At 42.4% G+C, this 144179-nt stretch overlaps 7 protein-coding genes and 1 long non-coding RNA gene across 13 annotated transcripts in view; 5 read left to right on the forward strand and 3 right to left on the reverse strand.

The window, feature by feature from the left end:
- The window catches only part of LOC306936036 (dual specificity protein phosphatase 3-like), a 5324-nt gene extending 3790 nt beyond the window's left edge, over positions 1-1534 (reverse strand). The window contains exon 1 of the mRNA XM_079519453.1: positions 1327-1534. Coding sequence (XP_079375579.1) covers positions 1327-1448 — 122 coding nt within the window. The 5' untranslated portion in view covers positions 1449-1534. The remainder of the gene's footprint in view (positions 1-1326) is intronic.
- Positions 1535-26658: 25124 nt separating this feature from the next.
- On the forward strand, positions 26659-29996 carry LOC306936590 (uncharacterized protein). 2 transcript variants are annotated; one of them, XM_079520157.1, is made up of 5 exons: positions 26659-27135; positions 27887-27983; positions 28269-28301; positions 28411-28467; positions 29173-29996. In XM_079520157.1, exons 1-5 carry the CDS (start codon positions 27013-27015, stop codon positions 29205-29207), a joined length of 345 nt encoding a protein of 114 aa, XP_079376283.1. In that variant the 5' UTR covers positions 26659-27012; the 3' UTR covers positions 29208-29996. The 2 variants fall into 2 exon arrangements, with proteins under 2 accessions (XP_079376283.1, XP_079376284.1); XM_079520158.1 differs by lacking the exon at positions 28411-28467.
- A 1974-nt stretch (positions 29997-31970) lies between these two features.
- LOC306935968 lies at positions 31971-36885 on the forward strand. The gene is made up of 3 exons (XR_013791451.1): positions 31971-32454; positions 32762-32823; positions 32857-36885. It is a non-coding gene; the product is annotated as an uncharacterized lncRNA (long non-coding RNA).
- On the reverse strand, positions 36873-58806 carry LOC306935967 (histone acetyltransferase KAT7-like). 2 transcript variants are annotated; one of them, XR_013791450.1, is made up of 16 exons: positions 58612-58806; positions 57169-57319; positions 55380-55601; positions 52944-53225; positions 50759-50841; positions 50064-50150; positions 49280-49378; positions 47881-47991; positions 46130-46321; positions 44739-44828; positions 44065-44205; positions 43878-43971; positions 43232-43275; positions 42445-42591; positions 38068-38174; positions 36873-37004 (listed from the first exon to the last, which is right to left on the reverse strand). XR_013791450.1 is itself a non-coding variant. In XM_079519351.1 (15 exons), exons 1-15 carry the CDS (start codon positions 58624-58626, stop codon positions 36906-36908), a joined length of 1920 nt encoding a protein of 639 aa, XP_079375477.1. In that variant the 5' UTR covers positions 58627-58806; the 3' UTR covers positions 36873-36905. The 2 variants fall into 2 exon arrangements, 1 of the variants encoding a protein (XP_079375477.1); XM_079519351.1 differs by lacking the exon at positions 43232-43275.
- Positions 58807-58990: 184 nt separating this feature from the next.
- Positions 58991-81199, forward strand: aldh16a1 (aldehyde dehydrogenase 16 family, member A1). Of its 2 annotated transcripts, XM_079521341.1 has the most exons (17): positions 58991-59436; positions 61342-61441; positions 61887-62013; positions 63475-63632; positions 63731-63808; positions 64220-64407; positions 65626-65784; positions 67051-67209; positions 67728-67884; positions 68968-69043; positions 69570-69675; positions 70369-70505; positions 71322-71492; positions 76139-76343; positions 76891-77076; positions 77926-78051; positions 78463-81198. In XM_079521341.1, exons 1-17 carry the CDS (start codon positions 59350-59352, stop codon positions 78634-78636), a joined length of 2394 nt encoding a protein of 797 aa, XP_079377467.1. In that variant the 5' UTR covers positions 58991-59349; the 3' UTR covers positions 78637-81198. The 2 variants fall into 2 exon arrangements, with proteins under 2 accessions (XP_079377467.1, XP_079377468.1); XM_079521342.1 differs by lacking the exon at positions 63731-63808 and having other exon boundaries at positions 78463-81199.
- A 2332-nt stretch (positions 81200-83531) lies between these two features.
- On the forward strand, positions 83532-85661 carry LOC306937482 (ferritin, middle subunit-like). Its single transcript, XM_079521284.1, has 4 exons — positions 83532-83891; positions 84437-84583; positions 84870-84995; positions 85180-85661. Exons 1-4 carry the CDS (start codon positions 83787-83789, stop codon positions 85333-85335), a joined length of 534 nt encoding a protein of 177 aa, XP_079377410.1. The 5' UTR covers positions 83532-83786; the 3' UTR covers positions 85336-85661.
- A 1170-nt stretch (positions 85662-86831) lies between these two features.
- Positions 86832-97157, forward strand: syt5a (synaptotagmin Va). Its single transcript, XM_079519478.1, has 10 exons — positions 86832-86993; positions 90986-91152; positions 91671-91685; positions 92204-92382; positions 92959-93045; positions 93603-93770; positions 94304-94471; positions 94885-95002; positions 95248-95381; positions 96752-97157. Exons 2-10 carry the CDS (start codon positions 90993-90995, stop codon positions 96959-96961), a joined length of 1239 nt encoding a protein of 412 aa, XP_079375604.1. The 5' UTR covers positions 86832-86993; positions 90986-90992; the 3' UTR covers positions 96962-97157.
- Positions 97158-123344: 26187 nt separating this feature from the next.
- Positions 123345-135654, reverse strand: tnnt1 (troponin T type 1 (skeletal, slow)). 3 transcript variants are annotated; one of them, XM_079521073.1, is made up of 14 exons: positions 135647-135654; positions 132988-133053; positions 132373-132390; positions 131017-131037; positions 129959-129979; positions 128651-128672; positions 128010-128061; positions 126653-126769; positions 126061-126138; positions 125134-125244; positions 124752-124861; positions 124304-124394; positions 124055-124095; positions 123345-123835 (listed from the first exon to the last, which is right to left on the reverse strand). In XM_079521073.1, the coding sequence occupies exons 8-14, from the start codon at positions 126749-126751 to the stop codon at positions 123790-123792; spliced, it is 576 nt and encodes a 191-aa protein (XP_079377199.1). In that variant the 5' UTR covers positions 126752-126769; positions 128010-128061; positions 128651-128672; positions 129959-129979; positions 131017-131037; positions 132373-132390; positions 132988-133053; positions 135647-135654; the 3' UTR covers positions 123345-123789. The 3 variants fall into 3 exon arrangements, with proteins under 3 accessions (XP_079377199.1, XP_079377200.1, XP_079377201.1); XM_079521074.1 differs by lacking the exons at positions 132373-132390; positions 135647-135654; XM_079521075.1 differs by lacking the exons at positions 129959-129979; positions 131017-131037; positions 132373-132390; positions 135647-135654.
- Positions 135655-144179: the final 8525 nt, after the last annotated feature.

Below are 144179 nucleotides of genomic sequence, written 5' to 3' on the forward strand. Positions count from 1 at the left end.
GCGTGGACATTCAGATTTCAGTCCAAATTGTTTCTGCCCATTCTGCTTCTTGTTGTAGGACATTGTTGCGATAATAAGCACACTAACAGTGGTGTGTGACTGTGTGTGTGTGTGTGTGTGTGCGTGTGCGTGTGCGCGTACCAAAGCATGTCGAGTTTTTGTTTGACTGTCCAGCGAGACGCCCTTCTCTCTTTCTCTTCTTCAGTTATTTTACTTCACCAGAGCTTCTATAAAATCTTCTGTAGCCTACTTGTCTACTTTCAGAATTCCCATCAGAATTGCCATTTCGCCTTTTTCACATTTATTCTAATCAAATCATGCATAATTTTTACTCAAAACGAGGGCAAGCACGGCAAGGTATAGGCAATTAAATGACAAAATAAACTGAAAATAATTAAAATAGACTTAGGCTATAGTCTTTCTGCAGGATAAGTCAAGAAGAGTTGATTTAAAGGGATAGTTCAGATGTTTTAACTTAAGCTGTATGAAATACATTTATATAGTGGTTGCAACTGTATTAATTGATCGCCCGAGTCCCATTGTGGGAGTTCTGCTCTGGTTTTGGTGAAATATTAAGTAGTTCCGGTCATTTTGTGGGGGGCACTGGGGCCACGCATTAAAAGTAAATTAATTCACAAAACTAACGTCATTTGTATTGTTTGCTATTTCTAAAATATTAGTGCAACTTTCGTTCATTTTTTGCCCCTTTATCACACGGAACTATGTTTTTTGTGTCCATATCACTACGCCCAAAAAATAGTTCCATGCGGGGTCAAAGTTGAACGAAAGTGCTAATATTTTTAAAATAGATCAACAATACAAATGATGCTAGTTAGTAGTTTTGTGGATTCATTTACTTTTAATGCGTGGCCCCAGTGCCCCCCACAAAATGACCGGAACTACTTAATATTCACCAAAACCAGAGCAGAACTCCCACCACGGGACTCGGGCAATCAATCAATACAGTTGCAACCACTATATTAATGGCAAGTATTTCATACAAGTTCAAAAATGGTGAACTATCCCTTTAAAAAAAATCACACCCGTGTAACGTTAGTGGTGCAACTCCGTGTGGGGGTCCCCGGAAGTTCCAGACACACAGGACCACGGCCTTTAATTAAACAGAACTTGTAATGGCTAGGCTAAGGAGTTCGTGTGTCCGAAATAAACAGATAGATCGCCGATCAGAAACAACCTATATGTGCGGACAAGCCCCGGTGGTCGATCGTGGCGAATACACTTTTGTTGTTGTGGACAACTGGCGTTGCCGTGTTAATATCCTGACCTGTTACATTTATGTTTCAAAAACCAAAACAACAAACTCACGCATTGCCGACGTAGATCCTGGGAAATACCTCATGACAGTGTTTTGTCGGCCAGCTGTAAAAGCCGCTCTCGTCCGTCAACAAATCATTGAGCTGCTGGAGAGTCACGTTGAACTCGGACATTCGACTCGGGCTGGCTTGGCTGGCACCGTTATCTTAATTAATTGTCTTCTCGAGCTGTTGTTGGTTGTAGCGATAATACACTCATAGCTGTGTATTAAACTAAATAAACCCCATGGGAGGGAGGGAGGGACTCGGCCATGAGGTGTCTGTTTACAGAAGCAGACATGCCACATGCAGTCCCTCCTGCAGGCTCAACGGACAGACTTGTAGGGGCAACGACGCGCTGTCGCGACTCAGCTGCCGTCACGCCCTCTGTAGCAGCTTCAACAGACCGATATGGATGATATGATATGCACACATTTGACATTGCACAAAAAACTAAACAATACAGACATGAAAACAAGAGCAATTTCCACCGCTTAGATTACCCCATGGCTACTACCACTCCTGATTTGTTTCTCTATAGTCTAGGACTAGGTTATTTATTTACACTAACACTATTATAATGGTGGTCAAATGTTACTTCTTTCTCTTCATTTCCTTTACCATTTCACGTTAGTTTTTTGCATTTTGAGACTCAGACAAGTGATTCCAAATACTAAAATAGCCTATAGCTAGGGCCTATTGAAGATAGATCTACCGTTGATGGTGGGCAGTCTGGGCACTGGCAGTGGTTTTTCTATAAAACGCATAGGTTTGGTTATCTGGTTCTGAAAGCAAAGCATTGTTGCAGCCATGAAGGCATGTGTGATACACAAAAAACACCAGTAGATGACAGTGTGGTTGAAGGACATGCGAGAGGCCCATTTTCTGACTCCCTTTTCAGTTCCGCCAGCAGTTGGCGCCAGATAACTTATTTTAGATTACCTCTGCGTACAGTAGCCTATTGATTGATTGATTGATTGAAATATGTATTAACAGTTTGCAGAATTACAGTACATTTCAAGCACAAACTCAATACAAAGACTTAACTGTGAGTGGACGACCCAATTAAGCATTACACTTGTTTACAAGAGGTCCACCTTGTTCAATTCATCAAAACATTTAGAGACGTACAAATAGAGGTAACAAGACAACTCACCCCTAAAGCCACTTTTGGTGAGTTGTCCAGACAACTCACCCCTAAACGTGAAGACATCTCACCCCTGCTTTTTTAGGGGTGAGATGTCTTCACTTTCCGGGGTGAGATGTCTTCACTTTTGGCCACTTTCGGGGTGAGATGTCTTCACGTTTAGGGGTGAGTTGTCAGGACAACTCACCAAAAGTCTGACTGAATATGTAGCCTTTGAGCTATACTTTACTGAATATTTCACAGCCTTTGAGCTATACTTTACTGAATATTTCACAAGAATATAACACAAGAGTCAAATGTACGGTCAAATGTAATGTAGTTTATTTAAATATAGAAACATTGTAAACAAAGTTCAAACAGCAGTTTGTACAAAAAATATAAAAAAAAGGTAAACATCAAAAGTTTAGAAAAACATCAGTTTGTACAAAAACATATAGAAAAAAGTTAAGTATAGAAAAAATGTAAACTAAAAAATATAGTAAAAAGTTGTCATAAAAAAAACAAAAAACATCAGTTTGCTACAAAAACACTAAAAAGTTGTCATATCTACAAAAAGAAAGAAAAAAGTTGTGCTGTGTGCAGTGCAGTGTGCAGTGTGCTGTCCCATTTTGGTCAAAAGTTGATTGATCTCATCAATGTAGTAGCCCACAGCCTAGCTATAAGTTCCCCATATTATAATTAATTAAGGTGCACTGGCTTAAAACTATGACTGGCCGAATTGCACGCGCTCACGCGCTGATGCAATAATGTGGACTTCTATTTTTTTATAGGGCTCGTGACTGCTGTCTGTCTGTCAGACCGGCATGTCTGTGAACCATAGAAATAATCTGTTGTGTCCGGGCCGGGCTCACCGCACCGTTATATTCATTTTCCAATGAATTCGTACAGTGCAGAATGCAGATAAGTGTATGTTCTTATTATAATTGTGAGTTTGTTTTTTAACATGCAGCGCGAGTCCGCGAGAGCCGATCTACAAGCTCACAACGCGTTGCACTGCGAGTAGAAAGCTGTCAAGTGCAGCGCAATCGCGCATGCTAGAAATATCCTAATAAATAAATAAAAAGGTGTCGGGTTTGCAGGGGCAGTTTCTGTATGGGACTCTGCCGATAGTTAGATCCGAAATTGAATTATGCCTACTGTAATGGGTGCCACGGAAAGTACAGACAACTCACCCCGCAATGTCAGAAAGTGAAGACAGCTCACCCCGGAAAGTAAAGACATCTCACCGGGGTGAGATGTCTTCACTTTCCGGGGTGAGCTGTCTTCACTTTCCGGGGTGAGCTGTCCGGGGTGAGCTGTCCGGACAACTCACCCCGACATGTCAAAAAGTGAAGACAACTCACCGGGGTGAGATGTCTCGTATTCCAAATAGACACTTCTATATACCGGTAGTCAAAGAACAGAACAGGAATTCATCATAGACGGACGATAGATAGATAGATAGATAGGCCTAGATGGATAGAAATTACATTACTACAAGAACCAAAATATTAAATCATATAAGAATGAATAATATAATAATAACCCATGCCTCAACTCCTACAGGTCCATGTGCTTGTCAGGGTAGGTTCAGTATTTTAACTGGTGGTTAGTGGGTACCCAGTTCAAATACGACTATTTTGGGGTGTTTCGCAGGCACAGCCTGAAAAGGTTTAGAACCACGTACAGGATTGCACTAGCTATCTACTTTTATTTTTCCCTGTCTGTCCCGTGTCTCCTTCTGTGCTGCGACCCAAGAAAAAGTGCCTAGAAAATGATTTTCGTTCCCGCGTCTTTGGCACTACGATTTCAATGCATATTTCCATAGACAATACCCTTCTGGACTTTGGGTTAAAAGTTCTCCGCATAATATCCTGCAATATTTTGTCACAAGCCAGAAATGTATACAAGTGTATAACCAAAAAACGAAAATCTTGTTCTGCTGTTTGCTTGTAAAATGTGTTATATTGATTGTGGCAACACAAACTATTTCTCAAATGTCATAATTACATATACCTAACATCTGAAACAAGTATTGGTGCCTTAGTTTAATCATATGTGAATTTAGATCATGAAATGTAGCAAATTTGTTAAAGAAAACTCTTTGATGGCACCTAGCTCAATGAAACATACACAATAGTTAATTTAGCCAAAAGCTTATGTTTCATACATAAAAAAATCACAACCTACTGGGTAATGAAAGGTAGAAAAGAAAAGCAGCCCACCTTGGCCCAAAATGGCTGAAAATCTATAAAAATGTTCCCACACCCCCTAACTTGGAATAATGCAAAAAAAATGGACAAGACTAAAAATAAATGCACTAAAGGTCAGAATTATTACAACATATGGTATGAAACATTTATTCAAGTATCACAAAGTGTCACAGAACCTTTGGGGTCGCCATAGCGGCCAAATCCATGGCTGCTATATCTAAAATGGTTTTGGCTGTAATATTTGAACCAGATGAGCTACAAATGCAAACATTGTGTCTATGTCATGTTTTTTGACCATTACAAACACATTGGAATGCTTATAATTATGATTGAGTGTGTCTGGAACCTTAATTTGCATATTTACAAGATGGCACTAAGTGAAAACGAGTGAACTTTTTGACAAACTTAAAAAGCATTAGAACACATTGAAATGCTCCGATTTATGAGTACATCTATCCAGAAAACTCTAATATATATGTTTTTATATATATGGCCACTATACCCAAAAAACGTATTCAACATTTTCACCCAGAACACCTTTAGGAACAGCCTAAAAAAAAGCAACCTTTGTATGTTACACATTTAATTTATTTAAAACAATACAAAATGAAAGTAATGGAGTTCAGTACATTCCTATTGATAGAGTATGAGTAGGAGTATGACCAACTAACTTCACACAAGGCATGCACGTTGCTGCTGACCCCAGCACAGGGACATTTATATGTCCGGTGTCGAGTTGATTGGATAGGCGGTTGTCCAGAACTACTTACAGTATGTACGCCCATGCATGGGTATGGGCGTATCAGTATAGTGTAGTGTAGTGTAGTGTGTACTACACACTACACTACACTACACATTGTGTAGTGTAGTGTAGTGTAGTGTTAGTGTAGTCATATATGGAGATATGTCCAGAACCGCTCATTCAAACTACCTACAGTATGTACACCCATACATAGATATTGGCATATCAGTATAGTATAGTATAGTATAGTATAGTGTGTATAGTATAGCATAGGCTATAGCATAGTATAGCATAGTACCAGTAAGTCTGAGGGCGAAAAGCGACCTCACCCTAACGGGCTGCACTAATTACTTTGGGGCAGGCCCATCTAGAGTTTACACAGACAGGTATCAGTCAAAAGGGAGACATCGAAGAGGAAGGATGGATGGGGAAGGATCAACATATGGAATGTCAGAACAGGTTCTGACATACAGTATATCCATATGGAGATCTAAGGGTTGGGGTCAGTTGTAGAGTTGCTGGCCAATATTGATGACATCAGGGATCTCCATCCCTGATGATGTCACGTGATGTCACTCACAAGACCTGGGCACCATATATGGGGGCTTTCCCCATGTATGGGGATTTTGAGTGATACACTGACTGACTGACGGAAAATGCGCACTTTCTTAGTAAATGCGACCTGTGGTTGCAATAATATAGTATAGGCATATATGGAAATCAGGTTGTCCAGAACTGCTGATCCAAACGATATGCCCCTCCCTGATGAACTGTGGAAATCTTGCTGCATTGTGACCGATGGTGAGTGACTACGTCGGCCCCCTTCAGTTTTTACATACCAGGTGGACATTGGGTTTGATGATGTCATCATCTACATGCTAAACAGGGCATTCACACACCTTGGCACCATGGGCAATGCAGTTAGAATCATGCTTTGACTTCTCCAGTGTCTTCAGAACTATCCAGTCACAACTGCTTACAGAAGCTTGCGTTGATGGGGGTGGACCATGGTTTGGTGGCATGGATCTCAGACTATCTCTCGGGCAGACCGCAGTATGTGAGACTGCAGGGTTGTCTGTTCGGAGGTGCTGGTGAACATCACGGGCGCTCCCCAGGGCACAGTGCTGTCACCTTTCCTGTTCACCCTATAAACATCTGACTTCCACTTCAACTACAAGACATGTCAGTTGTCACCTGCATCTCAGGTAACAACACTGTTGAGCACGCATGGTTACGGAGGTTGTGCATTGGAGCAAGGCAAATAGCCTCTGGCTCAATGCTAGCAAGACCAAGAAGATGGTGGTGGACCATGGCACGACCAAGAGTGTACCTCCGGTTCCCAGCAACATATTAAGGTAGTGGAGAATGTAGACAACTACAAGTTTCTAGGAGTGCACCTGAACAGGTCATTGGACTGGTCTGACTACTCTGGTCTTCTGTTCTTCTCAAGAAGGCTCAGATCTTTTAGTGTGTGCAACAGGATACTGCAAATGGCTGGTGAGGAAGGTGTTTTATGTGGCGGCCATATTGGATTTGGCCGCCATTGCGACCCCGAAGGTAACTGGCTCGGGTTCCCTAGCTAAATCATTAGAGCATACCCTGGACTACATCTGGGCCAAATTTAGTCCTTTTAATATTGATTGGCGTGGAAAAATCCATAAGGCCCGTGACTATTGCTGAAATCTTGTCCATATACAGTAGGTGATTATGGTCATTAAAGCTAATTATACTAATTATGAAAATTGTTCAACATATGCAAGTTAGCACCCATACATATTCAACATTTGTACTATAACATTTTGGTGTACTCAACATGTCTGGGTTCACAATGGGACTCTATGGGCTGGCAAATAGACTGACTAACTGCACTTGAGCTGCGGGGGGGGGGGGGGTGATGTGCAAATGTCAGATGCTGTGACACTTGGTGGTACTTGTATAAATGTTTCATACCATATGTTGTAATAATTCTGACCTTTTTTTTTATTTTTAGTCTTGTCCATTTTTTGCATTATTGCAATTTAGGGGGCGTGGTAACATTTTGATAGATTTTCAGCCATTTTGGGCCAAGGTGGGCTGCTTTTCTTTTCTACCTTTCATTACCCAGTAGGTTGTGACATTTTTTATGTATGAAACATAAGCTTTTGGCTACATTTTCTATGTGTATGTTTCATTGTGCTAGGTGCCAATCACTTAAGTTGAAGCGTTTTCTTTAACAAATTTGCTACATTTCATGATCTAGATTCACATATGAGTAAACTAAGGCACCAATACTTGTTTCAGATGTTAGGTGTATGTATTTATGACATTTGAGAAAGATTTGGTGTTGCCAAAATCAATATAACACATTTTACAAGCAAAAACAGCAGCACAAGATTTTCGTTTTTTGGTTATACACTTGTATATACATTTCTGGCTTGTGACAAAATACTGCAGGATATTATGCGGAGAACTTTTAACCCAGAGTCCAGAAGGGTATTGTCTATGGAAATATGCATTGAAATCGTAGTGCCAAAGACGCGGGAACGAAACCGAACGAAAAGGGACCTCGCAGCACGGCCTATTACTGCTGTGACTGCATCCATTAGGGCTCCAAATCACACCTTAGAAAGCACGAGTGTCTGTTTCAAACAGTGTTTTTTGACAGCAGAAACTGCCTGTCATAATTTCACCCCCATCCCTATCTAATTATTGGACACTATTAGGATGTTCATATTGATTTTGTATTCATAATGAGGGATGGCTCAACTTTAACTTTATTTTGACATCACAAGTTTACATAGCAAATTAATACTTTATGTTGAATTCTGATCACTTTTATCATATAAATGGTAAAAGTCCCAGCACCAGACACTTAACTTCATTCAGGAGTAGTGGATTCCTATGGTTCCGCAGACTCCAAAAATGTCAAAACATTTATATCCTGATCCAAATCATATCCTATTGCTTTAATAGTCAGTATAGATCTCAACACGTATGCAGGGGAGCTTTTGGACATGTTAGTTAAGACAGCTTCTATGTGTTTGGAACGTCCCTAACGAACAACGTATAATCTATCAGTTCCTATTGGCCCCTCTGACTCATGTATAATGAACTAGGGAGTATTGAGGAGGGTGGGGTGTTTATTGTATTTGTCCAAACAGCAACCAGACCCAGTCAAATGTCTGCCAGGCTGTGTGGGATATACAGTAGGGTGAGCTATGACTAATGTTAGTCTGGTGCATTGTGTTGACCTTTGTAATCTCTGCTCTATGTCACGCACGCACGCACGCACGCACGCACGCACGCACGCACGCACGCACGCACGCACGCGTACATACTGTATGTACGTACTGCATCATGAAATAGATTGTCCCTCTCTCTTAAAGGGGAATACCACTCATTTTCAACATTTTACTATGTCATTAATAATATACCTTAGAGCTGTTGTGTGGACTGTAAATAATAATAAAAAAGTCCCCCCATTCTGTGTTTGTTTCCTAGAACTGGAGGTCTGAAAAAAATCATTAACATGGTGAATTACATCTTGATGATGTCATCAAGATGTGATTCTAAGGTATATTAATGACATAGTAAAATGTTGAAAATGAGTGGAATGCCCCTTTTTAAAGGAGCAGTCAGTGATTTGGGTGATTTGAAACATGCACGCACTACAGTGGGGGGACACGCAACAGGCCAACAGCACGCACACCATGGCCCGCCCCCGCTTGATCATGATGGGCGAAAGGCCCCTCTCTATCCTGATTGGATAAAGGCTGGGCCACCTAGCCAAAAACGAAACCTACGTTATTTTGACCCCAGGGGTTAACTAGGGACAGGGAGGAACTCTTATATGGTCAGCACACTCTATAGTAGGGAGGATTATCACAACAAAACAAACATAAGTGAAATCACTGAAAATACCTTTAATCCAAATGGCGTTTTGTTTTTGGCACGAGTGAACTGTTTGTAGCCAAATTGATTGTGTCCTCTCCTTGAGTTCATGGTAGCTGTAACACTTTGCTGACAATCTGCTGATGTAAACCATGCACTTGAATCTGTTCTGTGAAGATGTTCAAATAAACTAAACTAAAAAAAGGACTTGCCGCAAATCCAACGCTTGATGCTGAGTGCCAAGCAGGGAGGCATTGGGTACCATTTTTATAGCCTTTAGTTTGGTATCGCCTCGGTGTCCCCCGACATCTCCCAATGCCCCTGCATGGTCTCGGGTCTGCTGTTTAATTCACTGGTAAATTAAAAACTTCCCCTGTGGGGTGAAGGTCTTTTTATTTGCTGGTGAATTTAACATGTCCCCATTTTTCCTAATGCACCATGACATGTTATACATGCAAAGTACAATATAAATAATAGCAAGGATAACATATAACAAGGATTATATAACAAGGATTTTTTTTTTCAGTGTGGTCCTCGTATAGCACCCTATTATAGACTCTAACCTGCATGTTGAGTTTGTGTTTCTGCTATCTCCCGAATTGATGCTGTTAATTCCGCAAACCTTTTCCATTTGTAAGAGCACTTAAAGCTTTTTGCTTTTAAAGCTTTACTCTGATTCCCCACCCAGGAAGCTTAAGATCTCAGGGACAAAAGATTCATTAATGCAATTTCGAAGACAGTAGAACGGGTCCAGTCATGTTTACTGCCTTTAATCATTATCCCTTACTGATCCAACTTTGTGAGGGGGGGGGGGGGGGGGGGGGGGGGGCGAGGGGGCGAGGGAGGGGTCAGCAGGGACCTGGGAGAAGTGGAGTCCATTACTGTTAAATGGCTTTGGAACTTCTGGGTAAATTAAAACGAAACATGGCAAAGGGAGCTATATCATGTGGACAAGACGAAAACAAATAAACGTTCCGATCCATCATCAGGATGAAGAAAGACATGCATGCACGTGGTGTCAACAATAATCGATTCACCAATGCATCGTGATTTGGCCGTGCTGCGATGCAATGCAGCAATGTGACATAATTGATAATCATAGCTTAAATATAATGATATGTATATATACTTATAATACTGTATAATATAATATAATCCTAAATAACATATGTTGTTCAGTACCGGTATATCTGACTGATTGAAAAATGCGCCAAGTTGTGCAGTAATATAGAAAAGTGTGATGCATTGCAATGCCAATGCATCGTAGAATCGAATCGTTACCTGGCGAATCGAATTGTATTGTAAAATGGTAAATGGTAAATGGTGCATTTATATAGCGCCTTTATCCAAGGCGCTTTACATAGATTGTGCATTACATTCACCCATTCACACACACATTCATACACCGATTGCGGCGGAAGCCATGCAAGGTACCAACCAGCACATCGGGAGCAATTTGGGGTTCAGTGTCTTGCCCAAGGACACTTCGACATGTAAACAGGAGGAGCCGGGATTCGAACCTCCGACCCATGGATCATTGGACGACCTGCTCTACCTCCACAGCCGCAGTGCCAATGCACACCTCTACGCAGCAGGCACGCATGTACGCATGCACACAGTCTACTAGTATTATACTAACCCTATACACCGTCATTTGCAAGCAAGTTTAAAGACACAATGTATCTTACCTATTACCGACATACTTCTGCTCTTACAGCAGCGATAAGAACACTGTTTTTGATTGCCTGCTTATACGTGTACTATGCCTATTTCCCTACCCATAGCAACTGTACTACGGTCATGTATCTTACCAGAGTACCTGTAGTAGTAACCAGAATACCTGTACTATGCCTACCTACTGTAACCAGAGTACCTCTACTACTATACACTTACTATATACACTTTCAAAGAAATTAGAGAAACAACTGGATGGCACTTACACCCGCCTTCTAATGAGAGTGCAAAATCTCTCTTGGGAGAGCCATCCATCATATATTTCTCTAATATACGGAAACCTTCCCTGTGTTTCTTCACTAGTCCGATCCAGAAGAACACAGTTTGCCGGTCACTCTTACAGAGCTGATCATGAGTTTATATCTTCCCTCAAAGCAGACCAGAGGTAGAAAACGGTCGTTCCCTGATGTTATCGCTATGGACTCATGCATTAGTAAGCAGGAACTGGGGATGGCAATGAAGGACCAGGAAGGCTGGCGTGGCATTGTAAAATCCATGATCTCGACCGCGGTCGAAAAATGATGATGACTACTATGTATCAGAGTGCCTTACGTACCAGTATGTCACTACTATATCCGGACTACTTGTACCACACCTACAGTACTGTACTGTACACATAACCAGATTACCCATGTACCAGAGTACTAGTACTCCTGTCTTGTGTAGTACAGGTATCTAACCAGAGTACCGGTACTTCATCTACTGTATGTACAGTAGTACCTAACCAGAGTACATTAGCCTACCATATAGGTATGCACCATATGTAGCCTACATAACCAGAGTACCTGTACTATGCCTACCATATAAGGTATGCACCATATGTAGCCTACATAACCAGAGTACCTGTACTATGGCTACCATATAAGGTAGGTATGCACCATATGTAGCCTACATAACCAGAGTACCTGTACTATGCCTACCATATAAGGTAGGTATGCACCATATGTAGCCTACATAACCAGAGTACCTGTACTATGCCTACCATATAAGGTAGGTATGCACCATATGTAGCCTACATAACCAGAGTACCTGTACTATGCCTACCATATAAGGTAGGTATGCACCATATGTAGCCTACATAACCAGAGGGGAAATCAGCAAGCAAGTATCAAAACTGCACCTTTGGTGTAAAACCAACAACTAGAAGATAGATGGTAGATTGTTGGAAAGATAGATTGAGAGAGGCATGAAAGGAATCTAGGAACATAATTGCTTGATTGAGAGAGGGAAAAAAACACAAAAAAAACACTATATATACGCACACACACACACACACACACACACACACACACACACACACCGGGGGCATGACAAATAAATAGTACGAAAATCACCGGCGTGTCATTTAGCATCGAAGCTATTCATAGTTGATGCCTCATTCATACAGGTTGATTAGCCTTTATTATTAGCTGTGAAAAAGTGGCCTCGCTCTGAATGAAAATGGCATCGCTTTATCGTTCACGTTCTGACCTTTGTACTCATGACTCAAACGGTTCCATTTATTTTATTTCTCATTCATTTATGGCATAAAAACCCGCCCCCGGTGAGTATAAGGACCTTGAGAGTGTAAAAACGACCGTTAGGATTTAGCAGAGCACCAAGAAAGAAAGCTTGGTAGACAAACAGTGTGCAACATCTGACTAACTGATAAGAGGAAGCTGATACGGGATATAATTCAGTCAGACATTCTCCCCCATCAAGATGAAAATGATGTTGCATCGTAACGTATTTGACAGTGGCGTGTGCGCGCGTGCGTGCGCAAGCAATCTCTTTAAAGCGCTTTGGATGAAAGCGTTATATAAATGCACCATTCACCTTTTTTTGTGCCTGGCGGACACAATTGTTGGTTTTGAAAGGATGAGAGGTAGCCTATAGTTTTCTGGTTGACTAAATGCTTGGATGTGAATGTCACCCAAAGCTAGAATCATGCCTCGATCGAATGGCAGCATGGTGTACGATGCCAGCGAGGGAAACATCCTGGAGCTGCTAATCTGACAAACACTCTAATGTTTGTCAATTAAATCCGATGATCCTTTTAGGACCTTCTCTATTCAATGTATTGTATCGTGTATTCAATATAGCAACATTATATTACATATAAATGGAATGGTGTGTAACCCATTAGGTCATTGCTGAACCAAGAAAGAAATGGTGTTCATATCCCTGTAAAATCACCCCAGACACTACAGTATCATTATGTAGTTCAAACTGGTGTTAATGGTTGGGGGTCGATGGAACAGTGCTCATGTTTGCTTGAATAAGTTGTGGCCATGTGGGAGAAGAGTATCAATACTCAAGTATCAATGTTAGTAAGTACAACAATATTGGCATAAAAATTTACTAAAAGTACTCATTGTGCAAAATGTCCCGTTTCACAAAAATAAATGTGAAAATAGCAGATCTATACAAGCTCACAATGCGTCGCAACTACTATTATACTATTCTCAAATGGCCAAAATATATATAGGGCTGAAGTGGTTACTGTGTTTTGTAATAATCAAAATCTACAAAGTAACTAGTAACTAAAGTTTTCATATTGTAGTGCAGTAAAAGTACAATATTTTCCTCTGAGATGTAGTGGAGTGGAAGTAAAAGTACTGAAAATTGGAAATACTCCAGTAAAGTGCAAATACCTCTAAATTGTATTTAGGTACAGACTAGTGCTCGAGTACATGTACTTAGTTATACTTTCCACCACAGCAGTAGTGTTTAGCTCTCCCATAAAGTCCTCCGCTGAGAGCCTTCATTGGCAGACAGCTGTTGAGTGTGAATGAGGTTTCAAATGACAGCAGACGGTGTCAGCCGCATGGCCCCTGAGAGAGCTGCATTAGAACGAGGGAGGAAAGGGAGAGGGAGAGAGAAATGTTGAGGAAAGACTGAGGCGATGGAGCGAGAGAATAACCGCCAAAATAACATGCAGGAGAGAAGAGGGAGGAAAGGCAAGCAAAGAGACAGAGAAATGCAGAACAATTGCATGAATATACAGTTCAGTAGGTATACCGTTTGCTTTGCATACAATCCTAGTGGAGAGAGACACGGGGAGTCGAGCGTAGGAGGGGCAGGAAATTGAGGCAGGCATGCACGCACAAACACACACACACTCACACACTACTGTCTCTATAATATCTGTTGTATACCCAACAAGACTGTCACTTGGCATGAAGCCACGGAAATGAAACGCAAATCAAACTCAAATGAAAGGACAGACACAAAGGACTTCACCTAATGAAGTATATGGATTCTATATAAAACAGTAGGAGTTTGCAATTCTAAGACCTGAGATCTAACTGCTGGTTTACAGTGAACACTGTAAACTGTGGCACACAGTCGCACGCAATCAGGAATCTGATCAGAAATTTCTATTATTATTTAAACCATATTAACCCATGGTGTCCCTATTTTGGGCACTTCATTATAGGTGAATAGTAAGGGGTGCACGCACAAAGTCCATAGACTTAGTTGCCACATGACTTTCTCTGTCAGTGGCCCAACATCTTGGAATGAACTCCAAAATTCTTTAAAACTGAGCTCCCTGCCATCATTTGGTCAGTTCAAAGGAATGCTCCACAACATATTTAACAACATTTAACTGTGATTGCTCCTGTTTCAATTGAGTTTTTTGTTTTGATTGACTGGCTGCTCTGCTTAAAAGTGCCTTTGTAATTTAGCCTGATTTTACAATGTAATGGATGTATTTTGATCTCGGCTACATTGAAAATGAGGGCTTGCCCTCAAATGTACTCCAGAGTATAAATAAAGGTGATGATGATGATGACGTCACAACAAAAAGCCAGGCGTTGGAGGGGCGAAATTGGAAGTAAGGACACAAGGAAAAAAGCTGACAAAATTGGAATTTGGAACTGCATGGAACACAAAAAATATAAGCTGATAAATGGGTACTCTTTCCTGATAGGCTGAAATGTATCTGGTTAATAAAGCGATGGAGAGACGGGGAGACCCTGTTACTGGACAAACACTAGCAATGATTCACAAATGCACAATCAGTCACAATATAGAGCTTTAACCTGTTTTAGTTTTAACCAAAAATATCACTTATATCCACTAAACACTGAACGACAAGGTAGTAGTGAGCATGTAGCTCATATACAGTACTTCTAGGTATTACTTGTCTTATACGACCCCAATCCCACACACATACAGTCAATCATACATTTCCCTATGGGGATTAATAACGGTAACATTCTGTCCTGTTCTTCTTTTCTAATGCTTTCAAAAGGGCTACAGAGTTGCAGTTTGAACCTGGTAAATTACGCAAAGCTCTCATTCCAGCTCTTTTCGTCACAGTACAGTGATCAAATATAACGGAGATAATAATGTCTTAAGCAACTTTCATTGTTTCCCCGTGGCTGTAATTATGATGTGACGCCTGATTAGGTACAACCTCATTGACCATGATAGTAGTACTTCATGGTTATGATGAAGAGTTTCAAAAATCCATTTCCATAACCCAAATCAGTTCCACTTGCTCAGTACTAGATATCTCTACAATCATTTTGATATAGATAGTTATTAACAATTATTATTATCTCCACATGCCGGGAGGTGGAGGATATGCTTTCACCCCTGTCCTGTTCGGCAGCTCCCGATCTCCTGCCTATAACGGGCGCCACAAATGCGCAGTCGGTCTGTCAGTATTGCATGCACAGTATTTTCAATAGACTCTGATTGTAAAAGGAGACTGATTGCACAGCTTTCTTAAACATCATGAATCACCTTTATTCATAAGAAACATTGAGAGATTGTTTTCTAATGGCAATTGCATACACAGATCCTTGGGTAGGTGTTTGCTAATGGAGGATGTTGGATAAGGGCACGCACGCACGCACGCACGCACGCACGCACGCACGCACGCACGCACGCACGCACGCACGCAGCCACACACACGCACACACTTGAAACAAAGTTACATATATTGTACACCGGAAGTGTGATGGCAAGATGGAAATTATACTTTGAAGAGTTAATGAACGAGAAAAATGAGAGAGAACAAAGAGTAGAAGTGACCATGGTGAACCGAGAGAGGAACTGGTATTGTAGGAGGAAGTCTGGAGTGACAGAGAAGTATGTTAGAGTGGTGCAGGATATGTATGGACGTTGTAAGACAGTAGTGAGGTGTGCTATGGGTGTGACAGAGGAGTTCAAGGTGGAAGTGGGTCTGCATCAAGGATCAGCACTGAGCCCCTTCTTGTTCGCCATGGTGATGGACAGGCGGACAGATGAGGTTAGACAGGAATCCCCATGCACCATGATGCTTGCAGATGACATTGCGATCTGTAGTGAGAGCAGTGAGCAGGTAGAGGACAATCTAGAGAGATGGAGATAATTATGCCCTGAAAAAGAGAGGAATTAAGTTTAGGATCGGGAACGAGTACATCAAAGGGACAGCGCATGTCAGATGTTTTGGAGATAAGAGAGGCCAGACTGAGATGTTTTGGAGATAAGAGAGGCCAGACTGAGATGTTTTGGAGATAAGAGAGGCCAGACTGAGATGTTTTGGAGATAAGAGAGGCCAGACTGAGATGTTTTGGACACATACAGAGGAGGGATAGTGAGTGAGGATGAGGATAGTAGAAGGATGTTGAGGTTGGAACTGCCAGGCAAGAGGCCTAGAGGAAGACCAAAGAGAAGATGTATGGATAATAAGAGGACATGAAGTTAGTTGGTGTGAGTGTGAGAGAAGAGGAGACAGAGGATAGGGTGAGATGGAGGCAGAGGAGTCGCTGTGGCGACCACTGAAGGGAAAAGCTGAAAGGAAAAGAAGATCCACAGGCTTGGCTGTGGCCCACTCATTTTATTTTACTTTGAAATTTCACTAGAGCAGGGGTTCTCAACCCGTGGGTCGCGACACCTCGGGGGGGTCGCCAAATTATTTTAGGGGGTCCCCAAATTATTTTCCCAAAAAAAAAAAAAAAAAAAAAAAAAGTTATTTTCACGATTTTTCAAAAATAGCAGATCTACAAGCTCGTAGCGCGCCACTTATAACAATGCTTAAAACACCAAAAGGGGTTCCTGCCCAAAATGGTTTAAGGTTATTGTAGCAGTCAATTTATATTGGGGGTCGGGAGGGGGCGGGGCGGGGGTCCCGAGACATTGCCAAAGCATTTCCGGGGGTCCGCGGCCAAAAACGTTGAGAACCCCTGCACTAGAGGATAAGCCTCTTGAGTTACAGCAACAAATTTTTTGAGGGGGTCCTCATCAACGAAGCTTCAATACGATATTGAATGTGCTCTTATACGTGGGAGGATGTTCAAGACTGATGCTTCCTTCACCATGGATGATACAAAGAAGACCTGCACAGTACATCGTAGCTCCCTTAATCTGTTGGCACATAGGATCCAACAGTACGAGTTCTCTTAGCATTGGATGTGCAGCTCTTATCTTATTGTCTCCACCAGGCCGAAGGCATGGGGAGAGAGTATGTTTTGCACTCCGTCCGTCCGTCCGTGTGTCCGTCCGTCCGTGTGTCCGTCCGTCCGTGTGTCCGTCCGTCCGTCCGTCCGTCCGTGTGTCCGTCCGTCTGTGAACAGCTAATCTCCGGCACCGTTAACCCGGTCGATGCCAACTTTTGCACACACACTCCCTGGATGCCAACGATGAACCTCTGCCCCAAAATTTCCAGAACGGCCTGTTATAGCGCCACCAGGATGCCGCTTTGTGCAAAACAAGTTTTTGGACAGTACACCTACAGATTTTGTCCAAACATCACGCAAATTGGTACACAGTCTCTCTAGAGCCATTCAACGAAACGGGTATTTCAGATTTCTCAGACTCCATCCTGATTGGCTAAGATTGGCTTCCAAAGTTTGCAAGAGTGCTCAGTTTCAAACAAAATGCTGCAAATCATGAACACATCGTGTGATTTCCGTGAAATTGTGCACGCACATTCCCACTAGGCCGAGGAATAAATGCCACATGAACATTTTCAACTCAGCCTCATGGTGGCGCTATAACTGGCCGAAAAGTGTTTTTACCTCTAACTGCACGGATCTGTGGATAACTTTGTATGCCAACTCCCTAGAGGCCAAGGAAAAACCTTTGCCTGGAATTTTTCACATCTGCTCTTTATAGCGCCACCAGGAGGCCGACATATGTAAAACACATTTTCTAATATTACTCCTTCAGATTTTATCCAAATTTCACGCAAATCGGTACACATGCTCTCCATAGTTATGTGATCAAGACGGGTTTGTTTGATTTCTCATAATCCACCCTCATTGGCTACGATTGGCTTCTAAACTTTTCAGGAGTAGCCCGCTTTGTACCCGTTTTGTACAAATCGCCACAACTACTCAATGCAGCGTCCGATTGTGGTGAAACTGTGCATGCATATTCCCACTAGGCTTTGGAAGAAATGCCACTTGACCGTTTTAAAATCAGCCTCATGGTGGCGATACAACAGGCCAAGCCGCGACACACACACACACACACACACACACACACACACACACACACACACACACACACACACACACACACACACACACACGTTTATATTGCTCCTAAACATTTTGCCAAACATCACACACACACTCCTATCCTCCTGGTGGAGACCTGTGCCCAGAAGGGCACTTTTTCTAGTTTGTATTTGTATCTACAGTATAAGACGATCTTCTTTTGACCCAGCACCTGCATTATTTGGTTTTTGGATGTGCACTAATACTTTTCACCATGGAGATCATCGCCGTTAGGACAGTGGTTCTCAACGTGGGCTCCGGAGACCCCCAGAGGGTCCTTGAGGGGGTTTCAGTATAATGTAGACTTTTACACTTGTGGGCCACGGCAAATGTATGCTCCACCGTATACGACTGCGTCACGCACAGTAAATAGCAGATCTACAAGTTCACAATGCATTGCATCTGTGACACGTTTTTGGTGCGTGACAATACGACAAAGGATAAATCAGACTTCACTGTTTGCTGTCTCTGGTCTCAAAAGTGGCTAAGTGTAAGGGGTACATGCAGTGCCAACATTGGCGCAAAGGAGGGTGATCACTGGAACACTGGCATAAGTGTGTGAGAGAGTATATTTGGTTTAAAATAAACTATTTGAAAAAATGTAGTCAAATAAATGAAGTCCTTCACATTTGTATGTAAATTACATCCTGCACATAATTACATTCATTCAAACTCCTAACTCACGACTGGGAGGGATTCTGGGGGATAGGTGGGTTATCGCTCCGCGTTTAATGATCATTACATCCTGATGTGAATGAAAATATTTCTAAGGTTATGTGTATCCCATGGACAATCAAAATCAGCTGGGAATATTTAATTTTGATGTGGTGTCATGATTATATATGGCACACTGACTATCACGGAAACATGGCACCTCATGTGAAAAAGGTTGCAGATCCCTAGTGTAGGGTACTAGTGAGACATTCCACATGTGTGACTGTGAGACAAGTATTCTAAACAGAATGTGTGATACTGTCTCTCAGTGATTTCTGTGGACAGCGGAATTCCACTGACTCGACTCGACTGACTTTCCCCTGGTTTAGCTTTCGTCTCATTTAGTCTCAATCGATCGAGGATCAATGAAGCTCTTTCTTGTCTTGAAAGGGAAGGAGAATGAGAAACCACAGTGGTGTCTCGGTGTAGATATACGATTTTGATATTGTGGAGAGGAAGCTCTTAAAGCCTACCCTGAGTCTATACTGTGTTGACTGGGGTTCCCCTGGGGCTACAGTCACTGAATGTTCACCCATTTTCTTGATGATATGTTATTAGTCGACGAATATTTTTCGTCTTAGTTTTAGTCGACGAAAACAACACTGCAAGGGACATGGGGAACTGGGAATTGGCATATCGAGTAGTAAAAGGAGACGATTGTGAAAACACTAGTGCCCCATCTAATAGCCTACAATATATACTACTAATATTACAATGACGAAATGAAGTCCCTTTCCTTTTCATAACTGTCGCGGTATATGGCATTGGTGTTTGTATTATTATTATAAAGATATATATAATAATATAAATGAAACAAAAATCCTACAGTAATCGATATTTACTGTACATTCTGTTTCCTGAGTGGTGTGCCTATATGCGGACCCCTCCACTCTTTGGTTAGTTTGATTAGTTGCATGAAATGCTGACTGCTGTTGCTCAGGATGAGAACTACAAGCCTAAAGATGCCTAAAGGAATTTTACAAAGCAGTAAAAACAAGACAACGGTTGAGATCAGCAACAATAATGAACTTGAAGTGTATAAAAGGGATATTTGGTTTTAGTGCCAAATGGAGGGTTTGGTATCTTTTTAAAATCACAAACCAGCAGTACAGTGTGTCCCCATTACTAACATCCCCATTGCTCTTATATCTAATAGGGACTGGTGGTGAATCATATAAAGTCACTTCTCACACCGGTGGAACTGGAACAGATAAGAGGTGAATAAGAGGTTCTAATTCTTTGTCGGAAACCTGCCATTAGACAGCCCATTAGAGACCTTCTTTGTGCACTGAATTATTAGGTACAACATGTCTGTGTGTGTGCGTGTGCATGCGTGCGTGATTTATAAGGAAGCTACGTCATCTTCGACATCGATGGACTGCCAGAAGAAAGAAGCGTGCGTGATGCATAAAAGATATTTGCGTGTGTGTGAACATGTGTTTGTGTGAGGTGTTTGGTTTAGTTCAGTGGTTTTCAACTTTTTTCATTTCAAGGCACATTATTTATTCGTCATTTGAGCCACGGACCACCTTGTGATGAGATTTAGCATCGCAGACCCAATTAATGTTGTTGTCGTTGGATACGATTTTGTCCACAATTCCATACTGTGTTGATGTTGGCACCATAGCAGAGACAACAGGCAAATATTTGTTTTATTTTATTAAATTAATAAAAAATATTCTACATTCCCTCAAAATGTGTAGATTATGTAAATTAAGTAACGCAGATTTTTAACAATAATTTAACTCTTGAGACGTAAAATGAACCCAAATGGACCCGTACGAGTCCATTTGGTTTCATTTTACACTGTCAAAGAGTAGGAAAAAAGCTTTTGCACACCTAGAAATCAGGCGTATGCACAGGTGCGTAGGCCAGTGGACAAACTGGACATCAATGAAAGAAATAAAAATACACCCACACACTGTATCTGCTCGGTACACGAGTATTTTATTTTAATAATGCAACATTTCGGTCCCTCCGGACCTCCTTCAGGCATACACACTCTCAAAGAGTTAAAGATCTAGAAGAGTCCATTTGGTTACCAACTCTCCATCATTTAGCTGGGGGAGCACCTGGAACCCCCTCAAGGCCCACTGGTGGTCCCCGGACCACTGGTTGAAAACCACTGCGGTTTAGTTTCTGTGTGTGTGTGCGACTGTGCGTGCACCCGTGCATGTATGCGTATACCTGCACGTCTTTCCACCACAGACAAGACAAGTCTAATTTCCTCCATCCATCCTCAACCACGACCCTGGTGAACTATGGGAGGCTGAGCATGATGTAACACTATGCTGGGGTCAGTTTAGTGACTTCTCCACTAATGATTACGCTGAAGATTTAGCGTTGGCGAGGCTGATCCCCCAATCAGCACCTGTCTGGACAGATAGATGGAGGCCATACACATTGATAGGGAGGGCTTCTGGAAACGGGCAATGGCTGGAGGCTGCTTGATTGGATGGGCGAGGCCACTGGGGGGGGGGGGGGGGGGGGGGTGTGTGTGTGTGTGTGTGTGTGTGTGTGTGTGTGTGTGTGTGTGTGTGTGTGTGTGTGTGTGTGTGTGTGTGTGTGTGTGTGTGTGTGTGTGTGTGTGTGTGTGTGTGTGTGTGTGTGTGTGTGTGTGTGTGTGTGTGGTGACTTCCTGGGGTATTACTGTCTCTATACTGTAGCTCTTCTAGCCATGCAGTAAAAGTGTACCTGGAGCTTTATGTGTGAGTTTAAACATGGATTGATTGAAGTTTGTAAATAGCACAGTGGTACGATTTATACAACCAGTAAGTGAGGGCGAGCACTGGTGCTTTGGCATGGGGGGGAGGGGTCAGTCAACATATGGAATGAATTCTGTACTGGCCATATACTGTATGGAGTGTGTCTTGAGTGTGTATGTAGCATGTTCAGATGTAGAGTTGCTGGCCGGCTCCATATATGCAGATATGGAGCTTGTGACGTCACCAGGCATGACCATATATGGAGGCGTGATGTCATGAGGCGTGACCATATACGGAGGCGTGGGTGACTAACTAACGGATGGACGGACGGACGGACACAGGTTTTCATAGTGAATGCGACCTATGGTCGCAATAATGCTAAAAGGATAACACAAAAAGCCACGTCCATGTCACATGAAATGGTGCGCTCCAATACGTCATGAATGTACCCGTAATAACATTACACTCGTGAAGGTTACACAGGTGATAAACATGACACTGACCATGATTAGGAGGGTGTCTTTTGTGCTGTGCTAAAATGTTGAAATATGGATCTGACATTTCTTTATGTCCTGCTCCTTTGCAGTTGCAAATATAAGTGTATATTGCATGTATAAATCAGATACATCAGTGGTGTTTGCCTGTGGTCTCACACTGAAGACCAATAACTAGTAATGCTAGCTTTTACAATTCTAAAGAAAAACCTTATTGACCATTAAATCTTACATAAAATGGAAATTTGCCTTTGGCACACTGGCAGTCAGTATACAACAATAAAAAACATCATTATATAAAATACACAAATGCATTAAAATGCTATATAAAATGCATTCCCATAACACAGCAACGCTATAGGGATTAGGTGGTAGAGCTATCTAAACATTTCCTTATTTAAAATGTCCACTACAGTTGACACAGTTTGTAACCCTTCTTTTTTTCTAATGCCACTCTAAGCCTCCTGCCTGATGGTAAGAGGTCAAAATCAGGGCAAAGAAGAGGGTGGGTAGAGAATTGCCTTTTTTGTTAATGGACAGAGAAAAACACTATCAATGAAACATTGCATACATTGTACAGCGATCCATTACAATGTTCTCAGCAAGTAAGTTTATACAAATGTATACAGCCCTATACTATATCTATCGATCGATCTATCTATCTATCTATCTATCTATCTATCTATCAATGCACCAAGTCTCTGTACGTCTGTCTGTCTTTGTGTAATCCACGTAACTCGAGAGGGTACCTACCCTAGGGGACACGGGGAGAACATGCAAACTCCACACATGAAAAGGCCCTTTCGCCAACCACACTTGAGGTATGGGTGTTGATGACGCGGAGGAGAGAACACACTACAGCATCCCCCAAGCAGGAATCGGGACCGTCTAGCTGTGAGGCAACAGCGCTACCGACTGCAACACCGTGCCCCGAGGACACTTCTTCACTGAACGTACAAATGAGCAATACCCCCAGTGTCTCCTGAGAAGAGGTGAGGAAGAGAGACTTGCTAGGACAGACAAAACACAAAACAAAAACAAGGACAGTGACACAGACGCAGAGAAGGCTCAAACAAACCACCATGACTCAAAATAGCAATGGTTCTGTCCTCCGTGTTGGATGCCATTACTTGTGTCGAATCAACAGTAAATAACATTGTCAATGTGGAACATGGCAGGTGCTTCTTCTGGACCTCAGCCTTGTTGCAGGTATGCTGTGAACTGTCAAAGGTTGCCGTGTTCGGGCCCGGACGTTTAGCTCAACCGTCCGGGCATCTAGGATGCTGAGCCAGCCTGACGGCGTGCCACGCGTACGATTCCCGATCCTGACGGCCCTTGCCGCGTGTCCCCCCCAGAAAATCCAAAAAAATATCTTTAAAAAAAAGTTGCTGTTTTCGGCACATGAATGCTAGCTAGGTATAGGCTAAGTGAGGTGCCCGCAGGTAGACATATTGTATGCTTTGATTGATTGATTGAAAAATGTATTAACAGTTTGCAGAATTACAGTACATTTCAAGCACAAACTCAATACAAAGGCTGTTAACTGTGAGTGGACGACCCAATTAAGCATTACACTTGTTTCCAATAGGGTCCACCATGTTCAAATCATCAAAAACATTTAGAGACGTACAAATAGACACTTCTATATAGACAAAGGACAGAACAGGAATTCATCATAAAGGAGGTAAAAAGGGAAAAGAAACATATACAGTGAGGGAAAAAAAGGGGTGGGCGGTGGGGGGGATTCACGTTCAGCTCCGTTAATTTGTTTGTTTTCCTTGGAGGAGCTGCGTTGGGTCCCCAAGTCGGCTCCGTGGCCGTACCTTGAGTTGGCTGTGTGGCCGTGACCGATGCTGAGGGTCTGCTATTTTATCGTTTGTCTGTGCTGCAGACCCATAGTGGACACTGGTCTGTGTATTCAGCATTTGGACTATGAATTGTCCAGTTATATGACAATGGCATCATGTAATGTTATGTGATGACAAATATGCCACAGTACTTTTTGACAAGTGAATTGTCCAAAGTTTGTCTTCATACACAGCCTGTCACTCTGGTTGTATATCTTAGTGATGTAATGTCAGTCTTTTATTTGACCCCTTCCCCCATATTGCCCTAGGGGCCTATGCCAAACCATTGTCATCACATGATCCAGACAGACAGAAAGATTTAGGTGCAGGACATTTGCGCTCTATACTGAGTGCACCTTTCTACTTTTATACATTTATTATTATTGTAAAATACTTAGACTATAGGTTACAGACAGTAGTCCTATAAAGTAGTATCATGTTGTCACTCGCGCACACACACGCACACACATCATGATTCATATTTTAAAGCCAGAAGGTATACTTGAAAGAGACAATAATTATGGTTCATATTTATTGAAAATACAATTTGGGTTGTCTCATCACAGTTGATCATAAAAACTGTAGGCCTATTTCAATTCGGAATACCAATTATAGGGGTCACCCCCGGCCCCAAACAGTCGCCTATTAATTAAAGTGCCCCCCAAAAAATCGAATCATTTTCCTTGTATGCGACCATTCTTAGTTCCATCTCGAAAGTGATGGAAAAAATAGTCTATGAACAGGTTTAAAAGTATCTTGCCACTAATAAATTATTGTACGAGTTCCAATCTGGCTTCAGAACATCCCACTCCACTGACACATGCCTTCTCTATTTGAGCGACCACATCAAACAAGAGGTGGACGCTGGCAAATACTGCGGCATGGTCATGCTGGACCTCCAAAAGGCTTTTGACACCGTGAACCACTCCATACTGGTTAACAAGCTAAAAGCAATTGGTTTCGATAGCACATCAGTGAGCTGGATGCAATCCTACCTGGAGGGGAGAGAACAGATGGTGGAAGTGAACGGAACACTGTCCCCCCCCCTCCCAGTGAGCTGTGGCGTTCCACAAGGAAGCATACTAGGGCCTCTACTGTTCCTAATATATGTAAACGACATGACTTCAGCCTGTGACTGCAACTTGTTCCTGTTCGCAGATGACTCAGCACTGCTGGTCTCGGACAGGGACAAACTGCAGGTTGAAAATGCCCTCAGCTCTGAACTCGGTAGAATCTGCACCTGGCTCGCTGATAACAAACTATCTTTACACCTGGGAAAAACTGAATCCATTCTCTTTGGCTCTATTAGTAATCTCAGCAAGGCAAATGGCTTCTTGGTTAGAGTGGGTGACAATGTTATCACACGTAAAGATGAAATTACCTACCTAGGTTCCATCCTGGAGGCTAATCTTTCCGGTGATAAAATGGCCACCAACGTAATCAAAAAAGTCAACCATAGAACAAGATTCCTCTACAGGATCTCCTCACTGGTCAACAAAAACACCTTGAAGACCTTAACAGGAGCCCTTGTACAGGGTTTCTTTGACTATGCATGCACCTCCTGGTACCACAGCACCTCAAAGGCCCTTAAAACCAGGCTCCAGACTTCCCAAAACAAACTGGTCAGGCTCCTACTTGATCTAGCCCCCCGAACCCACCTCACCCCTGCCCACTTCGACAGGCTGGAATGGCTTAGGGTCGACGACAGAGTACAGCAACTTGCAATGGGTCTGGTCCACAAGATTCGATACACCACCAAGATACCCATGTACCTGTCTAGATACTTCCTTAATGTTAACGAAGTCCACACCCACAACACCAGAGGGAGTGCAACGAACCATGTACAACCCAGATTCGGCACAAACAAGGGACTAAATTCTTTTCGCTCCTATGCCACCAAAATGTGGAACGCCCTACCAACTGTCATTAAGACATGCGAATCCCTTGACTCCTTCAAAACCGCTCTCAAAGGGCACCTACGGATGGCTGCAATTCGAAACTGGCCCCCGTAAAATCTGAATCCCCCCCCCGCCCCCCCCCCTTTTTTCCCCTCACTGTATATATTTCTTTTCCCTTTTTACCTCCTTTTTGATGAATTCCTGTTCTGTCTATAGAAGTGTCTATTTGTACGTCTCTAAATGTTTTGATGATTTGAACATGGTGGACCCTGTTGGAAACAAGTGTAATGCTTAATTGGGTCGTCCACTCACAGTTAACAGCCTTTGTATTGAGTTTGTGCTTGAAATGTACTGTAATTCTGCAAACTGTTAATAAATTCTTCAATCAATCAATCAAAAACCATACTGAATGGGTGCGGCGGTGCCTTAGAGTATAGGGCGGTGCGCTGCATTTAATTGCGTCAGACACCGTCACACACCCGCATGGATACCGTGATAGATAACCATGAGTGAGCAACATAGAAACATCCTGGAGAACATGGTGAGCTCCACATCCATCAATCACAGTTTGGGAAAGGGTCAGATGGCATTAGAGACAGAGACGTTTACTCACACACCGGCGTGTCTGCGTCATGTAGCCTAGCTGGCTTTTAGATATGTTTTGGCAGAAGTAGGGAGGAGCGTTGCAAGGCAATTTATAAAAAGGGCAACCCGACCTCAAAACAAACACCGAAGCAGGAGGTCTCCAGATCCCAGAAACAAGCGCAGAAAGTAGCTACACAGGCCCACATCTGCATGCGTCCGGGATAGAGCAAGCCGGCGTTTTCATTCATAGCAGTTGGAGACCTTTGGCTGACTTTATTAACACTTTTGTGTAGAAGATGGAGATCGTGAAGTTTGTGGTACTGGTGCTTGTGGCGTTATTCGCCCTGGTGTACGGCGCACTGGGGTCTCCTCTCTCCGGCGAAGAGGACGGAGAAATATGGACCCTTGAGAACTGGCAGGTGAGATCACTTTCAAACTGATTATAGTAAGCCTACTAATTATGCAGTTATCGAACTGCTGGCATGGACAGAAACCACATTGGGATCTCAGTATGAGTTCTGCTCCGCATAAATACTGCCTAGATGTTGTTTCATCAGTCTCTGCCGAGAAAGCAATTTCTTATTTTATACTTTAAATTATCTTTACAGCTCATATAGCCTACTTCTTGTTGTAGGCTACTGAAATTTACCCCGATTTTCGGTTTGTCTACTGCTACTTTCTCAAGTTAAATTACATTGCACAACTTGGATAGCAAACGTTGAGAAAGTATAGCCGCAGAATATCCTAGTATATTTTATTCACACATCTCGATTAATTTGCTGAGCACCGTTTCCTCGTGTAACCACGTTCTGCAGTCAGTCAGCACCGCGGACAGCGACCGAAAAGCTGCACCTAGGCTTTCATTCAGCCATTTGTATTATCAAGAATATGAGATTTATTCATTTCAGTTTTTTTTTTATCATTGCAAATGTTTACTATTTTTTGTTATAGATTCTTGAGCATTTGATTCCAATATCCTAACATGTATATTAATGCATTATTTATTTATCATTTTGTCTAAACAATATTAACGACTTAGGCTAGTGTAATTGGGGAAATTTGCATCCCATTTTTACTTTTTAAAATTCATTACAATGCGCGGTTCATCCAAGATAATTTTTTTAAAGAGAAAAAAACTGCCTTTATTGCGTGTTTTGTGCTCCTGTATAGGGCTACCCACCAGAGGGGGGTCTTACCATCAGGCTGGCAGACTACATCAAGCGGTCCAAAGCACAGCAGTTCCATGGTCTGATGGGACGGAGCACAGGTAAAGTACAACAACTAATCGATACAATCAGATCAATTGTATTTTAACCATCCATTGTTGAGTTATTTAGCCAGCTAAACAACTGGTTTAGTCACCAACTATACTGTATGTGCCAGCCATGATGACACACACACACACACACACACACACACACACACACACACACACACACACACACACACACACACACACACACACACACACACACACACACACACACTCACTCTTTGTCTGTCTTTACTGTACTAATCTAACTAAACTAAACATTTTTTTCTTCTTTTTTAGGGACCTCCCAGCCTGTGAGATTGGGAAGGAAAAGTAAGTAATCAAGTGGTAAACGTGAATACTCACTTTGAACTTTTTCTTTTGCGATTTGAAGATTTTATCCAAAGCCATTCTTTTTTCTTTCTTTCACTATCACTCTTAGGAAATAAAGGAGGGGAGATGTTTGTTGGACTCATGGGGAGAAGGAGCTCTGATAGAGGTAGAGTTTACTATATCAATCATGTCTTTGTTGTCAAAACCCATTAGTTGTTAAATCCTTTTCACCAGAGAAAAAAGGGGAAAACTGTGACACAGAGGCCAATTTTTATATTGTAATGTTTGCATGGAATAGAGACAGGGGAGTGGAGGGACAGAGGGGAGTCTCATCTAACATTTTATATTGTAATGTTTGCATGGAATAGAGACAGGGGAGTGGAGGGACAGAGGAGTCTCATCTAACATGGAATAGAGACAGGGGAGTGGAGGGACAGAGGGGAGTCTCATCTAACATGGAATAGAGACAGGGGAGTGGAGGGACAGAGGAGTCTCATCTAACATGGAATAGAGACAGGGGAGTGGAGGGACAGAGGGGAGTCTCATCTAACATTTTAGTGTTTGTGGACACTAAAGCCCAAACCTCACCAAAGGGTCGGGTCGGGACAAAACAGGTTCACACCAATGCAACTCATTGAGTTGCAAGGAGTTGCATTGGTGTGGTTGACCTTAAAAAACGTTTTGTCCCGACCCGACCCTTTGGTGTGGTTTGGGCTGCAAGACATTGAGACAAGAAAGCAAGAGACAGATTGAGAGAGTGAAATAATATGTAAGGAATCAATGCAACCGACTGTTGAACTGGAAATTCTGCAGAACCCAATTTCAAAAAACACTTCCTTCTAATGATTTTTGTTTCTCTTTACCTTTTCAGACTCGGAGGAGGAATGGAAACCAGAGTACTATTAGAAAGAGGAGAGACTAACATGAAAGAGATTAAAATGATATTCACCCCACCATGACTAACGCTCCTATTGAACTGTCATTTCCTCTCATCATTGGCCCCAGTGATCCTACTGTACAATCAGTATTCATGTAGAGATACACATGTACACGATACTGAGTTAATGACAATGCCTTATTGATTGGAAAAACATATTGCAATTTCAACATACACGGTAGTAAAAATGCTGAAGATAACTGAAATTAATTGTATAGCCTCAATCATTGCTGTGTAACTATAATCCTTGTTGTCGATAACGTTTAAGGTTATACTCAAACACCATGTTCTTTCAAGCCTTATGTTGCTGTCTAAAGCCCAAACCACATCAATGATTTTGTCACGCAACTCCTTGCAACCATTATCCCCAATGGAGTTGCATTGGTGCGGTTGACCTTAAAACGGTTTTGTTGCAAGGAGTTGGGACTAGTTGCCCTGGTATGGTTTGGGGTTAAGGCTGTGTTTTTTTCCGTTTTATGCCAAAGCAAGTTGGGTCGATAAAATTTGCTATTTGTATCTTTATTTTATATTGAAGGTAGTTGTGTGTAACGATGCATCCTGGAATCTGCTGTTTGGAAGTGAGAAATGTGCTTAACTGTTGACCAAATGTTATTCAGAACATTAAGGATGTGGTTTACTATTAGTTCATATCATTGCTAATTTGGGAATGTCCATCTGTGTTGTATTAACACCTCAATGTGAGAACATGGAATATTGTTGCAATTTCTTCAATAAAAGAAAAACATATTTTGTTCAAATCGCTGTCAGATGTGTGGATTGGTGCTCTTTTCAATTAGATTAGCCATTTACCACACCAAATGTCTGTTCCCTGTGCAGTGTACTGTACAGTGGTAGAGTGGCCGCTTGGCAACCACAGGTTTCCCTGTTCGATCCCGGGCTACCTCAGAGTTAGTGTCAATTGTCAAAGTGCCCTTGAGCAAGACACCTGAACGCCTAATTGCTCATGAATGTGTGGGTGAATGGGTCAATGTAATGCACAATCATTGTAAAGCGCCTTGGATAAATGCGCTATATAAATTAATGCACCATTTACTGTATGTGTTTCTGGTATTGATATGAATTGAAAATGCATCATGTGTTACAGAGGAGTAACAGTCGTGTTTTACTGGGTCACTATTTATTCCACTATGAATCAACTACAAGTGAAGTCTCCCTCCTCACTTTCCTCTCCAACCTATGTCACATTGCCCTCTCCTTTTCAATCACCCCCTTTTGCCCATTCTTGAAGATGACCTTGCCCACCGTATTTATTTTCAGAGCACTTCCTGAACATGTCTTACAGCTGTCGTGTTGGCAGTATTGTCTATTGGGTCCTTGTGGTCATCAAGGTAAACTTATTCTAATGTGTCACTCATTCAAAGTCACACTGGGTGACACACTTCAGACAAAGGACTATAAAGAATTGCTGTTCCCATTAGCTTTGTCCCAGATTGTACGGTATTTTATGAACAGATTTCCTGTCCGAAAGTACATGGACAGGGCGTGAAAGGAGGCGTGAAAGGAGCCTGAATCCATGGTTGCATGATACAACACCAGGAACCCATTAAAATCCCCACAAAAGGATTTTCTTTTCTGGCCGAGCTGCAACATTAGCTTCTTTCAGGAAGGTGCCAGGCTTTCACTGCCAGGCTGGAGCCTCCAGCCTGGAGGACAATTTTATGTGGGTGAATAAGGGACATGACTTTTTTTAAGACATTAGGAATGCGTTTGCCTTTTTCTTCAGTCCGTCCCCGACTAAGGATTTTTATAGTAGACTAGGATTCGACTAGGATTGTCATTAGTCGACTAGGCTTTTTATTTATTTTATTTTTTTGTTTTTGTGGGGGCTGGTGAAAGTTACAGGTACGGTGTGTGATATTAAATGTGAGCTTAGTTTACCATAATCACAGGGATCCGTAGTCATATTATTTCATCATATTCTACGGCCTCTCAGAGAAATGTAACGCCATTCACTTTACTGCAGGAGGCGTGTGTCTGTGTCCAGCTCATTGACGCTCGTTAATGTGTCAAGGAAGGCAATTATGTTTCTGCAACTGTCAAATAGGTCTTCTACATGTATTCTATTTCTAACTAATAAAATAACATTTTTGTGGCACTCAGCATGTCACCCTAGACATAATTTGGCTCTTGGGGGAAAACTAATTGGGGAACCCTGCAAAAGAGAATCATAAAATGTGGGCTGTGGGGGTGCTTAATCGAAATAAAAAAAACGTTCTTTCTGAAAGAATATATATTCAAAGATTTGTGCCGCATTTTTAAGATTTTTCAAAAATACCAGACCTACAAGCTCGTAGCGCGCCACTCGGTGGCGCGCTATGAGCTTGTAGATCTGCTATTTTTCAATAGCTAAAGTATAACATAATGCTTAGTTAAAACACCAAAAGGGGTTCCCGCCCAGAATGGGTTAATGTCTGATTTAGCATATACTTGCTTGGTTTCTCCCGATAAATCATGATCATATAACCTATTTTTAAATAGTATAACAAATTAGGCCAATCTCTAAGTTGAATCATGCAAAAACATTGACTATCGACTAAGAGAATTGGTAGTCGACTAAGACTCTTTCCGATCGATTATTCGACTAATCGAGGTCAGCCCTAGTAGAAACAATGTATACCTGCACACAATGCTCTCTTGATGAATGAATGTGAGCCACCTGCTGTTGCTAGGGTAAACAAACACACACACACAAAAAAACAGGTTTGCTTCATTGTTTGCATTTATTGAAGGAAGAGGAAGAAGTATATGTGGGGAGGCGAATACAAAAGCAGGTGCACAACTGAGCTACATGATTCAATAGTCAATATTGCACTACTCTTGGTCAGCTGGTGCTCACTGTGCGCAGTATAGGTACGATAAGAAGCATAGCAGTACTACAAGTACTCTACAACAGTTCACTCGTAGCTCATGGAACACAACGAAATGCCTTGTTATTCTAGAATGGTGTCAAAACTGTCAAATCCTATTCTGGAGTGTGCAGCGAACATGGGAAGGGCATTCCTGAACACCTGCTCAAGGCTGACCTGGAATCAGAGCCGCGAATCTATAGCTGCCACTGGAGCAGGGAAGGATTGTAAAACACAAACAATGTGTTGTATCAAAGTAGAAGTCAAAAAGAAGACAAACAAGAGACAACTGAAATGGATCCGTGAAAGCGGTCCACATACATATGTTATTTTCTTAACAGTTGTGGCAGTGGCGTGCACAGACATTTAGAGGGGCAGGTGCTCAAGTTAAAAAAGGGCACCTTGTGCAGCGCGTGGAACCGGCCGGTTGCCTTAATCCATTTTGGGCGGGAACCCCTTTTGGTGTTAGCATTATGTTATGCTTTAGCTATTGAAAAATAGCAGATCTACAAGCTCATAGCGCGCCACCGAGTGGCGCGCTATGAACTTGTAGGTCTGCTATTTTCTTTTTTTTCCAAAAGGGCACATTGCCAAAAGGGCAGGGGGTGCTCTAGCACCCCCTAGTGTCTATCTGTGCACGCCACTGAGTTGTGGAGTTTACAGGTTATGCAAGAGCGGCACAAAATCCTATAGAGCGTCGCAGTCCTGCCCCCTTTCAGTCCTGCCCCCTTTCAGTCCTGCCCCCTTTCAGAACGACGAGGCCCAGGAAATAATCCCCCATAGGCTTTTCAAAAAGTATTTATTTAAAGACGTTTACACCGCGGACAAAGCCAACTCGGCTCGTGACAAATCAACACAATGTTTTGGGCAGATCAAATAATTAGAAGGAAAAAAAAGGCAGGGTGCAACACTTTTTGTTTTGCCCAAAACATTGTGTTTATTGTCATGATTTGTCACGATCAGAGTTGGCTTCTGGGTCTCTCGTTGTCATGAAAGGGGGCGGGACTGTGACGCTCTATTAGCTTTTCTTTTTAGTAGATAAGAAGAATAGAATGTGACATAACTTTACAGATTGGGTTCTACATATTTTTCAACATTTTAAATGTTAAGTCAGGTTTTGATTTGCTTTGGAATGAAACTCTGTTTTCTCTTCCCAGAAGAGAAATATATTTTGATTGACAGATACATACTGTATTAGAACAATATCTGCAGTAAGCCGATGCTTTGACGCGCTCCTTGCAAAAAGCACTTATTAAATGGCAGCAGCATTCCGTAAACTCCAAGTAAACATACTGCAAGTGCTTACACTAACTGTAGTAAGGACATTTATACTCTTTAAAACAAAATAAAACCAATACATTTAATTAAAATGTATCACCTGTGAACTATTCGTTTGATTTTAAATCAACATTTCAGTGACGTGACAGTATTCTAATTTCCACAGGTTTTTTGCCCCAACTTCAAACACATTCACATTTACAGATGGATGAAATGACCACTTAATTAGAACGAGAACAATGTTAATAAACTCACACATAAACTAAACCACATAGCAATGAAAACACATGTAAGTATGTAAATGTACAGAAAAGAAGCATTCGGCATACATTCTCAACATTATGATATTTGAAGGCAATGTCGTTTTCCGACTATGAAGTTAGGAATGAAGGGCAAAAATCTAACAAAGCTGTGAACAAATTAAATGAGTGATAATATCATTGTCAGACCTCTTCATTCAGTAGCACTACAGGTCATACTGAAAACCACGTAGATTTGTGGGACATTGATGTTGTCTGCTGTTGGACTGTCTTGGATTTCTGGCATTTGTTTTAGAAAGAGGAGTCTCTTACAATCTCTTATGTTCTAACCAGTTCAGTACCATATAAGAATATAAATAACTTACTTAAAAGAGAAGTTAACATTTTGCTGTATTTGAATGTAACTATAGTATGTCTTTTTTACACTTTTGACACAAAATGATTTAAACATGGGCATTGTAGCTTAAAATACAAAATAAAAACAGTGGTTAAACAGAGGTAGAAAAACAGGATAAAATATGAATAGAAACAAAACCACCATGAAAAACCCAAATGAATGGCGATTATGACTCTTCCCTAAGACATTAATCTTGTGATTGTTGGTCACCTCTTTCAATCAAGAAAAAGGTCAGTCAAGAGAAGAAAGGAAAAAGAGTATGCTTTCCTTTAAAAGCTTTGCAAATAAGCTATTGATTGTACACGTCTAAAATAACAAAACAAAAATATTGTCACACTATGTTGCAGAACTCAGAACAGGACAGACAGTGCAAATAACAAAAGAGATACTGTAAATCAAAACCAGCTGGGGGTAATTTCCTAATGACAAAAACACTCACCCAATAGGACCAGTGGCAGCTGTAGCTTCCTCTTTTCTGACAGGCTAAACTGAATGAATGAATGACTGACAGAACTGGGTTAACACTGTTAATATAATATACCGTATGTGTGTCACACAAGAGAAAAGCTGAACTGTTATTTGCTCTGGGTTCAGACAAACCATCAATACTCAACTATTTTAAAATATATTAGAACATCACTTTGTGGGATGCTTCCCTCAGTGCTGGACTAAGAGCCACGACTGGGTTTGTGTGCCTGCGTGTTACGAGCACTAACTGGTTGACCCTCAGGACGGGATTCTTTGAAACAACTGGACAGGGCTGGGCAGTATATCAAAAATTATAGTGATACAAGTCTAGATATTGTACCCATATTGTGTCCTGACCATGACGTCTGACCATACACAATAAGCATGTATTATTCTCGGGAAATAATACATGAATATACATTTGGGAGAGTTTAAAAATGTACCCTTAATGGGCCATTTAATCACAAGCCAGCTGCTCAGTGAGTCAAAACACACGTCTGTGAGTCAACGCTGCCAGTCGACCTGCGTTTTGACAACACAATGAAGTGAGCCGGTTTCTCGACGTCAGCTGTCGGAGATTGGATTACAGACTGCAGTCTGGTGCTGCTCTGGCTTAATAAAGTGTCTCAGAATAATAGGGTGTGCTGCTATGTCAAATTAGCATGGCTCATTATGATAACAAACGAGAGTCTCGGACCACATTGGTGGTTCTACACACATCATTTGAATGGTAACCGAGATGGAGAGGTCAAAGAGTTGTGTTTTAAATGTACACGGAAGTGGAATCGCAGGATTGAATGGGACCTGATGTAGGAAATCTGTTGTTTTTGTTATGTTCATTTAAAAGTGATGGTTTAAAATAGGGGTGCACCGATATATCAGCCGTATATTGGCATCGGCAATATCTGTAGTACCTCCCAAATAATATCGGTTTACCCGATATTTGATTTGATAATATTTATGTTTGAAAAAGCCTTTTGTGATGATGAAGGTTGCAGATACACTCAGTATTTTATGGAGAAGAACGTTTGAACTAATATTTGCATCGGTAGGTTTAATTCACAGTTTGTGTATAGTAAGTGCAAAGTAAACCGATTGGAAACGTTGCGATGCAAAATCGTTATCTGTATTGGCCATGCAAATAACCAGATATCGGTCAAAATGTCAATATGGTGCATCCCTAGTATGACACCATATTAGCGACTGGATAAGCCCAAGGGGCCAGTGAGGCTATTCAACGTTGAAGCTCTGGGCCCTAGTGGTAGGAGGAGGGACTACAGGCGGACCCGTGTATTCATGACCGGGAAACCCCGTGCAGCTGGGCTTTAACATTGAGCGCTCGGTTGCACTTCCGCATTTGACCACCAAAATTTGGTGGTCAAATGCGGAAGTAGACGTTCTGAGACGGTACTTCCGGCAGTCTTCCGGGTGCTTCAAAACGCCACTGAGCAACTTCCACTGACATGAATAGCTGGGGGGGGCGGAGCTTCGCGCCAGTTCAGTCTCTATCCTTTTATATACTCTATGGATAAGCCCCATTGAAACAGGATTCATCAAATACTGGATTATTTCCCAAATGCATCTTCCACATCAGACGTGTGTCATAGAACAGTGTCATGTGTGTTGCGTAACATGACTTCTCTTTGATCTCTCCGTGTAATGATGCTCCCTTGATCTCCAACCCTATACTCTAGCAACATTAACTAGCCCATTATGTACTGGGAAGACATCCCACATTGAACATCTAGTATACTCCCCATTTTACATACCACGTTGCTGTCGGGTGGAAACCTTGCATGTCTCAAACGGTTACTTTTCAGGGAATTAAAAGAATAAGCTGTGTTGTTCCAATTAATCCAATATAATTGTGATTGAGTCACAAGCTCTTGTTAATACTTTTCATTGGTTAAGAAAATGCATAAAACCCAATATCAGACTTGTCCTTTTTCCTTCAAAATAACAAAAGCTCACAACATGTGAGCTTGTAGCCATTTTTGCTACTTTTGCGTGTTGCCCTGATAGTAGGGCATGACTTTAAAAAGAAAACATAACTAGTTTAAATATGGAGCCACAAGGTTTCTGCCCAGCAGCAATGTTACATATTAAATACAATATGGATCAGTCCGATATTCCAGTCATACTGTACGTATGCATATTAAAACACTTCTCAATTATCTGTCTAATAAATCACCAGAAGAACAAAGTTATTGTACATATAATGTTGGTTGAGCTAAAGCAGTAGTCGTTGGTTGTAGCGCTGAACCCAGGCCACCTTTGTTGGAAAGTGTTTGACAGCAGTAGTTGCCAAGAAGACGTGCGAGTTGTGGGTGGAGTGAGTTAGGATCAGACGGTGTGCGCACGAGTGTGTGTTGTTTTGTGTGTGTTGGGGCTACGACCCTACGTTCCTTTAGGCGGCGTCCATTTCAATGCTGCAGGGTCGATGGTCTTGCTCTTGCCACGCTTGGTCTCCTTGGCTTTCCAGTCGTCGATGAGGTCCTGGAGAAGTAAAGATTTAGTTGCATTTCAGGCCGACTTATTCCCGTTATACGAGTATGTGTGCTGATTTGTTATGACTTTCGACCTGGAGTCCCTATTTTTTAGGAGTCCCTATTTTGGGTTTTATTAAAAAGAAAAGGTATTAAATTAAATTGCCGATCAATAAGCTCACAATGAGACACACGTTGTGAGCTTCTTTGAATTGGACACAAATTGGTTTAAATAAAACAAAGTTCACTATCTGTATTTCATATTCACTTGCTTATCAGTTATGGGAAATTGAGTCCAATGCATTGCAATGGCCGCGGTGCTGCGCATCACACACGTTCCTTCTCCACTCTGTTGTTGTGGTCGGCACTTTGGCATATTTTTGAACACTACGACAAGCGATTACACCGTTTTAAAGTGGATTTTCATGACGAGCAACTATCAAGTCGGTGCAGTGGCGTTTCAAAGGTTAGTCAAAACACGGCAGGGAGATCTAGAACACGAATGTTTAATCACAGCAGCGTTAGACCTGTTAAATGTGATATAGAAACTCTACTCAAATTTGAACATTTCCGATCAGATCAGTCGGGCTCTAGACCAGGGCTGGGCAACTTTGACGATGGAGAGGACCACTATATTTCCACCCTCACTCCAGAGGGCCACAGTGCATACTGTCGTAGCAAAAATAGCCGATCTACAAGCTCAAAACGCGTCGCGCTGCGACGTGTTTTGAGCTTGTAGATCGGCTATTTTTGCTATTATTTGAATTGAAATCCTGAATTATTTCTTGCCATTTTGCCATTTCAAATGCATTTAGTTATAGTTATGTTAACTTTGCAAACTAAATCCAAATATATTGGACACAAAAAGACAATAACAGACTGAAGTAATTAAAGTGGCTCATGTTTGCATGTTTGGAATTGTAAACAGCTGAAATCAATAATATATCAGTATTCTGACATTAACCTGAGGGCCGCATTAAGTGAAGGCGGGGGCCGCATGTGGCCCCCGGGCCACCAGTTGCCCACCCCTGCTCTAGACAGTTAAAGGTATGGTGTTATTCCGCCTTTCCTACCTGTCTCTTTAAGACCAGGTGCTTCCCCTTCCAGTATTTGAGCATCTGTAGGGACTGCAGTGTGCTGACGATGTCCACTGGGTTCACTGCCGTCTCCTGGCTGATCTCTGAGGAAACACCAGCCACAAGAACATGAGGACCAGGAAACCAGGCTGATGGAACTGGAACCATTTGAATGAATGTTGTCAGAGGGTTGTGTTCACTGAGGAGGCAATATTGACGGCATAGGATTGAACAGTATGGAATGGACATTTCCATTGACGGCAATAATGTGCTTGCGCGTCAACTCGATTATGGAGAGGACTTGAGGCTGTTGGGCGGAAACGTTGTCCAAAACCGGAAATAAAGTTATTAGTTATTATTTAGTAAGTTCTTGTTAATAGTTTATTAGTTCATTGGAAGATAATGACTTTCAAAATGAGTCAAAAATAGCTAAAATAGCAGGCTATTATTGTTACTTTTGCGCGACACCGTCATACAACAAAGTCGAAAATAGGGCATTAACTTATGGAGCGATAAATAAATATGGAAATACAATACAAGGGTTTCTGCTCAACAGCAATGCATTGGTTATGTTATACTATCCATAGCAATACAAAACAGCCTCAAAGTAAATGGCAGTAAAGACAGAAGTAGGGCTCTTCGTAACCTAACTCTACTTTTATATCTATGGTTTATGGCGTTAGGATCACAACTAAATACAAAATCATCATTTCCACACTCACTCCCTAGGGCCATAATATTGCTGTAGATCGGCTATTTTTGCTATGTTCGAATTGGAATCCTGAAAATTTAAATTTTTATGTAATTTCAAATGCCTTTAATTATACTTGTGTTGAGCAATGAGCTACTAATTTAGACTGAAGTAATTAAAGTGGGTCATGTTTGCAATGTGTTGTGGAATTGTAACAGCTGAAACCAATATTATCAGTATTCTGACATTAACCTGAGGGCCGCATTAAGTGAAGGTGGGGGCCACATGTGGCCCCCGGGCCGCCAGTTGCCCACCCCTGCTCTACAGGTAGAACGTGGCACAATGGCGTAGATCAGTGGTCCCCAAACCTTTTTGGCCGTGCACCCCCTGTTACCTCCTGACCTAGCTGATGCACCCCCTGTTACCTCCTGACCTAGCTGATGCACCCCCTGTTACCTCCTGACCTAGCTGACGCACCCCCTGTTACCTCCTGACCTAGCTGACGCACCCCCTGTTACCTCCTGACCTAGCTGATGCACCCCCTGTTACCTCCTGACCTAGCTGATGCACCCCCTGTTACCTCCTGACCTAGCTGACGCACCCCCTGTTACCTCCTGACCTAGCTGATGCACCCCCTGTTACCTCCTGACCTAGCTGATGCACCCCCTGTTACCTCCTGACCTAGCTGACGCACCCCCTGTTACCTCCTGACCTAGCTGATGCACCCCCTGTTACCTCCTGACCTAGCTGATGCACCCCCTGTTACCTCCTGACCTAGCTGACACACCCCCTGTTACCTCCTGACCTAGCTGACGCACCCCCTGTTACCTCCTGACCTAGCTGATGCACCCCCTGTTACCTCCTGACCTAGCTGATGCACCCCCTGTTACCTCCTGACCTAGCTGATGCACCCCCTGTTACCTCCTGACCTAGCTGATGCACCCCCTGTTACCTCCTGACCTAGCTGATGCACCCCCTGTTACCTCCTGACCTAGCTGACACACCCCCTGTTACCTCCTGACCTAGCTGACACACCCCCTGTTACCTCCTGACCTAGCTGACGCACACCCCTCGTTGTATTTGCCGAAAATGATACATTGTTTTAATATGATTATGGCAAATGTAAAGGTAGAATGTCACTGCACTGAAGGACATGCATCTGCTGTATACTCCCGCAGCATCACTATACATCTCCTTACAACAGTGTTTTACCAGATTTTGCCGTTTGTGCAAAATAACACCATAAAACCGCCATTACCCTTTTCATGTCAAGCAACCCCTAAAGGGAGTGCGCTCACCACAAGGGGTGCACGCACCACAGTTTGGGAACCCCTGGCGTAGATTAAGTTGGAACAGTATTCTACAACTTCTGGCTACAGCTGCTGAGTAGTGTGTGGTGTCCTTCTAGTCTGAGTCTGATGATGATGATGGCACGGAATCAGATTAGCCCATTTTGGGCGGGAACCCCTTTTGGTGTTAGCATTATGTTATGCTTTAGCTATTGAAAAATAGCAGATCTACAAGCTCATAGCGCGCCACCGAGTGGCGCGCTATGAGCTTGTAGGTCTGCTATTTTTGAAAAATCGAAGAACGACTGACGGTAGCTTTTTCAGAAAACTGTCTCAGGTCTGATCTCAGGTCAAAATGGGTTAGTAGAGTTGCAACTCGTTTAGAAGGCTGTGTCTTTTGCAAATCGCAGCATGGTTGAGAGATAATTAGATTCTATAATAAAAAGAATCATCAAATCAAAATCACCACTAATTAGTGTATTTTTCCATTTCCTGTCTTTTGTTATATTTTAGAAATCTGATAGGGAGATGTTTGAATGGACTGACAGGCGTATGGAATACACTAGCACGATGTCATCCAGGGGTGCAATGGTTAATCGATTATAAAATATTAAATGTATCTTTCAACAAAAATAGGGAAAATAGCAAGACACCATTGTATGATGAAGTATAAAATATGTCGAAAGAGCTAGACTAATGGTGTTAGCCAATTTATGATCAAAAGAAAAACATATATATTAGAATTTTTCCACCTTGATTTGTTGATACAGTATATACAATATATATTTGTTTTATATACAATAGAGTTGCAGCCCAAATGTGATCCTGCCATGTCATTGGTTGCAAAAGTTGCAATCCAACTTACAACCAATACCACATGGCATTCTCTCTCTAACATGTATGGCAAATAAAGGCTTCTGATTCTCTCTCTCAGCATGTTTTCTGTCTCTCGTTTAATATCAGGGTTATTGCACCCTTTCTAACGTCCGATTCTTTTTATTAAAACTTTAAGACCCCAACACATTTCAAAACAAGACAGAGTGCCTGCCTGGCAGAGTCGTGGCTTGCAGGGAGATACATAGGCTACAAAGTAGATGAGATGAGAGAGGAGTGAAAGAGACACAGAGTATGTGTTGAGGAGCAAGTTCAAGAGACATCTGATCACGTGCCATTTTCTTTTGAGTTGGCATAGAGATGGCGACAGAGACGGGAAGAAGAAAGGAATTACAAGGATGAAAGAAAAGTACTGTGGCTAGAGAGCTACTTCCTTTCACTGGCCTCAGGCAGACACCCCCAGCCCCAGCCCCACCCCCCCACCCCACCCCCACCCCCACACCCACCCCCACCCCCACCCCCACACACAAATACATACAATTCCAAATGCACACATCCGAAAACCAAACATAAATACAACATTCCTCCAAGCATTTGGTCAGTGAACGTGCATCTCCTCATCCTGGCTCATCCCATTCCCAGTGGTGGAAAGTAACATGTACATTTACTTAAGTACAACGTTGAGAGGTATTTGTACTTTACTTGGGTATTTCCAATACTTTTACTTCTACACTTTTACTTTCAGACCTAAATATTGTACTTTTACTCCACTACATTTATTTGAACAATGTAGTTACTTTGTAGATTTTGATTATTATTACAACACATACATTAACCACCCTATATACTGTACATATACTATATACTATACATTTTGGAGGCCTCTCCATCTCGTCTTTCCCCTCCTGTGTCTCACCATACTCCTCCTCTATCCCGCCACGACGGATCCTCGCCCTGTGTTTGACTTCAGTGAATCACTGTGGGCCAAGCTGCGGCCAATTATATTTGACGGCATGGCATCACAAGTGTTCACCCTGGCAAGACAATCTATCGCCAATACTAACCGTGGAGACAATGTTTCGAACATGGCTGTCACATTCCTATACTTGGACTCGGCTGTCATGTCATGGTTAGAGAAACTCGTTAGTGGACTTCAAGGCTTCTGGAGGAAAGTGTACGATACACTCTGTGGTTGAACAGAGAGAGGCGAGATGTTGGTCAGTTCGGTTTTTGGGTTATTTGAGACGAAACTTTTGCATTAAAGACGGGGTGCAATGGGTTCAGTCTAAAACGGAAGGCTGCATGCTTCTGAACCAATCAGAGCATCGCATCCCTTCAGGCTATACAAGTCAGATACAGAGCATGCAGCTACTAAGTGGTTTATTTCTAACCTATACCGTTTTTAGATACATATTTTTGCGTGCTGATTAAGTTTAAAATGAGTAAATACACTATCTGGATGTTTTTCCACCACTGCCCATTCCCCATCTAGCAACCACAACTGACAGAGAGAATGACACCCAGCCGGACAGACAAAGTCTCTTTCATGTATTGACGGACCTTTGATGGAGATCTCTTTGCCCTGGAAGTTGTTGAGGTAACGTAGAAGCACTTCCTTCCAGTAACTACGGTAGCTGATGAGGCCCAGGTCAGACAGGGGTCTTTCAGGAGAGCCAACCTTCTCCTCCACCTTGGACAGCAGATAACCTGGCAGGACGGAACACATGATGAGGCAACAGGGTTTTGGATTCCATTGGGTCCGTAAACAGTCGTTAAAGGAGCATTCAGTGATTTGAGTGATTTGGAAAACCACCCAGTCCGCCCCGGTAACAAAATGTGCACATGCACGCTCTACAGTGGGGGGAAGTGCAACAGGCCAACAGCATGTGCATCAAGGCCCGCCCCCACTCGATCATGATTGGAGGAAGGCCCCTCTCATCCTGATTAGATGAAGGCTTTGCCACCCGCCACCAAAACTGAAACTAGGGTTTTTTGACCCCAGGGGCTCACTGGGGACAGGGAGGAACTCCTTATATGGTCAGCACACTCTATAGTAGGGAGGATTATCCAGAAAAAATCACACCCGTGTGAACTGAGTGGTGTAAGGTCTGTCTGACGTAATGAAATCACACCTGGGTGTGATTTCATTACCTGGCTTTGTTTGTGCAGAAAAAATTAGCATGTTCACCCTGTTCACCCGGGTGTGATTTCATTACGTCATTACAACAGGGTGAACATAGCAACCATGCTCATTTTTTCTGCACAAAAAAGCCAGTTGTAGGAGTGGTTTACACCACTCAAAAAAGAAAAAAGTGATATTTAGATTAAGTCAAATCACTGAATATACCTTTAATGTTTCATTTTCATTTTGTTCTCGCCCCTTTTCTTCACCTAGGAGGAGAGATCGGATATAGCCCCGGATCATTTTTTAAGATGGTGATTATCTAAAATGTAAACATTTAAACAGCAAAATTGGCAAACACGCTCCCAGGATGCCAAATAATCCAGAGAGACTCGTACGAACACTTTAATCCATTAAAATCGGGAACTCATCTGTCTCATTTTACATTTTAGCATAGGCTATTCATTCAGAAAAAGCAGATACACAAGCTCTTTGTGCCACGCTGCTAGCTTGTACGTACATCTATTTTTGAACATTTGTGAAAAATCTCGAAAGTGTGAGAGAACTGCTGATTTAGAATGCATCTGTAGAATCCGCCTCAGGTCTAAATGGGTTAACCCATTTTGGGCGGGAACCCCTTTTGGTGTTAGCATTATGTTATGCTTTAGCTATTGAAAAATAGCAGATCTACAAGCTCATAGCTTGTAGATCTGCTATTCTACATAGCTTGTAGGTCTGCTATTTTTTTTAAATCGAAGAACGACTGACATAGAAACATAGCTTTTTCAGAAAACTGTCAGGATGTAGAAGACATTTTTAGAATCTGATCTCAGGTCTAAATGGGTTAAAATACAGTGCTTCTTCTACTTACTGAAATCTATGAGCATCTTCCCGTAGCCCTGTCTCATGTACTGTGGCATGGTGAGGATACAGGAAACATTGTAGTTGAGGAATGAGTTCTTCTCCTACAGAACACACACACATTAAGTTATTTTTAACAGCCACTCTTACCCCTCATTTATATCTATTAGTCTACACAATAACGTGTGTGTTTCTACCTTGGAGAAGTAGCCGACCAGGTGGCATCCAGTGTTGTCAGCCTCAGTCATGACATAGAATAGGAAAGGTTCCACGTCATAATACAGGGTCTTGTGGTCCAAGAAGAGTTTGGCCAACAGGCACAGGTTCTGACAATAGATCTATGGACAAACGATAGGGTATCATAGAGTCGTCCACACCTATAGCACTGTATAAGAGTATCAGTTATGTGGACATTGCCATCCATTTGAGTTCAAACTGATTTGGAAATAAATAATATTTATAATGTGATCAGTCAACTCAGATAAGGACTAGGCTGAAATAGAGTGTCATGACCATGCAGGAACTGGGATTATGGCCCTACATAATCTAAAATAAGATATCCTTCTGCCGTTTAATACTATGTTATTTTTGAGTGGTGCAAACCACTCCAACAACTGGCTTTGTACCCGTGTCCCGTGTTTGTTCGTACCAAAAAAACGAGCATGGTTGCTATGGTTAGTATGTGACGTATAGTATTGTTATAGTTACTGTCATCAGTAACTATAACAATAAATGTGTAGTTGCACCACTCAGTTCACACGGGTGTGATTTTTTTAATATCAAATACCTATCAATATTTTCTCATTTATTCAGACCAATTGAATCAGAAGGCTTCTGCAGTACATTACTGTATTCATTACAGTGCTCTCACCTTGTTCTTCTTGCCATCCACTTCAAAGACAGAGATGTTGCTCTTTCGGTAGATCTCATCTCCTGGAGGGTGTTTCCACACACACTTGGCCTTGAGGGGAGATTAACAGAGTGTGTGTCTATAGACGAATCCAGAAACGGGTAGGCGGACTCGACGTAGCTGCGGGGTTTAAACCCTCACCAGGCGCACCTCTTCTACTACAGTGAACGGCAGAGTGACTGATGTTAGTCTGCCTCAAACGTTACTCCTTTACCTGCTTTTTACTAACACTAACATTACAAAGATGCCCAGAACATCGAGATGAACCCATGTCGTTTATGGCTGCTCCAACAGTAGTGGCAACATAAAAAAAAAAAAAAACAGAATGTCAAAATATCCACCGCGGTGGCTGAGACCAGAGCCATTGAGTAATGGTTGAGACGAAGCAGTGAAAGGTCCTGAAAGATACATAACGTCAGTCTTTTTTTTCATTTTTTTTTAAAGATATTTTTTTGCGGCTTACGCCTTTTATTGGTTTTTGAAGGGACAGACAGTAGGCTGACAGGAAAACGGGAGAGAGATGGGGGAAGACATGCAGTAAAGGCCGTGTCGGGCTCGGGAGTCGAACCCGCGGCACACTGCGACTGGATTACCAGTCAGGTGCCCAGACGGTTACGCCACCGCCTGGGCACGTCAGTCTTACCCAATACCCAATCTTTCTGTTTTATGAACACAAGGCTGCTGTATTTTATACCTCATACTAAGCATTTAAAGTGCTATGTCAGCTCCGCCTACAGGAAATACGTAAGCTGCGACCAGGAGACCCGTTTCTGGATTCGTCTATAAGCTCACGCAGTCACAACAACGCGTCACGGTTCCGAGTGTCCACTTATTTAGTCTGCGATGCCGGACGGATCATAAATTAGGCATCAAGGCATGCGTACAAAAACACTACGGCTCTCTAAATGTTGTCTGTATGGAACACTTGTAGAAAGAGTCACATGTGATCCCTTCTTCTTTCTCCGACTCTGGAAACTATTGGCCAGTTTTTTCATATGCTACTCAAGTGGAAACTGCCGGTGTAGTGAAAACAGCCTGTGTACTTGAAATCACACTATATGCATCATAGAACATGACATTAACCCATTTTGGGCGGGAACCCCTTTTGGTGTTAGCATTATGTTATGCTTTAGCTATTGAAAAATAGCAGATCTACAAGCTACGAGCTTGTAGATCTGCTATTTTAGAAAAATCGAAGAACCACTGACATAGAAACATAGCTTTTTCAGAAAACTGTCAGGATGTAGAAGACATTTTTAGAATCTGATCTCAGGTCAAAATGGGTTAACAGCTAAGTATGTATAAAAAAGAAAACTGAGAATGTGATTGCAAATATTAAAAGGCTGTCTCACCATGTGTCTGCGCAGAATGGTTTGGCTCTTCATGTACTTGAGACAGAACTCGCACATGTAGAGCCTCCCCAGGCGGGCGTACTCCTCTGGGTACGGGGAGTGATACCACGTGTCCAGCTCATAGCGTCCAAACACGATGGTCTTGATCATGTTGCTGCCCTCCGCCACCTGGCCTGTCAGACGAAGCTTATCCTGTAAAGAGTGGTGGTAGGAGTAGTGCGCAATGAAGGGGATAGCAAAGCAGGAGCGAGGAGAAGGGATTATAGGGAGGTGGGAGGAGGACAAAGAGGAGTTGGTACAGGTACATATGGGACAGATGAGAGGGAGAGAGAGGAGGGATTTGAGGTGTAATAGGAGAGGCGTGAAGGGGGAAAGGGGGTGAAAAATGACCAAGGGAGAGGAAAGAAGAATGACAGGATGAGGGGTTAATGAAGAGGGTAAGAAAGGCAGGGGAGGAAAAGGAGAGAACACGATGATGAGAAAACAAAAATGGTCCCTAAGAGTACACTTGTAGGGCATCCGGAACCCAAACCAGAGCGAAGGTATTAACCACAGTGAAGGCAGAACTTCAGCAGAGGTAAAACCTTACCGGAAGTAGAACCTCACCGGAGGTAGGAAGTAGAAACGTAATCCTAATGTTTACTTGCACTATGGGATCACCATGAAATAACTTTTTTCAAGATTATTTTCAGCAAGCAAGCAACACAACACAACACACAAAGTTGGATTACTTCTTGTCACAATGTGATAGTAATGTAGTAAATGTTAAAGCTGCTATAAGCAATAATGTCAATTTTAATGACTTTGTTTTTTGGTATTCAGACAGCCAGCAATGAGTAAAACGCTCCCCCAAAAGATTAGTCTCTGTGACACATCTAGGGGCCACAATCTGCATTCAAAGATGTTCCTAGAAGCTTTGTCATTGGTCGGGAAAAAAAAGTAGACAGGCAAATCGACCAATGACAAAGCTTCTAGGAAAATCTTTGAATGCAGATTGTGGCCCCTGTGTCACAGAGACTAAATTTGTTTTGGGAGCGTTTTACCCATTGCTGGCTGTCTGATTCCCTAAAAGAATAAAAAGTCATTAAACTGTTGACATATTATTGCTTATAGCAGCTTTAATATGTAAAATGGTGGCAGGGAAGGTGTGGAGAAAATGACATTACCGGTGGAAACGTACACACCTTATTCCACAGGTAAAACCATCCACAAAGACAAGCCTAGTAAAATATCAACAAATCACTGTAGCCACTCACAGAGCCCCATCAGAACCAAAAAACAACACTTGACAAGTTAAAATATACAGAACTGGCATGACACTAGATGAAGGATGGACATTTATATGAGGGACATGCACATAAATAAATGGCTTTATCGAATATGAAACATATTTTAGGTATGTGGAACGACATATGAGTGAATACTGGAGAGAGAAATGAACTATACTGCTGAAGGAAAAAAAGATGCTTATGGTTTCAATCCCCAATGGCTGAAAGAAGTGTCCCGCCGATGTGCCCTTGAGCAAGACACTCCAGCCCCTACCTGGTAGTACCTGCTCATCATATGTCGCTCCCGACCAGAGCAGACAAATGCCTAAAATGTATGCAAATGCAGAAGAGAAGAGGGAAGTAGGGCAGAGAGAAGAAGAAGAACGGGAGCAACGGGCAGGAGGGAGACAAAGAGGAAACGAGGAAGGGGTGAAAGAAGAGCTCGAGGGAAGGATGAGGATGGAGATGAGTTTTCTCTCTTACAAGGTCGTCCGAGGCACGTGCCTGGGCTTTCCTGAACAGCTCCAGGTCATAATCACTGGTGATGTTCTCAAGAAGAGGCTCCCGGCTCGTTCCGTGGCTCTGACGGTGCTCCTGGTGGACAGGTGCACAATACACAGGACGTGAAAGAAGGAAACGGTGGAGGTGATGTGTTTATGATAGTGACGGGAGATTAATCAGCAAACACATCGGTATCGGCCGATTTTAGTTGTTTTTAGATTAATCGTCATCTGTTCGATTAATCAATCGGTCCGATTAATCTGTCTGTCTTTACAGATAAACAAGCCCAAAGTAACAGCTTGAACAGATCTACAAGCTCACAATATAAGGTATTAAAGTTAAATCTGACTTGCCTAAGCCTGCAGTGCAGACACCCTGTTACATGTATTTTTCAGAATGGACAAAATTATAATTTTTCAATACAGAATGAGATCATATCGACATCGGTTATCGGCCATAACAGCAATTAATTATATCGGATATCGGCCAAAATGTCTCATCAGCACATCCCTAGTTTATGAGTGAGTTTATAAATTATTGCTTTTTTTATTTAACATTTGAAACTCATTAAACGAAACTAAATCAACTTCTTAAACTAAAGAACGTGTTTTGACCTAAACATGTTAATAATAATGCTTGTTTTGTAGTAAAGTAAGCCTCCTTTATTACAGTAATTAATAATTATTTTCTAGATTTATCCTAAACCAATGCAATACTTTTGGAACCTGCAGTGGGAATCCGCGGTGGGAGTAACTTCCAGGTTGTCCTACAAAAACACATCTGGCATGACACCGGTTGGTGATTGCTAGCATGACACTGTAAAATCCTGACACTCACGATTTGACTATGCACGGGGGCCAGGTGAACACTATGCACGGGGGCCAGGTGAACAGAGGTCTGACAGGATGGAAAACCAACAGTAGTAATCGTTAGCTGCTGGGTTTCTTCTATTATTTGTTATTTAGAGTAGGCAATTATTTGTACGGCTTTTCCCCCCCCAATTTAGTCGTTACTCGTTATGCCAATGAACCTCCCCCACACATTTCTGTGTTTTGGCACAGCTGTTGTACCCTACTGACTCACCTGGGTGGACGTAGCACCTCCAGCCTCCTCCTCCCATCCAACCCCCCGTTGACAGGTGATCAGTCCATAGTACTCACTACTAGTCACTAGCACAACAACAAAGATTGCCCTCCCCGTTCGGCTTCCCTCCCTTGAACACAGCCACTTGTGTGTGTGTGGTTATCCAGTGCAGGTGCAAGGTTTCATTCCAAGCCAACAAGGACAGTGCAGCCACTGGAGCCTCTGGGTCACATGATTAGGAGTTGTTGCACCAAGGTATCTCTGAGCAGCATTGTGTTCCCTCTCTCCTTCCACTCACCATGTATGACTCCTTCTGCTCTTTGTTCAGACCAGTGTTTCTCTTCCTCCTCAGCTCCGTCACCTTCTCCTTGTAGCGCAGCTGACGCTCTGTAGGGGCCTGACACAACGCATGTAAGCATGGGCAATACAAATCTTTTAAGCATTAAGTGCATTAAGTGTGTGTGTGTCCGAAACAAGAATAAGGAATGGGCTACCTTGCAGATCATTTGAGGTCACTTGTGAGAAAATGCACTTGAAATATCATGGTGGCATTCCTGATATGAATATAAACTCTGCACTCTGAGTCTTGTTTAATAATGATAAAGGATCTGCACCCAGTATATGCCTGACCTCTTCCAGACTGTCCTTGAGTCGGGAGAGCCATTGCCTTGAAGTGAGAGGCATTCCTGATATTACATCGTTCTTACAATCCCTCTAACTGCTTCTGTCTCTTTTGATCCACAGGTAGAGCTAACAAGTGGAATCCTCGTCGGTTTAATTATTGCGCAGAACGGGTGCCCCTAATCTTCCATACTCTCAGCGTATGTGTCGGTATATATGTCGCGTTTGAGATTCTGTGTAAGCGGGGTGCATGATCGGTTATTTGTGTGTGCGGGTATGTGGAGGCATTTTTTCTGTCAACATGGAGCCATGTTTATTTATAGATTTAGGTTTCTCTGTATGTCTCTACTCTGTAATGCATCTATTTGTGTACTCGTGCAGTGGCACTGGCAGGTGTAGAGAATATGTGTTCATAAATGTGTGCTCTTTGTGCGCATGTACTGCATGTGTGTGTGCATTACCTGGTTCCGTGTGGCGTGTCTGTTCTCGTCCTGACGGTGTGACAGCGTCCTCTCTTCCACCTGTTTCTCTCGCGATGATGCCTTGCCCTGTCCAAACAGCGACACGTTTCAATGCCCGTCGCACAACATCACCCCCCAGCATAAACAAACACCTACTTGGCCATTGTTGCCACTCTGACATTTACACATTTTTTATTTAAAACTCTCTCTCATATCTGCAGTTAAGAGCTTATTTTTGTATGTAGTAACTATTCTTCGCAACAGTAGCATTGGCCATTCAAACCAACGGATACCCACCAAGCTAATATGCAGCTATGATAGCTCTGCCCGTTGCTTTCAACGGACTAATTCTAAGCATGTTAACGGATTGTTTTAACAATTATTACTTTTGACAGAAGATTCAGTCATTTCAAATCCAACCTGCTTTTGACGGAATTCTCTGTCAATTAATGTACTTTATCGATATGAAACATTCAACAGTGACCTGGTTGCTAGGCAATGCCTTCGTCACTCCCAGCACAAGGAAACGTGTGCGTGCGCATTCCATATGGTCCCATTAAACGTAGAATATTCTTTGGCTATTGTATCTGAAACTACGAACGCTGTCCGTGGTGATCATCATCCATCCGAGGTTCGGATGTGATTTGTGATTTTTTTTTATCGCATCGCTCCTGTTTCTTACAATGGAGGTTTACCTTGCATTCATCTACAGACAGGTTGTGGTAGAGAGGACAGCCGGATATGGAGAAATGTCTCTCATGTCTCCCTGTTAGATGACCTGAGAGTGAGGAAGAAATGAGGAATAGAATTAGAGGGAAGAGAGAGAGAGAGGGGGGGAGAGATGGAGATGCAGAGTTAACTAAAGAGTGGTGGAAAGATGACTATGTGCTTTAATGTCAAGGGTACACAGCCCACCAACCACAACAGCTGCATAGTAATTCACCATTAACCACTGTTTCATTCAGAGCAATCTGAGGTGGTCTTTACATGAGAATGGTGTTCATAGAAAACGGCAAAATAAAGTATCGTTTGCTGGTGTCCGTTTAGACGAGAACGGTGTTTTCAGGAGGTGAAAACGCAACAAAGTGAAACCACCTCCCAGAATGGAAATCTTTGAGAACGCCGTTTCCTATTGTCTCCATATAAACAGGCAAAACGGTGAATCCACAAAACTCATGACATCATGGCTCACATTGGCCCACAGCTCATATTTATTACATTGATGCAGAGCCATATGCAGTTCCTGAACAAGCCTCCCTCCTCGCCTACAAAGCGCTGCTCATCAGCGATGGTGAATGTAAAACCATGATGTAAATAAAATGCCTTGCGATAGGCGGCAGCAGCGTTTATGTAGCCTAATGTATTATAAAATATATAACCATCCCGTGGCGCGCTCTGCCTGCATGCTATGGGCTGTCTGTCAGCCTGTCTGTCACCTCGATGCAGGCAGCGAGCGACGGCCACAACCACGTTGTGTTCTGGAAGCAAAACCCTGATAGGGTTGCGTGAAGGGGGAGCTGGCTCTTCTTCTTGTACGTAACGTGGGTGACTGGTCTATTTGGCAGCCCGTTACCGCCACCTAGCGATATTATAGCGTTTTCATAAAGTGTGCGTTCTCGTGTAAAGGGTCAATACAAAATGACAACGCAACGGGACTTTGCCGTTTTATCTGGAGATGGTCGCCGTGTAAAAGAGGCATAAGAAGCCATCGGCAAATAAAGGAAAAACAACGCCCTCTTTTCCTTTGAAATTGATAGTGAGTTAACAGTCTGTCTCGAAAGACTACATTCAGAGTGAGTAATTTCAATCATCATTTCACACCAGACAAGCTCCCCCCCCCCCCCTTTCTCCATGGGGGGCATTTCACATCTGGGTGGCAATAGAGCGTTGCAGTCCCACCCTCTTTCAGAACAACGAGGGCACCAGGAAATAATTCCCCATTCATTTCCCCCTCATTTTTCACTCATGACAATAAACACTTTTTTGGGCCGAACAAATAATGTAAATAAATAGAAGAAAAACAACAAATAAAGTGTTGTATCCTGCCCTTTTTTTCGTCTTTCTAATTATCTGTTCGGCCCACAAAAATGTATTTAATGTCATGAGTTGTCACCTGCCGAGTTGGTTTTGTCAGAGGCTTTAAAGGTCTTTAAATAAATACTTTTTGAAACGTCTATGGGGAAAATGAATGGGGAATTATTTCCTGGTGCCCTCGCAGGGGGCAGGACTGCCACTGACTGACTTCAGTGGGAAGTCCAAGCCTTCTCACTTTGACTTCCCACTGACTTTCCATAGAAGTGCCTCTGGCAGATGTCTCATCTGTAACAAGGCCTATAATGACTGAAAACATGCAGATACAGTATATTGTCGCAGTCCCGCCTCCTACCCTGGACCAGGAAATGATTCTCCGTTCATTTTCCTCAGACATTTCAGAAAGTATTTATTTAAAGACGTTTACGCCGCGGACAAAGCCAACTCCAGTCGTGACAACAAACACAATTTGTTGGGCCGAACAAATAATTAGAAAGAAGAAAAAAAACGGCAGGTTACAACACTTTTTTTGTTGTTTTTCTTCTTTGTAATTATTTGTTTGTGTTGTCATGAGTTGTCACGACTCGAGTTGGCTTTGTCCGCGGCGTAACCGTCTTTAAATAAATACTTTAAGAAATGTCTATGGGAAAAATGCATTGGGTTTCATTTCCTGGTCCATGGTAGGGGGCGGGACTGCGACGCTCTATTGGGCAGAAGCCTTGCATGTCCAAAGCTGTTACTTTCAAGGAGATTGACAACATCAATGCAGTTATTTAGTTACAAGCTTTTGTTAATATGTTTCATTGGTTAAAAAAAAATTGCACACACTTGTGCGTTTGCATTCCTTACCCAGGGAGTTGCATCCCGGCGTGGGACACTTCATGTTGAAGTTGTAGCTTTCATGGAAGCGGCGGCGCTTGGGCCTGTGGGAGAGGTCGTGGGCGGCGGCCTCTTTGAGGGACAGCTCCTTGGCCAAGCGCTCGTCCTCCTCCTGGGAAACGACCACGTCGTTGCTGGGAGAGGCGAGATCGTTGCCGGGGCTGGACACCTCGATGTCGGACTCGGAGGACGGGGCGTTGCCCGTTGGCGTGCGGGGCGGGGTCTCGTCCTGCTCCGCCCCTTGTTTCAAATCTGATATGCCAATAAGGAAGGGAGGGACGAATGTTCATACTGTTAATCTAATGTAGTGTTTCCATGCTAGTCCTTGTAGGCACCGATTTAGCTTAGACAAAAACTAACAGGCATAGAATGAAACATCGTGCCTGCACATGTTTCCTTGAATTCATGCAATGACCACCACATATTTCTTATTTTGAAGAAACTTCAAGCTTGGCAACACTATTATCTCAAATCATGGTAACAGCCAGGTAGTTTTAACAGTCAAAAATGTGTTCCAACATTCCTGTAAAAATGGCTATAATATAGAGCGTCGCAGTCCCGCCCCCTACCATGGACCAGGAAATTAATCTCAATGCATTTTTCCCATAGACATTTCAAAAAGTATTTATTTAAAGACGGTTACGCCGCGGACAAAGCCAACTCGAGTCGTGAAAACTCATGACAACACAAACAATATTTTGGACCAAACAAATAATTACAAAGAATCTAATCTAATTCTAATTATTTGTTCGGCCCAAAATGTTTTGTTTGTTGTCATGATTTGTCACGACTCGAGTTGGCTTTGTCCGCGGCGTACACGTCTTTAAATAAATACTTTCTGAAATGTCTATGAGGAAAATGAACGGAGAACCATTTCCTGGGCCATGGTAGGGGGCGGGACTGCGGCGCTCTATACTGTATGTGGAGACTTGAGTAGCCTGGGAGCTATATTTGTTCCATCCAGTTCTTATTTGTTTGTACTTTGAAGAAAGCTGTTCAGAGGACATTCTTTACAGTGATAATGGGTTATTCTGCGATACTAACTGTACCCAGTCAACCGTGTCTCCCACTTATTGCATCACTGCTGTATCCATTATTTATCACAGCAAAGCCCACTGTCTCGGGCATTATTGCTAACATTCAGTTCAACAAAAACCTCTAACACTCCTCTGGTCCCCAAAATGTCCTGACATTTAATACAGATACTATGTTTAGAGTGTCAGCAAATAAGGAACACGATTCTCCAGGCGTGGAAGCAGAACAGGACACGGGTCCATCCAGGATGGACTGTAGACCCATTAGTCTTGATCTGGACGCGAGGGGATAACTGATAGACCTAATAACATTGAGCAGCACAGCAGCACTGTAGCACAGGGCGAGAAAGTAATGGTCAACAGAAGTGACTTAAGCAAACCGATGCAGAGGATCTCTGGGGATCGTCATGGACACTCCTATCTGTCTCACCCCATTTCTATCTTTAATTTCAGAATCAACTGAGCTTGGGGCTTTCATCCCGGTCTTCTTTCTCCACCTCCCTTCCACAAACAAAATAAATAAAAATGAAAACGTTTTCTAATAAAAAACGGGACAATACAAAGGAAAGTAATTTAACTCTCTCTCTCTGCCAAGGTTAAGTTCAAGGTTAGGTCTGTCACGCCAAGCTTTTCAGCCGCGAGGTCTTATTTTAAAGAGCCCAAAAGCTGATCCGGTGAACCGGAAGTAATAATCGGTCATTTCCGGGGCGAGTGCTAGTAATGAATTATTCTTTCGTCAGAAATGCTAATATAGCAACCACAAAGTCCTGGGAATTTTTTATTGAGCTCCTGAAACATCGATGTTCTGTATGATCGCTTCAATTCCGAGAAAAACGCAGCTAAAGATCGTGCTTTTAGTGTGAGTGGACGGGGCGAAAACATTAATTGGCGCGGAAGCAAAGCGTTGCCAGGCGACAGACGCGAAGAACTGGAAAATATAAGACTGGCGATTCTGGATTAATAATAATCTAATAAATGGTAAAATGTCGATCTTGGCGAAATGTGATTTATTTTAAAAGTCGTACAATGTCGTCGTTCCTCTCCTTCGTCCACACAGCCTTTCTACCAATCTTGCTGCTCTTTGGGGGGGGGTCTATAATATAGATTGGGGGTCCCAGAGATGGAAATGCCATTAGACTAATAAGCATGTCAAACTGGGGGTCCTTGAAATTAAACGGCTTGCGAATCACTGCTAGAGCCGACGAAATCTTCTCTCATGGGGGTCCCTGGAATATCTTTTTCAAATGGGGTCCACAGGCTCATTAGTGTCAATTTGAGGGTCCTTGCTAGAAAAGGTTTGGGAACCACTGCTTTATATCATGTAAGATGGTCTTCCTCCTTTTCCTACCCCCTTCATTTCTCTACCCCTCACCATTATTCTCGGTGTCGGATCCAGATGACCTGCTCTGTCGGAGAGGGTATTTCTTGGGTGTGGTGTTTGGTGCCCCCTGCTGGCTGCGTGTGACCCTGCGGCCTGAGGAGAACACAGATGCTGCAGTAGTGGCTGCTGCTGTTGCTTCTGGTGCCGAGTTCACTCCTTCCTCTGGACCTAATGTCACCGGTGAGCTGGTCTCCTGCACTGGGCTGCAGGCATCTAGGAAGATGGATAAAACACACAGATTATAATTAGCACACATTATATATGAGAGAGAGAGAGAGAGAGCGCACTTCTTGACTGCATGTGACAAATATGAACACATTAGAGAAAAATACTACCCTAAATTCACAGAAATAACAAAAACAAGGATAAAGTTTGACTCTATCCAGACAATCCCCTACTTATTAGGTGAGAAAGCCGAATGTTCCAGGTTGGCAGCAAAATATGTATCAGCCTGCCACAAAATAAGGGACAATGGGTGAACACGTCGTCTACCACAATGAATAGATCAATGTCATGTTGCTTATGTTTTTCCTTGTCTTGTTATATTATTTGTTCTGATTCTGAATATGTATAATTTATTTTTGTTTCATACTGTATCTATCTGTACTATGTATCACAGAGTTCTGATATTGGTCATTTTTCTCAATTCTTGTTTGTGGGTGAAAAGTTTGTTGCACGATCAGTCAGGTTTGAGAGACAGCAGCCACCAGCCGAGTGAGGCTGGTTAAGTTTGTCTAATGTCTAATCTACGAGCCACATTGGTAGGCAGTCAACACTATGCTCTGCTACTTTTAGCAGGGAGTGCCTGTTGATTTTCACAGAGTTCATCACCATGGAGTGATGTCGTGATCATATTTTCCTTCCTAAGTTGCTTGTAGGATTGCACAAATGCAAAACTAAGAGTTTCCAGACATTGCTGACTTGGCCATTCCAACTAAGCAGAGACAGCAGCACATGCTCCCGTTTTGCAAGCTACGGCAAGAGTTATGAAGACAGTGTAGAGAAAAACGACCACTAAAGTGTGTGTGTGTGTGTGTGTGTGTGTGTGTGTGTGTGTGTGTGTGTGTGTGTGTGTGTGTGTGTGTGTGTGTGTGTGTGTGTGTGTGTGTGTGTGTGTGTGTGTGTGTGTGTGTGTGTGTGTGTGTGTGTGTGTGTGTGCGTGTGTGTGTGTGTGTGTGTACTACTGCTTATAATGATCCCACTTTATAAAGACCACCGGAGCAAGCCAGCTTCGTTCAATAACAAAAGGAAAAGGAAACCTTGTCACTCGACATTTGTAAATCTCCTCTGACAGCCAGAGCCTAAAGGGGTCACGTGGGGGATGGTCAGGTTGCCTCTGTTCATTCATGCTGCATGCCTGCCTGTATACAATGGCTTCTGCTTTAAAGTCAGGTTTTAAACCCCTGCTGTGGAGGAGCATTACTCTCCTCCGGATGTTTGTAAATCACTATCAAATTGTATACTTAAGACTATAAATGATGTCAAGCCATCTGTGTTGAAGTTGTTATTAAGCTATTAATTGCACAACAGTCATTTCATTTTTAGCAAATGAGCTAGCAAAATAATGTGTAAGTAAGGTAGGATCAAAAGCAAGCTTGAGTTCACTACAGAATAAGTGGAGAAAGAAATACTGGTAACTAAATTGCACAGCAGAGTAATAGGACAATCTAAAAGTACAAAATGTAATTAAAACATGCACAGCAAAAATCCTCAGTGTTAATTCCATTCCATTTGTAAGTTAGAGTGTACTACAAATGGACTAATAACCGTGAAGGGGTACCTTGTGAGCTTTGACTAAGTCGCAGCGAAGCTCGGGTGAGCCGCGTGTTTCTCCGCCTGTGTGCCTGGTTAGTCTCTGAACCCTCAACTGGCTCCTGGTCAGCTGAGAAGTCTGAGTCTTCCGTCCCTTCCGAGCTGCTTCCTGCGGTCCTCTGGCAGCATAACCAGATGGAATCAATCAGATAAAGAATGAACCAAGTTCAAGTGTTGGATCAATTAAGATTTGTTTAATACATTTTCAGGTAATTTGTCCTTTGTTTTTTTTTTACCCCAAAACATGTCTTAAATCTATTAATATTACCATTGTTATCAACAAAGATCCCATATTGGGAGGTGGGGTGGGGTGTGTGGGGGGAACTACCATCCCCTCTCCCACCAGCTTGTGACAACCCTGTTAAGCTGAATGAATAAACAAGCAGCTGTCAATAAACCAGCGTGTAGCTGTTCTCTATTTAGTCCACTGAAATACTCGTTACTAGCCCAGTATAATAAGTCTTGACTTGCAATCGTATACACGCATTAGTGTACTTAAAAAAGGCTTAAAATGGCACCATCCCAGATGTTTAAAACGCCCCCAAAATACTATAGCCCACGATACGTTTGAGTACATTATGACAGGATCCCTGCATGAATGGACGGAGAGATGCAAACAGAGCCTATATACTCCGTGGTATGACGGTGTCGTGCGCCAAAAAGAACTGATCTACAAGCTAAAAACGCGTCGCGACGGGGCGCGTCTTTAGCTTGTAGATCAGCGCTTTTTGATACGCGACACTCACCGAGCAGACTTTACATTAAGCTTTAGCCTAATATTCTCACAAGTATACGCATGGGAATGCATTGCACGAATAAGCAAGTGGCCACCAACTATTATAAAGGCTCCATAAAGCAACATGATACATATATAATGGTATAAAGACAACTTCACAACAATAACAAGAGCGGAGGCCCCTAATTAGCATACGACCAGTCATATTGGAGACAGGGCGTGGCGAGTGACTGTTCAGCCAATGGCCGAAGAGCGTGTCCCGGACTGATCCAATCACAGCGTTGTTATGGTACGGACCCTTCCCCGCCCCAAAGAACAGATTGTTCCCGTTTCCAACTGACAATCTGAAGCTACAGCATCAAGCTCCATATTCACCATTTTTTTAAAACACGTTTTTTTCTCACTTTCGCATTGTACTCCCACGAAACGTTACTAAAACACCAACTAACTAATTCTAAACCAACATTAATGAAACAATTAAATTATGTGTGTGGGTAGATGTTCAGGGTAATCACAACTCAAAGCAAGCCATTAATCGTACCAAATACTGGTATTTTATTTTTCTGCTCGGAAGTTTCCACACAAGCTCTGTTCTCTGCTTAGCGCCTGCTAACATTAGCCATGACGTTATGCTGTTGATGTGCATTCTGTCCTCCTGCAAAACATTTAGCTTACCTTCCTCCTAGGCATGTTTAACTTGTGCAGTGGTTCGCCTTTTGATAGAACACTATTCCACGGTGTGGGGACAACCGCACGCTGTCTATGTTTAATTAATATTAACTGCCCAAAAGAAAACAGAGTTGTCTCCTTTAGTCAACTCAGCTACAAAAAAAAAAAAGCGCAACAATTCTCCCTCCGCACTTCCCTGTGCTTACAACGCATGCGCAGTCGATCTCAAGGTCCGGTTGCAAAATATGTCCGTGGTGAAAACCACAGTCTGTGGTGAAAACTGTAACGTTCCGGCCCGGGTCTAGAAAAGCGTGTGTGTGCGCGCTCGCGTGCTCGCGTGTGTTTGCGTGCGCAGTGCACGTGCACTTCAAGACCCGGATCAAGGAAGACGAGCTAGACTAGAGCACTAGAGATTTGATTCGTTAAAACATAAAAAGTGGGCGGGACAAGTACTATTTGCTTGCCAAAAACAACAGATCTACAAGCTAACAACTAGTAACAAGGTGTCGCGATGCAGCGCATTGTTAGCTTGTAGATCTGCTCTTTCTTTAGCCAGCGTAGTGAGACAACCAGGACAGCGAAACAGCACGCCGTGTCTTCTTCTCACACACACACACACACACACACACACACAGCACTCGCCGTGGAGTCCAAAGAAAGCGACGGATACAGAGACTGTATTTGTACTCTTCGCTTTGTAACATTTAAGGGGACTTTTTTTGCTCGTTACTTTGTGACATTGTAATGGCCGGTAGCGCCACCAAGACAGTGCACGACATATTTGAAAGCATGGAGTACGGACCAAGCAGCTCTAGCACTGCTACTGCACAGGTATACAACTTTCACAGCACTGCATTTCATAACTGGCCGCCCCCCCCCGGGTGACATCATGTAATTCAACGATTTGAGGTTGAACGAGTGATATTCAGCATCGTATCAAATGTATGATAAGATATGAACTCGTTTCAATATTAATGGTGCATTGCTGGATAAGTGCCAGAGATAACGTGCTCTTAAAGGGTTTCTCCCCTCTTTAGAACCATGTGAAGTTCATTAGCTTTTTTTTTCTTTTACTGTAGCTCACATCACAAGGCAACCATGTGACTGACAGGAACATGTTAGTTATGTGTCTTACTGTCTTTATTTACGTGAGATAGTGGAACCTACCTGGTGGTTGGGATCAGGACACATACAGACCCACAGGCAGTGCAGTGCAATGGATATGGATTCAAACCTAGGCAGCCATCACTGCCATCATGCCATGCAAGTTCTATTTGGCTAGTTATTCTGTTTGACTTTGAGGTCAAGCATGCTGCAGTTATCAGGGGGTAAAAATATATGTACAGTAATAACATACTCAATAACTGATAATTGTCGTTGATTAGTTCTTGATGCTGGAAGCTGCTCCATCGTTTCATTCTCTGCAGCACATCCGAAACCACTTCAGAACTGTCCATACCAGTTACACTACTGGTATTGGCACAGTACTGGTACAGTACCAGTAGTAATCCATCATCACCTATTGTTAAACTACAGTATAAGTGTTCTGGGTCAACGTGACTTTGACTCCAAGTCACACACAAGTTTGTTAGTTGTTAGTTAGAATAGTTCATAGCTGGAGAGAACTGCACTTTTTCCAGTGTAAAGTTCACCTGCCAGCAATAAGCAAGTGTTTGGATAGCCCTTTTCGGGACTCGGGACCCTAGTTTACCTTTTCTGTATGGGACCTAGTAGAACACTGATGTCCCAAATACAGGAAAGATAAATTAGAGTCCTGAAAGGGACTAGTGTTTGGAGAGCCCTAGAAAGGAAAGCCTCTGGACCAATGTGGGTGTGTGAATTTACAAATCTTCCGTTTCGTTGTCTCTCTGTGGATGGAAAGCATGAATCCTATTGGTGAATAAACTTTCAGTTTTAATGCACAGCTGTGTTTGGGCTCAAGGAGAACCTGATTCTTTCTGTACCTTGTTCCCTCTGTCAGTGGGTGATGCGCTCTCAATTCATGCCTGGTCTTTCATTGGTGACTGTAGCAGAGGTGTCAGTCTTCATGGCCAATCAAATGGCAGCCTGCATTAGGCAACAGAAAGTAACTTGTGTGCATTGTGAGCCTAGTCTCAAAGTTCAGAGCTTCAGTAGAACTAAGCTAGTAAAAATCAGCACACGTTATTATTCGAGAGGTGAACACAATATAAAAAACATGATAGGAAATGTTGATTTTTGCTTCTTATATCAGTTGTGCTTTGACTTTCATCTGGTTTTAGTGTTATAATAGTAAATATAAGATTAATACCAAACTACAGCTGGCTGCAGTGAAATAAACATTCTTCAAGTCAAGATAGATGCTATTTTTTATTTTTTTACATTTATTCTTCTGGACCGGTAGTTGAGTAGTTGAAAGTCATACAAATAAAGTTTATAATATCTAACACTACTATTGTCCAATTTGTCCCCGCCAAGTCAAAGGCATGGCTGAGAGACTATGTTTTGCTAAACTATTTTTTGATATTACTCCTGCAGATTCAGATTCAGATCATGTAATCAAGATGGATCTGTCCTGACTTTTCATATTGATTCGCCTGATTGGCGAATTTCAAACATTGGTGGCTCACAATACCCTACCTGATCTGGTGGAGTCCTAGCTCTGGTCCAAGCGTTAAGCTATGGACCAGAGCTAGTAGTAGTAGGACCTGTTCTAACTCTTTTCTAGTTGTAATCTTTTATCTGTTTTCTCATCAGGCCTGGTTGGACCACCATTCTTGTTCTCTGGGTGTGTTCATTGATGGGAAGTTTGTCTGTCCAGCAGGCAGACAGACTCGCTCCATGGATGACACTAAAGGTAAAGGCCTATGTAGCATTGTACTTTTAACCAATGTCAAACTACTGAGATGTTTTGCCAAGCCATGGTTTAAGATGTGTGAGGATGTATTGCCTGTGTTTTTTTCGCTTTTTGTAAAGTGCCAACTTCTCTGGCAAACAGGCGAATAGAAGCAGACCTGACTCTTGACTTATCAGGACCAGTTGCCTAAAAAAGTGTCACTCAAAGAGATTATTCATTTTTGCAACTAATGTTCAAGTTCAACCATCATTGTTGTTGTTATGAGGCTGTTTTTAATAATAGAAGAGCCGGAGTTTAAAAAATATATATTTAAGATACTTTCTTTACAATCATTTCTACATGACCGCTTTGTTTCTCTTCAATTATGCAAATACCTATTTTTAAATAATGATGTTGTACTCAGTTTTTATGTTGAATCCATATTAATTCTATTCCCTCCTTCCAGGTGGCAGTGTGTGTAGTACAGTGTGTGCTGAGGAGGAGGATGTGTCACTATGTGTGACCTCTGCCATGACTGGCTGTACAGCCTGGAGTGGGCTGCCATGTCACCAAAGATCCAAAGTGCTGCTCAGGTAACAAACCCATGGCCTCCCCATGTGTGTCCCTTTCAAAAATCTAAGTGAACATGTCATGGAGTACCATTTAGGGCCGTCACGATCATGACGCTTCATTGGCATTGGCATACACATAACTGCATACACAATACTCGTGACATGTCATTTTCATATCGTACCATCCCTAATCTGGGACAGTATATAGCCCCAATATGTTCCCTAGCTCAGTCCCTACGCTCATTCTGTAGCTCCGAGATGAGGTCACATCCACGCCCCCTCCCACTGCGGTTCAGAAACGGCGCATGGTTTTCACCAGGAACGCTTCTTACCCTTTTCTGCACATTGAATCCAAAAATCTGAAGGGCCACTAACTTGATAAACTAATTGCGGCCAAGAAAATCCAAGTTTAAACGGTTAAACAAGTGTTTAAATCGGTTGTTTAGTCAGGCGCTTCCATGTTTTTCAAGGAATGTGTGCGTGTGCGCGTGCATGTCGAGTGAACTGAAGTCAGTTGGAAATCTAATTCCACATTCGACCAGGGGAGGCGCCGGGGAGGCGCTAAAGCTTTTCAACTTCCTTGAAAAACACACTAAACAACCGATTTAAACGCTCGTTTAACTTGAATTTTCTTGGCCGCTCCTAAGTTTAAATTAGTTTAGCATGTTAGGCGACCTTCACTTTTTGGATTCAATGTGCAGAAAAGGGCAAGAAGCGTTCCTGGTTGAAACCATGCACTGAACCGCGGTGGGAGGGGGCGTGGATGTGACCTCATCTCGGAGCTACAGAATGAGCACAGGGACTGAGGGAACATATTGCGTCTAGGACAGTATACAGTCTTGAACTTGAGTGGAATGTGTTTTTTCCCCAGGTTGGTGAGTGTTCTGGGGCAACATGGTCAGTGTGTGTCATGTGTTTTCACTCCAGGTTGGTGAGTGTCCTGGGGCAACATGGTCAGTGTGTGTCATGTGTTTTTTCCCCAGGTTGGTGAGTGTCCTGGGGCAACATGGTCAGTGTGTGTCATGTGTTTTTCCCCCAGGTTGGTGAGTGTCCTGGGGCAACATGGTCAGTGTGTGTCATGTGTTTTTCCCCAGGTTGGTGAGTGTTCTGGGGCAACATGGTCAGTGTGTGTCATGTGTTTTTTCCCCAGGTTGGTGAGTGTCCTGGGGCAACATGGTCAGTGTGTGTCATGTGTTTTTCCCCCAGGTTGGTGAGTGTCCTGGGGCAACATGGTCAGTGTGTGTCATGTGTTTTTCCCCAGGTTGGTGAGTGTTCTGGGGCAACATGGTCAGTGTGTGTCATGTGTTTTTCCCCAGGTTGGTGAGTGTTCTGGGGCAACATGGTCAGTGTGTGTCATGTGTTTTTCCCCAGGTTGGTGAGTGTCCTGGGGCAACATGGTCAGTGTGTGTCATGTGTTTTTCCCCAGGTTGGTGAGTGTTCTGGGGCAACATGGTCAGTGTGTGTCATGTGTTTTTCCCCCAGGTTGGTGAGTGTCCTGGGGCAACATGGTCAGTGTGTGTCAGAGATGTGTGAGCTGTGCCAGGCTCCCTGTTCTCCCTCGTCTCTGGTCAGACTGGCCCAGTACTACGCTACCTGGGCCCAGCTCCGAGACACTCTGCTCACCAACTGGTCTCCTCTTGGTGAGGACAAGCTGCGTGACTCCAATCGATTAGTAATCTATTGTGAATCTAAATGTATGTTGTGTTGTTGATGTCATGTGTTTGAATATGTTTTTCAGGTGTGGTGGTAGTGGTGGTCTCTGATGATTGCTCTCTATATTCACTCATGCTCAAAGTACTTCCAGCACTGGCCATGGGTAACACACACACACACACACACACACACACACACACACACACACACACACACACACACACACACACACAGTCACACACACAGACACACACACACACAGTCGCACACACACACACACACACACACACACACACACACACAGACACACACACACACACACACACACACACACACACACACACACACACACACACACACACACACACAATAAAATGATTTATTGAGTCAGTCTCATCATAGCTGCTACCTCTTTGACAAGAAACTTTATATTTTATGTGTGGTTTAATATTAATTTTTTAATTAATCAAAACCCAAATATGTTTCGCTATATGTTGTGTAATGGATGTGTATTTGCTTTAATTTTGAAAATGAATAAATCAAATCTGAGTGAACTCCTTTCACTGTCTCCAAGGTAACTCTGTTGTTGTTGTTCCTGGCTCGGCCACTGCCTCTCCGGCTCTCCTATTGGCCCAGGTCTTTATGGAGGCGGGGTTTCCTCCCGGAGTGCTGAATATTCTAACGGGAAGCGATGTGTCTCTGGGGGCTAAAGTGGCCCAGAACGCTAACATCAGCTATGTCGCCTACAGCGGCAACAAGCAGGTGTGTGTGTGTGTTTAGTTTTCGGTATGGACCTTTTGATTGCTGACGCCTTATTGCGATAATTGCCATTAGCTTCAACCCAGAATAATCAATAATAAGGGTTTCATTTCTAAAGCCTGACTTTGTTGTGCTACAGCGTCACTCTGCAAAAACAGCTAAACTACATGTGTAGTTTAGTGACACGACACGGGGCAACTGTGGCTCAGGAGGTAGAGCAGGTCGTCCAATGATCCATGGGTCAGCGGTTCGAATCCCGGCTCCTCCTGTCTACATGTCGAAGTGTCCTTGGGCAAGACACTGAACCCCAAATTGCTCCCGATGTGCTGGTTGGTACCTTGCATGGCTTCCGCCGCAATCGGTGTATGAATGTGTGTGTGAATGGGTGAATGATCTATGTAAAGCGCCTTGGATAAAGGCGCTATATAAATGCACCATTTACCATTTACCATTTAAGTCACACGAGTATAAATTAAGCATGAGTCCCACTTACTGTAGCTCCTCTTCCACTTGTGAAAAGTGTTATTTCCAACACAGCAGCTTCAACTAAAATCCCAGGCAGACTCGCAGAGAGGTCTGCTTGTAAATCTACAAGCTAACAAATCTGCGAGTGATGCCTTCAAACTACAGGGTATAAACAAGGCTTTATATTTCTCCTGCAGGCAGCGCATATACGTTTCCCCACAAATGTGATACATTGCCTGGTCCAAATTCAACCGCTGCCCCATATAGCCTGGCTCCAAGCCATTATAGATAATGGGTCAACTAACTGGCTGTGTCAATTTGGACATTTGACTACATTTGAGAAGCAGCTCTAGCAATCTATAATCCCAACGTGTGTGTGTGTGTGTGTGTGTGTGTGTGTGTGTGTGTGTGTGTGTGTGTGTGTGTGTGTGTGTGTGTGTGTGTGTGTGTGTGTGTGTGTGTGTGTGTGTGTGTGTGTGTGTGTGTGTGTGTGTGTGTGTGCAAACATTGCGTGCATGCGCAAACATTACCAGTAGATAAGTACTCAAGAAATTATAATCGAACATACAAAGCAATCCCCCATAGCTACTTACCGCAACGTGCAAACCTGAAGTGACTTCCTTTCTTCGTTTCCTTTCTCGCCAAAAGCCCTTGAACATAGAATGGAAGACAATCAGTCATTGATGATATAACTAAACGATGACGAACTGTCACAAAACTAAAATATAAAATAATCTCTTGCTTTCCCTGTTTTAGGACGGAGTGAGGCTGTGCAAGGCCACAGCAGGGATGGGAGTGCCCATGTCTCTCTCTCTGTCTGTGGGCGCCACCTGTCCATTTATTATCTTTGAGTCGGCCGACATAGACAGTGCCGTGGATGGAGTGATAGAGGCCGCGTTCAAGAAGAGGAAAGAGGTGAGAGAGGCAGCCCTTGTGTGCAAACATTCCGATTCAGCGGTTGGTTGACATAGGTCATGAAGAATCTATTTCGAAGAAACCTCGCCTCACCAGGCTTTCCACCTCGGAGGAAAGCCTGGTCTCTGTTCTCAAAAGTGCCGTGTGAACCGGTCTGGAACGGATAATATCGTTACGTCATGTTGTAGTATTGTTTTGTAGTCATCAGGCAGGAACAATCAAACGGAACTTCCTTTTCCCTCAAACCGGAAGAATAATAATAAAAGCTCTCGTAGCCTGTAGCTTTTATTGAGAAAAATCGGTTTGAGGGAAAAGGAAGTTCCGGAAGATTGATGACTACAAAACAATACTAACATGACGTAGCGATATCATCCGCTCCCGACCGGTTCATAAACCCGAAATGGAATGGTGCCCAGGCTTATTTCGAAGTATATAAAGAACAAACGGAAGAGGACATGGTAGACATTTAGCTGATGCTCCTATCTAGAGTGACTAGGTTGCTAAAATTTGAAAATATGAAAACACCCAAGGGCCAACTAACTATCTCCTACCTATCATAATGTAAAAGTAATATTGAATAATGCAGTATTTCTGTGATATCACAATAGCCTATCATAATTTTTCATTGTCATTGTTTTTAAATAATTTGTCACTTGTACAGTATGTTCATACAACATATAATTTAGATACAATAACCTATTTCTGATAATAATAAAACGATTCCAAGTTAAAGTGATTCAAATATATATATTTTGCTTAGGCTATCCTTTGCCATCTGTGCTGCTGGGAAATTATTTTTATATAGTCAAAATGCAATAATAATTTGTAGTTGTCACAAAATATCATGGCACACCAGCCTTTTTAATCTGCTCTGAAGAAGAAGGCTACTGCCGAATCGCGTCGGCGTTCTCAATAAAGTATGGGAAATTACATCTGAGCCTGTCTTGCATCTTTTATTTTGGAGTGCCGCTTTTTCCACTTTGTTGGTTTATGAGTTAAGTTATATTTAACGCTGAGCAGTGAACTTGCCTCAAGTTCTCAACCAAGGGCAGTTTCCAGAGGAAGCGCACCTGCTTTTCTTTCTCGACGGAACAGCAACGCGCCTCGGCAATAAGTGTGTCTCTTGTCTCTTGTCTTCAGGTCCAGTGGGTGTTAATAAGTGCGTCTCTTGTCTCTTGTCTTCAGGTCCAGTGCGTGTTAATACGTGTCTCTTGTCTTCAGGTCCAGTGTGTGTTAATACGTGTCTCTTGTCTCTTTTGTCTTCAGGTCCAGTGGGTGTTGTGTGTGCAGGAGAGCGTGTGGGACAGTGTGGTGTCCCGTCTGACGCTTCGCATGGCAGGCATGAAGTGTGTGGCTCTGCCCAGCGATGGAACCCGCATCCTGGTGGATGATGCAGTACAGCAGGCTCAGCACCAGGGGGCCACGGTCAGTCACTGAACTATTAGCCTCGGAAACCCAGAGGTTTTTATTTCCAGGGAGAAAATTAAAAAAAGTCTGGGGCCGAGTCCACTTCAATTCGGCATACAGTATTGCAAACGTCGCTCACTCTCTGCTGATTTCTGATCGTCTGCACCTTTGTTAAATTGACACGCACGCACTCACGTACACACACGCACATTCTCTTAACGAATCCGGATCTCAAAGTTGACAGAGGTAGTCTGGAATTCTGGATCATACAAATTGGGCCATGGGATTGTCACACAGAGGTTGGTAGGTTGTTGAAGAGGCAACCAACCACTGTCAGCTAGCTGTTAATGCTACCACTATCGCACATTAAATAAATAGAAGTTCATAAACATGAACCAGCTATAATAATTCGGCAGGTCACCGATTTCACCGTAACACCGCCATGCTGGAGTGGCCGAGTGTGAGTGAAGCGAGTGGCCGAGATTTTGGGTATTGGAATTTGGCTTAAGATAAGGACATGTTTCTCTGTGCCCCAGCTGATCCAGGCCTGCACCGCGCCCTCCTCCGGAGCTCAGTACCCTCCCACGGTGCTGTGTGACGTGGCCGCCTCCTCGCCCTGTGTGGTCTCTCCTCCCCCCGGACCACTGCTGCCTCTCATGTCGTTCAGGAGCAACACAGAGGGAGTTGCCCTGGGTAAGGGACTTACTTGTGTGTCTGTGTGCACGTGGATGCACATGGATGGACGATGTAGCCCAGTGGGGCTACATCTTTTTAGCTCGAGACCCCAAAAAAAGAGATTAGACGTTTGCACGCGGCAAAGGCCGTTGGGATCGCTAGTCGAGCCCGCGGCACGCCGTCAGGCTCAGCAGCCTAGGTGCCCAGAATCTGGGCCATTTTCACTACTATACCTCTTTATTTTTATTTTATTTGGAAAAAGCAGTACAGTATAGACAGCATTTATATTTATACATAGGACACAAGTGCAATTCCCAGGATTTTTTTTCACCCCTCTTCCCTCCCTCCCCCCTCATGCCCCCTCCAAGTGACTCCATCTCCAATGTCTCTGTATAATCCTCGCTTTCTTCAGATGGACTACATATGGCATCAAGTCAACACTTAACAGGGGCAACAGGGCGATATCACTTCAGAGTGTACATTTCAGGAGAAAAAGAAGAAAGAGTGGGCAGAAAATACACACACAATAATAATACCGTAAATGGTCAAAAAACATGTAAACCTGAGTTCCAGCAGTGCAACCCTTCCACTGCCCAACCTCCTAACTAAGGGATAACCTCTATTCCCTGCTTGTGCTAGAGGGCCCTCAACCCTAACCTGACTAGTCAGGTTACTCACTACTATACTTCTTAAACATTTGTTTGTTGATTCATGGGATTTCTTTCGTTTTTATTTTATTTAAGTTACTGAAGAAAACAAATCTTTGAATTCTGTTTTTAATTCATGATTTTTGTATTTATTTATTTATCTTTTGCTTTTTTGGGAATGTTTTTTTGAAATAAATAACAATTATAAAGCAAATGTAGAAATTAAGGGACCCATAAAAATGTGTCCACGACCCACAAATGTGTCCCGACCCACTGTTTGGAGAACCAGTGATGTAGCCGATTGTCTCTATAGTGTTTTCAGTTACAATATGAATATAGTATATACTCATAACGAAAAATCATCGCATGGATGCACCTTGGACGTATCTTCAGCGATGTATCACAAGGTCATCTGGCTTTCGGGTAATATAATCATATCAATGTGTTTTCCCAGCTAACCACAGTCCCCATGGCCAGGCAGCCTCTGTCTGGACTGAAGATCTCACCCTGGCTTTGGAGACTGCTAAGAGGTACAGCCTTCTCTTTTGTCTTTGGTGTTCAGCCAGGCTCTACCTCTTTAGACCAGCACTCACAGTCAGTCCATGTGCATTACTTAAGTTCCCTTTGAAACTGTTTTAACCCATTGATACCTGAGGCTGAATCTGGGAACGCCTTCTAGGGCCTGACCTAAGGTTTCTGAAAACCTTCACATTTTGATTCATTATTTTTTTAAATAGTTATGTTTTTTCAAAAATAGCAGACCTACAAGTTCATAGCGCGCCACTCGGTGGCGCGCTATGAGCTTGTAGATCTGCTATTTTTCAATAGCTAAATTATAACAATAGCTGATGAGACACAGAGAGCGCGCCGGCATCAAGGGTAGAACAACGTATAGGTTGCACCAGGCATCAATGGATTAATACAAATCACTGAAAGATTTTCAATTTTCTGACTGTCTCCCCCTGCCCCCCTCTCTCTCTCTCTCTACCTGTCCATATGTTACTGCCTGCCTCTCTCTCTCTCTCTCTCTCTCTCTCTCTCTCTCTCTCTCTCTAGCCTGTCTGTTGGATCGGTATGGATAAATTCTCACTCCATGTGGGATCCCTGTCTCCCCATATCGGGTCACAAAGGCAGTGGAACTTGCGTTGACGGAGGACAGGAAGTAAGCCTTTTCACACAGAAATAGTGAAAATATGAGTCATGTGTGCTTGAACCGCCTAACTGACTAATTGATTGGCTGAATGATTGCTTGTTGATGTATTGTGATCAGCTAAGAGTGATAATCAGCCTTTGGTGTAAAACTATGATCAGGATAACGGAAACGGGTGGGGACGCCCTTGTTGATAATTGATTAATTGATAATTATTGATTTTGATTAAATTGATTAAAAGCACTTGCTTGATAGTCAATTAATTGTTTACATAATGTACATAATGTTTTTACTTATGATATATTTAAGTTGTTCTCAACCAGTGGTCCGGGGACCACCAGTGGTCCTTGAGGGTGTTCCAGGTGGTCCCCAGCTAAAACCAAAATGGGTCCATTTGGTTTCATTTTACACTCTCAAGAGTTAAATTATTGTTAAACATCTGCATTACTTAATTTAATTTACAAGAAAAATTGTTATTTTGATCAACATTTGCCTGTTATCTCTCCTATATGGTATCAACATCAATAGAGCATGGAAATGGGTACATATTCTTTAGTTTTGGGTCTGAAAGGCCCATCAAATGGTCCATGGCTCTAATGCAGAATAAATAATGGGCCTTGATATGAAAAGGGTTGAAAACCACTCATATATTTAACATTTGATTGTATTGTATACGTTGTGAATAATGACTTCTCTGTCTCCCAGGGTCTCTTCCAGTTCCTGACGTCGTCCAGCTCTTCCTCCCCTCCTCTTCCTCGTTCCTCTCCTGTCCATATGGACTATGACACGTTTGGAACATCTGTGTCCGCAACTATCATTCCTGATGGTTCCGACCCTGCCAGGTGTGTATCATCCATTCAGACGTGTGTGTGTGTGTGTGTGTGTGTGTGTGTGTGTGTGTGTGTGTGTGTGTGTGTGTGTGTGTGTGTGTGTGTGTGTGTGTGTGTGTGTGTGTGTGTGTGTGTGTGTGTGTGTGTGTGTGTGTGTGTGTGTGTGTGTGTGTGTGTGTCTTTTTACCCCCATACACACAAATAACAATTATTATTATACACAAACAATACATACAATTAAACAAATACACAATGTCCACGTCGTTACAGTTCCTAACCCAACAGCTGACGACTCAACCTATTATTCATCTAAAGCTTATTCAATGTCACCATGTTTAATGGACTCCAAGAACCTCTCCCAAATCTTATACAATAGAGCGTCGCAGTCCCGCCCCGTTTCATGACGACGCCAGGCCCAGGGAATAATTCCCAATGCATTTTTCCCATAGACATTTCAAAAAGTAATTATTTAAAGACAAGAAAAGAAGTGTTGTAACCCGCCGTTTTCTTCTTCTTTCTAATTATTTGTTCGGCCCGAAAAATTGTGTTTGTTGTCATGATTTCTCACAACTCGAGTTGGCTTTGTACGAGGCTTAAAAGGTCTTTAAATAAATACTTTTTGAAATGTCTATGAGAAAAATGAACGGGGAATCATTTCCTGCGACGGTCTATACAGCAGGTTTCTTCCTAATTACATGTTAGATTATTTTGAGTCATGTTCATCACAATCTCGACCTCTTCCTCTTTGTGTATGTCTTTTGCTGGCTCCCCTTTCCACCACCCCTCCCTCCTCTCCTCCATTCTCTTCTCTTCTTTCTCCTTTCCCAGCGTCCCTAAAAGCTACCAGCAGTTTGTCGGGGGCAAGCCTTGCAAGTCGGACTCTGGCAGCAGTGTGGCGGTGGGGGCACCAGGGGGCACTGGCGTGCTGGCCTACTGCCCAGATGGTGGCAGGAAGGACGTCCGCAACGCAGTGGAGGCTGCTATCAAAGTTCAGCCTGGGTAATGGAATACTATATACAATACAACACTGCTTCTCACAGTGGTCTTTGAGGGGGTTCCAGGGGTCCCCGGCAAAATGAGGAACAGTTAAACATTTCAGCTATTTCAGCTAAAATAGGTGATGATATCTACAAGCTCATAACGTGTTACATTGTAGCTTGTAGATCGTCTCTTTTCGAAAAATGCTGACAAATATTTACAAATGTTCTGTTGAGGGGGTCCTTGGCATACCATCTTTTCAAAAGCCGGACCATAGCCAAATGCATATCAATTTGGGGGTCCTTGACATGAAAATGTAACCACCTTGTGGTTGGAGTGTCCGCCCTGGGACTGGGAGGTCGGGGTTCGATCCCCGGCCGGGTCATACCAAAGACTAAAATGGAACCCAATGCCTTTCTGCTTGGCACTCAGCATCAAGGGTTGGATGGGGTGTAAGTCCCTGCGACATACTAGTGTCATGTCCAAGGGGTGTACTGTCTCACGCAGCCACGCTACAGAAACAGGAGATAGGCTCCTGCCCTATGGGCCACATGGCTCGGCAAGGCTTTGACATGAAAATGTTTGAGAACCTTTTCAATATTGTAAAGGAACAGTCAGTCACACGCTCATGCGAACGACCATCGCCTGCCGATATCTTGTCGAGCTGACCGTGGGCAGTGCAGAATGTGATGCATACAGAAATGAATTTGCTGATTTGAGTCCACTCATTCCTTTTGAGTGGATGTGGTAGTTGGTCACAATTTACAATTTAGGCATTTAGCAGACGCTCTTAATCCAGAGCGACTTACATTTAGGCAAGAACAAAAAAGCATGGGAATACATCACATATATAAAATGCATTTATCATGAAACATGCGTAAGCTAAGAACGTAACTAGAACATATCTATATACCGGTAATGGCACTATACATATAAACTATACATATATACTATACTATGCTATACATACTGTATGTACTATGAAGTGCTATGACTACATACAATGCAATTATTGTGCTGTCTACATGACATGCTATAAGTCTGTTTCAAATGCTATCTAAGTCTAAAAAGTGCTATCTAAGGGGGTAGGGTAAGTGCTATGGGCCATGATGGAGTCTGAAAAGGTGGGTTTTCAGACTACGGCGGAAGATTGGGAGTGATGCTGCAGTTCTGATTGAAACGTCACAAAAATGAGCGGCCAAGTGGGGTCAACGCCACACACTTCTTTGTTATTGTTTGATGTCCGTCCAAAGGTCTACATTCTACAAAGTTGCACTCCACGCAAAGCAGGACATGGAAATATGCTCCACCCCTTCACTCGCAAAGAATGGAAGTGCACAGAAGACGAATATTTATATTATTTAAACCCTTAAGCTATCAGCTATTCTGGCCAAATGTTCCATGCCCAGAAATAGACCTTATTCTGTGGTGGTTCATCTGTACCCTAATACACACAACTCCAAGTGAGTGGAACATATTACATATAATAATAATAATAATAAATCCTTCGAAATTTTGTTTTGGTTTAACTGCGGTAGAATTACAATCACATTCTGAACACAATGACAATAAATAACATCTTATAGATGAGATGAAATAATTGCAGAGTTACAGAAAATAGCGTGTGGTAGTGGAGAGCTGGTAAAACTCCACTGAGATGAGATATGAGAGTCAGTGACATAATGGCATATGTTTTAGACGTTCCATCGTACGAAATGTTGGTCTACTTTTATTTTAAAGTATAACCAGATATATTAATTGGTTTACAGAAAGTTGTATAAAGCGTTGTTGCTGCTGAATAATTAATTAAAATAGGGGTTTTCAACCAGGGGTTGGGTTTGTGAAATCCTAGGGGTGCTTGCCAGTAATGTAACATTACCTTTTTTATTATTATTATTTTAATTATTTGGTTGTAGTGATATATAATAGTAGCAGGAGTGAAACAGTATTCATGTATAACCTACCTTTTTAAGCTGCAATTCATTTTGTGTAAATTTGTTCCAATTGAGCAAAAACATTTACAGGTAAGCATACGAGGTGCTTCAGTTGAACCTTTGAGACAGAAAGGGTTCACTGAGAACACCTGGGTTAAAAGGTTGCATAATAGAAACAGGTGGCGCACAGACAGCCACAGCTAGTAATCTCAAACCATATCATCACCTGGAATGACATATATAAACATCTTCCTGCCAGGCAGAGTCTCAAGTCTAAGTTGAGGTGAAATGGTAAATGGTGCATTTATATGGCTCTTTTATCCAAAGCGCTTTACATAGATTTACATTCACCCATTCATACCCCGATGGCAGCGGAAACCATGCAAGGCACCAACCAGCTCACCGGGAGCAATTAGGGGTTCAGAGTCTTGCTCAAGGACACTTCGACACTAACTCTGGGGGAGCCCGGGATCGAACTGGGAAACTTGCGGTTCCCATCCGGCTACTTTAACGGCCACTCTACCCCTGAGCCACTGCCGCCCTTAAAATGCCCCTAAACACATGACATGATACATAACTGTTGTCAGATAAGATCAAGAATGCTGAATACACACACACACACACACACACCACACACACACGTCTTGAGGACATAATACAGAATTCCATTTTCTCTAACTGCTAACTGTTTATCCTTAGGCTGACCCTACCGTCCAGCGTCCGAATCCTACGCAAACTTAACCATGAGTTTGACAAAACCTTAATTCTAACCCTGACCCTGTACCTAAACACTATCCCAAAATGAAGCCTTTTAGTTGTAAGGTTTAGTAAAATTATGCGTTTACTGTTGTTTAGGCGTTTTCTGTTGCGATGGAGACATTACTTTTCTTTCAAGGGTAGAATTAGAGGTACATGCATACGTGCAGTCGTGCACGCATACAGATGCACTGCACATGTATTGTCCAGACAGAAGGAGACAATCTTTTGCAATAAGAAGTAGGCAGCTATCAAAGTCCAACGTGTGTATGTGATAAACGTCTCTAGTACTATAGGCTACTGTGTCAGACATGCATTATAGAGTATATCATGTGCAGGTGTAAGGCCACCTTGTCGTTAATATTAACCAATATGTTATTACTCTTGGAATCAATCAATCACGTATGGACACGCCCTCCCACGTCCGCAACTTTTTTGTTTTTTAATTTATAATTTTTATCCCACGATTTTGCAACCCAGTTCTTTCACCCAGTGCCAATTATCTAATGTAATCCTGGGCGCTACACTTCCTCTGCCAACCTGGGGAGAGCAGCGGACTGACCTCATGCCTCCTTCTATGCATGAGGAGTCCAAGCTGCTTCTTTTCACCTGACAGGGGGGAACTTCCTTGGCCAGACATAGCGCGTGGAAGGAACACGTTATTCCGACCAGTTCCTTTCCCCTCCATCAGGCGCCCCGGCTGGCCAGGGGGAGGTAGTTTTAGAGACCAGGATTACTGCATGTTTTTGTGAGGGTACCTACCCTAGGGGACACGGGGAGAACATGCAAACTCCACACAGAAAGGCTCTTTCGCCAACCCCACCTCGGGTATGGGCACTGATGACGCGGAGGAGGAAACACGCCCACAGCGTCCCCAGTGGGAATCGAACCCAGGACCTTCTAGCTGTGAGGCGACAGCACTACCGACTGTGCCACCGTGCCCTGCCACGTCCGCAACCTTGACATCATTCTCGACCCCACCCTTTCATGTAAAACTGCCTTCCTCCCCCTCAAGAACATTTTCCGTCTCTAGCCATCTCTGTCATTCTCTGCAGCTGATCATTCATCCATGCATTCGTCATCCCAGCTCCATTATTGCAGCGGTATCAACAGTATCTGACTCATACTGTTGATGTAGATTTTCACTATTTTAAAATGCCTAGAAAGTTTAGACATAAGGCGTAAGGGAAGAGAGGGCCCCACGTGTCTTGTTCAGGGAGACCTCAACACATTGCCACGGCCAGGAATTGAACCCAGGACCCAGTTTCCCAGGCAGCCTCTACCCATTTTCTCCTATGGCCGTTGACAATATAGCAGAAATGTTAACACACACCAAAGGTGAGGTGCTGACAATCGCAAAAACAAACTTAAAAAGAAGAAAAAGGTGTTGCACACTCTGGTTCCATATGCAGAGATTTATTTGAACGATTCGGCCTGTTGGCCTTCCTCAGAATCAGCTAATTACAATGTACTATGGTCTTGACTTGAGTGAGTTATTGCTTTTATAAAAGGGTTACTATATATGGCAACTTGAAAGTCATAGTCCCAATTAAAACAGTCTTTAATAACAATTACAATGCAAAATACAATATTACTTTCTATGAATAATAATTTACCGACTGCTTGCAAACAGCCTTGTTTGTGCAAGCAGTCGGTGACTGCTTGCACAAACAAGGCTGTTTGTTTACTTTTAGGTTTGTTCTTCAAAAAATAAAATGAATACATTTACCTTCAAGTCTGTCAGTTTCATTGTGCAGTTCTGCCTGTCATCCTCTGCTGCAAAATGTCATTAAACCACAAATTAGAAGCTGTTTGAAATCATTAAAGAATTTGTCTGTAAAATGTACAATCGTCTGATTCGGTATATCAGTTTGGGTTTTGTGAATTCTATATAGAATCTTATAGGGATGATGCGATTGTATTTTTGGAACACAACGTGTTTAATGACCCTCTAGATAAAGCTTTCCTATTTTACAGCTGGATGAAGAAAAACCCTTCTGCACGCGCTCAGTCCCTCTACTCTCTGGCCAAGGGACTGGAGGCAAAAAGGAGGGACCTGTCTGCATCAATCACTGCCCAAACCGGCCTCGCATCGGAGGAGGCTGACATGGAGGTGGAGCTTAGCATCGCCAGGCTCTTTGATTGGGCCGCACGTTGCGATAAGGCCCTGGGTGGTGGTCCGGTAAGCATTTTTGTGTGATTATTCTACAAATGCAATGAATAGGTTTGATCTTGGGATAGTTGGTGTTATTACTCTTCTCCAAGTAAACTTGTCTCACAATACTGTTTTTGCATGTCAAAATTGAGGGGTTTTTTTCCCACACAATTTTAAGATTGCAGGGAAGAAATGCACACAATCTTGTGGACAATCTTTAGTTAACGATAGTTTGTATGTAACTAGGTGTGCATTTTGAGAATGCTAGTTGGTTAACAGACCAACTAGCCGGTCGGATTATGGATATAAACAGGCGATGGAGCCATCTCATTCCTTTGATCTGGGAACAAACAGGATGCATGATATTCACGAGATGACAGTATTTCCAGATGAGAAATTGACGTCTTTTTTTTACGTAATCGCTACATGGATCAAGTATGTTGTGATTGCCATTTTGGGACTTCTGTGCTCTGGCTTTGGAAAGGCGTAGCTGCAGTGTATGTATGAGAATGTAAAAATGAGACTGTACGTAATAATGCGTGAGTTGACACCGATAATACCTCTTCTCCTCCAGCCCGTCCCTCAGTCTGGCTCCGCCCTCTCCTTGCCCGGGGCTCTGGGAGTGGTGGGTGTTGTCCTCCCTGATGACAAGCCCCTCCTCTCCCTGGTGACACTGCTCGGGGCGGCCGTCTCCATGGGCAACGCTGTAGTGATGGTTCCCAGTCAGAGGTACCCTCTGCCCGCTTTGAACTTCGTCCAGGTGAGGCTCTTTGCCACAAGGCTAGGGTTAGCAGTTACACCATGTCCTGAGATAACGCCTCACACCGCAGTGTTGATTTCATCGACTAATACTATGACGAAAAATGTTCGTCGACTACTTTTTTTCACTGATGAAAACTAAATGGAAACTACGTGAAAACTCAGCTATGATGACTAAAACTAAGACTAAATATATTGACAATTTCGTCAACAAATAAAAACTAGGGACTAGTGGACAAGAGATCCAGTATAAGTAAAAGACAAGTCATTTTACACTTGGTTGCGTGCTGAAAATAGCAGATCTACAAGCTCACAACGCGTCACAGAAGTCGTAGTCATATGTCGTAGATTAGAAGGTGGACATTTGGTAAAAATAGAGGTGCAAGCTCACGTGTCGCAGCGTGACGAGTGTGCTTGCCTTGTCGATCAGCTATTCTGGTCAATGAAGTCGTCATCATCCCCGGCGGTCACTCGAAACACTGTTGAAGTACTGTTTATATATAGGACAATAGCAGTGGACATGATTTTCTGGTTCCACTGAAAAATTGGCCATTTTTCCCATAGAGATTTACAAAGAATATTATTTTAAAGATTAAAACATTTGATTCTGTGAAAAGAAATTGTTGAATTTTTTTAATTATATGATATACTACATTTAATAAATTCCCTTTGTTTAGTGTTTTTTATTTTTTTCACAGAATCAAAGGGGGGGGGGGGGGACCAGGACCAGGAAACCACACCTACTACTATGCCCTCTATACTAGGGTTCAAATGGTTAAATTTCACAAATGAAAATCTGATTGAAATGGTTGTGTTGATCGCAGGCTTCCTCTCCTGTGCTCTCCTCCAGGTGCTTCAGTCTGCAGACCTGCCTGCAGGCTTGGTAAACATCATAACAGGAAATAAAGATCAGCTGACTGCGGCTCTGGCCAATCACAGTGTCATCAAGTCCATCTGGTACTGGGGTCGCATGGAGGTAATTATACACTACAGTGATAATGAATAGGTAGGTACACACTGTGTACACATACACACAGTTTAGTTCTGTAGTTTGTTATGGGAATTTACCTGGTTAAATAATTGAATAGAAATCTGAATGAATACACATCGTACACACACACACACACACACACACACACACACACACACACACACACACACACACACACACACTTTTAATTCATATTGTAATGACTCAGGTTCACTGATTCTCTTTTCTCTCATTCTATCTTTTATTCATTTGCCCTGTCTGTCTGTCTGTCTGTCTGTCTGTCTGTCTGTCTGTCTGTCTGTCTGTCTGTCTGTCTGTCTGTCTGTCTGTCTGTCTGTCTGTCTGTCTGTCTGTCTGTCTGTCTGTCTGTCTGTCTGTCTGTCCGTCCCCCTCCAGGGCTGTCAGTACCTCCAGTACACATGCACCAACCCTATGAAGACCCTGTGGCTCCACTGCCAGAAAGATGAGAAGGATGGAGGGATGGACTGGGCTCACCCCCGTCCCTCGCAGCTGGAGGAGATGTGGAGAAATGCCGTCCAGTGGAAGAGTGTCTGGATCCCAACTGCTTAGAAAGGAAGGATGGATAAAGAGAGAGTGGTAGAGCGTCAAATACTGTATGGTGGGTGAGATGGACAGAGAGAGCAGAGGAAGATAAGGAGAGGAAGGGACCAGGAGATCTAATACTATTGCTGGAATGTCTAGAATAAGACAATTACAGATTCAAGACATGCATTTAATACTGATAGATATACTGTAAACAATTCAGTGGTAGACAGGATAGCAAGGATACTGTACATTCGAGAATTTGGGAGGGAACTACAGAAAAGAGGGAGAGCGGATATAGTGGCGTTACATGCAGTAGGTTAGGGAATTATTGAAAACGGAGATCATTAAACCACAAAGGAAAGATTGAAAGAGGAAGAGATTTTAGGGCAGGAGTAGTGTTGGAGAAGCCATTCAAGGTCATTCTTTATATACTGTGTGCGTGTGTGGGTTGGGGTGCTTACACAGTGCACTTAACTCAGACAGGCAGGCAGACTTCGGATTTGGGGGGATTTTCTAATATACTCAGGGATATTAAGGATGTTTCATCTAAAATCAACCCAAAACAGAATTGAAATGTGTGAAGCTTAAACAGCTCAGTTAGTATTTTCAGGTTCTCAGGTGATTTCTTTTTTTTTTTTCATTTTCTTTTTTTTCCTACCTTGGGTGACGACATGAAGGCAGTCTTTGCTCTCTTTATAGTTTATGATGTCTCTATGAGGCCATGTTTGTGTCCCAAGTCCCAACAGAGCAAAAACTAAACGGAATCAAAACTTCTGTATGAAAGTGAATTTACATTATTTTAAATAGTCCCATTATAAATAGGTTCAGCCTTCTGCCTGAAACTGAGAAGGAAGCTTTATGTTTTGGTGGGTTCTATCTGCATCAAAGTCTTAATGAAGGATATTACTGTACATTTCTTGTATGTAATGTGTCAAACAACATTTAAAGCTAAAATGATTTCCTCATATTTTGATGATCGTTGAACAAAGAACACAATATCACAAGAAAACTGGGACTATACTTTAACATAATTTGAGCTACGTCTCAGCAGGATTCCCTGTAGAAATCAAATCCAGGGAGAAATTGTTACTGTCATAAACATCACCAGACCATTAAAAGCTACCTCTTCCTACTGTTCTTTTCTTACTGTCAGCTTGGTCATGAGAGCAGATTTGGGTCTTTTCCTAACCCTAAGATCCTTATTGTTTGATTTACAATTAAACACAATCAACCTTTGTGCTCAGATAACAGAATGGTATACAAAGACCATGACCACCTGGGATTGCCAGAATGGTGTTTCAGTCCAACGTAAAGCCAAGTTAGTTATACTGCGAAACATGTTTTCCACTATACAGTGCCACAACCTTTTACGCCTTTCTTCCATTGTGGAATGACTACATATCTGTAAAATAATAATAATAATACAGTATTAAGTTAATCCTGCCATACTTACGTAAAGGTGTGCAATGTGATACTGTATTTGTTGTTAAATTCCTTAGTATTAACATTCCTAGGGGAATCTAGAATGTGCCAGATTCCATTTGGGAAGTAGTGAAAGTCCATGTTTTGTTTAAAAACCTTAGATGTGGAATAAAATATTGTTGACCTGGATGGGTATGAATGTCTAAAATATCGAATTAAAATGATGAGTCACTTTATGAATTTGTTCTCTCCTGTAGCCTAGGCATAACTGTTTTAATGGTATTTAGATGTTATCTCACATACTGTACAATAACTGCAATACATTTTAAGTTTCTGGTCTTTGTTCCTTTCTTCTCTAAGCCTAAACTCGCAGAGTAAAAAGGCGAAAAGGTTTCTTCCTGAAAAGAAGGAAAAAACAAATAGGCTTTGGAACTACAGAATGCTGAGTCATGGCAATGACACAGCAAAATCCTTTGGGCGGGCAAAGCTTGACTCGACATCTGTGCAGAAATGTATGACGATGAGTCAGACAAACTTGTGACAAAGCACAGGATTAATGCAGACGGGAAGGATATCGCCTTTTAAACTGCAGTCACCTTTTTTGTGTTGAGTTTGAAGATTGAAGAGCATATTCAATGAGCAGTTCCAAAATGTGCTTGTATAACCTACACATACAGAACATTTAATCTCATTTCCCTTTGTTTTTTTATGGAACCAGAAGTACAATGTGTACCGCAATGACAGTAAAGGAATGACTATTAAACAGTCACAGTCTAGACACAGTATTTATCTCCAGGTTTATAACTGGTGACAGTTCTTTTCTTACTTTGAACACGGTAAAGTTCAACTTCAGTTGATCATTAAACAATATTGCAACCATTATTTACCCTAAATTAACTTGTTCTATAATGAGACGGCCTGAAAACACAGAAGAAGAATAAACATTTAACTTACAGATACCATAAAACCTTGTATAGGACCTCAATGGAAACAAGTCCACTGGAGTTTTTTGTGTCTACCCTTTAATTCTGTCTAATAAAATATTCAATCAAACAAAACCTGATCATCTTCAAGTGTTTTTTTTTGTTAAAAATAAGTATGCTTTAAATTAATTAGGTCCATGGGGATATTATTGATGTCAGATTAAAGTTCTAGTGGTCCTTATGGGCCTCGTGTTGCCATACCAACAATCATGAACAGAACTCGTTTTTTTGTTTTTAAATACAATTTATTTTATTCTACAGCTCTGCCCTGCTGTTTATATTGAATCTACATTAGATTGCGTGTTAAGTCTCAACACATGAACACAGTTCAGTTCATATGAGGTGGGGAACATCTCAATGTTTTTGTCTCACATTATAAAATGTTCCTTTTCCAACAGCATAACATGTATCATGGTTTCATAGTGTTATTTCCTCTTTCCTCAGTCATATGAAAGAATGTAACTGACCACAAGTCAGAATCACAAGTCCTAACGATGACAACGCAGATTACCACTGAAAGTGTACTACAGGTAATATACCACAATTACTGAATAATAATGCCAATCTCGTCTGATACATTTCTTTCTCGTATGTCTTTGGTCTGTTATTCAAGAGGACAATGCACAAACTAGTCACACAGCACAGTGGCAATCAAAAGGCATCTGTAACTATTCAGACATTGCAGACATTCCATCCCCACACACATTGTCCAACTCGGTAGTTCTTTCACACACTGAAATAGGTAAGGTATCAAAGCAGTATTGAATCGAAATGAATAAATATCTCAGATTGCACATGTAGTGTAGATATTCAACATTCTGTTTCAACATTCTACTCTTCATGTGACCACCATGCACTGACTTTAGGTGCGTTACCCGTTCAAATCATATACAAAAAATGGGTTGCACACACCAAGACTGCATTTCAATAATTTATTCTCGCATTTTGAACAGAATTGCATCATTCATATGCAATTATTCACCTTAACATCTTGAGAAAACCTGTCAATAAAGCAGAAAAAAATGATTATTCATGGTGCCCACGGCAGGGGGCAACAGCCCTTGTCATCATGAATGAGTCCCAGATGTTTCAGAAAATGTTTTAATGACATGTTAGAGGCAGTGTACTAGAGGAGCTTTCCCATGTTAACAATACTCAGGTATACAATAACTTATTGTTTATAAGCCCACAGCTTTTAAATATAGTAAAACAATCATCACTGTTATAGACAATAGATCTGAAGGAACAATATAACCAAGGACTGTTTTTCCCACTGTCTCCCTGTAGTCTTGCAACATTACTGTATTGTGTGTACAGTCCTAAAACATCCCTGTAATCATACCCACAAATACTTGCCTTGTCATTTGACATCATACTTTATCAGTTGGTTTCAACCATATTAATCCATTTAATAAGGCTTTTTATGTTATGAATTATAGGTTGGCTCCAATGATAAGGGCAGCGGGCTTGGTTCTACTAGTTAGCCTGTTTTCTGTTACATGACTTATCAAGTATTGTTGGTTAGTAATACGCTTGTAATTCATGTGGCATGGCCACCATGATAAAACTGTAAATTGAATTAATTAATTATAATATGTATACAATTCAGGTATGAAGCCGCGGGCCGAATACAATTCTTCCCTGGGCTGCATTTGGACACCCCTGATATAAGGGGTTTCTGGCCCCTAAATATCGGTAAAGTTAGGTGTGCTATGGGAAAATGGTTGGTCAGACACAGTAACAGTCATAAGGTATTGTAATACCATAAAAACCACTGTGTGTGGACTAGAAACAGCTCATCAGCAGTTTACAGAGGTGTGAGGTTTTGCAGGTAAAAACCTACATTTATAGCCTGGCCTGCAGAATCTGTTAAAATAATGGAAACATTTGGGCACCTAGGCTGACAGCGTGCCACAGGTTCGAGTCCCGATCCCTGACGGCCTTTGCTGCATATCACTCCCCAATCCCCATCTCTCTGTGCACATTTCCTGTCAGCCTACTGTCCTATCATAAAGGTATAAGCCCAAAAATAAATCTTAAAATTAAAAATAATAGTAATAATGAAAAAGTGGAAGTTGTAAGGTAACTATGGGAAAAGAAATAAGATTTAACAACTGACTGACTCACTTTTCCGGTTTTCTAGAATTTTCCACCAGAACCACATAGATTAGAAGATTGCTGATTCACCACTGTTTATGTGATCCAACCAAACAACATTAGCCTATAATCTTGTCTATGCCCACACACACTTTATAGCTCCAAATTGCATTATGCACCAAATTATCGTTTTAAAAATAATTGCGTTTTATTTTTTTCAAATATATAAAATGTAACGAATGTGAAAATGATAACTAACCAAACTGAAAACATGTAACATTGGTTCAATGTTTGCAACATAATTCATGAGGTCGGACTCAGTGTGATTGGCCAACTCACACAAACAGCCCGCCTACTTCCTGCCCAACTCGTGATATATGTGGCTCTTGGTTTATTGCAGCGTCATGCCAGTCACAAGGTGCATTGTGGGCTTATAAATACAGCCAGCGACACAGTTCAGCTTCACATCAACGAAAGGGGAGAATCTTCAAGGAGTTCTTGCTTCAACAGTGTTTGAACGGAACTTCTACCTTCCTCCCGCTGTATTAACCTGCATTCCGGAGTTGTTTGAAAAACCATATACAAGAAGACCGCCGCAATTAAGCTGTATTTAAGCTATATTTTTCTACAAGTCTAATTTTCATAAGAAAACCGAGGCAAACGCCAGCCAAAATGGAGTCCTCCCAAGTGCGCCAGAACTACAGCCAGAGCTGCGAGGCTGCCGTCAACCGTATGGTCAACATGGAGCTGTTTGCCTCCTACACCTACACCTCAATGGTAAGGAATTAATAATAATTAAAACGTGAATTATGAGCATGTAACTACGTGTACGTTTATCTGCGGACAGCCTAGACTATAGGTGCACACAATCCAGCCCAAATTGAAAATGAGGCCAAAGTTTTATCTTTTCATTGCATTTTACAATTAAATGTCTTGGTTGGTCGTCCACATGTGATGCCATTTGTTGTTGACAAGGAAACTGCATCAGTATGGGCTGCCCTAGCTAGACTAGACACTAAACGGCAATGCACAGTCCACAACCTGTTGTGTCATGCATTGATATTGTTTAGCGCTTGACTAAGAAAACTACTGGATTTAGTCAGACACACACACACACAGTGACCCGTGTTTTGACCACTGCTCGACGTTTTAACCACTGTTTGTGTCACAGCTCAGCTGCTTCGTCTTTGCCAAATAATGACTGGTACCGTTTCTTAATCATTGTTTTTGTGCTCTTCCCCTCCTTCCTTCCTTCCATCCCAAATCTTCCAACTTCCTGCCTCCTGTCTTTGCTTGGCCTTTCCTTTCTGTCTCCTTCTCAGGCCATGTATTTCGACCGTGACGATGTGGCCCTGCCAGGATTTGCCAGTTTCTTCAAGGGCAACAGCCACGAGGAGAGGGAGCATGCTGAGAAACTGTTGTCCTTCCAGAACAAGCGAGGAGGACGCATCTTCTTTCAGGACGTCAAGGTCTGTGTCCTTAAAGCACTCCCAGTGTGTTGAGCCTTTGGCTGAAACGTCTGTACCCCCCCCTCCCAGCTATTTTATTAATAATAATGAAGATTAAAACAAATGAAGTATTGAGCCACAGCCCAAATCACAGGACCTGTTCTTTGTAATCACACTTTGGGATCACGACAACACCTGTTTACAACATTAATATATAAAATGTCCATGCAAAGCTGACCATTTATTCCACTATATACTTAGTAATTAACAGTGTGTTGCCCTTTCTCTCTCTTTTTTTTTTTTTTAGAAGCCTGAGCGTGATGAGTGGGGCAGTGGACTGGAGGCCATGCAGATGGCCATGCAGCTGGAGAAGCAGGTCAACCAGGCTCTGCTGGAGCTGCACAAACTGGCTTCTGAGCAAGTAGACCCACATGTACGTAGAGTTTGACAAAATGCTTTTTGTTTACCCGATTACAACGTTGATTCAATTTTATTATAGTCCCAAAACACAACATCACTTTGCAGAGACCTGATGTTCCCCCCCTGGGTATCTTTTTGCGATGGTAGCACGGGAAAACGGTTGGCTAACTGTTACATTGTCTGCTTGTCTCCGGCAGCTCTGCGACTTCCTGGAGACTCACTATCTGAACGAGCAGGTGGAGTCCATCAAGAAACTTGGCGACTACGTCACCAACCTCACCCGCATGGATGCCACAAACAACAAGATGTCCGAGTACCTGTTCGACAAGCACACACTGGGAGGAAAGAGCTAAACCCAGGGCCAGCAACGCTCTCCGGAGAGAAAAAAAAGAATTGACACGCAGGCTTCAACAAAACATGATCTTACCCAACCTCTGGCCTCAACCTTGCATACGCTGATATTCACTGTTTTTAATTCACGTTCTCTCATAATGACGTCTTGCATTTTAGATTATCATGATCATACAGGCACCGTCATTGTGGTTAAAAATATTGTGTGAAGAGAAGTTGTATGGCTGGGGTTCTGTTGCTTTGGACTATCCAATTCTCTAATACTTAAAGAGGTTGTGAATTAATGTTTCTGAACAGTTTGAATAAACCTTTTGTGCTGGATTCTTAATGTCTGTTTGGCTCTGAGATTTCTTGTAGAAATGACCAGTGCTGTAGGTTTTGTTTGTGCAATAAGATTATCTATGTAAAATATATTTAACATCTTAAAGTACCGGTAATTTGAAGTATACACCAAGAACCTTTTTAACACACCAGATAAATACTTAGTGTTTCAAAATGGCCTATTGATGATGGCAGTAAAAATTAAATCATGTATTCATTAAACCACAATGCACCAACCTTGTAACAAAGCCTTTTGCTCAAGTAAAGCTGCAACAATTCTCTGGGCTATTGATCCATAACCATCCTGATCATTTGTACTACATCCTATTTCTTTACAAAGCTTGAGCCCATTCTCACAATATTGTCTATATAGCTGTGTCTCAAACAAAAGATTTGCAGATGACAACGTCTGCAAAGCTAACTTGATGGCAGAAATGCATCTGAAGTCTGCCTGCCAGGCAGGTGGTTAAGGAATGCCCCTTGTTTTTCCCATTCTCTTTATCTTATGTCTACCAAACTTCCCTGTAAACTAAAGCGAGCTTGTAGGAAAAAAACGAATGACCCACTTTAAACATGACGTCGTGAATACAGCCTTTTCTGATTCCATGGGAAAGCTTTTTCAATATTGGTTGCTTTTCCGTTACGAACCACAAGGTGGAGACATTTTCTGTCGCATCAAACGTTGCATATCAATTAGCCTACATCTATACATAGAGATCAATTGAGTTATATTTATCCAGGCGTGAAGCGAGCATTCTGGCTACCCCGTACACTAGTGTGTTAAACTAGTGTACTTGAATTTAAACTTTTGAATTTGAATTTAAATTGAATGACCCCCAAACTAAAGTTGTGACAAGTTGACAACTGACAACACTAAAAAGGAACAAAAACGTTATTTTCATAGAAATGTAGTGCAATCAATATAGGACAACGCCACGACGTATGTGACATCAAAAGTTTGTGTTGCTATGGTCAGTCGGACAGACGTTGCACAAGATGCTGCGGTAAAATGCACAATGCCAAGGCAAAATGTCTCCGTCGCTGTCCAGGGTGCTGATGACAAAATCCCGTGACTCTCCATAGGACCATACTGTAGGGCGGCTAGGGCCTATCCGAGAGTAAGGCAGGAGGATCAGTAAGTAGGTGGATTGTGTGAGTAGTTGGCAGGCATACAGGGATCTTCCAGAGATTAACAGATAGGGACGGGGAAGTATAGGCTAGTGCTTATGCTGTGCGCAACTCCAACTCCTCTCCTCTGTGCATGTGTCCAGAATATGGAAAATAAATAATAACAATAATAATTAAAAGCTGAATTTAAGAGAAGAAGAGACCGTAAAGGGTGAGTTATAATCTACTTGAAATGAGTCAGTAGTTTTATGTTTAGTTGTGTTTTTGTAAGCTAGATTTCATGTCGTGCGCACTTATCGACAAATCCCTTAATGAACAGACATGGAACGAAGAGACACCAACACCAATACAAAAGAAAGAAAATGTGACAACTTCTGTAGAGTGGTTGGGTTGTATCTGAACAAATCCACTTTCTTGAGACAAAAAATACATTAAAAAACGCATTGGCTCAATTGGGTGATTTTTACATAAGCAACAGTAAAGTGCCTGCCCTACTAAACACAGTTAGGTGATATTGTTGTAGGCTTTTGCTTCAATTTCTTTTTTTCTTTTTTACAAAGAACCCATTTCTTTCTTTTTTACCCTTTCATTTTGATGTAAATAGGACCCTTGTTTTTAAGGCCTTTGTGGTGCTGTAGTACCATGTATGAGGTGCATGCAAAGTGACTCCTGCAAGAGTACTCAGTCTATTCTTATTTCTACCAGTAAGGAGATCCTGTACAAAAATATTGTTCTTTATACTTGACTTTTGTGATGACTTTAGAAGCCATTTCTTTCACTGGAAAGCTTAGTCTCTAAAATGCAACCCAGGTATTTATATCATTTCCTCTTTTCTTGTCATCACATTGTCTCACCCACTTTTACTGTGAAGCTGTCGCCCATGCAGACTTGTATTTGGGATCCAAAGAGAATGGATTCAGTGTTACCCAGGTGTAAATGAACGAGCCAGGTGCAGATACCGAGTTCAGAGGTGAGGGCTTTTTCAACCTGCAATTTGTCCTTGTCCGAGACCAGCAGAGGCGAGTCAGGAACAAATTGCAGTCACATGATGATGACATGTCGTTAATATATATTAGGAACAGTAAAGGCCCTATAGTATGCTTCCTTGTGGAACGCACAGCTCCCTTCACAGTTCACCCCCACCACCTGTTCTCTCCCCTCCAGTAAGGATAGCGTCCAGCTCACTGATGTGCTGATGAGAAGGAATGTGTCAGTGGAATGGGATGTTCTAAACCAGATTGGAATTTGTACATTCGTTTTTTGTTAGCAAGGTCCGTAAATGTTCATATATTTATTTCCATAACTTTCAAGATGGAACTAAGAGTAGAAATAGGGTGGTAGTTGTATGAATGTGTGTGTGAATGGGTGAATGTAATGCACAATCTATGTAAAGCGCTATATAAATTTACCATTTAACCTCACTGGAAGCCACAGGTTAGTTTGAATCTGCCACGCATGTCGGGAGCCACGGGTTAGTTTTAACCTGCCACGGGCTAGTTTTAACCTGCCACGGGCTAGTTTTGACCTGCCACGGGTTAGTTTTGACCTGCCACGGGCTAGTTTTAACCTGACACGGGCTAGTTTTAACCTGCCACGGGCTAGTTTTAACCTGCCACGGGCTAGTTTTAACCTGCCACGGGTTAGTTTTAACCTGCCACGGGCTAGTTTTAACCTGCCACGGGCTAGTTTTGACCTGCCACGGGTTTGTTTTAACCTGCCACGGGCTAGTTTTGACCTGCCACGGGTTAGTTTTAACCTGCCACAGGCTAGTTTTAACCTGCCACGGGCTAGTTTTGACCTGCCACGGGTTAGTTTTAACCTGCCACGGGTTAGTTTTAACCTGCCACGGGCTAGTTTTGACCTGCCACGGGTTAGTTTTAACCTGCCACGGGCTAGTTTTAACCTGCCACGGGCTAGTTTTGACCTGCCACGGGCTAGTTTTAACCTGCCACGGGTTAGTTGTAACTGCATGCATGTTGGGAGCAACAGTGTTGTCAGATCAATGCCTGTCAGACTGTTAGTATATCTAACCAATATGCACCCCAGAGCAATGGAGGCGGCTGAGTCTCTGAGAAATGTAGGGGGGGTTTGGTCGTGGCCAGTGGCTTTGCTGCTTTGTTGTGCTCACATTTTTAAACACAACATCCATTGTCCCCATGGTGAGTTTAAAATCATCTTCACGTACACCTATACATTTTTGTAGAATGGATGTGCTCTAAACCATAAAGCCCAGAGTGAGAGGGCAGTTTGTTAACCATTGATGTGGCTATATGGTTGTAAAAAACAAGATGTTTATAGGCGATTAGCCACATCTAGCTTGTCTGTATATGAGAATGTTGTCTGCATTAATATTGTTGTTTGTAAATCTGGTTCTCAGATTCTGACTGCAGCCTGGTTGGTTTTTGTGTAATTTCCAAAGCTCATGTGGTTTTTTCATGTTGTCGTCAACTTTACCATTGAGATATTTTTTGTGTGCAGATCTGGTCATGGCTGTTACCTTATTTGTTAGCCTATTCACATGGTGAATAGATCAATGTTGAAGGATTTGGCGAGCTTTTCCCTCAAAGGTGGGGTCCAGGGGAACCCACCTTCTGGTTATTCAGATCCTTAATGAAGGGAGAGAGAAAGAGAGAGAGAGAGAGAGAGAGAGAGAGAGAGAGAGAGAGACAGGGGGGGTTGAGACAGAGATGGGAGGGAGAAATAAAGAGGGAGAAATAACAAAGCTATGAATAACCTGGACATTTAGGCTATAGATTCAATATTGTGTATCTGCAGAAGAGCTTAGCTTTGGCATAGAGGAAAGGAGTGAAAGGTCACACTATACTGCTGCCAACACACAAACATAAACACACACACACACACACACACACACACACACACACACACACACACACACACACACACACACACACACACACACACACACACACACACACACACACACACACACACACACACACACCTTTGACCTTGCCTATAGTGATGTCAGAAGCCTATTAGCCATACATACACATGGCCACTGCTCTGTAGTCTTCTGTTGTCTTGTCGGTCTCCCTGTCCCTGTCTGTCTTTCTTTATACCTTTACCAGATAGAACCTCTCTTTTTTTTCTACTTGTATCGTGTATTTCTCCATAGTTTTTCTCTAGCATTGTCTTTGGTCACGTACGTACGCACGCATACACGTGTGTGTGTGTGTGCATGCGTGCGTGCGTGCGTGCGTGCACGTGTGCGCGCGCGTGTGTGTGCTTGCGTGGGTCTCCATTACACCTGCTATCATTAAAGGTCATGACACACATGAGGAGGTGGACACAGAGCTCAGGGGAGGGGTGAGATGGGATGGTGATGATGAGGAATAAAGGGAAGTGAACTAATGGGAGGAGGGGCATAGGTTGGATGGGAAAGAGGGGAGGAGTATGTGAGAGCAGAATGAGAGGAGGGAGGAGAAAGGGGAGGGGCCTTCTGGTGGCAAGCTGCCCTCTGTTTGGTTAATCCGGGGATTATCTGGATTACCTTTGGCAATTAAACGTGTTAAATATCTACAGCGAGTGACAGAGAGCACCCCCGTGGGGTGTACAGTATACTGTAGTGTGTGTGTGTGTGTGTGTGTGTGTGTGTGTGTGTGTGTGTGTGTGTGTGTGTGTGTGTGTGTGTGTGTGTGTGTGTGTGTGTGTGTGAGCGTGCACGTGCATGCGTGTGTGCATGCCAATATTTGACTCTACTAGTGAGGTCCACATGCCCTCTACAGTATATACCGAGATTAACACATTTTAAGACCACATCATGTTCAGGTCAATGTTTTCACATTAGGGCACAGGTTAGAAATATAGGCTCAGTTTAAGGTCTGGGCCTTGAAATGAGAGACAGAGGTTCATCAAAAGGATTGTATGAACACGAGTCTATGTGTGTATGTATGTGTTTTTGTCAATATGTGCCACATTGCTTGTTTGTTTGTGAACACAGAAGGGCTCTATATATGAGTAGATGTTGGTATCATTGCTGTAAAACACTCTTGATGAAGGTCAATTTGAATAAAACTGATGCTGCTGAACAAGAGCAGAGTGCGGGATTTGTGCTCATGAAATATTCTTTTCATCATTGCTTCATATCCAAAACAGAAATGATTAAAGCAGAAGTTACTTTTGTAAATATCAATAGTGGCGCTTCTGACAGTTTTCTTTGTCTCCTCCTCTTTGTGGTTGCAGCGCAGCAATGCGATTGGTCGGCACGGCGGGGGCGCGGCTCCGCAGGGCAGCGGAGGAGGAGGAGGAAAAGGAGGAAAGGGAGCCCCCCCCTCCTCCCCCCCACATGAACCACCACCAGTACAAAAACATGAAGAACAAGTTCTTCAATGAGCTCACACACCTGCCAAGTGAGTGCACATACACACAAAAACACCCACACGCTCACACGGGCCACGGCACATTCAGTGATTTTATTTTTTTTTGCATTTTTTGCATGTATAAATCAGGCATAATAACTAATAACTAATATCTAATCTAACTCCAACTTCAATCTTCTTGAACGTCAAACAACTATTTCTCTTGTGAGGAATTTCTATTCCATATAGTAATACTAGTACACAAACACGCACGCACGCACGCACGCATGCACGCACGCACGCACGCACGCACGCACGCACGCACGCACGCACGCACGCACGCGCACACACACACACACACACACACACACACACACGCATGCACACCCACGCACACACGCATGTGCATTCGCGCAACATACTCATAGATGGTACCCTTGTCATTAAATATCCATCTTCTACCAATACCATAATGTTGTCATTTCATTGTCTTATTTGTATACCAACTTCCGTTGTCTCATTTCTTCATTTCCCCCGTCATCTTGCCACCTGGCTTGTGCCTCATGAAGATCATAAACTCAGAAGTAAGTTCTTCTCATTCTACATCACCCAAAACCTTCACTTAAACCCTATAGTATACGTTGTCGTACGATAGTGTCGCTTGACGATTTGAGCTTGTATAGATCTGTCGTTTTCTACAATGCAATAGCATCACAAGTCAGTGATCTTCAACTCTTTTCATTATGCATTATTTATTTGGCATTTGAGCCACGGGCCACCATTTGATGAGATTCAGCCTCTCAGACCCAAGAAAATGTTGTTGTCGTTGGATGCGATTTTGTCCACATTTCCATGCTGCATTGATGTGGCACCATAGGAGAGAGAACAGGCAAACATTGATCAAAATAACAATTCTTCTACCTTCTCTAATTGTGTAGACTTCTTGTAAATGAAGTAATACACATGTTTAACAATAATGTAACTCCATTTGGTCATACCAACTCGTCATCATTTAGCTGGGGACCACTGGTTGAAAACCACTGATTTAAGTGGTTCTTTAACTGACCATATTGTATGTGCGTCCCCGTCCCCCCCCTCTTAGTGCCCATGTGGGCCATAGGGGCCATCGTGATGGTGGTCCTAGCCCTGGTGGGCTGCATGAGCTTCTGTATCTACAAGAAGTGCATCAACAAGACCAAGAAACCCAAGAAGGTCCGCGAGAGGAAGGGCCGAGGGCGCCGGAAGAAAGACAAGGACGGAGAAGGCGAGGGTGAAGGAAAGGTGAACAAAAAGAGGGCCAAGCAGTGTTGATTTCGTCAGCTAAAACTACGGCGAAATAAATGTTCGTCGACTATAACCTTTTTTCACAGAGGAAAACTAAGTAAAAACGACATAACAAAGCTATGATGACTAAAACTAAGACTGCTGACAATTTCGTCAAATAAAAACTAGACTCAAATGTCAGGGAGGGACTAATGAAGAAGACAACCGGTAGAACTAAAAGACAAGTCATTTTGTGTTTGGTTGTGCTCGGGTATGGTCCTCTGAATATAGCAGATCTGCTATTTTCAGCATGCAACCAAGTCTAAAATCAGCCGTTACAACACAACCAAGGCCTGCCAAAATCCATTTTAATCGACTAAGACAAGTGTAGATTTAGTCTACTACAATCTTCTGATATTTACTCGACTGAAACTAGACTGACACTAAAACATTTCAGATGACTTACATCTGAACTAAACACAATCAAAATAAACACTAGGGCCAAGGAGAGTGAATTAGAACATGGGTCGGTTAGAGATGTCATTTATTTGTATTTTAATTTTGTTTTGTTATATCAATCATCACACGCTACAGGAAGGCGAGGAAGGGAAGGAGGAAGAAGAGAAGGAGCAGTTGGGCAGACTGGAGTACACCCTGGATTATAGCTTCACTGACAATCAGGTGCGCACACACACGCACGCACGCGCACGCACGCACGCACGCGCACGCACGCACGCACGCACGCACGCGCACGCGCGCGCACACACACACACACACACACACACACACACACACACACACACACACACACACACACACACACACACATAGTAACCTCAAGTCACCATGGGCTTTCCACCTCGGAGGAAAGCCTGGTCTGTGTTACAAAATTGCCATGTCATCCGGTCGGGAGCGGAGTCATCATGCAGGCCGGAACCCTCAATCTGGAACTTCCTTTCCCTCAAAACCGGAAGAATAATAACCTTCCCAATAAAAGCGTGACTCGTTCTCTCGTAGCATGCGACTTTTATTGGGAAAAATCGGTTTGACTACAACATGACACACACAAAGTAATACTCACACATGACGCACACATCATCGGCCAAATACGTATCATTTTGGGGGCCCTTGAAATGTTTTAAGTTTTAAGCACCACTGATATAGCAACATACTGTATTTTTTTCTTTTATTTTATTTTTTCAAATTTTCACTCTCTCTCTCTCTCACACACACTCCAGCTGGTAGTAGGTATCCTGCAGGCAGAGAACCTGCCGGCCATGGACATCGGAGGCACCTCTGACCCCTACGTCAAAGTATACCTGATGCCAGAGAAGAAGAAGAAGTTTGAGACCAAGATCCAACGCAAGAACCTCAGCCCTGTCTGGAACGAGAGCTTCACCTTTAAGGTCTGTTCAGCTCAGTGTTGCCAGATGCATGATAATTAACGTATTTGTACGATAATTGTACCCTCTGTACGATGTATGATCAATAATTACAAACATTGTAATGCCCGCTGGTTTGGTTTTTCCCTAAATCTAGGTCTGTACTTGGAGGCATTAAAAACACTGGTCGCATCTTTCAAGTCCAGTTTCTGGCTTTTATTTGTGTAAGGTCCAGACAGCATATCTGATGCGATTTTGTCACATTCTTGTCTCAAACAAGGTATTTTCTTACACTAAATACGCTATTCTTTGTGAAATTTCTCTTTTTTTGCTCTGTATGGTAGTTTTCATTCAAATACGATCATTTTAAGCCTCCGGTACAATCATGTAACATTTCCTATCTGGCAACACTAAGTTACTTATGACTCATTGACACTTATAATGATACCATTTGTCATTACATCTTTACGTTCCTTGCTGTCTGCTTGTCTTTACTTTTTGGTCTCTCTCTCTCTTTCTCCCCTCTCTCTCTCTGCCCCCCCCCTCTCTCTCTCCAGATCCCCTACATCGAGCTGGGAGGAAAGACTCTGGTGCTGGCCGTGTTCGACTTTGACCGTTTTGGTAAACACGATGTCATCGGTGAGATCAGGATCCCGATGAATTCCATCGACCTGGCTCAGGCCATCCATGAATGGAAGGATCTGGATGGAGGAGAGAAGGAGGATGTACGGAGGGGAACAGCTTTAACCTTTATTTTATACTTATGCTATTCAAAAATAGCAGATTTGCTTGTAGATATGGTATTAAATAAAGTGAATCTTTTTTGCTCAAATGTTTGCTTCTGGGCATCCCTGGAACAAAATACTTTCCGGCCAAATACATATAATTTTGGGTGTCCTTGACATGAAAGTGTTTGAGCACCACTGACCATAGCACCATAGGGTTTTCAGAAAGCTGACAGCCTCAGGTCTTAAATGTACAATATTTAAGTATAATATTTGACTCTGACATGTAGTGGAAATACTCAAGTAAAGTACAAATACCGCTGTCTGTCTGTCTGTCTGTCTGTCTGTCTGTCTGTCTGTCTGTCTGTCTGTCTGTCTGTCTGTCTGTCTGTCTGTCCGTCTGTCCCTAACAGCAAGAGAAGTTAGGTGACATCTGTATCTCTCTGCGCTACGTTCCGACGGCTGGCAAACTGACCATCAACATCATGGAGGCCAAGAACCTAAAAAAGATGGATGTCGGCGGACTGTCAGGTTAGAACACGCACGCACGCACGCACGCACGCACGCACGCACGCACGCACGCACGCACGCACGCACGCACACACACACACACACACACACACACACACACACACACACAGTCACACAATCTGCATGCATATTCATAGCCTCATTTCAATTATTCCACTCTTTCTCTCCCTCCCTCTACCCCTGGTCTCTCTCTCTCTCTCTCTCTCTCTCTCTCTCTCTCTCTCTCTCTCTCTTTCTGTGTCCAGATCCATTTGTTAAGGTGGTGTTGCAGCACAGCGGGAAGCGTCTTAAGAAGAAGAAGACAACGGTCAAGCCGAACACTCTGAATCCGTACTTCAACGAGAGCTTCAGCTTCGAGATCCCCTTCTCCCAGATACAGGTAAGCATGCCAGCCAGCCAGCCAGGGTTCTATTCTATGACCCATATACCGTTCCTTCCAAACGTAATAACCCCGTAGTATGACCCTTGCACGATAGCGCATTCAATTACCCATTAAAACAGGGAAAGCATCTGTGCCAAAGATTGATATATATATATATTTGGCCACGGACCAGAATCTGTTTTGTTCCAGTGTGGTAAGAAATTTAAAGTTTAAAGTTTAAAAGGGGCCTTTCTTTGTGGAGTTTCCATGTTCTCCCCGTGCCCCCTATAGGGTAGGTACCCTCACACAAAAAATGCAGTAGTCCTACAGTATAGTCGGGCCCTGCAATAGTCTATACTGCCTCCACCTGGTCAGTCCGGCTTGGGACTCCTCCTCATGCAATGAGGGAAGCATGAGGTCAGTCCGGCTTGGGACTCCTCATTCATCGGAGGAAGCATGAGGTCAGTCTGTTGCTCTCCTCAGGTTGACAGAGGGAGTTTAGCACCCAGGATTACATTAGACAATTGATACTGTGTGATAAAAATTGTAAGATTTTTCTAAAATGTTCAAAAAAGCAGATGTACAAGTGGCACAAAGACGTGAGCTTGTCCATGGCACAAATCATTTTCAGATTCTGGTCCGCGGCCAAATATATATCAAGTTGGAGGTCCTTGGTACTAAAATCTTTGAGAACCACTACCTCAGGTCTTAACCCAAACCCATTCTGGGCGGGAACCCCTTTTGGTGTTAGCATTATGTTATGCTTTAGCTATTGAAAAATAGCAGATCTACAAGCTCATAGCGCGCCACCGAGTGGCGCGCTACGAGCTTGTAGGTCTGCTATTTTTGAAAAATTGAAGAACGACTGACATAGAAACATAGCTTTTCCAGAAAACTGTCAGGATGTAGAAGACATTTTTAGAATCTGATCTCAGGTCAAAATGGGTTTATACCCACTTCAGCCCGAGCAACACTGCCACACTACGGGGGTATTGCCCTGTAGTGTGGCAGTGTTGCTCGGGGTGAAGTGGGTAATGTATGTTTTTGTAATAATAATCCAAATCTACAAAGTAACTACGTAGTACTAAAGTTTTCAAATTTATGTAGTGGAGTAAAAGTAAAATACTTCCGAGATATAGTGGACTAGAAGTAAAAAAAAAAGAAAGAAAAAGTTAAAAAAAAAAGTATTGGAAATTGGCAATACTCAAGTAAAGGACAAATACTTTTACAAAATTCACCACTGCTTAAACAGATCAGTTCTTCCTGGCAAAGGAAACCGTTGCCGTATTTAAACGCAAGCCGCAGTGATTCTCTCTCTCTCTCTCTCTCTCTCTCTCTCTCTCTCTCTGTCTCTCTCTGTCTCTCTCTCTCTCTCTCTCCCCATGCAGAAGGTGCAGGTGCTGATCACCGTGTACGACTACGACAAGCTTGGCAGCAACGACGCCATCGGCAAGGCCTGGATCGGCTACGGTGCCTCGGGCGTCGGCCTCCGCCATTGGTCGGACATGCTGGCCAACCCGAGGCGTCCGGTGGCCCAGTGGCACCAACTGCAGCAGGAGGAGGATGTGAACGAGGCCCTGAAGGCTCCTATCCGCTAAACTACACTGTTTCCCACATTAAACTGTTTAGGTGCCACCCACGAGATCACGAGATGAATCTAACCATGTACTGGTTGCCACCAACGAGAAACCGAGAAACAACGTTTTCTTTTAATATTCTTTTTTTTTTTTTAAATATTATTTAATCCATATTTTGAAAATTCCTCTAATCTGGTGTGCAGGTGATGACATGCACATGACATGACATGCACAATAGAATTACATTTTCTTTCTTTTATTTATAATGGGGAGTTAAAAAAAACATTCCCCAAAAAAGCAATACTTTTCATGAAATTCAATGATTTTTTTTCAGTAATTTCAAGAAATTCCATGAATTAAAAAAACAAATGTTTTTTTTATTTATTTTAAAGTAGTGAAATAGCTGATCTACAAGCTCACAACGGGGTCACGGCTCACAGGCTAAAAAGTTTGGGAACTGCTGTGATAAACACACAAACACACACACACACACAAACACACACACACACACACACACACACACACACACACACACACACACACACACACACACACACACACACACACACACACACACACACACACACACACAGATTTTTTTGTGTTTTCTTTTTTAATTTCTCTTGTTACAGTTCAATGTTAATCTCGGTTTCCTGATTATTTTATTTCTCCCCAATGGAATAGCTTTAGTCGAATGTTGTTACGTCGCAAATTACCGTATCTGTTTTCGATGCTGATTGAATGGAGAGCAGTCTGTGGTTAAACTCATGGTTTGTGATTGTAAATATATCTAATTGGTGGAATAAATCTAATAAAATGGTTTAAAAAAACAACTCATTCATTCTTATTGTTATACTGACATATACACGTGATTTATGCGTGTGTGTGTGTGTGTGTGTGTGTGTGTGTGTGTGTGTGTGTGTGTGTGTAAATGGAAATGGTTAAGATGTTGGCCTTTTTTGCGGGGGACTAACATACAAAACAACTCTTTAATGTTGTTGTTTTTTGCGGCTTTCGCCTTTATTTTATATTTTTTATAGAGGGACAGACAGTAGGCTGACAGATGCAGTGAAGGCCGTCGAGATCGGGAGTTGAGCCCGCAGCACGCTGCCAGGCTCGGGCTACCGGCCGGTAGACATAAGCCCCAACGGTTACTTATCAGGAAACAGGGGGAGAGAGCACCGTCTCCCGATGGTCCTCCAGCACCTTGATGACATGGGACTTGAACCTGCCAACTGTCTGTAGCAGAGGCAACCGATCAAGCGCACCACACCATTGAGCCAAGGCACCTTTGGGCATTCAGCAGATGTCTCCTGGTGCTTTTGAGTTTTGAGTTTTTATTCAAGCCTTGAAAAGTTCAAAGTACTAGAGCATTGTGCTATATAGGTCTGACTGATGGTACAAGTCTCCTGGTAATTGTGTGTGTTGGCCTTCAGTTAGTAAAGTTGAAACACTCCAGCATTAAACTATAGGCGAACAGGGATTTGAACATGTAGAGCTGTATTAACTGAAGCCTATTGTAGCAGGGGCTCACAGCCCCAGCCTGATGACCTCTCATATCTCCCCTGCGCAATAGGCAACTGCTTTGGGTTAGTGGTTAGGATGTTGGCCTTCCGTGCGGGGGACCTGGGTTCGATTCCTGGCTGTTACACTAACATGCAAAAGAAGACCTCAACAGCGCTAAGAAACATCTGATTAATATGATTCTGTGTTATCTAAACTTTACTAACTGAAGCCTAACACACAAAAGATCACTTCAAAAGTACCAGGAGACTTTGGCTGAGAGCGTCTGACTGATGGCGCAGTGGTCTAATGATGAGTCTTTCATTACAGGCTTTCTGTGTTCAAGTCTCATTCAATGCTGCAGTAACTTGAACTTTTCAAGGCTCGAATAAAAAAATAAAAACTCAAAAGCACCAGGAGACGTCTGCTGAATGCCCAAAGGTGCCTTGGCTCAATGGTGTGGTGCGCTTGATCGGTTGCCTCTGCTACAGACAGTTGGCAGGTTCAAGTCCCATGTCATCAAGGTGCTGGAGGACCATCGGGAGACGGTGCTCTCTCCCCCTGTTTCCTGAGAAGTAACAGTTGGGGCTTATGTCTGAAAGAACCCTGTCCACCTGACATTTTACAGATGTTAGAATTAGGTCAAACGTTTAAAAACAGAATAGTCTGTGTATTTGCATACTGAGCCCCGATTATAATCGTCAACAATGACATACATTTTTCTTGATTTTTGACGACAAAAAAATTACTATAGCGTGTAGTTTTTTCATCATTTTCATCATTTGTTTTGGTTCATGGTTTTTGCGACAATTTAAAAAACAAATGTGAAAATGATGAAAAAACTACATACTATAGTTCATGATTTTGGCCCATCGTCTGACAGAATAGTCTGTGTATTTGCATACTGTGCCCTGATTGGTGCCCCAAAACTTGGTGGGAAAGTCCCTCTTTTATGTCTGGCTTCCAGGCCAGTTTGAAAAAAGCAGACTGAGAGGTGGTGAGTGTAGGTAAATTGGACATTATCATGGTAAAAGATTAGCTGAACAGGTTTCTTTCAGACATAAGCCCCAACAGTTAATTCTCAGGAAACAGGGGGAGAGAGAGCCCTCCCGATGGTCCGCCGTGCACCTTGATGACATGGGACTTGAACCTGCCAACTGTCTGTAGCAGAGGAAACCGATCAAGCACACCACACCATTGAGCCAAGGCACCTTTGGGCATTCAGCACATGTCTCCTGGTGCTTTTGAGTTTTTATTTTTTCATTCGCGCCTTGAAAAGTTCAAATTACTGAAGCATTGAGCTGTAGGAGGAATGGGACTTGAACATGGAATGTCTGTACTGAAAGACCAATCATTAGACCACTGCGCCATCAGTCAGAGTCTATAGCATGCCGTTTTCCATCATTTTTGAGGATTTGAAAAAAAGACGAAAATTACTCCGAGACGATGGGCTATAGCCCATGGTCTCGGAGTGATTTTCATCTTTCTTTCAAATCTTCGTTTTTCCTCATTTTTGACCATGGGCTATAGCCCATATCGGACGGCATACTATAGCACGCCGTTTATCTACATTTTTGAGGATTTGAAAAAATGATGAAAATCACTCCGAGACGATGGGCTATAGCCCTAGCCTGGTTAATAAACCAGACCGAATCAGCCGTTGGCAAAAAAAAGTTGCCTACCAGCGGATTTCGGTCTGGCGAGGCTCAGTAGCACGCCTCTTTCCTACAATCGAGAACAGGTCGGACCAATCGGGACACGGTATGCAATATGGGCGGGCTTTGGTACAGTGACGTTCAATGCTTGAGACCTTTGACTGACAGTAGCTCTGACCAATTGCGTCAAAGAGAAAATGTTTGAACACGCCCCACGGGAAATGAAATCCAAGTGGAGCCAGCCCAGACTGATATACCGCGACAGTGTTGTGTGATATTAGTCTGGCTTATTAGCCAGGCTACTATAGCCCATGGTCTCGGAGTGATTTTCGTCTTTTTTTCAAATCCTCGTTTTTCATCATTTTTGACCATGAGCTATATAGCCCAAATCGGATGGCATACTATATAGCATGCCGTTTTCCATCATTTTTGAGGATTTGAAAAAAAGACGAAAATGACTCCGAGACGATGGGCTATAGCCCATGGTCTCGGAGTGATTTTCGTCTTTCTTTCAAATCCTCGTTTTTCCTCATTTTTGACCATGGGCTATAGCCCATAGCGGACGGCATACTATAGCACGCCGTTTATCTACATTTTTGAGGATTTGAAAAAAAGATGAAAATCACTCCGAGACGATGGGCTATAGCCCATGGTCTCGGAGTGATTTTCGTCTTTTTTTTTGACCATGAGCTATAGCCCATATCGGATGGCATACTATAGCATGCCGTTTTCCATCATTTTTGAGGATTTGAAAAAAAGACGAAAATGACTCCGAGACGATGGGCTATAGCCCATGGTCTCGGAGTGATTTTCGTCTTTTTTTCAAATCCTCGTTTTTCATAATTTTTGACCATGAGCTATAGCCCATATCGGATGGCATACTATAGCATGCCGTTTTCCATCATTTTTGAGGATTTGAAAAAAAGACGAAAATGACTCCGAGACGATGGGCTATAGCCCATGGTCTCCGAGTGATTTTCGTCTTTCTTTCAAATCCTCTTTTTTCATCATTTTTGACCATGGGCTATAGCCCATATCGGACGGCATACTTTAGCACGCCGTTTATCTACATTTTTGAGGATTTGAAAAAAAGATGAAAATCACTCCGAGACGATGGGCTGTAGCTCTAATATCTCCCCTGAGTCATAGGCAATATCCTTTGACCTGTCTTAGTGGTTAGGATGTTGGCTTTCCACGTGGGAGACCAGGGTTCGATTCCCAGCTGTTACACTAACATGCAAAAGAAGACCTCAACAGCGCTAAGAAATATCTGATTAATTTGATTCTGTGTTATTTTAGCTTTACTAACTGAAGGCTAACAAACAAAAGATAACTTCAAAATTACCAGGAGATTGGCTGAGAGTGTCTGACTGGTAGCGCAGTGGTCTAATGATCAGTCTTTCAGTACAGACATTCCATGTTCAAGTCCCATTCCTCTTACAGCTCAATGCTTCAGTAATTTGAACTTTTCAAGGCTCGAATGAAAAAATAAAAACTCAAAAGCACCAGGAGACATGTGCTGAATGCCCAAAGGTGCCTTGGCTCAATGGTGTGGTGTGCTTGATCGGTTGCCTCTGCTACAGACAGTTGGCAGGTTCAAGTCCCATGTCATCAAGGTGCATGGAGGACCATCGGGAGGGCTCTCTCTCCCCCTGTTTCCTGAGAATTAACTGTTGGGCCTTATGTCTGAAAGAAACCTGTTCAGCTAATCTTTTACCATGATAATGTCCAATTTACCTACTCTCACCACCTCTCAGTCTGCTTTTTTCAAAGTGGCCTGGAAGCCAGACATACAAGAGGGACTTTCCCACCAGGTTTTGGGGCACCAATCAGGGCACAGTATGCAAATACACAGACTATTCTGTCAGACGATGGGCCAAAATCATGAACTATAGTATGTAGTTTTTTCATCATTTTCACATTTGTTTTTTAAATTGTCGCAAAAACCATGAACCAAAACAAATGATGAAAATGATGAAAAAACTACACGCTATAGTAATTTTTTTGTCGTCAAAAATCAAGAAAAATGTATGTCATTGTTGACGATTATAATCGGGGCTCAGTATGCAAATACACAGACTATTCTGTTTTTAAACGTTTGACCTAATTCTAACATCTGTAAAATGACAGGTGGACAGGGTTCTTTCAGACATAAGCCCCAACTGTTACTTCTCAGGAAACAGGGGGAGAGAGCACCGTCTCCCGATGGTCCTCCAGCACCTTGATGACATGGGACTTGAACCTGCCAACTGTCTGTAGCAGAGGCAACCGATCAAGCGCACCACACCATTGAGCCATTAAGGCACCTTTGGGCAATCAGCACATGTCTCCTGGTGCTTTTGAGGTTTTATTTTTTATTCAAGCCTTGTAAAGTTCAAATTATTACAGCATTGAGCTATAGGAGAAATGGGACTTGAACATGGAATGTCTGTACTGAAAGACCAATCATTAGACCACTGCGCCATAAGTCAGAGTCTATAGCATGCCGTTTTCCATCATTTTTGAGGATTTGAAAAAAAGACGAAAATCACTCCGAGACGATGGGCTATAGCACATGGTCTCGGACGGCATACTATAGCATGCCGTTTTCCATCAGTTTTGAGGATTTGAAAAAAAGACGAAAATGACTCCGAGACGATGGGCTATAGCCCATGGTCTCGGAGTGATTTTCGTCTTTTTTTCAAATCCTCGTTTTTCATCATTTTTGACCATGAGCTATAGCCCATATCGGATGGCATACTATAGCATGCCGTTTTCCATCATTTTTGAGGATTTGAAAAAAAGACGAAAATGACTCCGAGACGATGGGCTATAGCCCATGGTCTCGGAGTGATTTTCGTCTTTTTTTCAAATTTTCATCATTTTTGACCATGAGCTATAGCCCATATCGGACGGCATACTATAGCACGCCGTTTATCTACATCTTTGAGGATTTGAAAAAAATATGAAAATCACTCCGAGACGATGGGCTATAGCCCATGGTCTCGGAGTGATTTTCGTCTTTCTTTCAAATCCTCGTTTTTCCTCATTTTTGACCATGGGCTATAGCCCATATCGGACGGCATACTATAGCATGCCGTTTTCCATCATTTTTGAGGATTTGAAAAAAAGATGAAAATGACTCCGAGACGATGGGCTATAGCCCATGGTCTCGGAGTGATTTTCGTCTTTTTTTCAAATCCTCGTTTTTCATCATTTTTGACCATGAGCTATAGCCCATATCGGACGGCATACTATAGCACGCCGTTTATCTACATTTTGAGGATTTGAACAAAATATGAAAATCACTCCTAGACCATGGGCTATAGCCCATGGGCTATAGCCCATGGTCTCGGACGGCATACTATAGCATGCCGTTTTCCATCATTTTTGAGGATTTGAAAAAAAGACGAAAATGACTCCGAGACGATGGGCTATAGCCCATGGTCTCGGAGTGATTTTCGTCTTTCTTTCAAATCCTCGTTTTTCCTCATTTTTGACCATGGGCTATAGCCCATATCGGATGGCATACTATAGCATGCCGTTTTCCATCATTTTTGAGGATTTGAAAAAAAGATGAAAATCACTCCGAGACGATGGGCTATAGCCCATGGTCTCGGAGTGATTTTCGTCTTTCTTTCAAATCGTCGTTTTTCCTCATTTTTGACCATGGGCTATAGCCCATAGCGGACGGCATACTATAGCACGCCGTGTATCTACATTTTTGAGGATTTGAAAAAAAGACGAAAATGACTCCGAGACGATGGGCTATAGCCCATGGTCTCGGAGTGATTTTCGTCTTTTTTTCAAATCCTCGTTTTTCATCATTTTTGACCATGAGCTATAGCCCATATCGGATGGCATACTATAGCATGCCGTTTTCCATCATTTTTGAGGATTTGAAAAAAAGACGAAAAAGACTCCGAGACGATGGGCTATAGCCCATGGTCTCGGAGTGATTTTCGTCTTTTTTTCAAATTTTCATCATTTTTGACCATGAGCTATAGCCCATATCGGACGGCATACTATAGCACGCCGTTTATCTACATCTTTGAGGATTTGAAAAAAATATGAAAATCACTCCGAGACGATGGGCTATAGCCCATGGTCTCGGAGTGATTTTCGTCTTTCTTTCAAATCCTCGTTTTTCCTCATTTTTGACCATGGGCTATAGCCCATATCGGACGGCATACTATAGCACGCCGTTTTCCATCATTTTTGAGGATTTGAAAAAAAGACGAAAATGACTCCGAGACGATGGGCTATATCCTCGTTTTTCCTCATTTTTGACCATGGGCTATAGCCCATATCGGACGGCATACTATAGCACGCCGTTTATCTACATTTTGAGGATTTGAAAAAAATATGAAAATCACTCCGAGACCATGGGCTATAGCCCATGGGCTATAGCCCATGGTCTCGGACGGCATACTATAGCATGCCGTTTTCCATCATTTTTGAGGATTTGAAAAAAAGACGAAAATGACTCCGAGACGATGGGCTATAGCCCATGGTCTCGGAGTGATTTTCGTCTTTCTTTCAAATCCTCGTTTTTCCTCATTTTTGACCATGGGCTATAGCCCATATCGGACGGCATACTATAGCACGCCGTTTATCTACATTTTTGAGGATTTGAAAAAAAGATGAAAATCACTCCGAGACGATGGGCTATAGCCCATGGTCTCGGAGTGATTTTCGTCTTTTTTTCAAATCCTCGTTTTTCATCATTTTTGACCATGAGCTATAGCCCATATCGGATGGCATACTATAGCACGCCGTTTTCCATCATTTTTGAGGATTTGAAAAAAAGACGAAAATGACTCCGAGACGATGGGCTATAGCCCATGGTCTCGGAGTGATTTTCGTATTTCTTTCAAATCGTCGTTTTTCCTCATTTTTGACCATGGGCTATAGCCCATAGCGGACGGCATACTATAGCACGCCGTTTATCTACATTTTTGAGGATTTGAAAAAAAGATATAAATCACTCCGAGACGATGGGCTATAGCCCATGGTCTCGGAGTGATTTTCGTCTTTTTTTCAAATCCTCGTTTTTCATAATTTTTGACCATGAGCTATAGCCCATATCGGATGGCATACTATAGCATGCCGTTTTCCATCATTTTTGAGGATTTGAAAAAAAGACGAAAATGACTCCGAGACGATGGGCTATAGCCCATGGTCTCCGAGTGATTTTCGTCTTTCTTTCAAATCCTCTTTTTTCATCATTTTTGACCATGGGCTATAGCCCATATCGGACGGCATACTTTAGCACGCCGTTTATCTACATTTTTGAGGATTTGAAAAAAATATGAAAATCACTCCGAGACCATGGGCTATAGCCCATGGTCTCGGAGTGATTTTCGTCTTTCTTTCAAATCCTCGTTTTTCCTCATTTTTGACCATGGGCTATAGCCCATATCGGACGGCATACTATAGCACGCCGTTTATCTAGCCCATGGTCTCGGAGTGATTTTCGTCTTTTTTTCAAATCCTCGTTTTTCATCATTTTTGACCATGAGCTATAGCCCATATCGGATGGCATACTATAGCATGCCGTTTTCCATCATTTTTGAGGATTTGAAAAAAAGACGAAAATGACTCCGAGACGATGGGCTATAGCCCATGGTCTCGGAGTGATTTTCGTCTTTTTTTTAAATTTTCATCATTTTTGACCATGAGCTATAGCCCATATCGGACGGCATACTATAGCACGCCGTTTATCTACATCTTTGAGGATTTGAAAAAAATATGAAAATCACTCCGAGACGATGGGCTATAGCCCATGGTCTCGGAGTGATTTTCGTCTTTCTTTCAAATCCTCGTTTTTCCTCATTTTTGACCATGGGCTATAGCCCATATCGGACGGCATACTATAGCACGCCGTTTTCCATCATTTTTGAGGATTTGAAAAAAAGACGAAAATGACTCCGAGACGATGGGCTATAGCCCATGGTCTCGGAGTGATTTTCGTCTTTCTTTCAAATCCTCGTTTTTCCTCATTTTTGACCATGGGCTATAGCCCATATCGGACGGCATACTATAGCACGCCGTTTATCTACATTTTGAGGATTTGAAAAAAATATGAAAATCACTCCGAGACCATGGGCTATAGCCCATGGGCTATAGCCCATGGTCTCGGACGGCATACTATAGCATGCCGTTTTCCATCATTTTTGAGGATTTGAAAAAAAGACGAAAATGACTCCGAGACGATGGGCTATAGCCCATGGTCTCGGAGTGATTTTCGTCTTTCTTTCAAATCCTCGTTTTTCCTCATTTTTGACCATGGGCTATAGCCCATATCGGACGGCATACTATAGCACGCCGTTTATCTACATTTTTGAGGATTTGAAAAAAAGATGAAAATCACTCCGAGACGATGGGCTATAGCCCATGGTCTCGGAGTGATTTTCGTCTTTTTTTCAAATCCTCGTTTTTCATCATTTTTGACCATGAGCTATAGCCCATATCGGATGGCATACTATAGCATGCCGTTTTCCATCATTTTTGAGGATTTGAAAAAAAGACGAAAATGACTCCGAGACGATGGGCTATAGCCCATGGTCTCGGAGTGATTTTCGTATTTCTTTCAAATCGTCGTTTTTCCTCATTTTTGACCATGGGCTATAGCCCATAGCGGACGGCATACTATAGCACGCCGTTTATGTACATTTTTGAGGATTTGAAAAAAAGATATAAATCACTCCGAGACGATGGGCTATAGCCCATGGTCTCGGAGTGATTTTCGTCTTTTTTTCAAATCCTCGTTTTTCATAATTTTTGACCATGAGCTATAGCCCATATCGGATGGCATACTATAGCATGCCGTTTTCCATAATTTTTGAGGATTTGAAAAAAAGACGAAAATGACTCCGAGACGATGGGCTATAGCCCATGGTCTCCGAGTGATTTTCGTCTTTCTTTCAAATCCTCTTTTTTCATCATTTTTGACCATGGGCTATAGCCCATATCGGACGGCATACTTTAGCACGCCGTTTATCTACATTTTTGAGGATTTGAAAAAAAGATGAAAATCACTCCGAGACGATGGGCTGTAGCTCTAATATCTCCCCTGAGTCATAGGCAATATCCTTTGACCTGTCTTAGTGGTTAGGATGTTGGCTTTCCACGTGGGAGACCAGGGTTCGATTCCCAGCTGTTACACTAACATGCAAAAGAAGACCTCAACAGCGCTAAGAAATATCTGATTAATTTGATTCTGTGTTATTTTAGCTTTACTAACTGAAGGCTAACAAACAAAAGATAACTTCAAAATTACCAGGAGATTGGCTGAGAGTTTCTGACTGGTAGCGCAGTGGTCTAATGATCAGTCTTTCAGTACAGACATTCCATGTTCAAGTCCCATTCCTCTTACAGCTCAATGCTTCAGTAATTTGAACTTTTCAAGGCTCGAATGAAAAAATAAAAACTCAAAAGCACCAGGAGACATGTGCTGAATGCCCAAAGGTGCGTTGGCTCAATGGTGTGGTGTGCTTGATCGGTTGCCTCTGCTACAGACAGTTGGCAGGTTCAAGGCCCATGTCATCAAGGTGCACGGAGGACCATCGGGAGGGCTCTCTCTCCCCCTGTTTCCTGATAATTAACTGTTGGGCCTTATGTCTGAAAGAAACCTGTTCAGCTAATCTTTTACCATGATAATGTCCAATTTACCTACTCTCACCACCTCTCAGTCTGCTTTTTTCAAAGTGGCCTGGAAGCCAGACATAAAAGAGGGACTTTCCCACCAGGTTTTGGGGCACCAATCAGGGCACAGTATGCAAATACACAGACTATTCTGTCAGACGATGGGCCAAAATCATGAACTATAGTATGTAGTTTTTTCATCATTTTCACATTTGTTTTTTAAATTGTCGCAAAAACCATGAACCAAAACAAATGATGAAAATGATGAAAAAACTACACGCTAATTTTTTTGTCGTCAAAAATCAAGAAAAATGTATGTCATTGTTGACGATTATAATCGGGGCTCAGTATGCAAATACACAGACTATTCTGTTTTTAAACGTTTGACCTAATTCTAACATCTGTAAAATGTCAGGTGGACAGGGTTCTTTCAGACATAAGCCCCAACTGTTACTTCTCAGGAAACAGGGGGAGAGAGCACCGTCTCCCGATGGTCCTCCAGCACCTTGATGACATGGGACTTGAACCTGCCAACTGTCTGTAGCAGAGGCAACCGATCAAGCGCACCACACCATTGAGCCATTAAGGCACCTTTGGGCAATCAGCACATGTCTCCTGGTGCTTTTGAGGTTTTATTTTTTATTCAAGCCTTGTAAAGTTCAAATTATTACAGCATTGAGCTATAGGAGAAATGGGACTTGAACATGGAATGTCTGTACTGAAAGACCAATCATTAGACCACTGCGCCATAAGTCAGAGTCTATAGCATGCCGTTTTCCATCATTTTTGAGGATTTGAAAAAAAGACGAAAATCACTCCGAGACGATGGGCTATAGCACATGGTCTCGGACGGCATACTATAGCATGCCGTTTTCCATCATTTTTGAGGATTTGAAAAAAAGACGAAAATGACTCCGAGACGATGGGCTATAGCCCATGGTCTCGGAGTGATTTTCGTCTTTTTTTTCAAATTTTCATCATTTTTGACCATGAGCTATAGCCCATATCGGACGGCATACTATAGCACGCCGTTTATCTACATTTTTGAGGATTTGAAAAAAATATGGTCTCGGAGTGATTTTCGTCTTTTTTTCAAATCCTCAAAAATGATGGAAAACGGCATGCTATAGTATGCCATCCGATATGGGCTATAGCTCATGGTCAAAAATGATGAAAAACGAGGATTTGAAAAAAAGACGAAAATCACTCCGAGACCATGGGCTAGATAAACGGCGTGCTATAGTATGCCGTCCGATATGGGCTATAGCCCATGGTCAAAAATGAGGAAAAACGAGGATTTGAAAGAAAGACGAAAATCACTCCGAGACCATGGGCTATAGCCCATCGTCTCGGAGTGATTTTCATATTTTTTTCAAATCCTCAAAAATGTAGATAAACGGCGTGCTAAAGTATGCCGTCCGATATGGGCTATAGCCCATGGTCAAAAATGAGGAAAAACGAGGATTTGAAAGAAAGACGAAAATCACTCCGAGACCATGGGCTATAGCCCATCGTCTCGGAGTCATTTTCGTCTTTTTTTCAAATCCTCAAAAATGATGGAAAACGGCATGCTATAGTATGCCGTCCGAGACCATGGGCTATAGCCCATGGGCTATAGCCCATGGTCTCGGAGTGATTTTCGTCTTTTTTTCAAATCCTCGTTTTTCATCATTTTTGACCATGAGCTATAGCCCATATCGGATGGCATACTATACCATGCCGTTTTCCATCATTTTTGAGGATTTGAAAAAAAGACGAAAATGACTCCGAGACGATGGGCTATAGCCCATGGTCTCGGAGTGATTTTCGTCTTTCTTTCAAATCCTCGTTTTTCCTCATTTTTGACCATGGGCTATAGCCCATATCGGACGGCATACTATAGCACGCCGTTTATCTACATTATTGAGGATTTGAAAAAAATATGAAAATCACTTCGAGACCATGGGCTATAGCCCATGGGCTATAGCCCATGGTCTCGGACGGCTTACTATAGCATGCCGTTTTCCATCATTTTTGAGGATTTGAAAAAAAGACGAAAATGACTCCGAGACGATGGGCTATAGCCCATGGTCTCGGAGTGATTTTCGTCTTTCTTTCAAATCCTCGTTTTTCCTCATTTTTGACCATGGGTTATAGCCCATATCGGACGGCATACTATAGCACGCCGTTTATCTACATTTTTGAGGATTTGAAAAAAAGACGAAAATGACTCCGAGACGATGGGCTATAGCCCATGGTCTCGGAGTGATTTTCGTCTTTCTTTCAAATCCTCGTTTTTCCTCATTTTTGACCATGAGCTATAGCCCATATCGGATGGCATACTATACCATGCCGTTTTCCATCATTTTTGAGGATTTGAAAAAAAGACGAAAATGACTCCGAGACGATGGGCTATAGCCCATGGTCTCGGAGTGATTTTCGTCTTTCTTTCAAATCCTCGTTTTTCCTCATTTTTGACAATGGGCTATAGCCCATATCGGACGGCATACTATAGCACGCCGTTTATCTACATTATTGAGGATTTGAAAAAAATATGAAAATCACTTCGAGACCATGGGCTATAGCCCATGGGCTATAGCCCATGGTCTCGGACGGCTTACTATAGCATGCCGTTTTCCATCATTTTTGAGGATTTGAAAAAAAGACGAAAATGACTCCGAGACGATGGGCTATAGCCCATGGTCTCGGAGTGATTTTCGTCTTTCTTTCAAATCCTCGTTTTTCCTCATTTTTGACCATGGGCTATAGCCCATATCGGACGGCATACTATAGCACGCCGTTTATCTACATTTTTGAGGATTTGAAAAAAAGATGAAAATCACTCCGAGACGATGGGCTATAGCCCATGGTCTCGGAGTGATTTTCGTCTTTTTTTCAAATCCTCGTTTTTCATCATTTTTGACCATGAGCTATAGCCCATATCAGATGGCATACTATAGCATGCCGTTTTCCATCATTTTTGAGGATTTGAAAAAAAGACGAAAATGACTCCGAGACGATGGGCTATAGCCCCATGGTCTCGGAGTGATTTTCGTCTTTTTTCCAAATTTTCATCATTTTTGACCATGAGCTATAGCCCATATCGGACGGCATACTATAGCACGCCGTTTATCTACATTTTTGAGGATTTGAAAAAAATATGAAAATCACTCCGAGACGATGGGCTATAGCCCATGGTCTCGGAGTGATTTTCGTCTTTCTTTCAAATCCTTGTTTTTCCTCATTTTTGACCATGGGCTATAGCCCATATCGGACGGCATACTATAGCACGCCGTTTATCTACATTTTTGAGGATTTGAAAAAAAGATGAAAATCACTCCGAGACCATGGGCTATAGCCCATGGTCTCGGACGGCATACTATAGCATGCCGTTTTCCATCATTTTTGAGGATTTGAAAAAAAGACGAAAATCACTCCGAGACGATTGGCTATAGCCCATGGTCTCGGAGTGATTTTCGTCTTTCTTTCAAATCCTTGTTTTTCCTCATTTTTGACCATGGGCTATAGCCCATATCGGACGGCATACTATAGCACGCCGTTTTCCATCATTTTTGAGGATTTGAAAAAAAGACGAAAATGAATCCGAGACGATGGGCTATAGCCCATGGTCTCGGAGTGATTTTCGTCTTTCTTTCAAATCCTCGTTTTTCCTCATTTTTTACCATGGGCTATAGCCCATATCGGACGGCATACTATAGCACGCCGTTTATCTACATTTTTGAGGATTTGAAAAAAAGATGAAAATCACTCCGAGACCATGGGCTATAGCCCATATCGGATGGCATACTATAGCATGCCGTTTTCCATCATTTTTGAGGATTTGAAAAAAAGACGAAAATGACTCCGAGACGATGGGCTATAGCCCATGGTCTCGGAGTAATTTTCGTCTTTCTTTCAAATCCTCTTTTTTCATCATTTTTGACCATGGGCTATAGCCCATATCGGATGGCATACTTTAGCACGCCGTTTATCTACATTTTTGAGGATTTGAAAAAAAGATGAAAATCACTCCGAGACGATGGGCTGTAGCTCTAATATCTCCCCTGAGTCATAGGCAATTGCCTTTGACCTGTCTTAGTGGTTAGGACGTTGGCTTTCCACGTGGGAGACCAGGGTTCAATTCCCAGCTGTTACACTAACATGCAAAAGAAGACCTCAACAGCGCTAAGAAATATCTGATTAATTTGATTCTGTGTTATTTTAGCTTTACTAACTGAAGGCTAACAAACAAAAGATAACTTCAAAATTACCAGGAGATTGGCTGAGAGTGTCTGACTGGTGGCGAAGTGGTCTAATGATCAATCTTTCAGTACAGACATTCCATGTTCAAGTCCCATTCCTCCTACAGCTCAATGCTTCAGTAATTTGAACTTTTCAAGGCTCGAATGAAAAAATAAAAACTCAAAAGCACCAGGAGACATGTGCTGAATGCCCAAAGGTGCCTTGCCTCAATGGTGTGGTGTGCTTGATCGGTTGCCTCTGCTACAGACAGTTGGCAGGTTCAAGGCCCATGTCATCAAGGTGCACGGAGGACCATCGGGAGGGCTCTCTCTCCCCCTTTTTCCTGAGAATTAACTGTTGGGGCTTATGTCTGAAAGAAACCTGTTCAGCTAATCTTTTACCATGATAATGTCCAATTTACCTACTCTCACCACCTCTCAGTCTGCTTTTTTCAAAGTGGCCTGGAAGCCAGACATAAAAGAGGGACTTTCCCACCAAGTTTTGGGGCACCAATCAGGGCACAGTATGCAAATACACAGACTATTCTGTCAGACGATGGGCCAAAATCATGAACTATAGTATGTAGTTTTTTCATCATTTTCATCATTTGTTTTTTAAATTGTCGCAAAAACCATGAACCAAAACAAATGATGAAAATGATGAAAAAACTACACGCTATAGTAATTTTTTTGTCGTCAAAAATCAAGAACAATTTATGTCATTGTCGACGATTATAATCGGGGCCCAGTATGCAAATACACTGACTATTCTGTCAGATGAAATACACAGACTATTCTGTCAGATGATGGGCCAAAATGCATTGCTATTTTATTTTTAAACGTTTGACCTAATTCTTATCTGTAAAATGTTAGGTGGACAGGGTTCTTTCAGACATAAGCCCCAACGGTTACTTATCAGGAAACAGGGGGAGAGAGCACCGTCTCCCGATGGTCCGTCCCAGCACCTTGATGACATGGGACTTGAACCTGCCAACTGTCTGTAGCAGAGGGAACCGAATCAACCAATATCAAGAACACCATGCCATTGAGCCAAGGCACCTTGGGGCATTCAGCAGATGTCTCCTGGTGCTTTTGAGTTTTTATTTTGTATTCGAGCCTTGAAAAGTTCAAAGTACTAGAGCATTGGGCTATATAGCAGCAATGGGACTTGAACATGGAATGTCCGTACAGAGAGACTGATCATTAGACCATTGCACCATCAGTCAGACACCCTCAGCCAAAGTCTCCTGGTAATTGTGTTTGTTGGCCTTCAGTTAGTAAAGTTGAAACACTCCAGCATTAAACTATAGGCGAACAGGGATTTGAACATGTAGAGCTGTATTAACTGAAGCCTATTGTAGCAGGGGCTCACAGCCCCAGCCTGATGACCTCTCATATCTCCCCTGCGCCATAGGCAACTGCTTTGGATTAGTGGTTAGGATGTTGGCCTTCCGTGCGGGGGACCTGGGTTCGATTCCAGGCTGTTACACTAACATGCAAAAGAAGACCTCAACAGCGCTAAGAAACATCTGATTAATATGATTCTGTGTTATCATCACTTTACTAACTGAAGCCTAACACACAAAAGATCACTTCAAAAGTACCAGGAGACTTTGGCTGAGAGCATCTGACTGATGGCGCAGTGGTCTAATGATGAGTCTTTCATTACAGGCTTTCTGTGTTCAAGTCTCATTCAATGCTGCAGTAACTTGAACTTTTCAAGGCTCGAATAAAAAAATAAAAACTCAAAAGCACCAGGAGACGTCTGCTGAATGCCCAAAGGTGCCTTGGCTCAATGGTGTGGTGCGCTTGATCGGTTGCCTCTGCTACAGACAGTGGGCAGGTTCAAGTCCCATGTCATCAAGGTGCTGGAGGACCATCGGGAGACGGTGCTCTCTCCCCCTGTTTCCTGAGATGTAACGGTTGGGGCTTATGTCTGAAAGAACCCTGTCCAGCTAAACTTTTACCATGAAAATGTCCAATTTAACATACTCTTACCAGCTCTCAGTGTGCCCTTTTCCAACTGGCCTGGAAGCCAGACATAAAAGAGGGACTTTCCCACCAAGTTTTGGGCCACCAATCAGGGCCCAGTATGCAAATACACAGACTATTCTGTCCGATGATGGGCCAAAACCATGAACTATAGTATGTCGTTTTTTCATCATTTTCATATTTGTTTTTTAAATCGTTGCGAAAACCATGAACTATAGTTCATGGTTTTTGCGACGATTACAAAAAAAGATGAAAATGATTAAACAAATATACTATAGTGTGTAGTTTTTTCATCGTCAAAAGTCAAGAAAAATGACATTGCCATTGTCGACGATTATAATCGGGGCCCAGTATGCAAATACACTGACTATTCTGTCAGATGAAATACACAGACTATTCTGTCAGATGATGGGCCAAAATGCATTGCTATTTTATTTTTAAACGTTTGACCTAATTCTTATCTGTAAAATGTTAGGTGGACAGGGTTCTTTCAGACATAAGCCCCAACGGTTACTTATCAGGAAACAGGGGGAGAGAGCACCGTCTCCCGATGGTCCGTCCCAGCACCTTGATGACATGGGACTTGAACCTGCCAACTGTCTGTAGCAGAGGGAACCGAATCAACCAATATCAAGCACACCATGCCATTGAGCCAAGGCACCTTGGGGCATTCAGCAGATGTCTCCTGGTGCTTTTGAGTTTTTATTTTGTATTCGAGCCTTGAAAAGTTCAAAGTACTAGAGCATTGTGCTATATAGCAGCAATGGGACTTGAACATGGAATGTCCGTACAGAGAGACTGATCATTAGACCATTGCACCATCAGTCAGACACCCTCAGCCAAAGTCTCCTGGTAATTGTGTTTGTTGGCCTTCAGTTAGTAAAGTTGAAACACTCCAGCATTAAACTATAGGCGAACAGGGATTTGAACATGTAGAGCTGTATTAACTGAAGCCTATTGTAGCAGGGGCTCACAGCCCCAGCCTGATGACCTCTCATATCTCCCCTGCGCTATAGGCAACTGCTTTGGTCTAGTGGTTTGGATGTTGGCCTTCCGTGCGGGGGACCTGGGTTCGATTCCCGGCTGTTACACTAACATGCAAAAGAAGACCTCAACAGCGCTAAGAAACATCTGATTAATATGATTCTGTGTTATCTTCCCTTTACTAACTGAAGCCTAACACACAAAAGATCACTTCAAAAGTACCAGGAGACTTTGGTTGAGACCGTCTGACTGATGGCGCAGTGGTCTAATGATGAGTCTTTCAGTACAGGCTTTCTGTGTTCAAGTCTCATTCAATGCTGCATTAACTTGAACTTTTCAAGGCTCGAATAAAAAAATAAAAACTCAAAAGCTCAAAAGCACCAGGAGACGTCTGCTGAATGCCCAAAGGTGCCTTGGCTCAATGGTGTGGTGCGCTTGATCGGTTGCCTCTGCTACAGACAGTTGGCAGGTTCAAGTCCCATGTCATCAAGGTGCTGGAGGACCATCGGGAGACGGTGCTCTCTCCCCCTGTTTCCTGAGATGTAACGGTTGGGGCTTATGTCTGAAAGAACCCTGTCCAGCTAAACTTTTACCATGAAAATGTCCAATTTAACATACTCTTACCAGCTCTCAGTGTGCCCTTTTCCAACTGGCCTGGAAGCCAGACATAAAAGAGGGACTTTCCCACCAAGTTTTGGGCCACCAATCAGGGCCCAGTATGCAAATACACAGACTATTCTGTCCGATGATGGGCCAAAACCATGAACTATAGTATGTCGTTTTTTCATCATTTTCATATTTGTTTTTTAAATCGTTGCGAAAACCATGAACTATAGTTCATGGTTTTTGCGACGATTACAAAAAAAGATGAAAATGATTAAACAAATATACTATAGTGTGTAGTTTTTTCATCGTCAAAAGTCAAGAAAAATGACATTGCCATTGTCGACGATTATAATCGGGGCCCAGTATGCAAATACACTGACTATTCTGTCAGATGAAATACACAGACTATTCTGTCAGATGATGGGCCAAAATGCATTGCTATTTTATTTTTAAACGTTTGACCTAATTCTTATCTGTAAAATGTTAGGTGGACAGGGTTCTTTCAGACATAAGCCCCAACGGTTACTTATCAGGAAACAGGGGGAGAGAGCACCGTCTCCCGATGGTCCGTCCCAGCACCTTGATGACATGGGACTTGAACCTGCCAACTGTCTGTAGCAGAGGGAACCGAATCAACCAATATCAAGCACACCATGCCATTGAGCCAAGGCACCTTGGGGCATTCAGCAGATGTCTCCTGGTGCTTTTGAGTTTTTATTTTGTATTCGAGCCTTGAAAAGTTCAAAGTACTAGAGCATTGTGCTATATAGCAGCAATGGGACTTGAACATGGAATGTCCGTACAGAGAGACTGATCATTAGACCATTGCACCATCAGTCAGACACCCTCAGCCAAAGTCTCCTGGTAATTGTGTTTGTTGGCCTTCAGTTAGTAAAGTTGAAACACTCCAGCATTAAACTATAGGCGAACAGGGATTTGAACATGTAGAGCTGTATTAACTGAAGCCTATTGTAGCAGGGGCTCACAGCCCCAGCCTGATGACCTCTCATATCTCCCCTGCGCTATAGGCAACTGCTTTGGTCTAGTGGTTTGGATGTTGGCCTTCCGTACGGGGGACCTGGGTTCGATTCCCGGCTGTTACACTAACATGCAAAAGAAGACCTCAACAGCGCTAAGAAACATCTGATTAATATGATTCTGTGTTATCTTCCCTTTACTAACTGAAGCCTAACACACAAAAGATCACTTCAAAAGTACCAGGAGACTTTGGTTGAGAGCGTCTGACTGATGGCGCAGTGGTCTAATGATGAGTCTTTCAGTACAGGCTTTCTGTGTTCAAGTCTCATTCAATGCTGCATTAACTTGAACTTTTCAAGGCTCGAATAAAAAAATAAAAACTCAAAAGCTCAAAAGCACCAGGAGACGTCTGCTGAATGCCCAAAGGTGCCTTGGCTCAATGGTGTGGTGCGCTTGATCGGTTGCCTCTGCTACAGACAGTTGGCAGGTTCAAGTCCCATGTCATCAAGGTGCTGGAGGACCATCGGGAGACGGTGCTCTCTCCCCCTGTTTCCTGAGATGTAACGGTTGGGGCTTATGTCTGAAAGAACCCTGTCCAGCTAAACTTTTACCATGAAAATGTCCAATTTAACATACTCTTACCAGCTCTCAGTGTGCCCTTTTCCAACTGGCCTGGAAGCCAGACATAAAAGAGGGACTTTCCCACCAAGTTTTGGGCCACCAATCAGGGCCCAGTATGCAAATACACAGACTATTCTGTCAGATGATGGGCCAAAACCATGAACTATAGTATGTCGTTTTTTCATCATTTTCATATTTGTTTTTTAAATCGTTGCGAAAACCATGAACTATAGTTCATGGTTTTTGCGACGATTAAAAAAAAAGATGAAAATGATTAAACAAATATACTATAGTGTGTAGTTTTTTCATCGTCAAAAGTCAAGAAAAATGACATTGCCATTGTCGACGATTATAATCGGGGCCCAGTATGCAAATACACTGACTATTCTGTCAGATGAAATACACAGACTATTCTGTCAGATGATGGGCCAAAATGCATTGCTATTTTATTTTTAAACGTTTGACCTTATTCTTATCTGTAAAATGTTAGGTGGACAGGGTTCTTTCAGACATAAGCCCCAACGGTTACTTATCAGGAAACAGGGGGAGAGAGCACCGTCTCCCGATGGTCCGTCCCAGCACCTTGATGACATGGGACTTGAACCTGCCAACTGTCTGTAGCAGAGGGAACCGAATCAACCAATATCAAGCACACCATGCAATTGAGCCAAGGCACCTTGGGGCATTCAGCAGATGTCTCCTGGTGCTTTTGAGTTTTTATTTTGTATTCGAGCCTTGAAAAGTTCAAAGTACTAGAGCATTGTGCTATATAGCAGCAATGGGACTTGAACATGGAATGTCCGTACAGAGAGACTGATCATTAGACCATTGCACCATCAGTCAGACACCCTCAGCCAAAGTCTCCTGGTAATTGTGTTTGTTGGCCTTCAGTTAGTAAAGTTGAAACACTCCAGCATTAAACTATAGGCGAACAGGGATTTGAACATGTAGAGCTGTATTAACTGAAGCCTATTGTAGCAGGGGCTCACAGCCCCAGCCTGATGACCTCTCATATCTCCCCTGCGCCATAGGCAACTGCTTTGATCTAGTGGTTTGGATGTTGGCCTTCCGTGCGGGGGACCTGGGTTCGATTCCCGGCTATTACACTAACATGCAAAAGAAGACCTCAACAGCGCTAAGAAACATCTGATTAATATGATTCTGTGTTATCTTCCCTTTACTAACTGAAGCCTAACACACAAAAGATCACTTCAAAAGTACCAGGAGACTTTGGTTGAGAGCGTCTGACTGATGGCGCAGTGGTCTAATGATGAGTCTTTCAGTACAGGCTTTCTGTGTTCAAGTCTCATTCAATGCTGCATTAACTTGAACTTTTCAAGGCTCGAATAAAAAAATAAAAACTCAAAAGCTCAAAAGCACCAGGAGACGTCTGCTGAATGCCCAAAGGTGCCTTGGCTCAATGGTGTGGTGCGCTTGATCGGTTGCCTCTGCTACAGACAGTTGGCAGGTTCAAGTCCCATGTCATCAAGGTGCTGGAGGACCATCGGGAGACGGTGCTCTCTCCCCCTGTTTCCTGAGATGTAACGGTTGGGGCTTATGTCTGAAAGAACCCTGTCCAGCTAAACTTTTACCATGAAAATGTCCAATTTAACATACTCTTACCAGCTCTCAGTGTGCCCTTTTCCAACTGGCCTGGAAGCCAGACATAAAAGAGGGACTTTCCCACCATGTTTTGGGCCACCAATCAGGGCCCAGTATGCAAATACACAGACTATTCTGTCCGATGATGGGCCAAAACCATGAACTATAGTATGTCGTTTTTTCATCATTTTCATATTTGTTTTTTAAATCGTTGCGAAAACCATGAACTATAGTTCATGGTTTTTGCGACGATTACAAAAAAAGATGAAAATGATTAAACAAATATACTATAGTGTGTAGTTTTTTCATCGTCAAAAGTCAAGAAAAATGACATTGCCATTGTCGACGATTATAATCGGGGCCCAGTATGCAAATACACTGACTATTCTGTCAGATGAAATACACAGACTATTCTGTCAGATGATGGGCCAAAATGCATTGCTATTTTATTTTTAAACGTTTGACCTAATTCTTATCTGTAAAATGTTAGGTGGACAGGGTTCTTTCAGACATAAGCCCCAACGGTTACTTATCAGGAAACAGGGGGAGAGAGCACCGTCTCCCGATGGTCCGTCCCAGCACCTTGATGACATGGGACTTGAACCTGCCAACTGTCTGTAGCAGAGGGAACCGAATCAACCAATATCAAGCACACCATGCCATTGAGCCAAGGCACCGTGGGGCATTCAGCAGATGTCTCCTGGTGCTTTTGAGTTTTTATTTTGTATTCGAGCCTTGAAAAGTTCAAAGTACTAGAGCATTGTGCTATATAGCAGCAATGGGACTTGAACATGGAATGTCCGTACAGAGAGACTGATCATTAGACCATTGCACCATCAGTCAGACACCCTCAGCCAAAGTCTCCTGGTAATTGTGTTTGTTGGCCTTCAGTTAGTAAAGTTGAAACACTCCAGCATTAAACTATATGGCGAACAGGGATTTGAACATGTAGAGCTGTATTAACTGAAGCCTATTGTAGCAGGGGCTCACAGCCCCAGCCTGATGACCTCTCATATCTCCCCTGCGCCATAGGCAACTGCTTTGGTCTAGTGGTTAGGATGTTGGCCTTCCGTGCGGGGGACCTGGGTTCGATTCCCGGCTGTTACACTAACATGCAAAAGAAGACCTCAACAGCGCTAAGAAAAATCTGATTAATATGATTCTGTGTTATCTTCACTTTACTAACTGAAGCCTAACACACAAAAGATCACTTCAAAAGTACAAGGAGACTTTGGCTGAGAGCGTCTGACTGATGGCGCAGTGGTCTAATGATGAGTCTTTCAGTACAGGCTTTCTGTGTTCAAGTCTCATTCAATGCTGCAGTAACTTGAACTTTTCAAGGCTCGAATAAAAAAATAAAAACTCAAAAGCTCAAAAGCACCAGGAGACGTCTGCTGAATGCCCAAAGGTGCCTTGGCTCAATGGTGTGGTGCGCTTGATCGGTTGCCTCTGCTACAGACAGTTGGCAGGTTCAAGTCCCATGTCATCAAGGTGCTGGAGGACCATCGGGAGACGGTGCTCTCTCCCCCTGTTTCCTGAGATGTAACGGTTGGGGCTTATGTCTGAAAGAACCCTGTCCAGCTAAACATTTACCATGAAAATGTCCAATTTAACATACTCTTACCAGCTCTCAGTGTCTGGCCTGGAAGCCAGACATAAAAGAGGGACTTTCCCACCAAGTTTTGGGCCACCAATCAGGGCCCAGTATGCAAATACACAGACTATTCTGTCAGATGATGGGCCAAAACCATGAACTATAGTATGTAGTTTTTTCATCATTTTCTTATTTGTTTGTGAAATCGAAAACCATGAACTATAGTATGTTTTTTGCGACGATAAAAAAAATCACACCTGTGTGAACTGAGTGGTGCAACTACACATTATATACACTTTATTGTTATAGTTACTGTACATTAGAACCAGGAAAGCATCTGTGTCATAAGTACTCTCCGCATGAATTCTGTGATGTCAGTGACGTCACATACTAACCATAGCAACCATGCTCGTTTTTTTGGTTGCTAACCATAGCAACCATGCTCGTTATTTTGGTACGAACAAACACGGGTACAAAGCCAGTGGTTGGAGTGGTTTGCGCCACTCAAAAAGATGAAAATCATTAAACAAATATACCTATCTCAAACCCTCACCCTAAACCTAACCTCCCACGGGGCAGCACACCTAAACCTAACCTTAACCCATGTCTAACCAATGACTAGTCTAAACTAAGTATGCACTACATCTGAGTTATTTAACTTAAACGCCCAATGCATTCTCAATGGCAATAGCACAAACCTTGGCATGCTATTAGTCCTATATACTTACACCTAGAGACCCCATTCAAACCTATTTAGGTTCATCTTACAGTGGACATGTTTGCCTGAAAGGGAATCTTTGAAATGTTTCATAGTTTTAGAAATATAGTGCTTTCAAATTTGAGAAATGTATAATGGGGCTCAATGGCAGATATTGGCACGTCAAAAAAGCACTTTCCCCTAGAAACTCCATTCACACTTTTTATAATTCAGCTTACTGTGGAGACACATGCTGGAACTTTTTACTTTGAATTTCTTTTGTAGTTTCTGAGTTATTTAACTTAAACGCCCAATGCATTCTCAATGGCAATAGCACAAACTTTGGCATGCTACTAGTCCTACATACTTACACCTAGAAACCCCATTCAAACCTATTTAGGTTCATCTTACAGTGGACATGTCTGCCTGAAAAGGAATCTTTGAAATATTTCATAGTTTTAGAAATATAGTGCTTTCAAATTTGAGAAATTTATAATGGGGCTCAATGGCAGATATTGGCACGTCAAAAAAGCACTTTCCCCTAGAAACTCCATTCACACTTTTTATAATTCAGCTTACTGTGGAGACACATGCTGGAACTTTTTTACTTTGAAATGTTTTGTAGTTTCTGAGTTATTTAACTTAAACGCCCAATGCATTCTCAATGGCAATAGCACAAATTTTGGCATGCTACTAGTCCTACATACTTACACCTAGAAACCCCATTCAAACATATTTAGGTTCATCTTATGGTGGACATGTTTGCCTGAAAGGGAATCTTTGAAATGTTTCAAAGTTTTAGAAATATAGTGCTTTCAAATTTGAGAAACATAAAATGGGGCTCAATGGCAGATATTGGCACTCAAAAAAGCACTTTCACCTAGAAACTCCATTCACACTTTTTATAATACAGCTTACTGTGGAGACACAATCTGGAACTTTTTACTTTGAAATGTTTTGTGGTTTCTGAGTTATTTAACTTAAACGCCCAATGCATTCTCAATGGCAATAGCACAAACTTTGGCATGCTACTAGTCCTACATACTTACACCTAGAAACCCCATTCAAACCTATTTAGGTTCATCTTATAGTGGACATGTTTGCCTGAAAAGGAATCTTTGAAATGTTTCATAGTTTTAGAAATATAGTGCTTTCAAATTTGAGAAATGTATAATGGGGCTCAATGGCAGATATTGGCACATCAATAAACCACTTTCACATAGAAACTCCATTCACACTTTTTATAATTCAGCTTACTGTGGGCACATATGCTGGAACTTTTTTACTTTGAAATGTTTTGTAGTTTGAGTTATTTACAGACATGAAACCTGAACATTTCACTGGTGCAATAGGCTACTGTTGCTGTCCCTGAGTGGTCTGGACTCTCGAACCACCATCCTCTCGGTTAACAGCCAAAGTAAGGTCAAATTCCCTTAGTATATTTACATTGAAACTAACTCAATGGTCTTAAATCACTACAGATGTGATACCTTGCTCGGCCAGTGTGTATATATATATATATATATATATATATATATGGTAAGTCTGTGGCGCTGTGAGCTCGCTCAGCCAGCCACATCATCCGTCATCGGTATCATCTGTCACAGGGTCACAGAAGCAGCTATCTTGCCTTTGCTTTTGTGCGGACAATAAATCAAACAGGCATTATTTTATTTACATTCTCAAGCATTCCTTTGTGCTAAAACTGAAAAAAGCAATAACACTTTGAATCATTAAAAAAAAAAGAAATTAAACAGGCAAATTCCTTTTAACAATAGAACGCAAAAGTTACATTTGTAATCATCAGGCAGGAAACCACAAGGCGGAATAATAAGTACCCATGAGTACTGATTCCGATTGTGGTTTCCTGCCAGATGACTATAAATCAGTGACTACAACATGACGAAAGTTACCATCCGCTCCAGACCGTTTCACACAGCGAGGTTGGAACACAGACAAGGCTTTCCTCCGAGGTGGAAAGTCTGGTGACGCGAGGTTAAGACAGGAGGAAAACGGTACGAGAATAGTATTGTCAAACTGACAGCTGCTGCCTCCTTCTCACCTGTCTCCCCATGGATGGATGTCCACAGTCCTCCCTCTCAGCTCAATCAGCAGGACCAGAACACACACTCATGCCTGACCTCAAAATTAAAAAAAAAAAATCTTCTAAATCCTCCATTTTTCTGAAATAAATATTTTCACGATTTTTCAAAAATAGCAGACAAGCCACTCGGTGGCGCGCTATGAACACGCGTAAAATATCACGCAAATCGGTACACATCTTTATATAATCATGTGATCAAGACGGATCTGTCAGATCTGGCTATTCTAACTGCTACTTCTATGATCACTCAATAACAACCAATGCACACCCACAACAAACGTTCCTGACCTGGTGGAGACCTGTACTCCGAGGACACTTTTTGCCTCTAGCCGACCTCTCAGCCATGGGATATAAGGCAGCAGCTGGTAATTAATTGATGTCATCAATTATTGTTTTCCCCCTCAGTTGTCAATGTGCACAACGTCAACTTCACCTCCACCCATAGTTTGAGAACCTCTGGTGTACTGTACACACACGCATACAATCTAACTCAAAGTCCTCTCTGAGATTGAGTTTTATTAATCAATAATATACACTCTTATAATTTAGCATTCTGCACCATGCAGTGACCGCATGCATATGGACAGCTGTGGACATAACATGCATCTGTATTCTTCTTGTTCCTCGTGTATTTGTATCTCTACGTTTGTCTCCTCCTCCTTCGTAATTACTTCCAGCGTCCGCCCACCTTTCCTTTTCCATGGATCTTTTTGCTGTGAGAGGCAGGAAGAGACAGAGACAGGTGGAGGAAACAGCCCGGATCAAGACGGTTATTATCACCGTAGGTATATAAAAACACAAATTGCCTCATGACAAAGAAAAAGTAAATATGTTGAGGTAGCATACAATGTGTACATCTGCCATGGCTCTCATACAATGTGTACATCTGCCATGGCTCTCATACAATGTGTACATCTGCCATGGCTACTCACAATTTTTGAGCGTGTGATATTCTGTTGAGCAACACAGTGATCTGTCGAAAAGAACACAAGGAGAAACCTTTAAGTTAGATGAATAACATTTGCATATAACATATATATATATATAAATATATATAAATATGAGAGAGAGAGAGAGAGAGAGAGAGACGAAGGAGATTGAAGAGTAGAAATGAAAAGACAAAGATCCTGAGTGGGATTCAAACGCAACTATACCAACCAAAATGGAGTCCAGTACAGTACCTCATATTTCTGGTGTTTCATGTGTTCTATTAAGTCAAACTTGTCTGATTCCAGCTGATGAATACAGTTCCACATCTCTTGGGCGCGTTGCCTATAGGAGAAACGTACAGATTATAGTGTTGCTTTAACTCTGTACAGGGTTTTCATTTTTTCATTGCGATGACTATTTGGATACAATTATCTAAACCCCATATATTTTGTTGACCAGAGTCCTTTTTTCTATCTACACCAAATCTCTTCACCAATCACATTTTCCTCAAAACTATTGAAGTAGTATACAAAAGAAAAAAAGTCTCAATTTAACACACTAAGCCAATCTCTTTGGCTATTTTCACCAAATGTTGAACCCCAGAATACAGTGTGCTGTGAACTGGAGCTGACTAGTCCATAATGCTGCTTTGGTGTCACATTTGGTTAACTGCCTGTGATGTGATTGGTTGAGACTGACCTAAGTCCGTCCTCCCTCAAAGTGTCGATGGCCAGTGGCTGCCGTCTGTCAGCCAGCGTCTTCATTTTAGTCTCTCTGCCCGTCATACGCTTTCCTCTCTTGGATTCAGCCTGGTAAGAGACCACACATACACGCACACACACGAGCGCGCACGCACACGCACACACACACAGGAAATGTTTTGAAAAATAGTGAAATATGTTTCAAAAGTGCTTAACATGATGTTGATCACTGAAGAAGGCATGCAATTCATTTTACACAATTCTGCAACAACCATAGACACTACACTGTTAATGCCATTCACCACCAGTATCTTCATTATCATCATCATGACAACATCATCACTGTGTAAACCGCACAGCGACAGCAGCTGTGAACTGACCTTGGACAAGAAGCCTCCGAAGTTGGCTCCCATGTTCAGAACCTTCTTCTTCTTGGCATCATCGCCAGCCTTCTTCTTGGCCTCCTCGTCCTCCTTCCTCTGACGCTCCTCCTGAGGGATGGGAGGAGACAGGAATGAACAGGCACAACCTCAATTCAACCTCCTGAGGGATGGGAGGAGACAGGAATGTACAGGCACAACCTCAATTCAACCTCTTGATCGGGATGGGAGGAGACAGGAATGTACAGGCACAACCTCAATTCAACCTCCTGAGGGATGGGAGGAGACAGGAATGAACAGGCACAACCTCAATTCAACCTCCTGAGGGATGGGAAGAGACAGGAATGAACAGGCACAACCTCAATTCAACCTCCTGAGGGATGGGAGGAGACAGGAATGAACAGGCACAACCTCAATTCAACCTCCTGAGGGATGGGAGTAGAAAGGAATGAACAGGCACAACTTGTTCTTGCACTTGCACCAATCTCCGCACCATGGGCGACCGGGCCTTCTGCTACACAGCCCCATGTCTGTGGAACTCGCTCCCCTTGCACCTGAGAGCACCACAGTCCACTGATGCTTTTAAAAATGGACTAAAAACCTACCTTTTTACCAAAGCATTCTCTTATTGTTTTTCTCTTACCTAGTTTTACCTTGACCCAATTTAGTTTAGCTGAGTCCCATGAAATTGATTGTGATATGCTGTTTTTATTTTCAAGGAAAATGTATATATGTATGTCCATTTATGAGTGCATTATGTTTGTGTGTGTGCAGTCTTAATATAAATGTATACCTATGTTTAAATACCTGCCTCTGTTTGAGTGCAGTAGACAGGTAGTTTTGCTGCCGATGCTTTGAGTAGGTACGTAGGTAGCTATGTGTGGGTGTGTGTGTGTGTGTGCGCGTGCGTGCGTGCGTGCACATTACCGCAATCCTGTTCTGTCTGTCCTTCTCCTTCTCTGCTCTGACCCTCTGGATCTCAGCTCTCTCTGAACGACGATTCTCCTGATGAAGAAAACAACAATGGATTCAATAAAGGAAGGAAAGATAACAGGACCATAGGACACATTTCATCAATATTTAATCATAGTTATTGGTATTGTTGTTATTATTAGGCTAGTAGTAGTAGTAGTAGTAGTATTCTAAAGTTGTACTTAATAACTTTAACCACTTTCAACCAGGTGTCCCTATTTTGAGCAACATTCTTTTTTTATCAAGAGCATTTCTGCATTATATGATGGCATATAATGGTAGCATAAATATGATTATTATATGATAGCATAATAATAATCATATGATGTGATCATTAATGATCAAATCAACTAATCAAATGATTCCCGAGCGCGGCACGGCTACAGCTCACTGCTCCTTGGCTGCGGCTCACCGCTCCAAGAGATGGGTCAAATGCGGAGAACAAATTTCACTGCGGTAACGTGTGTGACAAATAGTCGGTACCCAGGCTTTTGTTTCGTTCGCATTCGGCTCAAAGAAGAATGATCAAACAAGGAAAGGAACTCACAATGCGATCCTTCAGGCCGATAAGCTCCTCCTCTTCCTTCTTCCTCTGCTCAAAGTGAACATCGATCAGTGTCTGGAGCTCCAAAAAGTCCTTCTCCATGCGCTTCCTGTGGATGTCCTGAAAGTCAGGGGGAGGGAGGACTTAAAGCAAAATTAAAGATCGAGTGCTGTGATGTTTTTCCCACCCTAGAACATGATCATCAGGTACTATGACTATACGAGGAAGATGTTTTTCAAAAAAGTGTACAGAAACTGAACCCACCAGTTCATTAAGTAGGCCTATACCTGGTTTTCACCTTAGCACCACCCACCGCCCACAGCTGTTGTTGTATGATAATGGGGGAGGGGATGATTTTATTATGTCACTAAAGTGGTGGTATTACGATTGGGCCTTTTGACTCAAAGGCTTTCAGCTTTCAGGAAGAAACCAAAAATACACAGGAAAGACATATTTGCATGTGTCAACTCCATAGACACAGAACAGAAAAAGTAAAACAAATCACGGCACTTCATCTTTAATCTAAACATATTAATAAAAAACGAGAAAGACGCCAATTGGCGTCATTGCTCTTCTAAGGGTTAAAGAATGAAGAACAGAGAGGGACGAATGTCACATTTGGGAAGGAAGAAGGGAGAGAGAGAGACAGTGGGCAGTGTTCATTTCGTCGACTAAAACTATGATGAAAAATGTCCGTTGACTACCTATTTTCACTGACGAAAACTGAATAAAAATTAGGTATGATGACTAAAATTAAGACAAATATATTGTCAATTTTGTCAACAAATACAAATTAGTTGTTTTGTTTTATGTTCGGTTTGGTTTTGTTCGGTTGAGCTCAGGTGTTGATGTCAGGTGTTACAACGCGCTGCGATGTGTTGTGAGCTTGTAGATCTGCTATTTTCAGCATGCAACCAAGTGTAAAATCAGGCATTATAACACCATCAAGGCCTGCCAAAAACTGTACATTTACTACAATCGACTAAAACTAGACCAGATCTAAAACATTTCAGATAACTAAAATCTAACTAAAACAAAATGTATTTATTATTATTCATTTTATTCAAAAGACTATGACTAAAACTAAATAAAACATGTGCTGTCAAAATAACACTGGCGTGTAGTATAGTTGATTGATTATGAGAGACCAGTAGGGCAGATACTGTAGGTAGAGCAGAGGACAGAGAGGGTGATACAGCAAGGACAGAAGACCAGTAGGGCAGATACTGTAGGTAGAGCAGAGGACAGAGAGGGTGATACAGCAAGGACAGAAGAGAGGGAGTGAGAGAGAGAGGACAACATGCTGCAACCGGTCCTAGAAGATAGGAGGAAGACCAACGGATCTCTTCTGGTAACTCACATCAAAATCAACTCTGTCCCCCTCGGGTATCTTATGAGGAGGTATCAAGGGTCTATGGAAAGAATGAAAGAAACGGCATTATTTTCCAGTTGAACTAGAATATCCTCATCAAAAGCTCAAAAAGTACAAGACATCAAAAAAGCACATGCTTAAATCCAGTTCTAAATTAGATGAACATTTTAGTTGAAATGAAGTTAAAGCATTTTTATGTAGTAAAACTGTAAACATTTTAAACTTTGGAGGGAGTTTGTTGCTGGAACTATGAAGGACTAGGGCAGACAAAGTGGGTATAGTAAAGAAATGGTCAAATTGCCTGGAAAATAGTGCCTTCGTATAGTGTCTTTAAGTGATTGCGTTTTGTAGGAATCTGCAACGAACCGATTCCTCTACACGAGAAAGAAGACAGAAAACCTTTATGGTAATTATTTCACATCTTCAAAACTGGCGTTTTTTGTTTTTTTTAAACAAAGCCAGCCACTTGTGTTGCTATCCCTTGTCTCTTCAGGTTGCATCAAGAATTCAGATTTCTCCGACGTCATTATGCAATATAAGGAATTCATTATTATTCATGTGAAACGTCATGGTGGAGAAGACATGACCACATAGCCGAACGTGAAAGCAAAGAGGACAAGTGTACATACTTGGGCTTAGGGCGTTCCTCCTCTGTGTGTGTGTGTGAGAGCGAGAGAGAGAGAGAGAGAGGGAGAGAGAGAGAGAGAGAGCGAGAGAGGGAGAGGGGGGTGGATAGAGAGAAGGGGAGAGCGCAATAAGAACAGAGTGCAAGTGAGAAAGAAGAAATGAGAGAGAAAAGAGAAGGTGGGAGAGCAAGGGAGAGAGAAAATATATTAATAAATGACTCAAAATGTATTTCCCCCTTAGCTATATGAAAACCAGCTGGCTGTTTAATCCATCCTAGTTGATCCTGTTCAGAGAGACCAATGAGTAAATGTAAAACATCTCATGCACATTATAGAAAAGAGTTTCAAACTGGCAAAGTTAACAGGATACTATATGAGATTAACATACGACAAAGTAAACACAACTTTGAAGATGAAATACAGGTCTTATTACTAGTAATAATAAGTGTAAGTAAGTGTGTTGCATAATCACTGAAGGAGGCTACTAAAGAAAAGGCCAGGATTGTACACTACACGGTCAGCGTCTTTTGGCATTTGGGCCTGAGGGAGGTGCTAGAGGAAAGGCCATGGGATCGCCAAAATCAGTACAAATGCCATGGCAGCCTAGCCAGCAGATGTCAAGATATCTTGGTTGGGACACGACCGTTATTGTACACGGCCATTATTGTACAAGAGCATTATTGTGTTAATTAGCTGCAGCCGTGTTGCTTACATTGAGGAGAACTGTAAGGGCAGCCTTATGCAAACTGCTATGTTTTTAGCCTTCTGTATTATTTTATCCTGAACCGAAAAAAAAGAAAGAAAAAAAATCAGTCTAGGATTGAATGCCCCTGAATCTTTAAGTGAATTACTATAGTCTCTACTGGTACATTGAGTCTGACACAGTCAGGGAAGGTCACTATCTCATCACCTTCACCATCACATTACTATAGTCTCTACTGGTACATTGAGTCTGACACAGTCAGGGAAGGCCACTATCTCATCACCTTCACCATCACATTACTATAGTCTCTACTGGTACATTGAGTCTGACACAGTCAGGGAAGGCCACTATCTCATCACCCTATAGTCTCTACTGGTACATTGAGTCTGACACAGTCAGGGAAGGCCACTATCTCATCACCCTTTGGTGAATTACTATAGTCTCTACTGGTACATTGAGTCTGACACAGTCAGGGAAGGCCACTATCTCATCACCCTTTGCTCCACCACAGGAATAATGCAGTTTTTGAAAGGCTTTTGGGACAAAATCTAAACAAGAGTAGTAGAGTGCACTGTAGCCTATAATGTGAGTAAAACACAATCGCTCACCTTCCTCCTGGGCATCTTGATCTGAATGGCCACCCAAAGAACAAATTGATGGATGGAGAGAGAGAGAGAGGGAGGATACAGGAATGGTGGGATTACGTTAGTGGATGGTAAGGAATGGGAGGAACGAAATTATGGATTAAGGGAAGGAGATGAACATACCACAATATTTTGGATTCACACAACTAAATGCAAAAGGAGGGAAAGTCAGAAATTGGTGAGTAAATCTTGAACAGATCGCTGCATAGCATGCATATTTGATGCTTGCTGAATGAGAATGCTGAAATTATGTCTCATTTAAAGGGCTTTAATAATTATTCACTTGTTCATGTTCCTATTGTGAGGTTCATTTTTGGTCAACTAAAATGAACAAGAAGCTTAGGTTACATGGAAACGATTATCTTAAAGGGATAGTTCAGATTTTTTTAACTTAAGTTGTATGAAATACTTGCCATTAATATAGTGGTTGCAACTGTATTAATTGATTCCTCGAGTCCCATGGTGGGAGTTCTGCTCTGGTTTTGGTCAATATTAAGTAGTTCCGGTCATTTTGTGGGGGGCACTGGGGCCACGCAGTAAAAGTAAATGAATCCACAAAACGAACGTAATTTGTATTGTTGACCTATTTCTAAAATATTAGCGCGACTTTCGTTCAACTTTGACCCCTCTATCAAATGGAACTATTTTTTGGGCGTAGTGATATGGACACAAAAAACATAGTTCTGTGTGATAGAGGGGTAAAAAAAGAACGGAAGTTGCACTAATATTTTAGAAATAGGTCAACAATACAAATTACGTTAGTTTTGTGGATTAATTTACGTTTACTGCAACCACTATATTAATGGCAAGTATTTCATACAACTTAAGTTAAAAAAATCTGAACTATCCCTTTAACTTCAGAAAAACAACAGTTCCTGAATTACAAATATTCTCATCAGTTACGTAATTGCTCTAAGGTATTATAAATAACTGGCATAACAATTACATTTGGGGAGAACATGATAAATGGGGAAAAAAAGTGGGGAAAATAGAACAATCCTCATCCTCACACTACGTCTCACCTTCCTCCTGGTCGACTGGCTCTGGCACAAGAACGACAAGCGGACGACAGGCGGAAGACAAATGAAGGTTGTGGATTAGGAAAAGTTAAGGAAGATTGGGAAAGGAAGAGAAGAATGAGACAAAACAAAGAAGCAAGGTGGATCAATGAAGGATAGTTAGAGGCAGTTAGAGGAACATAAAATAGAAAGAAGAAGGCAGACAAAGTGATACAAACAAAACGAGAACAGTTAAGGAGAAAGAAGGATGAGAGAAGGGTGGAAGGATGAAAGGAGAACAAGTTAATGATATAAAGCCAGCAAGCTCAGAAAACTACAATTTCCCATCAAGCAATCACGGGCCACTCCATATGACTAATATGCAGCAGCTGGTGTAAGGTAAAGGGAAATGTAATTTTGAGAAACTCTTCATAACATTCATAATTACTTTATGTACATGGCCAATGTACATAGAGTGTAATCGCAAATGTACATATGAATCAAATGCAGCATTACAACTGGCAAAACCAACTCTAAAGAATTATATTACAATTCTTAAGATTTTTGGACAGTTGGCCCACATATTGCATTCTGTGAAACCAGGTGTTTCGCCCAGGGACCAATGGGACCAGACCTTACCTCCTGTGTCACACCGGGAGTTGCAAAAGATACAACACAGCTACACAGTGTATTTGTAGCTGTTTTTAAGTAGCTACAAACGTCGGATGCATCTTTGCAGCTTCATGTCGCTGGCTTCCATTGACAATGAATGGCAGACTGTAGCTTTGCATCTGCCCGTGTGAACGCAGCATAAGCTAGCCACGTTGAACGTTGAACTATACAATTTCAAAATAGATTATAGCTGATTCCCACCACCAGTATGCAACTCAGTAAGCAACTCAGATGGGCTGTCGAGACAGTCGATAGTGGAGCCCAGCAGCTGATGACGGTGAGCGAGGCCATCAGCTGCTGGGTATACAGGGCAGGCACTCACTCGCCTATACTGGCTCACTTGAGCACGCCTCATGAGCCTCACTGAGGCCTTAATTGTCTGCATTGTTGTTCAGAGGCGTGCACTGCAACATGCTGTTATATTGTACCACGTCCATCCCGAGAAAACTCGTGGTTGTTATTGGGTCTTGTAAATACAGTATGAATTGAACTGCCTAAGATCACAAGAGTATCCTGTACCTGGATCCTGTTTCAGGGTGAATTTCCCCTTTAACTTTAAAGGAATCAGAAGCAATAGCGAGCAATGCGAAAAGCTGTAAGAAATACCCGCAGCATGGTGGATAAAATTCCACATATATATACACACACACATTATACAAAGTTTGCAAACGTTGGGATTTGGCACTGCAAACGGAGCTCTCACCCTACCTTCATACTCTTGCAGCTCTTATAGGCGGGACGTGCACAGATATTGGCCATTGTGAAAGCAGGACAGAAGAGATAAGACATTGACAGGTGAGAGTTAATGCAGCATAGGATATTAATCACTGTTTTAAAACAAAACAAAACGAAGAAAAGATGGGAACCCCTGAGTCTAACTGTTTCAGATTCTGAATATGAAGTGTCGTGTTAGGTAATGCATTCCTTTGGTGAATCACACTTCCCTACACTTACTGTACATTTTAGACATTTAGCTCACAGTTTTACCCAGAGCTACGTATGTAGCATGAGCTGCGTCGGGCACTGAATGATGTCTTTAATACTAAAGGACAAGTCAAATGTTTGGCAATGTCACCCATTATGGGGCTCAAACGAAACGCGGGACCTTTTGGTCACAGGGCAGTGCTTCTAATCACTGGAAATTAACACCATGATGCTCAAGTGCCTCCCAACGACCATGACGTCATTTGACCCTTTTCTTTCTGAAAACTACAAAAATGGCTGTAATCATGTCAAAGTAAGATCATTTACTGGACACCCAGAGTAGAGGCGTCCACTGGTAGGTCTTGGACATGATGTGGACACCTGCTCCTAATTTCTTACCTCCTCCATCTTCCTCAGCCTGCTCTGCCTCTTCCTCCTCTTGAATCTCTGTGTCTTCCTCTGGCTCTGATACAAAGAGAGACAGTGACGATAGATGGAGCAAAAAGGAGACAGATTAAGGAAATACAAAAAGTACACTAGAGAATTGCTCAGCAGAGCACAGACCGAGCTCTGTAGACAGTTTGTCTACAAGGCTTAGTTTAGATTTAGTTTAGTTTAATGCACGCTATTCGCTATACACTGGACAATTACAATTGATAACAAAAATAACAATACAAAATAAAATAAAATGTGCTTCTCGGAATGCAGGTCTCCACCAGGCCAGCTTGCCTATTAACTTCCTGATGCATGCAACCAGTGAAGCAGTTCCTCTTGGTCCCATGAGGCCTAGTTCACACGTACCAAACACCAATCAAGCAATGTTTGGTGGTTTTTTTGGGCCACCAATGCTTTTCCAATGGGAGTCACATGGTTTGATCAAACATTTGTGTTTGATTGCTGATTGCTCCCCCCTCATCAAACATCAAATGTTTGGTCAAACCATGTGACTCCCATTGAAAATGAATTGGAGCAGCAATCAAAAAGCAATCAGACATCATACACACGGACCGAACATTTGTTGTGTAGGGCTTCGTACACACCTTTCGGACACACAGATCTGTCCGACCGACCACTGATTACATTTTTATGATTTGATGCCTCCATGTCCCACAATGCTTTGCGCGATTTGGGCGGTGCTACGATACACGGAAATAGATGCACATATGTTCAGTGTAGTTTTCTTGACTGCAGCAGCAGCTAGTTTGTCGAGGCCGTTTTTCACACTCACAGTTCACTTAGAAGGTCCGGATCAAGGACCAAGGACCAAATATTTGCATTTTGATTTTGGTCCGTTTGGTGTTCACACTGGACTTTGTAAAGCGTACCAAATATGTAAACAAATGACACGTGGACATGTTAAGCGAACCAAATAGTGAAAAAAAGAAAGGTCATTTTGCGACGGAGGGAAAAATAACATGAGGGGGTGCGGGAAATCACTGTCTACAATTTTTGGGCGCAACCTTCAGTCACACAGAGAGAAGAGAACAGCAACATGAATCATGATTGCAGCAACAACTTGAAATTGCATTAATTCTTAATAATTATTTTATTAGCCAAATAAGACAACAGATGAACAGAGGAGCAGGTGTTTGAACAATAATGTGCTTGCAATTCACCGGAGACATATAGCCTACAACAAAGTATCCCCGAATCCCGATAAAAATGACTTTTCTTCCATGTGTGCACCTTAACCTGATTCGATATAGGCCTATGTTATTTCTGCGCATCAAATCGACGGGCATTTCCATGTCATCTTATGGTTTAAACTTGAAGCCGTGCTGGTCAGTTAAGCTTCAAGTCAGAACAGCTCCGCTGCAGTTGAGTTGACCTATATCACGTCTTTTGCTATAGTGATGTAATCAATTAATCATTTAGGACCACCTGTGTAGCTTATTTAACATTTGCTCCATTGGCTCTTTATGCGTGCGGCCGTGCGCTAGAGCGAGACAGGATGATTTTAAATATTTCTCTGTCTGCGTCTCTCCCATAGAGCTATAAAATATATCGGGTCTCTCCCCCCACATGTGCGCGCGTCATAACTTTGCGTGGTGGCGGTGGCGCATGCTTAAAATAAACAGATCTACAAGCTTACATCGTGTACCATACCGTAAGTACCATTCGTGTCGATAACTTGTACATCTGTTATATTTGCGCATGTGAACCTCGTACGCTGCCATTACATTTCTACTCTATGCTACTCATAGACATATATGCGTCTACTATTAAAATCAATAGTGATCCCCGTAAAAAATACATGCTTTTAGAACTAATTATTAATGCAGCCTCACAACTGCCGAGGCCCGACGGCTATTTTGGCTATCGTCCTGTATTTCTGTATATAGAATAGAACTTAGTACCATGGACTCACTCACTGGAGACAGCCGTGCGCAACTTGGACTCTCCAAGTTACGCACGGCCGTAGCCAAAAGAAGACATACAAACAAGCGATATAATAGTCTGTGTCACGTAACTCAGAAGACTACAGCCTAAACCCCACCCAGTGCTGTCAAGAACGGAAGTTCTCTCCTATTAGTTGGCGGTTAAAAACCACCCTTCTGTCCGATCTGAAGTCCCACCCTGTTCGTTGGCTGTTTTGACTACAAGGTGTCCGATGTGTTTGTTGTGCCCTCCGCCCCCACATCGGACAGGTTTGTCCGATCAAATGACGTGACTCCCATTGAAAATGAATTGGAGCAGCAATCAAATAGCAATCAGGCATCGCACACGGACCAAACATTTGTTCTTTAGGTGTGTACGCAGCCCAGGTGTGTACGAAGCCTGATACAGCTTTTTTCAGTATTGTGATGTGATGTTAAGTTAATCTGTTCAGATGTTATGTGCACTTAAGTGCGAAATGTCACGCCCACTGCCATGCCCCTTTTCTACAATCAGCATGAAAAAGGTTAATCGGGTGGAGATACGACTACAGCGCTTTGAAAGCAAGCATTGTCTGCATGCATGGGTCACATAGACGCAGTGGTGAAATACCCGTAGAGAGCTTGTACATGTGAAAGACAACGTGAGTTTGAGAGTAAGCGATAAATTCCATATAACTTACCCTCTGTCTGCTCCCTAAAGTCAGAGGAGGAAAAGAAAGGAGGACAAAATGTGTAATTTATTGCCTTTATCCCCTTTTCTTTTTTTTACAAAACACTGAAATCATGGTAACAAGAGAGCATGGTACTCACTCGTACTCCTCTTCTATATCCGACATGGCTGCAACAAAAAAACAAAACATGAATTCAACCATTAAGATGAATTGAAGATCAGGGCTATGGGAGCGTTTATATTCCTGGTTCCTGAGACTGCTGAACTCAAAACTGTGACATGACGACTTACAGACACCATCACACATACAGGCCGAATCACATGGACTTACAGACACCATCACACATGTCTCTTTATTGTTAATGGCGTTTAATGTTTGTGTTTGCACCGTTTGTTTTACATCGCCATTACATCACCTAATCAACATTACTTTAATATATATTATAATATATTAGCGCCCCTCACTTCACACGGGTGTGATTTTGTATTACCGTGAGAACAATGGCTTCCATTATAGCATGCTAGCCTTCCATTATAGCATGCTAGCCTTCCATTATAGCATGCTAGCCTTGAAATGAAATGAAATGATTACTATATTTACCCAGGGTATCTGGGCTAAGCTCAAGAACTTGTTTCCAGCCGGGCCCTGCTCATAGAACACATTTCATCGTAGTGGTTCAATGCCTTGTTCAAGGGCACTTCAGCGGTGGTAATTTTAACGTGTCGGACCGCTGATTCGAACTGGCGACCTTCCGGTATCAAGACCGCTCCGCTATCCGTTCGGCCACCGCTGCCATTATAGCATGCTAGCCTTCCATTATAGCATGCTAGCCTTCCATTAATAGAAAGCCTGCAGTTTCTAATTAGCTTGGATTCCCCATCGATGATGATGTCACTGGTAGGCGGGTTTCTGAACAGTCCAGTCAGGAACAATATTATATTGCACTGTTCACTTTACTGCAGGCTACTGCACTGTTGTGACTTGTGTTACATATAATACTATGGATTGATTGATTGAAATATTTATTAACAGTTTGCAGAATTACAGTACATTTCAAGCACAAACTCAATACAAAGACTGTTAACTGTGAGTGGACGACCCAATTAAGCATTACACTTGTTTACAAGAGGGTCCACCGTGTTCAATTCATCAAAACATTTAGAGACGTACAAATAGACACTTCTATATAGTCAAAGAACAGAACAGGAATTCATCATAAAGGAGGTAAAAATGGAAAAGAAACATATACAGTGAGGGGGCCAGTTTCGAATTGCAGTTGTCCGTAGGTGCCAGTTGAGAGCGGTTTTGAAGGAGTCAAGGTATTCACATTTCTTAATGACTGTTGGTAGGGCGTTCCACATTTTGGTGGCATAGGAGCGAAAATAATGTAGTCCCTTGTTTGTGCCAAATCTGGGTTGTACATGGTTCGTTGCACTCCCTCTGGTGTTGTGGGTGTGGACTTCGTTAACATTAAGGAAGTATCTAGACAGGTACATGGGTATCTTGGTGGTGTAGTGAATCTTGTGGACCAGACCCATTGCAAGATGCTGTACTCTGTCGTCGACCCTAAGCCATTCCAGCCTGTCGAAGTGGGCAGGGGTGATAACAGTATGTATTATGTAACCTACATGTATGTATGCCTATGTATAAATATACAGACTACAGTCTCGCAACGAAAGGTTGTGCAGATGGCCTAAGGTTTGGGCTAGAAGAAAGGCCACGTCACCAAAATCATTAGCGGTCATGCTTTGAAGAGGATGACTGTACAAGTTTCATGGATATACGGGAATTATATTTTTAGATTTTGGCATGATGTTGGCGATAGAGGAAAGGCCATATGGGGTGAACAAACTCAGTATGGGTGTTCCTACAGGGATCAAACTCAGTATGGGTGTTCCTACAGGGATCATGTAAACTCAGTATGGGTGTTCCTCCAGGGATCATGTAAACTCAGTATGGGTGTTCCTCCAGGGATCATGTAAACTCAGTATGGGTGTTCCTCCAGGGATCATGTAAACTCAGTATGGGTGTTCCTCCAGGGATCATGTAAACTCAGTATGGGTGTTCCTCCAGGGATCATGTAAACTCAGTATGGGTGTTCCTCCAGGGATCATGTAAACTCAGTATGGGTGTTCCTCCAGGGATCATGTAAACTCAGTATGGGTGTTCCTCCAGGGATCATGTAAACTCAGTATGGGTGTTCCTCCAGGGATCATGTAAACTCAGTATGGGTGTTCCTCCAGGGATCATGTAAACTCAGTATGGGTGTTCCTCCAGGGATCAAACTCAGTATGGGTGTTCCTCCAGGGATCATGTAAACTCAGTATGGGTGTTCCTACAGGGATCATGTAAACTCAGTATGGGTGTTCCTCCAGGGATCATGTAAACTCAGTATGGGTGTTCCTCCAGGGATCATGTAAACTCAGTATGGGTGTTCCTCCAGGGATCATGTAAACTCAGTATGGGTGTTCCTCCAGGGATCATGTAAACTCAGTATGGGTGTTCCTCCAGGGATCATGTAAACTCAGTATGGGTGTTCCTCCAGGGATCAAACTCAGTATGGGTGTTCCTCCAGGGATCATGACAGTGCACAACTACAGTTGGAGGCCATTGATATTGTCCTTTTCTTTTTGCTGAGGTTTACGTGATCTGCACAAAAGGACAGTTAACCCATTTTGGGCGGGAACCCCTTTTGGTGTTTTAAACATTATGTTATAATTTAGCTATTGAAAAATAGCAGATCTACAAGCTCATAGCGCGCCACCGAGTGGCGCGCTACGAGCTTGTAGGTCTGCTATTTTTGAAAAATCGAAGAACCACTGACATAGAAACATAGCTTTTTCAGAAAACTGTCAGGATGTAGAAGACATTTTAAAAATTTTGAGGTCAGGCCTAAATGGGTCAAATGATAAGGGACAATATCGGTGGCACCCAACTGTACAAGTGTGACAAAAGGGGACAAGAATGTGTGAGCAAGGACAACAGCAGGGTCCAGTGTCTATCCTCTCTGGGTGGACAACAGCAGGGTCCAGTGTCTATCCTCTCTGGGTGGACAACAGCAGGGTCCAGTGTCTATCCTCTCTGGGTGGATAGATCAGTGCTGTGGAGCAGAGCTGTGTGGTCCAGTGTCTATCCTCTCTGGGTGGATAGATCAGTGCTGTGGAGCAGAGCTGTGTGCGGCCTGCCATCTTTTAAACTGTATCTGCTGGATCTGCGCAACCCATCCGTTTTTAAACTTGCCGACTACTCTGTGTCATTATGGCATCATATCCTAGACTTTCTTCATGTGCAGTTGCAGTTTTGCAAAGTGCCAGCAATAGCTGCTCTTGCATAGTTTATTTCTTTGTTGCAGGTAATGCACGATGCAGAACCTTTTTCCCCCTTGAACAGATCCCATGTGATAGAGGGAACATGATTGTGCTTTTGTCGTTTAATCTCAATTTCAACCTACAATTTCAGCCAGGGAACCAGGGAAATTCAAAGGAAAAGAGGGGGTAAAGAGGGGAACTGATGGTTTCTCAGATTGGCACCAGGGTGGTATAACGGGGTGGGTGGACAACCAGGACTCTTAAATCGTTTATCACACTTTATATTGCTGTATTTTTGCCATTTACAGCCAATCGAACTTTGAAGCATATCATGCTGATCAGCGAGCAGCTTATGAAAAACCTCCATTACTCTAAAGAGGACTACTATAGGTTGAATACATAGCTAGCAAATAATGTCAAGCACCATTTAAAAAAAAAACACACACACACAAAACACCACAAACAGAAATCAGCAAAAAACTATTAGACTAAAACTGCATCCATGGATGTGTCTTTTGTCCGAATCAGTGACACCCACATTAATGTACAGTATGGATACAGAGAGGACCTGTGCTATTTTGGTACCGATACATGATTGGTCAGACACAAAATACAGATAAGGTATTGACTCTTGAGACATGTATACACAGTACACACATACTGTACCACCCAATGGCTATGCCCTTCTCCGAGTGGGCATTCATACCCACACAAACCTTATAGCATATACCAACACAATTCACACAAATTCATACAAACATCCACAGCCAAGTGCACACGTACAGTACCCACAAACAATAGGACACGCGCACACAGTCTCTCTCGTTGGTGACATCTTCTTGGCAGGGAGACAAGAAGACTGCATCAACAGGTGAGAATGTGACACGGGTTAAAGAGAAAGAAATAGATAATTTCTCTCTTTCCTGTTTCAATGTAAAGTTTGAATGTAAAGTCCAAAGTTCCCATTTTCCTTTCGATAGTGAGGTGGAGGGAGAGACTGTGACGCCGACGGTCCGACGGCTCGCAAAATGTGCACAACAGAAGGTTCAGACCATACAACACAGAGGGCATGGATAGATCATAAAGTGATATGATAATATCATAGTTTTCTATGCATTTCCGGGGTTTTTTGAGGGATTTGATCCCCCAAAACAATTTCGCCCGCGTGTGGGTTTATTCCTGTCACTTTCCTATCCTCCAACAAGAGTGGGAATTTTGTAACCAGGCTAGGAATTTTGCAACAGAAAAGCACCACAATCTCAAACAAACAGAACAATGAATTGTAAACCCATGTGTAAACCCATGTCCTCACTTAAAGGAGCATTCAGTGATTTGGGTGATTTGGAAAAATACCCGGTCCACCCGGTAACAAGATGTGCACATGCACACGCTCTACAGTGGGGGAAGTACAACAATCCAACAGCATGTGCACCAAGGCCCGCCCCACTCGATCATGATTGGAGGAAGGCCCCTCTCATCCTGATTGGATGAAGGCTTTGCCACCCAAAGCCCAAACCGAAACTAGGGTTTTTTGACCCCAGTGGCTCACTGGGGACAGGGAGTAACTCCTTATATGGTCAGCACACTTTATAGTAGGGAGGATTATCCAAAAAATAAGAAAAAATAAGTGATATTTGAATTAAGTGAAATCACTGAATATCCCTTTAAAACTAATGTATAACAAAAACAAAAATAAAACACTTGTTTGATGTCCATTATGTCCCTTGCACATGAAAGTCAGATTTTTGTCTTTCCTCACATGTCATAGGGCTAGGCCTATTGTTCACATGTCATAGGGCTAGGCCTATTGTTCACATGTCATAGGGCTAGGCCTATTGTTCAAACCCTTTGTGCATTGTCTCCCTTCACTCAACCCCCCCGAGTTATCTCCATCTTCTGTCATCTGTAACGATTTATATTATTTATATCTCATTGTTGACTCTGTGAATTTATAGCGACGGCAACTGTCATCGGCTGTCCTTCCTCTTCCATCCTCGCTGTTGTCTCGCCAGTACTCCACAGGCAGAGAAATGGATACCCAAAGAGCTTTCAACAGCTAATAACCATCACTCCCACTGTGTTTCTCCACCCCTTTGAAGCACTCTCACTCTGCTTAATTCATCGCACGAGTAGTCTTCAATTGAAAATGCATGTATAAAAGATAATCTGCTTGATCATTCAATTTGTCTGCGTCTGTTCTATTCTTCTTTCTTTCTGCCCTAAATCTCTCACTCTCTTCCACTGCTTTTGTCTATCACATTTGGGATAGAATATGCAAGTGGCTTTTGCTGGCAGTTGGTCAGTCACACTCTCTCTCTCTCTCTAGTCAGTGTTAAGCCACAAAACTTTCTGAATGCCACAGAGATAGGCACAGGCAGGCTGACAAACGCACAGACAGACAGATGGACATGAGGTCAGATGGACAGATGAACTGGCTTCAATGAGAATATGAAGTCACTTTCCCCATCCCAACACTACTGCCACAAAAATGACAACGTATCACTCTCTGTCCTACAAATATAATTATACAGTAATTTTATGTAATAACAGAATAGCATAAAATCATGAATAAATAGCCTACATTCTGTTACTTTTGTCCATTTATAAAGGTAATAAAGGAGGCAACAATTGACCTACGGTATGCAGGTCAATGTATATGCTTTCAGGGTTAAATTAACACCGTTAACAAAGGGTTTTATTGTGGCGTAGAGACGAAGGGAGTAATGGAGAGTGAGAGGGTCATGGATAGATGGACAGGGAGGGTGATGTTGTGGTGGGTGGATCAAAGTTAATCTAGTTTTCAAATTCATTAGTCTTACTTTTAATTTGTTCCAGTTCAGTGTTTGTTTTCATTGTAGTTTTAGTTAGTTTTGCGAGAGCAGAAGTAGTTTTAGTTTAGAATAGACTGTTTTTTTTGGGTCTTACTGTAGTGTTATTTTGAGTTTTTGAGGTGTTACTTACTGTATGTGGAAAGCTTTAAAGGAGAATTCCATGCTAGAAGGCTTTCTTACCTTTATTTGTAGTTGTTACGTCCCCACCAAAGAGGTCCAGGTGTTATTTTGTGCAAAAGCTCCTTATTGGCTATTTCCCCTACCATAAGCCCTCAATGAATTGCATTGAAGGGGAATCGAATGGGGCTATGGGGTGTTGTGCTAATTCGCTTATTTCCATCGCTCAAAATTAGAATTGTTTTGTATATATCCTCTCTTCATAATGTAAATAATATCCCAAGCGGCACACTTTACTACTTATTTCGATGGAAATAAGCGAATTAACACAACACCCCATAGCCCCATTCAATTTCCATTCAATTCAATGCAATTCATTGAGGGCTTATGGTAGGGGAAATAGCCAATAAGGAGTTTTTGCACAAAAAAACACATGGACCTCTTTGATGGGGACGTAACAACTACAAAGAAAGGTAAGAAAGCCTTCTAGCATGGAATTCTCCTTTAATTTAAAAGGCAGGATGACAGAACACATGACATCAAATAAATATATGGCAGTTCAGAAACCCGGGCCGTCCACCAGTGACATCATTGATGGAGAATCCAAGCCAATAGAAACTGCAGGCTTTCTATTCCTGAAAAGTTGCAATGCGAAAATGGAAGCCATCGTTCTCACGATAATAATTATCAATGGGACCCGGCAACTACTGGCGATAGCAGGCGAAGAGGCGATGGTCGAAAAGTGGAGTAACGTCGCCCGAAAAGTTAGAAATAATGTATCTTTTGGGGCAACATCGTCCGGCGATAGCAGGCGATAGTCAATGAAATCCATGTGTCGCTCGCCGTTGTAACGATGATGTCACTCCTATGAGACACAGACCGAGTAGAAAGAAATTGTGGTATTTTATCATGAACATTAGTGAGGACCAATTATATGACGATAGGTTGAAAAGTGGTGAAGTGGTCCTTTAAAGGTCCTATATTAAATTTGGCTGAACAAAAATGTTTAATAGTGTTACAGTATGTGGAATGGTTCTTGTTAACCTTTGTTTCATTGGAAAGGTTACACAGTATGACTATAATGCAGGGTGCTTTTGCTTTTCATCCCAATGGTTAACCCATTTAGACCTGAGGACGCATCTGTGTCATATTATAGCTTTTAAGGCCATCTGTAATGATCCATGACGAGCTTAATGGAGAGAGCATGAGGGGGCAGAAAGAACAAGGGGCTTCAGGAGAAGAGTCCGGTTACACCCGCACGCGCACACAGGCATTAACTGGAGCATTGTTAACGGGGTAATTTTAGTCCAGGGCTCTGTTGAATGTTTGTGTATGCGTGCTTAGGTAAGAGTGTGTTTGAGTGGCGTGACTGTAGAGAGTTGTGTTGTGATGGGTGCATCATTACATGTTACTTTCGTAAGCAGAGCGCGCAAGTACTGCGATGGGCTGGGTATGTATGTCGGTGTACGCCACCGGGCCAATAAGGGACCACCATTCTTGGTGACGCAACTATGGTAAGTTTTAAGGTTGGCATAAGGTCAATAACGGGTCTAAAGTATTTAGAATAGCAGAGAACTCTAGGACTCAGAGCAGCAGCCGTATCCAGACAGCAGAGAGCTCTATGACTCAGAGCAGCAGTCGTATCCAGACAGCAGAAAGCTCTATGACTCAGAGCAGCAGTCATACCCAGACAGCAGAAAGCTCTATGACTCAGAGCAGCAGTCGTACCCATACAGTGAGCTCTATAGGGACTCAGAGCAGCAGTCGTACCAGCAGTGGTGAGCACACAAGTAGACCATACATGGTCTACTTGTGTGCAAGGCGCATATTGGCATGCGCCAAGAGTGCATTTCTAGTTCTAACTTCTCTTTTAATTTCCATCTCTCACTTTTCACTAGGGTTGGAAATATATATCTCTGCTGTCGGAAAGAAACCACCTAACTCCAAAATGTTCATTTTTCAGGAAATACACTAACGACTCCGAGCAGACACTTATGGCCCAATCAATCAACTCAGTGAACAACCCCTTTGAAGTTCAAAGAGATCGCTAGTCCCTCCTATGTCCCTCCTACTGTATGTCCCTCCTATGTCCAGCTTTACGAGTTTGTGTAAACAAACATTGAAGACAAAAGTGTGTAAACACAAACATTGAAGACAAAAGTGAGGATGCAAATTGTGATTGTCCAAAATGAGATGATGTATGATGATAAGAGCGCCCCTCACTTCACACAGGTTGTGATATTTTTGAGGGGCGCTAGCCACTCCTATACATAGGTTTAATGTCTG

The sequence above is a fragment of the Electrona antarctica genome (assembly GCF_951216825.1).
Source record: "Electrona antarctica genome assembly, chromosome: 14".
NCBI lineage: Eukaryota > Metazoa > Chordata > Actinopteri > Myctophiformes > Myctophidae > Electrona > Electrona antarctica.

Excerpts from the sequence above, each read along its gene's own strand:
- LOC306935967 (XM_079519351.1), bottom strand. Across the intron at positions 49,379-50,063 it reads GACACGCCACACGGAACCAG|GCCCCTACAGAGCGTCAGCT; the intron begins GTAATGCACACA and ends GCGTTGTGTCAG. Across the intron at positions 37,005-38,067 it reads ACCTGGTCTTAAAGAGACAG|GACCTCATCGACGACTGGAA; the intron begins GTAGGAAAGGCG and ends TTACTTCTCCAG.
- tnnt1 (XM_079521073.1), bottom strand. The coding sequence starts at position 126,751 with ATGGAGAAGGACTTTTTGGAGCTCCAGACACTGATCGATGTTCACTTT. Across the intron at positions 125,245-126,060 it reads ACAGACAGAACAGGATTGCG|GAGGAGCGTCAGAGGAAGGA; the intron begins GTAATGTGCACG and ends CCCATCCCTCAG. Across the intron at positions 124,395-124,751 it reads TTGAGGGAGGACGGACTTAG|GCAACGCGCCCAAGAGATGT; the intron begins GTCAGTCTCAAC and ends TTTCTCCTATAG.
- syt5a (XM_079519478.1), top strand. The coding sequence starts at position 90,993 with ATGCGATTGGTCGGCACGGCGGGGGCGCGGCTCCGCAGGGCAGCGGAG. Across the intron at positions 93,046-93,602 it reads ATAGCTTCACTGACAATCAG|CTGGTAGTAGGTATCCTGCA; the intron begins GTGCGCACACAC and ends CACACACTCCAG. Across the intron at positions 93,771-94,303 it reads ACGAGAGCTTCACCTTTAAG|ATCCCCTACATCGAGCTGGG; the intron begins GTCTGTTCAGCT and ends CTCTCTCTCCAG.
- LOC306936590 (XM_079520157.1), top strand. The coding sequence starts at position 27,013 with ATGGAGATCGTGAAGTTTGTGGTACTGGTGCTTGTGGCGTTATTCGCC. Across the intron at positions 27,136-27,886 it reads GGACCCTTGAGAACTGGCAG|GGCTACCCACCAGAGGGGGG; the intron begins GTGAGATCACTT and ends GCTCCTGTATAG. Across the intron at positions 27,984-28,268 it reads TCTGATGGGACGGAGCACAG|GGACCTCCCAGCCTGTGAGA; the intron begins GTAAAGTACAAC and ends CTTCTTTTTTAG.
- LOC306937482 (XM_079521284.1), top strand. The coding sequence starts at position 83,787 with ATGGAGTCCTCCCAAGTGCGCCAGAACTACAGCCAGAGCTGCGAGGCT. Across the intron at positions 83,892-84,436 it reads CCTACACCTACACCTCAATG|GCCATGTATTTCGACCGTGA; the intron begins GTAAGGAATTAA and ends TCTCCTTCTCAG. Across the intron at positions 84,584-84,869 it reads TCTTCTTTCAGGACGTCAAG|AAGCCTGAGCGTGATGAGTG; the intron begins GTCTGTGTCCTT and ends TTTTTTTTTTAG.
- aldh16a1 (XM_079521341.1), top strand. The coding sequence starts at position 59,350 with ATGGCCGGTAGCGCCACCAAGACAGTGCACGACATATTTGAAAGCATG. Across the intron at positions 59,437-61,341 it reads CTAGCACTGCTACTGCACAG|GCCTGGTTGGACCACCATTC; the intron begins GTATACAACTTT and ends TTTTCTCATCAG. Across the intron at positions 77,077-77,925 it reads CCGCTTTGAACTTCGTCCAG|GTGCTTCAGTCTGCAGACCT; the intron begins GTGAGGCTCTTT and ends GCTCTCCTCCAG.